Source organism: Rosa rugosa, chromosome 6 (genome assembly GCF_958449725.1).
Source record: "Rosa rugosa chromosome 6, drRosRugo1.1, whole genome shotgun sequence".
NCBI classification, from domain to species: domain Eukaryota; kingdom Viridiplantae; phylum Streptophyta; class Magnoliopsida; order Rosales; family Rosaceae; genus Rosa; species Rosa rugosa.
The window spans coordinates 53389343-53525971 of NC_084825.1; the positions used below are offsets into that span (position 1 = coordinate 53389343).

General features: G+C 39.9%; 21 protein-coding genes, 2 non-coding genes and 1 pseudogene across 29 annotated transcripts; 10 read left to right on the forward strand and 14 right to left on the reverse strand.

Annotated features, from left to right (window-relative positions):
• The first annotated feature begins 7227 nt into the window (after positions 1-7227).
• On the forward strand, positions 7228-8526 carry LOC133718874 (uncharacterized). The gene is made up of 2 exons (XM_062145753.1): positions 7228-7463; positions 8010-8526. The coding sequence occupies exons 1-2, from the start codon at positions 7265-7267 to the stop codon at positions 8285-8287; spliced, it is 477 nt and encodes a 158-aa protein (XP_062001737.1). The 5' UTR covers positions 7228-7264; the 3' UTR covers positions 8288-8526.
• A 4167-nt stretch (positions 8527-12693) lies between these two features.
• LOC133714691 (RNA-binding KH domain-containing protein RCF3) lies at positions 12694-17101 on the reverse strand. The gene is made up of 8 exons (XM_062140899.1): positions 16060-17101; positions 15028-15507; positions 14597-14845; positions 13845-14069; positions 13587-13666; positions 13341-13449; positions 13117-13243; positions 12694-13000 (listed from the first exon to the last, which is right to left on the reverse strand). The coding sequence occupies exons 1-8, from the start codon at positions 16762-16764 to the stop codon at positions 12981-12983; spliced, it is 1995 nt and encodes a 664-aa protein (XP_061996883.1). The 5' UTR covers positions 16765-17101; the 3' UTR covers positions 12694-12980.
• A 1691-nt stretch (positions 17102-18792) lies between these two features.
• Positions 18793-20541, forward strand: LOC133714692 (protein PLASTID TRANSCRIPTIONALLY ACTIVE 7-like). Its single transcript, XM_062140900.1, has 4 exons — positions 18793-18885; positions 18982-19044; positions 19151-19210; positions 20115-20541. The coding sequence occupies exons 1-4, from the start codon at positions 18850-18852 to the stop codon at positions 20448-20450; spliced, it is 495 nt and encodes a 164-aa protein (XP_061996884.1). The 5' UTR covers positions 18793-18849; the 3' UTR covers positions 20451-20541.
• A 1402-nt stretch (positions 20542-21943) lies between these two features.
• On the forward strand, positions 21944-28134 carry LOC133713581 (uncharacterized). The gene is made up of 2 exons (XM_062139613.1): positions 21944-22961; positions 23338-28134. The coding sequence occupies exon 2, from the start codon at positions 23339-23341 to the stop codon at positions 24461-24463; it is 1125 nt and encodes a 374-aa protein (XP_061995597.1). The 5' UTR covers positions 21944-22961; position 23338; the 3' UTR covers positions 24464-28134.
• A 39-nt stretch (positions 28135-28173) lies between these two features.
• Positions 28174-29321, reverse strand: LOC133713582 (uncharacterized). The gene is made up of 3 exons (XM_062139614.1): positions 29013-29321; positions 28768-28926; positions 28174-28635 (listed from the first exon to the last, which is right to left on the reverse strand). The coding sequence occupies exons 1-3, from the start codon at positions 29196-29198 to the stop codon at positions 28540-28542; spliced, it is 441 nt and encodes a 146-aa protein (XP_061995598.1). The 5' UTR covers positions 29199-29321; the 3' UTR covers positions 28174-28539.
• A 590-nt stretch (positions 29322-29911) lies between these two features.
• LOC133717975 (protein phosphatase 2C 57) lies at positions 29912-33109 on the forward strand. Its single transcript, XM_062144742.1, has 11 exons — positions 29912-30396; positions 30763-30891; positions 31041-31143; positions 31248-31358; positions 31567-31646; positions 31782-31835; positions 32079-32195; positions 32322-32376; positions 32466-32498; positions 32601-32647; positions 32753-33109. The coding sequence occupies exons 1-11, from the start codon at positions 30047-30049 to the stop codon at positions 32877-32879; spliced, it is 1206 nt and encodes a 401-aa protein (XP_062000726.1). The 5' UTR covers positions 29912-30046; the 3' UTR covers positions 32880-33109.
• Positions 33110-33775: 666 nt separating this feature from the next.
• Positions 33776-34707, reverse strand: LOC133717976 (uncharacterized). The gene is made up of 3 exons (XM_062144743.1): positions 34392-34707; positions 34240-34304; positions 33776-34149 (listed from the first exon to the last, which is right to left on the reverse strand). Exons 1-3 carry the CDS (start codon positions 34465-34467, stop codon positions 34024-34026), a joined length of 267 nt encoding a protein of 88 aa, XP_062000727.1. The 5' UTR covers positions 34468-34707; the 3' UTR covers positions 33776-34023.
• Positions 34708-36524: 1817 nt separating this feature from the next.
• LOC133713842 (importin subunit beta-1) lies at positions 36525-41185 on the reverse strand. 2 transcript variants are annotated; one of them, XM_062139878.1, is made up of 3 exons: positions 41056-41185; positions 37846-40269; positions 36525-37739 (listed from the first exon to the last, which is right to left on the reverse strand). In XM_062139878.1, the coding sequence occupies exons 2-3, from the start codon at positions 40260-40262 to the stop codon at positions 37541-37543; spliced, it is 2616 nt and encodes an 871-aa protein (XP_061995862.1). In that variant the 5' UTR covers positions 40263-40269; positions 41056-41185; the 3' UTR covers positions 36525-37540. The 2 variants fall into 2 exon arrangements, with proteins under 2 accessions (XP_061995862.1, XP_061995861.1); XM_062139877.1 differs by having other exon boundaries at positions 37846-40290; positions 41056-41175.
• Positions 41186-42324: 1139 nt separating this feature from the next.
• Positions 42325-44285, reverse strand: LOC133717722 (uncharacterized). Its single transcript, XM_062144440.1, has 6 exons — positions 43695-44285; positions 43306-43408; positions 43154-43219; positions 42895-43044; positions 42710-42806; positions 42325-42602 (listed from the first exon to the last, which is right to left on the reverse strand). The coding sequence occupies exons 1-6, from the start codon at positions 44191-44193 to the stop codon at positions 42477-42479; spliced, it is 1041 nt and encodes a 346-aa protein (XP_062000424.1). The 5' UTR covers positions 44194-44285; the 3' UTR covers positions 42325-42476.
• A 569-nt stretch (positions 44286-44854) lies between these two features.
• LOC133717486 (acyl-CoA-binding domain-containing protein 1) lies at positions 44855-48007 on the reverse strand. Of its 2 annotated transcripts, none has more exons than XM_062144208.1 (6): positions 47344-48007; positions 47069-47174; positions 46852-46952; positions 46212-46303; positions 45370-45467; positions 44855-45250 (listed from the first exon to the last, which is right to left on the reverse strand). In XM_062144208.1, the coding sequence occupies exons 1-6, from the start codon at positions 47817-47819 to the stop codon at positions 45080-45082; spliced, it is 1044 nt and encodes a 347-aa protein (XP_062000192.1). In that variant the 5' UTR covers positions 47820-48007; the 3' UTR covers positions 44855-45079. The 2 variants fall into 2 exon arrangements, with proteins under 2 accessions (XP_062000192.1, XP_062000191.1); XM_062144207.1 differs by having other exon boundaries at positions 46852-46955; positions 47344-48005.
• Positions 48008-51301: 3294 nt separating this feature from the next.
• On the reverse strand, positions 51302-54993 carry LOC133718783 (glucan endo-1,3-beta-glucosidase). Of its 2 annotated transcripts, none has more exons than XM_062145660.1 (5): positions 54855-54993; positions 53191-53302; positions 52069-53045; positions 51660-51972; positions 51302-51577 (listed from the first exon to the last, which is right to left on the reverse strand). In XM_062145660.1, the coding sequence occupies exons 2-5, from the start codon at positions 53273-53275 to the stop codon at positions 51555-51557; spliced, it is 1398 nt and encodes a 465-aa protein (XP_062001644.1). In that variant the 5' UTR covers positions 53276-53302; positions 54855-54993; the 3' UTR covers positions 51302-51554. The 2 variants fall into 2 exon arrangements, with proteins under 2 accessions (XP_062001644.1, XP_062001645.1); XM_062145661.1 differs by lacking the exon at positions 54855-54993 and adding an exon at positions 53383-53497 and having other exon boundaries at positions 53191-53291.
• A 1765-nt stretch (positions 54994-56758) lies between these two features.
• On the reverse strand, positions 56759-58756 carry LOC133715338 (thylakoid lumenal 17.4 kDa protein, chloroplastic). Its single transcript, XM_062141808.1, has 4 exons — positions 58637-58756; positions 58351-58475; positions 57305-57551; positions 56759-57195 (listed from the first exon to the last, which is right to left on the reverse strand). The coding sequence occupies exons 1-4, from the start codon at positions 58740-58742 to the stop codon at positions 56972-56974; spliced, it is 702 nt and encodes a 233-aa protein (XP_061997792.1). The 5' UTR covers positions 58743-58756; the 3' UTR covers positions 56759-56971.
• A 5656-nt stretch (positions 58757-64412) lies between these two features.
• LOC133717020 (uncharacterized) lies at positions 64413-65935 on the forward strand. The gene is made up of 4 exons (XM_062143645.1): positions 64413-64466; positions 64701-65036; positions 65106-65350; positions 65458-65935. The coding sequence occupies exons 1-4, from the start codon at positions 64413-64415 to the stop codon at positions 65933-65935; spliced, it is 1113 nt and encodes a 370-aa protein (XP_061999629.1).
• A 17171-nt stretch (positions 65936-83106) lies between these two features.
• On the reverse strand, positions 83107-87657 carry LOC133714676 (uncharacterized). The gene is made up of 8 exons (XM_062140863.1): positions 87510-87657; positions 85840-87082; positions 85647-85737; positions 85336-85493; positions 85191-85242; positions 85004-85083; positions 84789-84882; positions 83107-84635 (listed from the first exon to the last, which is right to left on the reverse strand). Exons 2-8 carry the CDS (start codon positions 86950-86952, stop codon positions 84097-84099), a joined length of 2127 nt encoding a protein of 708 aa, XP_061996847.1. The 5' UTR covers positions 86953-87082; positions 87510-87657; the 3' UTR covers positions 83107-84096.
• A 7200-nt stretch (positions 87658-94857) lies between these two features.
• On the reverse strand, positions 94858-94929 carry TRNAW-CCA (transfer RNA tryptophan (anticodon CCA)). Its single transcript has one exon. It is a non-coding gene; the product is annotated as a tRNA-Trp (tRNA).
• Positions 94930-95817: 888 nt separating this feature from the next.
• On the reverse strand, positions 95818-98592 carry LOC133718302 (histone-lysine N-methyltransferase ATXR6). Its single transcript, XM_062145111.1, has 6 exons — positions 98332-98592; positions 98077-98157; positions 97697-97926; positions 96775-96875; positions 96476-96688; positions 95818-96060 (listed from the first exon to the last, which is right to left on the reverse strand). Exons 1-6 carry the CDS (start codon positions 98576-98578, stop codon positions 95901-95903), a joined length of 1032 nt encoding a protein of 343 aa, XP_062001095.1. The 5' UTR covers positions 98579-98592; the 3' UTR covers positions 95818-95900.
• A 1054-nt stretch (positions 98593-99646) lies between these two features.
• On the forward strand, positions 99647-104490 carry LOC133714443 (putative pentatricopeptide repeat-containing protein At5g40405). 2 transcript variants are annotated; one of them, XM_062140559.1, is made up of 4 exons: positions 99647-100045; positions 101433-101522; positions 101626-101673; positions 102491-104490. In XM_062140559.1, the coding sequence occupies exon 4, from the start codon at positions 102601-102603 to the stop codon at positions 104452-104454; it is 1854 nt and encodes a 617-aa protein (XP_061996543.1). In that variant the 5' UTR covers positions 99647-100045; positions 101433-101522; positions 101626-101673; positions 102491-102600; the 3' UTR covers positions 104455-104490. The 2 variants fall into 2 exon arrangements, with proteins under 2 accessions (XP_061996543.1, XP_061996542.1); XM_062140558.1 differs by having other exon boundaries at positions 102499-104490.
• Positions 104491-104507: 17 nt separating this feature from the next.
• On the forward strand, positions 104508-108358 carry LOC133714444 (uncharacterized). The gene is made up of 8 exons (XM_062140560.1): positions 104508-105074; positions 105792-105923; positions 106088-106211; positions 106394-106818; positions 107025-107101; positions 107203-107338; positions 107477-107680; positions 107930-108358. Exons 1-8 carry the CDS (start codon positions 104682-104684, stop codon positions 107987-107989), a joined length of 1551 nt encoding a protein of 516 aa, XP_061996544.1. The 5' UTR covers positions 104508-104681; the 3' UTR covers positions 107990-108358.
• A 2726-nt stretch (positions 108359-111084) lies between these two features.
• LOC133717411 (dof zinc finger protein DOF1.8-like) lies at positions 111085-113158 on the forward strand. 3 transcript variants are annotated; one of them, XR_009849607.1, is made up of 3 exons: positions 111085-111251; positions 111775-112751; positions 112961-113158. XR_009849607.1 is itself a non-coding variant. In XM_062144120.1 (2 exons), the coding sequence occupies exons 1-2, from the start codon at positions 111228-111230 to the stop codon at positions 112645-112647; spliced, it is 897 nt and encodes a 298-aa protein (XP_062000104.1). In that variant the 5' UTR covers positions 111085-111227; the 3' UTR covers positions 112648-113158. The 3 variants fall into 3 exon arrangements, 2 of the variants coding, with proteins under 2 accessions (XP_062000104.1, XP_062000105.1); XM_062144120.1 differs by having other exon boundaries at positions 111775-113158; XM_062144121.1 differs by lacking the exon at positions 111085-111251 and adding an exon at positions 111259-111603 and having other exon boundaries at positions 111775-113158.
• A 4925-nt stretch (positions 113159-118083) lies between these two features.
• LOC133717021 (heat shock 70 kDa protein 18-like) lies at positions 118084-120626 on the forward strand. Its single transcript, XM_062143646.1, has 2 exons — positions 118084-118377; positions 118672-120626. The coding sequence occupies exons 1-2, from the start codon at positions 118152-118154 to the stop codon at positions 120624-120626; spliced, it is 2181 nt and encodes a 726-aa protein (XP_061999630.1). The 5' UTR covers positions 118084-118151.
• Positions 120627-121404: 778 nt separating this feature from the next.
• Positions 121405-124559, reverse strand: LOC133717022 (cyclic nucleotide-gated ion channel 1-like; annotated as a pseudogene).
• A 2415-nt stretch (positions 124560-126974) lies between these two features.
• On the reverse strand, positions 126975-127520 carry LOC133717023 (NDR1/HIN1-like protein 3). Its single transcript, XM_062143647.1, has one exon. The coding sequence runs from the start codon at positions 127518-127520 to the stop codon at positions 126975-126977; it is 546 nt and encodes a 181-aa protein (XP_061999631.1).
• A 708-nt stretch (positions 127521-128228) lies between these two features.
• Positions 128229-128888, forward strand: LOC133717024 (uncharacterized). Its single transcript, XM_062143648.1, has one exon. The coding sequence runs from the start codon at positions 128229-128231 to the stop codon at positions 128886-128888; it is 660 nt and encodes a 219-aa protein (XP_061999632.1).
• Positions 128889-129162: 274 nt separating this feature from the next.
• LOC133719078 (U6 spliceosomal RNA) lies at positions 129163-129265 on the reverse strand. Its single transcript, XR_009850808.1, has one exon. It is a non-coding gene; the product is annotated as a U6 spliceosomal RNA (small nuclear RNA).
• Between the last annotated feature and the right edge of the window lie 7364 nt (positions 129266-136629).

A 136629-nucleotide genomic window follows, 5' to 3' on the forward strand; every position in this document is an offset into this window, starting at 1 on the left:
CGAGATCGTCCACCTCCCAGAGATCGCCTGCCAGAAACTCAAAGCCGACCCTCACCTGCCAGAACACTTGAGCAACCCAATGAATAGACTACCTGAACATCCCATTCAGTCCCCGTCCGGCAGCAAAACCACGTGACATCGACGAGGCCAAGGCCAGCCGAGGTGCGAGGGCCGCCGTCGGACGAGAAGTTTGCACCTTGGTCGCCGCCGAGCTAGGGTTTCTCTCAAAGGGAGAGAGAAATTAAAAACAGACTTTATAAACTTTTTGTGAAGAATGATATATCTTTCTGATTGACTTTAGGTGGTGAGTATGTTTGAAATTGCCATCTTTTCAGTGAACCATATGTGACTGATTTTACACACAATGTTACACTACATATGCCAAGACTAGAACCTGTATGGTTGTATGTAGTCGTGTGTAAGGAAAAGATAGACAATCAAAGGGAAAGCCAAAGCCATATAAATTCTGTTCACTGCGAAGATAGATCATCGGTCGTCATTTACAGAGGTACAGTAATCCAGAAGCCATATAAATTTGAAGGATCTTTTGGGTTACCTCTGGACAATCATCTATCAGGGTTACCCTGGCTCCTGATAACCGTTCAACTCGAAAGTCAACTCAAAAGACAATTAGCAGAGCTAAAATTGAAATTTAATAAAAGCAACCTTCAGAATACAGAGTTCTGTAGGCTGACCTCGCTGATTTGAACAAGCATGTTTTTCAATTTTGTTATGAGCTTTGAACAGCCTTCTCGAGTATGACAACTTCAAGTATACTCGAGTGACAAGGTGTCACGGGTATTCTATTGGAAGAAGTATAGAAAGCATCAATAAGGTAGAGATATTCATAGACAGCATAACCAAAGAAAAAAGAGGGACAATACGTAGATACTTTGATCTACAGATCACAAATAAAAGTTCAGCTTTTGTTTTAAAGTCCATTTTGAAATTTGAACTTATTCATAAATTCATAAAAAATCATAACATCTACCTACCAGTGAAATATCATTTTCAGGGCCGGAACTGAATCTTCACATCGATTATCAACTTCAATACTAATTACAAACAGTAGCAGAAATTTAACATTTCTATCAGAACACTAAACATGTCTAAGAACTGAGTTTCACGACAATGGATGTCATGGACAAAATGTTGATGATGATCAACCTACATTGAAAAAGGTATGAAAGAATGAAAAGATTTGGCTTAGTTCCTACACTATAACAATGGAATGCATGAAAATAGAAGTGCCAACTCAAATTGCAAGCAATTAGGCGGCATCATTATCATTGCTTGGGGGGAGTGAAGCCAATACAGAACATCAAGAGTTCAAGACCGAGGGAAAAATACATGATTAAATGTTTGCAACCACAACCAAATCGTGATTACAAACAGTTTCACCATTGTTTATTGAATATTTTGTTGCTTGAATTCTTAAATAAATGGGCCTCGATTTAGCAATGAAAACCATAGAATTTCTCTGTACCCCTAAAATAAAATCCTGAATAGTGTAACCTGGAAGCACTTGGTTTTCGAGAATAGGAAGGTTAGCCTTAACAATCTGTAGAGGTCCAGGATTAACTGAAACAATAAAATCAAAAACAGAACTTAGAAAGGCATCAATACGTACAATTAATGACCTAGAAAGAAAAGTGGCATTGATATGGGTTAATGATAAATATAAATTGTGATGCTCATTTCTTTGCATATGCAAGTATTTTAAGAAGTAAATAACCTTATAATAAGCCAGCTTCTGTTCATACAACTAAAGTGGCTTCATACCTTGGTCGGAGTTCATCTAACTCGCTGCTTTCCATCAGCATATCCTGCAAATTGGGAAGAAAGGAAGAAAGAAAGAAAGAAGTGAGCAGATTAAAGGCTTCTCCACATATATAGGATATACACTTTATCAAGCTCTGTAGCTATGGCTTCGTTGAGTAAGAACAGAGAATTGGAGAGGAAATTTTAGCAGAGTTTTACTATTGTACGCTATTAAAAGCCAACCTAGAGCATTACAACCTGATGCTATTTATAGAAAAACCATTCCTTAATCACCAAGCAAACTAACAGATAAACTCAACAAACTACTACAGCATGTCACTATAACAACCTTGCCACTTCACCAAGAACACCTGGAAGTTATATCAGCAGTATAACATTTATCTTTTGTTAACTCAAATATTCGTTAACACCTCCCCTCAATCTCAGTGGGGGTTAGCGCACTGAGATTGCAGGAATGCTCAATAGTTGCCTGAACATTCATGGCTGCGAATGTAGTTGGAGAAGCAGCACGGTGAAAATAGGTTGTTAGGTCTCTGATGACAATTAGAAGCAATGTGCCCTCTTTTCCCACAAATTTGACAATTAACAATAGAGGATGAAGCTTTATTTTCAGTCTTTCAGTAGCAAATGACTGCTATATGCCCTCTCTTGCGACAAATCTAGCACTCTGGTATAACATTGTTTCCACTACTGTAAACATTGTTGCTATAGTTCCTCCATTATATCTCCTCTTGTTATGACCAAATCTCCTGTTGCCTTTGTTACTAAAGTTCCTATAGGTGAATTTACCATTGAAAGTCTCATTGCAGTAATTCCCATTGTCGCTCAAATTCTCATTTTGAATGTTGTAGCTGTCTTGAGACAATGAAGTGTTTGGTGCCTGTGAGAAAGAACCTTGTTGCATTGGTGCATTACTGTATGTGCCACTGTTGTTAGAGAATCCTTGCTGCTGAGAACAATTGTGCTGAGGAACAGAACCATAGCCACCATTTTGAACCATTTGACCACCATTTTGAGCCATAGACCCAAGATTTTGAATCATAGAATTATAATTCTGTGTTGCATAAACATAAGGTGAAACAGATGCCGAAAAGAAATTTCCATTTCCAACATTGGCACTCAACAAATATCCGGAATTAGGTGCAAACTGTGGATATATTACCAATATTTGGGGTGAAAGGAACCATTTCTTGACAGTTTGGGGCAGCAAGGCAAATTAAGAACTGAACTTGATATCATGTTGTTCTGTGGTATCCCAAAATGTGTAGTGGAAACAGGTGATGGTGCATAATAATGATGTACATTGGAACCAAAAGATGATATGGTGAAATGATTCTAAGCAGGTAAACCAGATAGCTCACTAGTATTGGTAACATTAGGCAAGAAACCAGCATTTGATGCCGCATTGTGTAAAACAGGTGCCATAGAACAATTACTAGTCTACTGAGGTGACAAGACTGCATGAGATGGCATTCCTGTACTTGACATTCCATACTGCACACTTTGAGAGGAATTGTTACTATAATTGCCAGCATTGGAAGAGCACTCATTCAATCTTCGAGCAGACCACTCAGTATGAGCAACCATAGCAGACATGGTATTTTGAGCTTGAAGCGCCCTTGTTTTCTCGAAATCTCTCTTAACAACCAATAACTGAGATCAAAACTCTTCCATAGAGATAAATCTGTCCATGGCTTTAGTAACCACTTTGATGTTTTATACTTGGGAGGCAAACCATTGAGAACTAAGATGATAATGTCTTCATCAGCAAAGTGCACACCTACAAAAGCCAACTCGTCTCTAGTGTATTTGACACGTTGAAGATACTTGTCTATAAAATCATCATTTTTATGTAATGTATATAGATTGGTCTCGAGTTGCATGACATCAAATCTTGAAACTGCAGAATATTTGTTCCTCAAATTGAGCCAAGCCTCCCTTGAATTTCTACTGCCAACTATAGAGGACAATGCTTCACTAGATGTAGTGGCAGAGATAAAACATAGCACTGCCTTATCATTTTTGTTCCATTCCTTAAATTCCCTAGTAACTTCAGCAGTTATCCCATCATTAGTAATCAAGAACTGAGGCGAATATGGACATGTACCATCAGTGTATCCCTTTAAATCAAGACTTTGCAGTAAACTTTCCATTTGAAAGAACCATGGAATGTAATTATTGTGATCAAGCCTCAAAGTAATCAAATTCTGCATACTGGAAAGAAGACGCATGATCGATGGGCAATTGTGTATCTCTGTTCATGATGAAAATGAGGATGAGCTGCAAACCACGACGAGCCAAGATGGAAAAATGCAGGGACAGACTTCAGTTTTCAGTATCTGTTTAAGATGAATTTTCCTCAAGATAGGAGTGACTCTTCAAGGACGAGATAAATGTCAATATTTGGTATCAATAATATCTTCAGCAAGAAGATAGCATAAGGCATTTGACTCCAAGAAACAGAAGAGGAGTGACCCTTTATAGGATTGTGAATCTTTAAGAACCAAATGGTAGGTGATTACCCTTCATGGGATAAGAATGATAAGCCACAAAAGTCACCAAGATTATTATCCCAGACTAGGGCCAGTAATGTGATTCCATCCACTCAAACCTTTGTGGGATTAACCTCAAAGAAATCAACTCTGCCAACAATGAGATAATTTCATGGTGTAAAGGTGTCTTTTTGGAAGGATAATTTCATGGGAAAGCCTTTGATTGACTTCTTTGGGGCTATTGATGTTGTGGATGGCCTTAATGAGTCTGTGGCTACTTTCATTAATCATGGTTCCTGGGAGCTGCCACACTTACTTCAATTTCACTATCCTGCTTTGTGTGAGTTGATTAGTAAGGTGCCCATTGCTACTGACCCTACACTTGATGATTCATTGATATGGTCACCATCTTCTTCGGGTGAGCTTACTGCTAAATTAGCTTTTCATTTTTTACGCCCCCCTCTTCCTTCAATGGATTGGGGTAAATGCATTTGGTCTAAGTACATTACGCCTCGTATCTCATTGTTGACATGGAAGGTGTTAAGGGGCAGGGTGCTTACTGATGAGTTTTTGCAGAAAAGGGGAGTCTCTTTGGCTTCTCGTTGTGGTCTTTGCTCTCTTAATTTGGATTCTGTAGATCACATATTTCTTCATTGCCCATTTGCTCATGGAATCTGGAACCACATGATTAACCAGTTTGAATTGGGTGTTTTGCCTTGCTCAATATTAGGCGTGTTTCATTTGGGTAACTCTGCTGGATTTAATCCACAGTTAAAAGAGCTATGGTTGGCTTGCTTTACAACAGTTTTATGGTTCATTTGGAATGCTAGAAACAAAGCAAAATATGATGGCCGGGTGTTTCATGTGGGTGTGATTTGTCGAATGATATCAGGGCACATTCAGTATGCTAGTCGACTTGCTCACGGTAACATACATAACACCATAAGCGATCTCCGGATATTGAAGAGGTTTGGTGTCCAATGTAAGCCTCGCAATGCTCCTAGGAGAATTGAAGTCAATTGGCAGCCTCCACCTTCTGGGTGGATTAAAATTAACTCTGATGGTGCTTGGAAGCATGGTTCTAATGTGGGGGGTTATGGTGCGGTCTTTCGAGATTACAGGGGTCATGTTCTGGGTGCTTTCTCTGCTAATCTTGAAATTCCTAGCTCTGTTGCTGCGGAAGTGATGGCAGTCATCAAGGCCATTGAACTTGCTTGGGTTAGAGACTGGAAACATATTTGGCTGGAAGTGGATTCCTCTCTTATCCTTGACTTTCTTCGCAGTCCTAATTTAGTTCCTTGGATGCTTCGCATCGAATGGCGCAATTGCTTGTATCGTATTTCTCAAATGAACTTCCGCTCATCACACATTTTTCGAGAAGGTAATCAAGTTGCGGATGCATTAGCGAATTTTGGTACAGCTTCTACAAGCTTGTTTTGGTGGGACTCTGCTCCACCCTTTATACTTGCACATTGTAACAGAGACCAATTAGGTCTTCCGAACTTTCGTTTTCGTTAGTGTCATGTACGCTTTCCTTTTATCTGGGAGGTTTTGGCTTTGGTCCCCCTCCTTTGTATTTTGGTTTTCCTTCTCTTAATTTAAGTGGATAGGTAGGATCCTTCCTCACCTATCCAAGCCTTTTAAAAAAAAAAAATCAACTCTGCCAACAAACAATAGCAAGCACCTTCCTGCACTTATATTGCAAATATACAAATGCCAACACCACTTCAAGAAAACCTTCTATTATTTCAAGTTGTCTTGGCACTGAAATAGTGTCACTTGTACAGAAAAATTATTAAAGAAAACTACCGGTTGCAGAACTAACACTTGAACACCAATACTGTTATACTGATAAGAAATTATGCTCTCCAATACAGTAACTACTCCAAACCAATACTTCAAGCTTCAATAGGAGTCACCAATTGTGTCGAAACAAAAAGAGAAGAGGAACCATCCTTTGGGCAATTTCAGAACTTGTGCAGAATTCTCACTATGGTATAGCACACCCTTCGTGGGATTTCTCAAATGGAATTTGATTGTGATATACATCGTAACATGATGTAGAGGGGTGGAAATACTGAACCAACTTTGTTTGACAAGATAATTGATATGAGTATAGATGAATCTTTCTTGTAAGAGAGAAACAAATCACACGTAAAATTTGTATAATAAAATCACTGTTAAAAACAAAAAAGCCAAACTATTGAGGATATATCATACTACTAGAATACATTAATGATCGCTCAGAGGTCAGTACATAAAATACTAACTAGAATATATTATTGCAATACGTTTATCTGTATGTCTACCCAGGTACCTACCATGGGGAAAAAACACCTTAACCTCACTCTGTACAATGGAGGCTGATCATCGCTTCCAACCTTGGAAGATGGCTTGATTCGTACTCTTCTCTCGGCACTCTTACAATCTGACTCATTCTTGTAAAATAGGCAGATTATGTGATCAGAAATAAATTATGACTATATATATGAAGAACATAAATAAAATGGAAATTGTTAAATATTACCTACAAGATGAAATGAGAATGCATAAAATACCAGCAGTACTTTGATTCTTCGAAAGAAACTAACCTGGAAAAGAAGGATTTTTCACAACATTTTATGGTAAAGGCACATATATACAAGCCCGAAATTGCATTTTCACACAAGCACACTCAAATTGATAGCATTTTGTACCTTGGATGATGATGGATTGAAACCAGCATCAGTCTCTGCAACCAGAATAGTGTCCGTTCATGAATATAGAGAAAACGGAAAATGCTATAAAATACTTGAGAAGCAAACATCGGCAAGCTCTCATGAACATGAATGCCCTACCTATAATTAGCATTTAACTCTCATGCAACATATTTTCAACAAACCCTGTGGTACACCAAACAAAAGGGAAATCATGACACGTGACAACCTGTTGCATGTAAAAGCGAGTCCTCCTTCGATTCTCTCTGATCAGTAACAACCAAATTGAAGGAGATGCCAAACACTAACCCTAACCCAGCCATGAGCCTGAACCCCACATCCTCACCAACGGACCTGAACCCAGCCAAGAAGTCGAAGCCGAACAGCCCCGAGCTGCGAGAATATGAACTTCCCGAGTGCCAGATAGATGCCGATGTTCTAAAACTCTTGCCAGAAGAAAGGATGCGAAGGAGTTGGTTGGCCTTTGGCGAAGGTATGCTCTTGATTTTATTTTGTTTTTGAAATTTCTTGTCATGTTAAGCTTAACTGCAAGTTAGGCTTTTGTTTTTGTGTTTTCTATGAGGAATCAATACAATACAATAGTGCTTAATTTATTTGTTTGCAGCATTTCATTTGAATTAATGAATTGAAGAATAGAAAAGTAAAAAGAAAATAGCATCAAGTTTGCTCATTTTGGTGTATGATTATTCGGAGTTAGGAATTATGTCCTCTATACCATACCTGTGTATTAAGTTTGTGACTTCATTGATCCCCAACACCACTAGTTTGCTTAGGAGGCCGCTGATATATCTATATATCTTTTTTCTTATAGGTTTGACTCTGATGAGGGAAAATAATGGTGCCTATGTTTCTGATTGAATTCATTTGATTTGATTTGCTCCTTATTGAGTCATTATCGTCTCTCATAAAACATACGTTTCATTATTATGACTTCTGTATTTCTTTCTTTGGTTATCATTCAATACCACCGGGTTCTGTCTTAACCTTCTTCTTCTACTTTTTTTTTCTGGGTGCAAAGAGTTGAAGAAAAATCCTCCTCCAAAGGGAGTCTTACCCCATGGACCAAAATTCGATCCTTCACAACCTTTACCAAAGGGATATGCATGGAGTTCTTACATCCCTGGGAGTGGAATTAAATCTTTTCCTGTTAGGATGCATTGCATTGGCTGTGGCGTGGCTGGAGATCACTGGCCTGATGACTGCCCAAAAAAGGGTACCGAAGAGTTCAAGAGGAATTTCACCAGTATTGTCGAGAATTATCTTCATGAGACCGAGAAAAGGACCAAGACCAAGTAGTGTTCTGTGGATGAGTCGTATTTTAACAGTCTAGTCTACTTATCCCTCCATCATGTTTATCTTATGATCTACCCAAGTCCTCTGGATGTTAGGAACTTTGTTACAGTCTTGTGTTTGTGAACTAGGCTAAAAACATATGGTTATTTAACTTGTGAGAGTATTCTGGCACCATCTAATGTAATATGTGTTGTGCCAATGTATTATCTTGTTTAATGATCTATCTTTCTGATCGACTTTAGGTGGACTATGTTTGAAATTGCCATCTTTTCTGTAGCCTCTCAAACGGCAAACCATTTAGACACAATGTTACACTATACACATACCAAGACTAGAACCTGTATATAGGCATGTTTGAGGAAAAGATAGACAATCAAAGCCAAAGCCATTTAAACTCTGGTCACTGCGAAATTGTTAACTGATCCTTGAGAGCTGAGTTTTGCCATTGTTATTACAAGCCAACCAAGAGCATTACAACCTGATGCTACTTATAGAAAAACCAGTCCTTAATCACCAAGCAAACTAACAGATAAACTCAACAAACTATTACAGCCTGTCACTATAACAACCTTGCCACATCACCATGAACACCAGGAAGCTATATCAGCAGTATAACATTGATATTTTGTTAACTCACATATTCGTTAACACCTCCCCTCAATCTCAGTGGGGGTTAGTGCACTGAGATTGCAGCAATGCTCAATAGTTGCCTGAACATTCATGGCAGTGAATGTAGGTGGAGAAGCAGCACGGTGAAAATAGATTGTTGGGTCTCTGATGACAATCAGAAGCAATGTGCCCTCTTTTCCCACAAATTTGACAATTAACAATAGAGGATGAAGCTTTATTTTCAGTCTTTCAGTAGCAAATGACTGCTGTATGCCCTCTCTTGCGACAAATCTAGCACTCTGGTATAACATTGTTTCCACTACTGTAAACATTGTTGCTATAGTTCCTCCATTATATCTCCTCTTGTTATGACCAAATCTCCTCTTGCCTTTGTTACTAAAGTTCCTATAGGTGAATTTACCATTGAAAGTCTCATTGCGGTAATTCCCATTGTCGCTCAAATTCTCATTTTGAATGTTGTAGCTGTCTTGAGACAATGAAGTGTTTGGTGCCTGTGAGAAAGAACCTTGTTGCATTGGTGCATTACTGTATGTGCCACTGTTGTTAGAGAATCCTTGCTGCTGAGAACAATTGTGCTGAGGAACAGAACAATAGCCACCATTTTGAACCATTTGACCACCATTTTGAGCCATAGACCCACCATTTGAATCATAGAATTATAATTCTGTGTTGCATAAACATAAGGTGAAACATATGCCGAAAAGAAATTTCCATTTCCAACATTGGCACTCAACAAATATCCAGAATTAGGTGCAAACTGTGGATATATTACCAATATTTGGGGTGAATGGAACCATTTCTTGACAGTTTGGGGCAGCAGTAGGCAAATTAAGAACTGAACTTGATATCATGTTGTTCTCTGGTATCCCAAAATGTGTAGTGGAAACAGGTGATGGTGCATGATAATGATGAACATTGGAACCAGAAGATGATACGGTGAAATGATTATAAGAGGTAAACCAGATAGCTCATTAGTATTGGTAACATTAGGCAAGAAACCAGCATTTGATGCAGCATTGTGTAAAACAGGTGCCATAGAACAATTACTAGTCTACTGAGATGACAAGATTGCATGAGATGGCATTCCAGTACTTGACATTCCATACTGCACGGTTTGAGAGGAATTGTTACTATAATTGCCAGCATTGGAAGAGCTCTCATTCAATCTTCGAGCAGACCACTCAGTATGAGCAACCATAGCAGACATGGTATTTTGAGCTTGAAGCACCATTGTTTTCTCAAAATCTCTCGTAACAACCAATAATTGAGATCGAAACTGGAAAGAAGATATATGATGGGCAATTGTGTATCACTGTTCATGATGAAAATGAGGATGAGCTGCAAACCACGACGAGTCAAGATGGAAAAATGCAGGGACAGACTTCAGTTTTCAGTATCTGTTTAAGATGAAATTTCCTCAAGATAGGAGTGACTCTTCAAGGACATGATAAATGTCAATATTCGGTATCAATAATATCTTCAGCAACAAGATAGCATAAGGCATTTGACTCCAAGAAACAGAAGAGGAGTGACCCTTTGTGGGATTGTGAATCTTTAAGAACCAAATGGTAGGTGATTACCCTTCGTGGGATAAGAATGATAAGCCACAAAAGTCACCAAGATTATTATCCCCGACTAGCGCCAGTAATGTGATTCCATCCACTCAAACCTTTGTGGGATTAACCAAACAAAAGGGAAATCATGACACGTGACAACCTGTTGCATGTAAAAGCGAGTCCTCCTTCGATTCTCTCTGATCAGTAACAACCAAATTGAAGGAGATGCCAAACACTAACCCTAACCCAGCCAAACACATCCTCACCAACGGACCTGAACCCAGCCAAGAAGTCGAAGCCGAACAGCCCCGAGCTACCAGAATATGAACTTCCTGAGTTCCAGATAGATGCTGATGTTCTAAAACTCTCACCAGAAGAAAGGATGCGAAGGAGTTGGTTGGCCTTTGGCGAAGGTATGCTCTTGATTTTATTTTGTTTTTGAAATTTCTTTTCAATGTTGGTAATTTTATTTGACCATGTATCATCGAATTAACTGCAAGCCAGGCTTTGTTTTTGTGTTTTCTATGAGGAATCAATGCAATGCAATACAATACAATACAATAGTGCTTTATTTGTTTGCAGCATTTCATTTGAATTAATGAATTGAAGAATAGAAAAGTAAAAGAAAATAGCATCAAGTTTGCTCATTTTGGTGTATGATAATTCGGAGTTAGGAATTATGTCCTCTATACCATACCTGTGTATTAAGTTTGTGACTTCATTGATCCCCAACACCACTAGTTTGCTTAGGAGGCCGCTGATATATCTATATATCTTTTTTCTTATAGGTTTAACTCTGATGAGGGAAAATAATGGTGCCTGTGTTTCTGATTGAATTCATTTGATTTGATTTGCTCCTCATTGAGTCATTATCGTCTCTCATAAAACATACATTTCATTATTATGACTTCTGTATTTCTTTCTTTGGTTATCATTCAATAGTCAATACCACGGGGTTCTGTTTTGACCTTCTTCTTCTACTTTTTTTTTCTGGGTGCAAAGAGTCGAAGAAAAATCCTCGTCCAAAGGAAGTCTTATACAATGGACCAAAATTCGATCCTTCACAACCTTTACCAAAGGGATATGCATGGGGTTCTTACATCCCTAGGAGTGGAATTAAATCTTTTCCTGTTAGGATGCATTGCATTGGCTGTGGCGTGCGTGGAGATCACTGGGCTGATGACTGCCCAAAAAAGGGTACCGAAGAGTTCGAGAGGAATTTCACCCGTATTGTCGAGAATTATCGTCATGAGACCGAGACCAAGTAATGTTCTGTGGATGAGTCGTATTTTAACAGCCTACTCTACTTATCCCTCCATCATGTTAATTATCTTATGATCTACCCAAGTCCTCTGGATGTTAGGAACTTTGTTACAGTCTTGTGTTTGTGAACTAGGCTAAAAACATATGGTTATTTAACTTGTGAGAGTATTCTGGCACCATCTAATGTAATATGTGTTGTGCCAATGTATTATCTTGTTTAATGATCTATCTTTCTGATCGACTTTAGGTGGACTATGTTTGAAATTGCCATCTTTTCTGTAGCCTCTCAAACGGCAAACCATTTAGACACAATGTTACACTTTACACATACCAAGACTAGAACCTGTATATGGTCATGTTTGAGGAAAAGATAGACAATCAAAGCCAAAGCCATATAAACTCTGGTCACTGCGAAATTGTTAACTGATCCTTGAGAGCTGAGTGATTGGCAAAGGCATAAATACACCGAGACTCGCTGTGGATTCGGTTTTCCTAGCAGCCGATCCTTTTGGTTACTCGGTCGATCAGTATCTTCCTAGGTGAGTCCCTATTGAGTTTAAAGTAGTCTAGCTTACTTCTAAAATTGGATATGCTATAGGCTTTGAACGGAAATGAGATTTCAAAGTTGAAGAAATTCAAAGTTCAGCAATTTAAGTTACTTGTGCACTCATGTGCAAAATCTCAAAACGTAATCACCTATGTCACTTCGTTCTTCATTGACACTGATACCCTTATACAATGGTCCATTGAAATTGACCTTGTAGAATGGACCAATTTTCAGCAAGATCGGTAGACGGCACTTTCCTGAATTGGTTGTCACATATAAGGTAAAGCTCCAATTACACACCGCTATTATTGTGATGGCTGTACGTAGGCACTGTAGCTTTTTCTTCACTACTTCCAGCAGTAACATACATAAAGTGGAGCTCCTGTAGTCGCTTGCACATCAATAGCATCATCTTGTGGAACAAACAGAATAGCAATCATCGGTTGTCGATACAAAATGTGATACACATAACTGTTACTGGGTTCGTACAGGAAAACTGAAACATGGCAGAGGACTAGAGCTAAAACGCGTTCAGATATTACATTTACAGAGGTACAGTAATACAGAAGCCTATATGTGCCTAAACTGGAGCAAAAAAACTCCCTGCCTTGCAGGATAATACGTCTTGAAACGGTCTTGACAGCAGCAATACCGCAGTAGGCAGAGCTCAAAATTTGGTAACCATGTTGCTCCCGTGCATTCAAGGGTCGTCTTCTTGTGCTGATGAATGACAAAGGAAGCTTAAGAATTGAATTGTAGGGAACCAGTGAAGTACAACACTATACCAATAGGCACATCAACAAGCACTTAAGAGACAGAGAAAGAAAGAGACTTACTGCTTAAAATAAAACCCTGGAGCAAGCTCTGAGCCCTCTCAGTCTGCTCTGGAGTACCTGAAATTTGAATGATCTTTTGGGTTACCTCTGGACTATCATCTACCAGGGTTACCCTGGCTCCTGATAACTGTTCCACTCAAAAGGCAATTCAAAAGACAATTAGCAGAGCTAAAATTGAAATTTAATAAAAGCAACCTTCAGAATAAAGAGTTCATTAGGCTGACCTCGCTGATTTGAGCAAGCATGTTTTTCGATTTTGTTATGAGCTTTGAAACAGCCTTCTCAGGTATGACAACTTCAAGTATACTCCGAGTGACAAGTGTCACAGGTATTCTATTGGAAGAAGTATAGAAAGCATCAATAAGGTAGATATTCATAGACAGCAAAACCAAAGAGAAAAGAGGGACAATACGTAGATACTTTGATCGACAGATCACAAATAAGGTAGATATTCAAGACAAATGTGATACCTATTCATCCCAGTCGGAACATCTTCACGCCGTTCACTTTCATTCTGCTTTACTGCGTCACTAACAACCACTCCAGAGTCCTACCACATGAGTACTAAAAATCTTAAAACACAAAAAATGGAGACAGAACGGAACACTTAAAAACCATAACTTCTGAAGCCCTCATCAAATCAGCTAAACTCTAAGGAGAGAGAAGAAAACTGAAAAATTGACAGAACCATGAATATTTCTTAATCCAGCCAATATATAAAAGCAAACCTTTGATGGCTGTGCAGTTTGCACATTCTGATAGGTAGTTATAGAAGGACCATTTCCAGTACGAGCTTCACGAACAGGATTTATGTAATCTAGAGCACTGCTTGCAGGGCCAGGCACAGAAAGCGGCATGGTATCCTTTTGAAACAACTCCCTGTATAAGTGACTCCTTAGTCTTGATGTCACCTCAACTAGAGCATCTCGAGCTGCTTTTATTTCCCCTACTATCTGTAGATGACATAAAGGAAAAACTAAGAATCGCCTTTAAGTTTGACTGATCCTGTTCACCAAGAAGCTCAAGCCTTTATTAACCTTGGCTTTTAGGTTATTGGACCCCTTATCTTTTATAGAAACAACTCATCTGATAAAAACAGTAAAATATAGATGCCATATTCACACACAGATACAAGGAAAAGAAGCATTCACAAGATATTGTAATTAAACAATAGTAATTGGATGAGTTGACATTTTATCTCTTCCAGCATATTGTTCATTTTGAACAGTCCAGAATCATCCATAAATGAGATACAAGCTCCACTTTATTAATAAGTTCCAATCTCCACTTTATAACTAACATAAGTGCCATTATATTGCATGACAATTCAAAAATTAAAAGTTCAGCTTTTCTTTTAAAGTCCATTTTGAACTTATTCAGCCAATGAAAAAGTCCACAAAGCAAGTCTCCCAGATAAAGGAAACGACACGTGAATAACAAACCAGGGATTTTAACGAAATTAGCAGGCTGAATGACAGACCTGTAAAAGCATATCATTCCCTGATACACACAGAGGAAGTTCTTCTCTGGGCAGAATTTGTATATTTGCGCCAGTAAGTCGCCTCATGTCTGATAAAGACCCATCTCTTCCCTCTAAGCATCCAATATCACTTGACGAAACAAGCAACCTAGTAGTTATAATGTTGTCTCTGTCTGGTATAAGATCGACAATGCGAGTTTGGATGTGCAATAAAGCTTCCTGAGCTGGAAACAGCTCATCATCAGGACCCTATTAACAGACAAGAAACCAAAAGTTGGTTTAAGTGTTACCAGAAAAAAAAGAAGTGCAGATCATTACAATTAATCGGATACATTTCCAGACCATATATAAGAGCCATAAGCAATGAGACAGTATTGCCACTTCATATTTACACAACAACCAGAAGAAAATGCATGAAAATTGTGAAGTACCTCCTCAGAAGAAATGATGATTATCTGTTCATCTGCTCCGGCCACACGGTCAGTAGCCCTGACATCCACACCAATTTCATTTTGAAGCAATTCTATAATTCCATCAGACTCTCCAACTACAAGATCAACTTTATCAATTGGGCAAAGCATTCGAAACACAAGGTCTTCTCCGTAAAAGGGCTGTACATTATCATCCATTGGAGCAGACCCTGGTTCCATCATATAACCAGATGAACGGGAGCCATAGTTGTTGTTCCTCGTATTGGGGCCAGATAATCTTGATCCAAAACCAGCCCCATCCATGGATGACTTACGTCCTGCATTGTTCATATGAGGAATATAATCATCATCAGGAGGAAAGAACCGTTCTGGTGAATGTGCTCGTCCATGGAAATTATTGCGGTCACGGTGCTGACTCTCCCTCAAGCGAGATGAAATAATTTCCACAGCAGACTTTACATTATTCGGATCGCCTACTACCTGCAGCAGAAATCCAATATCATATGACTGATGGTATCTTCATATCATTTTGTTAAATGCGAAAATAAAAACTTCATAGAAACCACTAGCCAATGTATCGACACATCTTCCCAGTACACTTAAGTTAAAGAATAGCATAAACCAGTCATTGCATTATCCCCCTGCACACTTGGTGTGTATCCAATAATGCAGTGACTACGAACATTCAATATAACCAAGATCAAGGTACCCGAGATGATGCAACTAAACGCTGCAAAATGGCCAAAAGCACTACCAATATATACGTCCGTAACCCCTAAACAAACTCCATGAACATTAAAATTAGTCATACTGTCATACACTATCATATAACCAGTTCATCATCATTAAGCCGCCGATCATTGTCCTTATTTTCGGTTTATTAAGTATCAGAATGAGGGTTAAGTCCAGTTCAGTCTATATTTAGCAGTTCATTAGTCCAAAGCAAACCAGCAACTAAATCAATGCAACTGAGAAAGCTCAATGCCAATGTAATAATCACAGATTCAGGTTAAAGCTGAAAGTTCCGAAAACCTGAACAATCTCCTCAGACATTGAAACACAGCGAGGCAGATTATGATCCCTTGGCAAAACCCTAATCTGGGTCTTTGTCTCCATCCTCATTTGCTCTATTATCTTCCCTCCTTTCCCCAGCAAACTCCCCACATGCATTCTCGACACCACAAGCCTCGTCGCGACACGTGTCCCACCACCACCTCCTCTACCACCTCCACCGCCGCCGCCGTACTCATCCTCCTCATCGGCGCCGCCGACCTCACTCTCCAGAATCCTCTCGTGGATCAGAAACAGAGCCTCCTGCGCCGGAGAGAACGCCGGGATCCTTCCCTCCGGGTCCCGCCGCCGCGTGTCGGAAATCTCGATAATCCGCTCCTCGTCTCCGGGAACCAGCTCGTGCACGTTGATCCACGCGCCGGTGTGCTGCCGGATCGACTTGATAATGCTGCCGGACTTCCCAATCACCCCTCCCGCCTTCATATCGTGGCACAGTATCCGATACGTCGTCGTCACCGTCACCGACGCCGTCTCCTGCTGCTGCTGCTGCTGCGCCTTCGCCGCCCTACCTCCTCCGCCGCCGCTTCCGCGGTGGCGGTGGCTGTTGTTGCCGTTGGCGTAGTGGTGGTTGTACCTCGGCCTCGTCCGGCCGACGGTCTCCGTATCATAGTCCTGGTGTTGCTGCTGTTCATAGTAGTACGATCTCTTCGATCTAGACCTCTCCATAGTCTCTCTAGGGTTTTCAACACTGTCCAATCTCAACCATTGCCGGTGTTCCAATACAAGTTCCGGTTCCGATTGTTCAAATTTGAAGTGAAAAAGGAACGGGTCTAAGTCTCACTATAAAGTCCTCTCAGTCCTCTTCTTCTTCTTCTTCTTCTTCTAGGTTTTCACAGTTCTCGGGAATCGTGCAGGGGAAAAAAAATCAATTTATTTCTCTAAAAAATTTGAAACCCTAGAAATTGATGAAGATGAGGGAGGAGGTTTTCAGCAGAAGAGTGTGAGGTGTGAGCTTGCTGTTGCCAGATTTAACAGTCTCTCTGGTTTTAGTTTACTTTCTCCAACACTGGTGTCTGTGAGGTAAATATTATAGTTTTTTTTTGTTGAAGAAAATGGGGGCCAAACGACGTCGGATTGGGGTTAAACCTGTTGGGATAATGTAGTGGAAAAGTTGTGAGGTAAAAGGAAATTTCATTACTTCCATTGTGTAAGAATTTTGACCAAAGTGATCGACGTGTGAGTGAGGCTTGGGGTGGTGCGGTGGAGTGGTTTTGATTTGTTTCCTTTAGTGAAGTCGTATCGAGCACGTTTCTGAAGCTTTCGGGATTAAAATTAAAAGACTCTCTTCTCGTGATAAAAGCGGTCAGTGAAATGACTTTTGAAATTTATTTTTTTATTTGGGGGTTTCGAGAATCTAACTTGCAACTTTTGTATTGTAAAAATAAAAGAAAAACAAACAACCTTTTGAAATATATATTTTTGTATTTGCTTTTTGCTAGAGATTCCAAAAACCTTGCTTGTAACTTTTGCATTTGGTTTTGACAACCTTTTTTTTTTTTTTTTTGAGTAAAAATATGACCTATATTGAATTCATGGACAATGATTACAACTGTTAATAGGGACATTATGAACATCCATGTGAGCATAACATAACCTAAAAAAGTTAAATTGAAAATCTAATGTAGAACAAACCATAAGTATTTAGACAACTTAATTAAGTTGTTTAAATGTGTATTTAAGACATTTAATGGCAAATGTGAGTGTAATATACTTGATGTGTACTAATTACATGATACTTTCTTAAGAAATGATCTTTTGGTTTATTGGTTAACTCACCGATTTCAAATAATTAATTAATAATTATTTCAGGTTAATAACAAAATCATATTTGCAGAAGATCTTATAGGATTAGTCCCCTTTGATGCTTTTTGTGACATTCAACGCCTCTAGACCCATAGAACCATACTTGCATAAATGATAACATAAATCATCTGAAATCATCCAAAATTTTGTATTATACAAAGTTATGCGGTTAGATGAGACTCATGAGAGATTTGAACTACAAGTTGAAATATATGTATGTAGCATATATATTTTTCACCATTAGAAATTAAGCTCTTAGATATATCTTAATAATAAAATAATACAAATGTCGTATGTGATCTCTAACTTGAATTTTTCTACTTGACTCCTTTTGATCAATAGAGATTTAGATCCTTGTTAGACTAACGATATGTTAACTTATTTATGATATATTTACTTATTTAGAATAAGTATGATAGAAGTGACATAATTTCAGTTTATGAGGTTTGATGATAATTAGGTAGAGCTAGATGTAGACGCGACCCATTACTTCAAGAAAATTGCTACATGAGGAAAAATACAAACGGAACAATGACAAAAAAACTAAGAAAATATTTAGTTGATGCAATCGACAAGTATCTAGATTGACTAACTCTTAACGTTCTCAATAATTAAATCGATTGAGAATAGTAATTACTCGATTCTCCATCATTCCTTTTCGAGTAATAACTTTCATAGCATCAAACTGACCAAACATGTCATACTGGACAAAAATCTAACACATCAAACTGACCACAGAAATCTATTTATCTCCTTAAGCTCCGTTTTCACCTCACAACCCGCCCAACTCGCCCCGTAACACCATCCCAATTACTCCGGTTCGGATCCTTCACCGAACCCGATGGCATTCCTGTAAATAAATGTTCGTTTGCGGACATTTACCCAACAGCTTGTAAGAAACTAAAACTAACATAAACTCTGGAGATAACACAAGCGAGCTGGTCAGCCATGGCTTCCTCCTTCTCTCTCTCATCTTCTTCCCTTGTAATCTCTCTCTCTCTCTCTCTCTCTCTCTCTCTCTCTCTCATTCAAACCCAAGTGAAATTTCGATTCTAAACTTGTTTCATTTCATTGTTTCAGAGGGGGGTGCAACTGAGAGTCGAAAACACAGTGGCTTCTTCCAACTGCTGTTTCAGAACGCAGGTGAGATATATGTTCACATTCTTTTTCTGGGTTGTTTTATTTTTACTGAATATATGTTTGTTCGTCAAGGCATTTGATTTTGTTTTTGGTGTTTTGTTGGAAACAGGTGATTTCAGGGGAGCAAAGGAAAGGGAAAGGTCGGAGCGTCTGGCGTCGAAGGAAACTGGTACTGTTTGAAAAACCCTAATTGATTGATCTATCTGATGTTTATATTATGGGAAGTAATAATTTGAAAAAAAACTAGTGGAATTGTTAGTGGTGGTCAAGACATGAAGAAGTGAGGTTTGTATTGTTTTTAATAGCAAGACATGAAGAAGTGAGGTTTTTCTCATATTGAGTTGAGCTGTGTGTAACTGGATGTGGTGACATCGTGAGATGGGATTCTTTGACTCGTGACAAGTTCAGTGGCTGCTACCAGGCATGTAGTCTTATACAGCCTGGACTTTTCATGTTGATTTCTATCCAAAAAGAGGATTTGGATTGAAATGTGGGAAGGTGAACTTGGTTGAGTGTCTAGTGTAAGAGAAACATAATAAATTTGAAAGTACATAACTTTTGACTTTTAAGAATTAAAGGATGGGGTTTAGAACACAAGCTTTGAGCAATTTAAATTACAGTATAGATTTGGCTGATGGTGCTTGAGCATAAATAGGCTCTTAGTCTGTTACAGTAAGGGGTTGGATTGGAGGTGAGAATATTTGAGAGTCAAGTATTGTAAGTTAAGTCGATGATTCTATTGTTTGGTTGGTTTCTAATGGCAAAACATGATTTCTATTGCTTAATAAAAGTTTGATTTTCTTTCGTATGGATCGTAGTGTGTAGGACTGGAGAGTATTTTATATGCAAATTTCCCTTTTTCCCAGAAATTCTGTGACTAGTGATAAATTTCAGCTACTAGCTACGCAGTCTAATATCATATTGTTACCAATTTGAAAAGAAAATTTAGGTTGAGATGTGGAAAGGAAACTTGCTTGAGTGATCATTACTGTGTTGTAACCCTGCAAGTCAGAACCTTCTCATACTGTGCTATTGTGCATTGACTAAACATGTGCACATTTTCCATGCTTTAGACAAAGAAGGATGACATGTTGCGATACAAAATGGAGAGAGTGCCTTTCCTGGAGGAACAGGTTCGGAAGGTAAAGGATGGAGGACAGCTCTTGGGAATGGACATCGAGAGACTACTACTCTCAGAGGACAACCGGTTTGATTTTGTGAATGAAATTGCGGCCGAGGCCAACAAGTATGTTGAGAACAACCGAGATGAGTATGGCGGTAAGAAGAAAGCCATCCTTCAGGTGCTAAGTAACCGTGTGAATGATGCTGGGTTTTATAGACCTGAGGCATATGAAGAATCTGACCCCTTCAAACCAGGGCCGTCGTGGTTGAAAGAATTTTATACTTGATTTTGTGTTGTTCATGTTGTAATGTTAATCTAGATGGTATTCTTTTGTAATACTTTTTGTTTCAAATCTATCTCTGCAATAATTTTGCTTCTCCCGTTACACTACATAAATGAGATTGTTCATTTAATTTCTATAAGGTCACAATTCTTGATGTGATTTGTTTGCTTGGTGTACCAATCATAACATAATAACTGATAGGCAACTAGTCTTCCTATTGATCTGTGACCATCTTCTTCTGACGTCGAACACAAGGAGTAGGTGCCATTAGGTAATCCAGCAGCCGGCGAATGGTTTTCCTAACCTTCTTGGCTCGTACCACAGCGCAGAAAAGGATATCTTATTTCGGGGGTGGGAGAGGGGAGTGGAGGGGAAGCTAATGATGATCCTTCTTTGAGAAGACAAATCGAGCATTACTAACAAATACACATGCCATAGTATTGTCTTGATGAGTTTTTTTCATTCTATTATACCTTCCACTAGAATAGCCTAAGCTGGATCAAGAAAGTGGCCGGCATGTACAAAATAAAGTCATGTGATCCAAGGGGTAATTCTCCTTGTTGCCCGGTTTCAGAAGATAGGTGAACATAAATGCATCTTACAGTTCATCTAGTCATCTTTCTTCTGCAGTAGTTCAGTCGGATCCCAGGATGGTCATAATGACAATGGAACTTTTGTCATGAATGCTGAAGCAAAGGTCGGGCAAGACTGCAATTTTGATTTGAACCTTTATTGTATGTTTGATGAACATGAAAGCAAGATGATGGGCATATCAGATGGCTGTAATTAATAATAAGGTTAGCACCTTCGATGGTAATAAGTTGTTTGGTGTTGATCTTGGATTACCTCATCATTCTTCAAATACACCATCAATCAGCTATAAGTTCATTCCTATTCATCTAATCAGTATTGTGGCAAAGCCAGAGCCCAGCTGAAACTGTGAGCTTCAAACTCTTTGTATGACATTGTGTGATGGAAAGTTTAATATGCAAGAAACATATAGCAATGGTTCAAGAATGTTATCCCTTTGCCCTCATCTTTAAAACAAAGGTCCAAAATGAAAGTGAGTGATGAAGAAATTTGCAACCCTTTCGACATCTTAGAGCTTGAATTGAGAAAGGGTGTATGTTTTTCGTTTCGACATACTAAAGTTAGCAAAGTTATCATGGCATTGTTTGATACAATGAAGATATATTTATAGTTGAATGTAGTGGTCTTTTCTATCTTTGTTCTATATAGTCAACAATGTGTGTCATGACTTCTCTCCCTGTTTAGGTTCTACTTCACAAACTCAGGAATTCAGGATGCATCATAAGCTAGTCTTGGGTCAGATGGTCCAGCACCACTGAAAAACCCTAGCGTCAGTTGTTCCAATCGCAATTGTTCTCCTCCCGAAGGTGATCAAACGAGTAGGAAGGATCATTTCCAGCATTAGCACTGACCACAATGTTGACACCTTCCCCGGCCATAAGGTTAACTCGCCGTTGAACTATATCTGTTGAAGGATATCGACATAATGTGTGCCTCTACAAACTAGGGTTTGTTGTAGAGTTGTAATAGGAGTAGTTATAGATTCCCTAATTATGTTTGGACTCTATTACCTTTACGGTACTTTGTAATTCCCTATATATAGGGCTCCTATTATCAATAATACACACAACTATTTCTACACAATTCTATTATCCTACAACACGTTATCAGCACGAGTTCTAACCCTAGCTTCAGAAAAGAAAAGAAAAAAACCTAGAACTTCCTCTCTGCCGCCAACCCAAAACAAAACAAAAAAAAAAAATCTCCATTCCGGCCTGCCTCAGCCTCACCTCATCTCATCTCACCTCACCGGCCGAACCTGCAAACCCAGCAGCCCAGCCCGGCCGGCCTCCTCCCCAGCGCCCCCGCGCCCAGACGCCTGCGGCTCAGCACACCAGCCTCACCCCAGCAGCCCACTGCAGCCCCTGCTGCCTGCACTGCTTCCTGCGCGCTGCTGCCTCCCTGCCAGCACACCACAGCCTCCCTGCCACTGCGCTGCTCCTGCTGCACGTCCCTGCCAGCCTACCGCGACCCCGCAGCCCGCTCAGCAGCCCTGCAGTACGCTGCGACCCCGAGCACCGCTAAGCAGCCCCGCAACCCCGAGCACCAGTACGCTGCTTCCCTGCACCCATACCACCAGCGAACTGCAGCAGCGACCCACTAGCAGCACCGCCTCCGATTTGCACCACCAGCAGCAGCCCAGTCCGCCTGCAGCCTAGGAGGAAGAAGAACGAACGAAAGAAAGAAGAAGAAGACCGAAAAAAAAAAATAATAAAAAAAAGAGAAGGGCTGGGCCCGAAAAAAAAAAGAAAAAAAGGGAAAGGGTTGGGCCCGGAAAGAAAAAAAAAAGGAGAAAGAAGAAAAAAAAAAGGGGAAGGGAGAAGGGCAGCCCACCAACTGCCATTTCCGACCAGATTCCAGCGATCTTATTTTAGCTACACGCCTGCATCAACACGCGCGTGTCTTCAAGCCAAGAACAATCACGTAAGTTTTTATAATTAAGGTTGCTGCTTTCTTGTATTTAAATTCCTTTTATTTTCTGCAAATATTGGAATATATGTTGCCAAATGAGTTTGATATTTAACAAAGCGGAATTGTGGGGATTCACGCTTAACGAACTAAGAGTGTTCATAATTAAACGAACTAAGAGTGTTCGTGTGAACTAAGAGCGTTCACAATGCTTGGACTAAGAGCGTCCGTAAGCATCAAATTGTGACCATATTAAAACATCATTGTTTGGTTTAATCCAAAAGAGATTCTTGGAAATTGATTTCTTGGTAGCATAGCTCGGAAATCTTATTATTTAGTTTTCGTGGAAGTTTAGCTCCGAAACTAATATATTTTCTCTTCTTATTTTCAGGATGTCGAATGAACCTAGACTCGACTTTCCCATGCTTGACTCAACAGGCTCAGATTACCACAGTTGGGTAACCGATGTTGAGAACCATCTCACTTCAAAGGGAATATTACCCATAATCCAGGCACCTAACCCGGATCTTGTGTTCATCAGAACATCTGCAAAGAATGCTCAAGCAGTTATCTTGATGCGACGTCATATGGACAAAGCACTCAGATTGGAGTATATGTCGATCAAGGATGCAAGAGAGCTATGGGTAGCGCTAGAAGAGCGTTTTGGCAATGTCCAAGATTCCCTCCTCCCTGACTTGAAAGTTCAATGGAACAATCTGCGCTTTGCTGACTTCAAGTCTGTTGCTGAATATAATTCAGAGGCTCTTCGCTTACAATCCATGTTGCGATTCTGTGGACAACCTGTCACAGAGCAAGAGCTAATTGAGAAAACTCTCTCCACCTTCCCCGTCTCAGCCATTGTGGTATCAAAGCAATACCGTACTGAGGTTAATGCTGGACGGATCACGAGGTTTCATCAGCTTATCAATATCATATCTGTAGCTGAGAAACATGATAACATACTCGTGAGAAATTATAATTCAAGGCCCATTGGAACTAAGAGCGTTCATGAGGCGAATTATAATGCACCCAAAAGAGGGCGCAAGGAACGAAACCCTAATGAGGGACATGAAGGACGTATGGGTCCATATAACCGCCCTAATAAGGAAGGAAACCGCAAGTTTGGTGCGGATACACGTGGTGGCAATGTCACACGTGGGGGAGATGGTCGTGGTCGTGGTCATGGTGGTTGCGCCATGGCTCGTGGTGGAGGTACCATGGGTCGTGGTGGTGGCACCAACCCTCCTAGGGAACGCCCACAACGTGCACAACGTGCACCTCAATTAAAGGGAGGCAACCGCAATGATGAGTGTCATCGATGTGGATCAATTGAGCATTGGTTCAAGCAATGCAAGGCAAGTGAGGAACTAGCTGCAAGATACAGGGCATATAGGGACCTGAGAGAGCAAGAAGTGTACCTTGCAGAAGAAGAAGAAGATGGTGGAGATGTCAATCTCACCATAGAGGACTTCAAAGCTGAAGATGAAGTGCACATGGATGCAACAGACTTTGATTAGATTAGTCCTTTTTATTTTTCCAAGAACTTTTGTAATGGCAATTTGCCTTAGTCAATAAATGACAATTGTATTAACTCTTTCTTATGTGGCGGACCCAATAAAATGTGATGTCTAGGAAAGTCATTGAGATTATTGGTACTTAAGAGAGCCTCGCTCCACCAACATCTCTCTCTACTTCCCTGGTCATATTTGATTGGAGTTACCAAACGGATAGAGTGACTACAATGTGTCTTACTTTGATTTTATTTTGGATTAGACTTTGGAAACTTTGATGTAATCATTGGCTATTAATAAAGTGTCAATTCTTTTACTTAATGTCTTGGACATACATTAATTCGAACTTTATTATATAAGAGCCAATGTTTTTCATGTGGAAACACATTATGAGAATGGACAGAGTTCCTTTGCATCACCTCTAATGACTACGAACGTAAACGAGTATTAGAGAAACTTATGTGTCGCTCTAGTGGGTTGTATGCAACCACTATTTGAGTTATTGAATCCAACTATGTCATGAGAGACGACTTATGGGATTTTGGCACATATAGGCTTTGACATGATGATCCGTGTATTAAAGACTTTACACAGACATCCATTTTCAGAACGAAGAAAAGTAAGAACCAAGAATTGGTTCGAGGAGCTGCACATGCGCCTCATGGCGTCATGATTGTGCAAAGACAGGCCATACATGGCCAGTGCCGCCTACCCCCTGCGGCAAATACATGGCATTGACGCCATAAACTCCTCTCTCTACTTCTCAAGTCTATTGTGACATTATGGCTTAACCAAAACCTTCATTGGTTGATTATAAAGCCCATGTTTCGTTCTGTAAAGCCTGTTATTTAGGATTGAGACCATCCTATGCAAAGGAGATTGAGGAAATAATTCCATTCTTACAAAGAATCCAAGGGAATTCTATGGATTTGATCAACCAACTTGCGGACCATATAGATGTTTTATGGTGTTGGTTGATACGCAAACACGCTGGTCACGTGTTGTGCCATTATCCACTCGTAATGCTGCTTATACTACACTCCTAGCACATAACATATGGCTACGGGCTCACTACCCAGATCATCCCATTCAGTCAATTTGACCTGATAATGTTAGAGAGTTTACATCGACAGTTTTCGATGACTATTGCATATCATTGGGTATTGATATCAAGTATCATATTCCCATGTACACACCCAATTGATCTCGCGGAAAAGCCACCATTAAACGACTACAATGGTAGCCCGGACATTGGTAATGCGCACCAATATTTCCGCTTGGGTTATGCAATATCGCATGCAGCTATGCTAATTCGTCTACGACTCATAGCAGCCACTCAACTTTTATTTGCGTTACAGCTAGTGACTGGGTTCGAGTCTAATATCTCGTATTTATGCATATTTGAGTGTGCGATTCATGTGCCAATTGCGCCGCCACAGCGCATCAACATGAGTCATTGCAACGAATGCATATATATATATATATATATTTGTTGGACATGAGTCTCCAACTGTAAGTCCGCTATGTAGAACCCTTGACAGGCGATCTCTATTTCGCTGGATTTGCGAATTGTCACTTTGATGAGACAGTCTTCCCGTCGTTAGGGGGAGATTAGAACGTCAATGTTCAACAGGAACGACAGGAATTGTCGTGGTCTGTCCCCACTATGTCTCATCTTGATCCCCTAAAAGTGACGAGATCACATATACTTGCTGCAAACATGCCTGCAAGGATTGATGTCCCCACAAGAGGACATGGTGCCACCCAGAGAAGATGGGTACTGCACCACTACCATGGATGGTAATATGGTGACGCCACAAGGTGGCATAATGGCGTCATAGGCCATGGGTTCCGCTAGAGAGCGTAGGAGACCCATAGGTTCGATGGATTCTCTTCCTAAGAAGAGAGCGAGTTTGGCACAACTTGATCCATTGATCATTGATACTCAAAATCCATCTCATGAGAATATTTTGGATTGTGGTTATGTCCAAGAGACATCGTTGGGGGACGCCTCAATGTTAGAACCAATTCCTGAGAATATAGAGATCTCTACGAACTACACTAGTGTACATGAGGACGTGGAATTATTGAGACCAATGACATCGAACCTTACTCCGTTGAAGAATGCCAACGTAGAGAAAATTGGCCTAAATGGAAAGATGCGATCCAGGTTGAATTGGATTCACTAACGAAGAGGAAGGATTTCGGGCCTGAGATGCCAACACCTCCTAACATAAAACCTGTTGACATTAATAGGTCTTCGTTAGATAGCGTGATGAGAGAAAGAGATGGCAATCTCGCCTTATGGCGCAAGGTTTCTCACAACGCCCTGGAATCGACTACGAGAAGACATATTCTCTCGTAATGGATGTCATTGCACTCCACTACCTTGTCAGTTTGGTAGTTTCCAAATAACTGAACATGCAGCTTACGAATGTGGTCACTACGTATTTCTATGGGGATCTAGATACGGAATATAATGAAGGTTCTTGTGGACTTTGTTTACCCAAGTCAAGTGGCTCTAGACCACGGAGCGCATTTGCAACGAGGTTGAAATGCTCACTAAAATGACTACTTGATTGGGAAGGGATATGATGAACTATGCCCACGCGTTTCCATGACAAGTTCCGGATTTGCAATTGTCGCGGTTTATGTTGATAAACATAATTGGAACCCTTGTGAGTTAAGGAAAACCGCTGAACACCTGAAATCCGAGTTTGAGGGGAAGGACCTTGGGAGAACACGGTTTTGTATACCGTGTCAATAGATGCTTAGACATTTTTGATAAAGTCAAAGATGCACCATGGTCGTCCGTAGTCTTGGCCCTAAAATGGATCCGTTTCGTCCCAGGGATGATGACGAAGACGTGTTAATAGCAGGAATGCTTACTCATGTACAATAGGCGCATTATTGTACTTAGCACAATACAAGACCGGACACCTCAATTGTTATGAACTTGTTGGCTAGATGTAGCCATGCGCCAACGCAACGCCATTGGACTGGTATAAAAACAATCTTTCAATACTTGAGATGTACGATTGATATGGGCTTGTTCTATCCCTACAGAGAAAAGAGATGACGGAAGTGTGGGATCGGACCCCACAAGGCAAAATGCCACCTTCCGTGCTCCTCATCCCCTCCATCAAAATGACAACAAGCACTTCTAAATATTGAAGTGAACCATATCCAATCAGAGGATAATGTAGCGGACTTATTTACTAAGTCGTTACCAAAATCCACCTTCGAGAAACATGTGAAGAGCATCGGATTGAGAAAGTTATCCGAACTCCCATGATTGTAGCAATCAGGGGGAGATATTGACATCAGGGGGAGGCATGATGTCTACATGTTCGATCTCGAAGAGTGAAGGACGTGTTGTGCTCTTTTTGTCCTTCGACCAGGGTTATTTTTGTCCCACAGGGTTTTTGTTACCTGGCAAGGTTTTTAACGAGGCAACAATCAAAGCGTCATCACCAAGTTTGAGCGGCACAAGGGGGAGTGTTGAAGGATATCGACATAATGTGTGCCTCTACAAACTAGGGTTTGTTGTAGAGTTGTAATAGGAGTAGTTATAGATTCCCTAATTATGTTTGGACTCTATTACCTTTACGGTACTTTGTAATTCCCTATATATAGGGCTCCTATTATCAATAATACACACAACTATTTCTACACAATTCTATTATCCTACAACAATATCAACTTTGTCAGCCTTCACATTAGGCACTCCATACATCATAAGCCCTGTGATTAACTTGATTAGATGTACAATTTATTTTGTTCATGTTGTATTTCACCGGTTCAACTCAGTTCCGGTAGCACTAGTGGTGGCTAATGGCTTTGTTAAGCCCACAGTCTTGTAGAGTTTCTTCGTACCCGGATACAATTGGGCATCATTAATTCAAGACCACAACCACAACCACAACCAAAACCAACAACAAAAATAGCTCTTCTAATAAACCAACGACCTACAAAATAACTTAAAAGGCTACTAGTCTTCCTATTGATCTGTCACCATCTTTGTCTGACGAACACAAGGAGGAGGTGTCATTAGGTAATCCAGCAGCCTGCGAATGGTCTTCCTAACCTTCTTGGCTCGTGCCACCGTGCCCGTTCTGGGTCCTTCTATCTTCAAATTCTTGTAGGCACCGCAAGACAAAGGAGAAAATAGGGCAAGACTAAGGAGAAGAAAGAAAGAAAGAAAGAAAGAAGAGAAACATATATAAGAAATAAAACAACAACAAAGAGGTTAGGGAGACATTGATTTATATATGCAACAATTAGATTTCAAACTACTCCTTATTTCTCACCGTGTCAATGTCTGAAATTGGAACATATCGTCGGACTTCAAGCTGGATTATTTCATAGCCGTCGCTGTTTTGTGGAGGTGGAAACTGGTCACCAAGCGGCATTACTACTCGCATATTGGCCAGCTTCTTCGTCTTCTTCCATTTGCCAAACATGTCTTTCTAAGAAATAAAGCAACCAAAAGGTTAGGAGACATTGATTTATAGAACAATAAGATTTCAAACTAGTCCTAGCTAATCTTTCTCACCCAACTGCGAAAGTTTGGAAATGAAAAATATCGTCGGCTCATCAGTTTAATCGTGAATCTCACAGTGCGCGGCTGATTTGAACGTCGAAATATCTTGTCAACGTTTGCACTCTCTAATACTGATATCTCCTTCTCCTTCTTCTTCTTCTTCTTCTTCTTCTTCTTCTTCTTCCATATGCCAAACATGACTTTCGAATTTGCAATACTCTCGAAAGATACAAGTTCAAACAGTTTGAATGCTTTTTCTCAGAGAAAGAAGATAGTCTGATGTATCTATAATTTGTACGCAATAGGAAAAAAAAAAGTAAATTTTTTCTCATTACAATCCGAATCTCACCCATATGTTAATCTTCTCGATCTTTTATTTTGGTAATTTAAGATATTAATTAAGATACTATCATATAAATAATATATAAGGTATATTTTTTTGTATGCTTCCTTAATTTTCATAATCTTCAATACTTAACTCTCCAATAATTGTTTTTTTTCTCTCCTGTGATATAGTTCCTTGATTTTCAAAATCTTCAATACTCAACTCTACAACAATTGTTTTTTTTTCCCTCTCCAATAAGAGTAACTTACTGAAGAATAGCGCACGGTAATAGTAGAAACTAGGGTTTCTTGAAGGGCGGCACCATTTCTAGGCGGCAATTGTTGTTTCCAGATTACACTTGTCTTGAAGATTGTTGAAGAAGAACATGGTGTCTTCCCTAAAAGTCTGTTCATAAAATTTCTCAGCTCATCCTTTTCGGGATCAATCCGAAATTTCAAAGTGAATCAAAAACCGTTGAAAGTCAAACCGATTGTCACATCTGACGTGGCAAACCTGGTCCAATGGTAATGCACCAAAGGGTCCCACTTTACTACCCAATCCGTTAAATCAGTTAAAGGCCCAGCTTCACTCTCCTTGGTCTCTCTTATCCTTCACGTACCAGACCAAAACATCCACCATTAGTTTCCTTCTCAGCTCACAACTCGTCCCAAACTCACCGGTTCAACTCAGTAGCAACAGCAGCGCTAGCTAGTAGGGTTGCATGGCTCTGTTAAGTCCACAACTGCAGAGGTTCCTCTTAGCCAAGTACAACTGCAGCGGTGGAGGTGGAGGTGGAGGTGGCGCATTCAAGACCACAACCACAACAAACACCAACAAAAACAGTGGCTTTTGTAACAAGTCAACTACCCCACTCTGTTCGGCGATTGCTATAGACGCGCCGGGATCGTCCTCTGCCGCTGTCGCCGGAGTTCGGTGGGGATCTACGAGCTTGCAGGGAGCGCGGGAAGAGATGGAAGACGGCGTTGTTGTCCGGTCGGATGGCCTTGATGCTTATTCATTCGCGGCGGTTTTTGATGGACATGCTGGCTTCTCCTCAGTCAAGTTCCTCAGGTTTTGGTCATTACTAGATGCAACTATTTTGTTTAATGAGTTTATTGTTTTGTTTTCTGACTTTGGAAAATCGTAAAAAAATAATTGGTTCGAGATTTTTGAGTCATGTGAATTTGAGAATTGCTTAAAAATTATGATTTGGAGGTGGGAAGATTTTGGTGAAAAAATAAGAAGGTGCGATTTTTGCCAAAAAAAAGCATGTGCTACACGGTTTTGGATAAGTTCAGTTTATGGGTTAGTTTGTTAGATAGTAAGTTGGTTGGTTAGTTGGTTACTATTTGGGCAATTTAATGTTGTATATAATCATCATATAGTTTACTGAGTGCTGAATTTAACGTTTTGAATAATTTCAATGTTTGATCACAGAGATGAGCTCTACAAAGAGTGTTGTGCGGCTTTACAAGGTGGTTTGCTATTGAGTGGGAAAGATATCAAAGCCATTAGAGAGGCATTACAGGAGGCTTTTGAAAAAGTTGATGCAAAATTGTTGGATTGGTAAGCAAATATATACATGGTTTAGAGAAGAGAACAAAAAGAAATCATTTTGGCATTTCCATGAAATTTGTATAGTATATAGTCGCAAATATGATTGTGTATTCGATATTATTCCATGGAAGGTTTAGATGGTGTTTCATTTTGTAAAGGCTTGAAAGGAATGGGGAGGAAGTTGAGTCTGGTTCAACAGCTACTGTTATGTTCGTTGGGAATGATATGCTGTTCATTTCACATGTTGGCGATTCATCTGTGGTATGTGCTTTTATTTTAGTGCTCTCCTGGTGTATGTATAGGCTCCTTTTATAGAAAGGATTGTATATAATTTGCTGCATTTATCAGCTGACTGGCTGATGCAGGTTCAATCTTGTTCTGGAAAAGCAGAGGTGTTGACCAGTCCTCATCGACCATATGGAAGCAACAAGGTCTGTCTTCAAGAAATTAAAAGAATCAGAGAAGCAGGTGGATGGGTGTGTTTTTCTGTTCTCTGTTTATTTCTTAGTTTTTACCTTTTCTGAGCTAGTAACTGCTTGAAAGACATTGTAAGGTTTTAACCTTGCAAACAACAGTTAACTGATTGGTGTTGTTGCATATGCATTTTTCCTCGTTCCAATGTGTCATCACATTTTATTTTGGTCTTATCTTCATTGGTTGATAATTTACATGTGGTGTCTATAGATCGTCAATGGAAGAATTTGTGGAGACATTGCTGTATCTCGTGCTTTTGGTGACATGCGGTTCAAGACAAAGAAAAACGAGTTCAGTGTTTTAACTTTCTGATCATAATTCTAAAACTGAGGGATGAATTTGTTAGTTTTTCATGTAAGCTTTGATATATGGATAATCAAGTTATGCACATTACTGAGGGTTGTTGAATTTTAATAAATGGAAAGGATGCTGAAGAAAGGAGTTGAAGAAGGAAGATGGACGGAGAAATTTGTTTCTCGGTAGGTAATCTTGTATATCTTATGACTACTACCTGCATCAATTTTTCTCTTCCTGGCCTTCTTCTCTTGTAATTCAGGATTTTTTGGTCAGTTCATCACTACTAAGCATATCATGAACACATGGTTTAAACACTAGTGTACTCTAGTCACGGAGCAAGTAGCGCAAAGAAGACTGTTCTTTCTTTTTACTTTATTATATCATAAAATATCAATTATAGAACTGCCCCTTTTATGTTGTGCCAGTGTGCAATTCAGTGGAGACCTTGTTACTGCATCTCCAGACGTTTATCAAGCAAGTCTTGGGGCAGACTCAGAATTTCTAGTGCTAGCATCTGATGGCTTATGGGATTACATAAACAGGTATCGTCATGACACTCTTGATTGCTTAGTAAAACTTTCAGACAATTGTCATATTATCTCTTCAATTTATTCACAAGAAGACTAGTCACCTTCAAATTTTTGACTTTTTGTTGCTGTCAATTTCAGTTCAGATGCGGTTTCTTTTGTAAGGAATCAGCTTCGACAACATGGAGATGTCCAGGTATATATGGACTGCACATTTGTATTTGGAAAAGTACATTGATTCTAGAACAGTGCTTAACTACATATACTTTCTGTTTCTGATTTCAGCTAGCTTGTGACGCGCTTGCTGAAGCTGCTCTGGTAACAACTAATTAAATGGACAATGTGTTTTACTCTGACCATAGTGGTTCGATTCTTTACTTGGGTAGTTCTCTTATGACCTAAGATTTACACATTTTACAGGATAGAAAGTCACAAGATAATATCAGCATCGTAATTGCGGATTTAGGGTATGTCTCTGGTTCTACATCTACATGCATGCATGGTTTGTTCACCACCTTTATTTTTTTAATTTTTTTATTTTTCTCTTAACCCTGGTTTTGAATCATCCACAGGAGAACAGACTGGCAACGCTTGCCATTCCAACAACAAAATGTTGTATATGAATTTGGGCAAGCTTTCGCTACTATTGGGCTCGTTTCGCTTGGAATTTGGATGTCAACATCTTTGCTTTCTTCATGAATCTGAGGCATCCCGACTCCTGAGGATGATGTATATACTGGAAATCAACATAGGTTTTCACATTTTCATTTGTATAATCATAATTGTACATGCCTCACGCCTTGATATACTTTTATTTAGGTGACTTAGAATAATCTTGCAAGTGTAATAGTAAAGAAGATTTACATGATCAGTGATAGTTTGTGATTGGAGAAATATATCAATCAACCAGAGGGGTTTGAACTATTGAACTATCATGTGTGCTCATGTTAAGGATTCTCTCACTCTCACAGACACCACCTGTCGTAGCGAGTGCCTTTCCTACAGGGGCCAGAACTACATGTGAAAATGACTTTTCAGGTTCTGAAATCACAAGTTTCAAGCCGAAGTGCTCATGCATTCACAGGCTACAGCAAAGTCTAAAGGTGCATGCATAAGATCACATAAATGACTTTTTGAGATGACCGAATTCCAATTCTCAAACAGAGAAATTTCAAAAGTAGGATAATTAGAGAAACACATAAAAAATAGTCAAGCTGACATTAACAATGAAGTTATGGCTTTTCTGCTTTGAACAGATGAGGAAAGGGTAGGTTACCCTCTCAATGTCTGAAACCTGACTCAGCAGCAAGCACATACATCAGCTCTTAATCTCCACATAAGAGGCCAGATGATGAAGTAAGAAGTCTTTTTGCTAGTAAAAGGTGCTGGTAAAAGCTTTGAAAGGAATACTTTTTGCGACAAGTTACACCTGCAAATGACTCGTCGCAAAAGAAGATATTCAGCACAAATAAGTTTCCAACTATATACCATCTTTATTATTCATTCAGCGCCAAGGAATGGCAGAAAGCTTATTTCATACTTGATACATATATATATATATATATATATATATGACAGAGAAACATTAGCCAACGGAATTGCATATGATATGAGCTGTTTGTATTCCTAAGGCCAATGGCCACACAGTGACAACTCGCTAGACACACCAGCATATCATATCAACATTATTGAAGAAACTCTCATCTGGATTGCTAGCTCTATATATCAGGTGACGTACATCGTCTCCTTAAGTCCTTAGTACATGATCAAAGTATCAATACTATAAGTGGCTTAAGTAGTACGTAGTAGTAGTAGTAATAGTAGTATAGCAGTCGATAATCAATCATGGGTTTCTCCCATTGCCTGGTTTCCTTCGAGGATCGTGTTTGGGGTTCGCTCCTGCATCATCATAGTCATGCATTGTTGCATCTAGCATCATAACCAGCTTCCTTGAATTCACTTTGATGCCCTTCAAACACAGACCATTTTAACTATTTAGTTAATCCCATGAGCATAATCAAGCTTCTGATAAAAGCTTCTTAGAACTAGTGCTATATACCTTGTGAAGTAAATGATCAATGTGGTGATCATTGCCATCCTTGAAGCCTTCAACAATGTTGTTACCTACAAGAGTTACATGCAGTACTTATCAGGCTAAAAGTTAAAACATATATATGCCAATAGAAGTGAGAGTTTAGCTTAATTAATTACCTGAAGATAAGGAAATGAGAAGGACTGAGAGGAGAAGTACTCGAAGAATGAAGAAGGTGATTCTAAGCTGAGCCATAGCTTATTTTCTTCGTGATCTCCTATCAAATACTAATAGTTAAGGTCTTCGGCTGTAGAGGAGGAGGTAGGGGAAGAGAAGGTGGCCTTTTATGGTTGCTGAAAGGTACTTGGTGGTAGGAAGCAAGCAATTGCAAAGCATATGCGCTATGACTTATAATGAGCTAGAGAGAGCAGAGAAGAGAAGTTTTTATAGTCATTCATTGTGTGCACTCATCTTACCCAATAGCAACAGAAACATGATGATGATGATGAATGCTAGCTTTACCCTACTACCCTAAAGACCACAACACAAGTCAACTGCTGCAACAATATATTCCTTGCATGGCTTGAATTCTTAGCCATTTCCTTTTATTAAGTTCATCTGCTTTTATCCCATCTTCAACAATATACATCATGTGTCGACATGGACGCATCACACCCCCTCATGGCTATTGTATGCTCCCATTGTTTTCAATAGTGACCTCTCAAGTGCCCATTCTTTCAATGCCATTGTTAATAAATTGTGTATTGAGTTGTCAACACAATAATGACCTAGCGTGTACTGTAGATCTAACACTTGTGTCGGTACAAAGATACTACTCAATTAATTACAAGTACGTACCGTAGTCCTTTGATTTGCTAAAGTAATTGTTCACATTCATAGATTTATAATCCTGAGGTTTTTGCGCAACAAAACTTATTGTGATTCTCAATAGACTTTTGACCATGTTACACTCGGAGCGCAAGTTCGTAACACCTTCCTCAAGTTCGTAAAGATTTCATTTCAACTTTTCGTAGTACCAAACACCATTGATGACCTAATTCTGCTTTAGGTCCTTTTATTTCGGCTTGCATCGCTTTCTAATGAGTCAATGGATGAAAACAAACACATACAGAAAGTGGGCTACAGAGAAATCAGACATTAGATGCATGAAAGCTTATGATGATTTACAAGGGTTGAATTGAAAATTTTGGCGACCCACTACTAGTTGGGAGGGAGCACTATCATAGTATTCACAATAAGGGGGACAAGTCAACATTTAGAAGTACACTACTATCTTATACTAATTCGATTAAGACAAAACATGTTTCCACTAATCCTTCCCCTAAAGCCTAGTTTAGGACCTGGTAATTTTTGGTGATGATGGGAGGCTAGGGCTGGTCCATTTTTGGAACATTGGTCTATGGTTTTTGGCATATACGCCATGGATGAGATAAGCAAGTGCTGTCCACAGCGTTATGCAGTGTCACTATAATGGGCTTTCTCGGCAGGAAATCCTCTGTCCCCAAATGAGATGGGGATAGGTGTCCCTCCTCACTGATTGGTTGATATAGATTAAAAAATTATTATCTTAAATTTTTGTTTAATTTTTTAATCTTTATATTCATTTTTTAATCCTTGTTAACCAATCAGAATAAAGGGACAGGGTGGGGAAAGGGAAATGGGGACAGAAGATTTCGGTCCGGCTTTCTCAGTTTCTCAAAGTGGAACTGCCTATTCATTTTGGATGCTCACCGAAATTTAATAGCTATATCCAATGTCCTGAGCTTTTGTTTTCACAAGGTGAATGACGAGTCCAAGAAAGAAGCTCACGTCACATGTGTGGCGGGGGATTTGCCAGAGAAACAAGACGTACAACATGAAAAAGCAGAGCTCAATATCCCACTCACTCGCACAATATTGAGCTAGTGGAAGTCATATCACATTACCTCACAGCTGACAGCACCATCTCTGAACTGCCTTCAAAGTTCGAAAATTTACCATGTCTTCCTCTTCAGAACTTTACACGTTTAGTTGAAATACTTCCATGTAATTCAGGGATCAAAAACCCTAAAGTCGATCAACTTCTTTCAGAAAACTGCATATTGAGATTACGAAGGAGCCATTAATCTTATCGAAGGAGCTCTCAAGGCAAATCAAAGATTTGCAAGAACCTGATACAACATTCAAGTCGATCTAGCTTCCTAACATGTAGTTTGCTTGGTTTACATATTGCTTTTATTTGGCAGCAAGGGCAGCCCATACAATGAATACCAACAACAGAATTGTTACAAGGTAATGAAAAGAGTATAAAATGAAAAATAAAATCACAAAATTCACATAAACTATAATTTTGTGATATGTCTTGAAAGATAACAAATGAGGCAATTCAACAAATACAATGCCTCTCCCCATCAAGCTCCATTCGGTGCATCACAATTTGTGATGTTGAATGATACCAAATTCCAAAAGGTGGAGATAACAAAAACCAAAAAGTTATTACACGTTCCCAAGCAAAAGAAGAAAACCTGTTTTTCAAAAAGCCGCATTACAATGATTTCATGAAATGCATGGTATATTGGACATATGAAACTGACTTACACCTAATATGAATATGAAAAATGAAAAATGAAAAATGAAAAATGAAAAATGAAAAATGAATAATGCAATGCAGGATCTGCGTTTTCCAATAGTACGTCTCGACCCTCAACCCATAAGAAAAAGCAGTCAGATCTGCTGACGAGATATTCTGGAATACACACTAACTATGACGAATGAAGATATGAATAGATGCAGGCTAGATTCAGGAATCAAGTCCTGGTAAGGAGGATGTGAGGGACATGGCGCTCAACGGGTGGTGATAAGGTGTCAGCACCCGAACAAACATTAGGGAATTTATGCATTCTGACCCAAATGTCTTTGGAGGAGATCACAACAGGAGATGCACATATTAGTAAGACCTTCAGCGTTCAAAGACCAAATGACCTGAGTGACTGAGAAAAGTTGCGCTCATGAATGTCACTGACCTTCCACTCTGGTGCCACAATCCTATGTGACCGAAGGAACCTTGTTAATTATTGCATGCCTTAAACCCCTTCAGTGACACTCACTGCCCACTCTTCCTCCATGAAAGTACCAGGACCCAAGCCCTTGGTGCTGATGCAATTGTTAGTCACAACTTTTGGAGATGATGCAAGTTAGTGACAACTTGAAGACTGACACAGCTTCCATTGTCTGACTGAAAATGGCAATGCTTGACTCATGCAATCCTATGACCCAACTCAACACACCCAAATGCATGCAGGGACTTCCAAACAAATAGGTGGCCGCCTCAGACAGAAATGGCACGACTAATTGCCAACTTGGCCCATTCTGCAGATTCTTTAATCAGAAGATCTTCTGAAGACAAGCATTCATTCAAAAACTCTCTGCTTGACATAGATTGCTGTATCAAAGAGCCTGCATGACTTCCCAGTGTATCTGCTAGATCTCCCAGAACTCCAATGGCTGTTTTCATCACCACATCATCCCTACAAACAAGTGGAGTTCCAAATATTAGGAAACAACAATAATTGTATTTTATATGATATATACACATATATAAACTATAAAGCACTAAACACCAGATGGACTCACATGTCTTTCCCCATGTATATGCTATCCAAGAACTGCAGGATATGAGGAGCATAAGCTATCAAGAGCTGTGTTTTTGGTGAGTTCTTGAAACCTTGAAAAATCCCAGAATATGCCTCCAAGATTCCATTTCTTAGAGAATTCGTATACTCTGTCAGTTCATCATCAGCACCTGCTGTGCGGGCAGACATCTCAGCAGCACTCTGAAGCATTGGCATGGCATATATCAAGTACTTCTCAAAGTTCTCTCCTATCGCCAGAGCTATATCACCAAAACAGGAGAATATAGGAGGCTTTACGGAGCGGTGCAACTGGTTGCTCGATAAATCCCTGAGCAGTTGGGTCATTATTCCATCACAATAAGGCAGAATCTTATCTTCCAATGCCCTAGCAATATCCCCTACAACACCAACCGTGACAGCACAGATTTGGTACTCCTCAAAATTTTGAAGACCCATTTCCAGATACTTGTAAAACTCTGGCATGTATTTTGCAAATTCAGGGCCAGTTGCGTATGCAAGGGCTCCAATGGCAAGCATGGCTTCCTCATGGACAGTAGCACTTCTACAAGCAAATACTCTCAAGAAAAGTCCCATTATCTGATCTGCATACTGCAGAAAAACATATTTAGTTGGCTCTGACGAACCTAGCTTCTGAATAATGACTTGTAAGCACCCACAGAGAAGTCCCTGTAATTCACTCTGCCTCTCCCTCTCATCAGATGCTAGTCCCTGTATCTCAAGAGTCTTGTGCAGTTCAATCATTATAACAGGTACAAGTTGCAATACCATGGAGGCAGTTTCTTCAGTCGAACATCTAACTACTTCATTCAATGCTTCATATGCAGCAGTCCTCAATCGTGATTCCCCAGCATCTTCTCTGTGAGTAACAGTGATTAGAGACTGAACAATTTCCTGGAAAAAAGGAGCCAGGGGAGATGATGATCCCACATCCTCATAACCCTGGGCAAGAAAATAGAGAGCACCGCAGGCCTTCTCAGCAACATTTGGCACATCCTTCATGCTTTGAAGAAGAACTGTGATGATCTGTTGGCAGTTTGCTGGGGTAATAATCGGTGCATCCACAGTTGAACCATGAAGGAATTCAAAAATCCTTCCCAAGGTCCAAGCAGTAGTGTCCTTCACTTGGTTGTTTGGGTCCTTAGTTAAAGCACTGAGCATGAACGTCAAAGCAACATTAACAATAGGTGTCAACTTGTCTGCCGATGGACCCTCCAAGATGGAACCAAAAGCATAAGTCGCTGCTTCCCTTTGCCTCCACTCTGGTTTTGTAATGTTTTCTTCAATAAATGGCATAACAAGTGGAACAATATCATCGCCCACTGTCCGAGCAACAAGACAAAGGCATGTTCCCCCAGCCATAGCAATATTCCAAGCTCCTTCATCCTGATCCTGATCCTCTTCCTGCTTAAGTAGTGTCTCCAAAAGCATAGGGACAAGGGCAGGGAGTGCCTGCTTGATAAAGTAAAAGCAAGGAATATCAGAGTCCCCAGTAAAATCACCCCCATAATCTTCCATTATATCTATCTCCTCATCACAAACTGAACTCCAGAATTCAATGGCTTGAAGAGCAACTGGTTCCTGGTCTTCCCTAACTGCTTTTGCTGTGATGTTAAAGATGTCCTGAATGTAAGGAGCTAACTTATCGTAGTAAGTTGATGAAATTGCGACCAAACACTCGAAAGCAGCCAGTCGTATCTTCAACTCTGGGGACAGAGTTGCCTCACAGACTACTCTCATAATATAATCGCGCTCCATATCATTGCTAAAGTTGGCTTGAGCAAAACCCAAAGCATTGTATAGTGCTCGAGTGGCAGCAAGCCTGACCTCATTGCTCCCTTCGGATGCGTTCATACCCTGAACTACAGCCGTCAGTATTTTATTTACGTGATCTTGATCCACAACTTCAGGAGAGACTTCCTCACACAAGTAGCCAAGAGTCTCTAAAGTGGCTTGCTTTACATGAGGTGGTAACTGGTGAATATTTGACAATAGTGATCCAATCAGTTCTGGCCACTGTTTCTGAGGCAACTCAATGCCAGCAACTTTTGCAATGACTTGTGACGTAGTTGAACGAGCATCTGCTACAAGGGAAGAGAGGGCCTGTAACAAGCACATCTTAATCTGGGTTTTCGCAGAAGGATCTAGTGCTAGCCATCTCTGAACAAGATCAGACTTCCTATGTTGTTCTTTAGCATCCAAAGCATTCTTAAGTATCAGACCAGCTAATTTTCGACTCTCAACAGGTTTCTCTTCATTTGCTAGCTCTCTGGAAAGAGATAACAAAAACAAAGGAAGATCTTGCTCCTGAAACTGTTTCAAACTTTCTTCAGCCTGCTTCCGCACAGTTCCCTCTATTGCCTGAGCATTCAGAAGCACCTGGGTAACTTCCAGCGCCATACCGTATCTGAAAGTACGAAAACAATACCTGTTTAAAAAATTAGATCATATCAGGGGAACAGGTGACAATTAGATCATAACGTCTCAACCAGAACCAAGACCTCTACAAAAGAAAGTTTGTCAAATCCAGAATTTTGCAGAACCATAGATTCAGAACGTCTTAACATCAGGTAACCAAAGAAAAATACACGCCGGACATAAACATAAAACTGCAAACCCCTGAATTAGTGAATTTGCCTGGAAAAACAAAACAGATACTTTAACAATTGAAATCAGTGAGTGTGAGAACACTATCATTACAGTAACCATAACATATACCGATTAAAGCCGATTACGGCTGTTTCCATAAGACTATAATACTATCAGTCATCATTAATACAGATCGAATTTGAAGAACAAGGATTCCAGCCACCAAAACCCTGCTACACTCACAGAATCAAAAACCCTCACTCTCACTAAAACAATCCACAACTAACACAAATTCCACACCAGAATCCAAATAAACAATTAAATGCATCAAAAATTGACAGATCAAATGAAATCAAACACAATCACGCATACGATTTCACCAAATCCTCATCACATTAAACAAACAAAAATCACAACAACAAAAAAAAAAAAAAATCAAATTTTATAACAACTAGTATCGAAATTCAAGCACTCAAAGCGGAATCGAACAGTAATTAAGCGAATCGAACCGGTTGAAATTCAAAAATCAGACGCACAACCCTAGTTTCACCACTGAAAACGAAAATTAGGGATTTGAATTAGAGCAGAGTGATAGAATTATTACCTGGAAACGACGAGCTTGGTTACGGATCGGAGCAGAAAGGCTTCTTCTTCTTCTTCAGAGAGAAAAAGTGAGAGAGAGAGAGATGCTCAGCTGGACTTGGATTTTGCAGAAAGCTATAATAATAATTAATTTCTTTTTTATTTTATTTTTTTGAAAAAAAAAAATAAATGGGTTACAATAATTTGTGGGGTCCAATTTTATAGTACGCGTTGGCGGAAATAGATGGAATGGATCAGGATCGTTATTGATGGGTCTATTCTTTTTTAAGGATGAAGAAGAGACTCCTGGACTATTTAACCATGTTTTGTTTTTCTTGACTGGGCCGGGTAAATAATCTGCATACTAATTTACTTTTACCAATCAACCCCCTGACGGTAATAATGTTTAGCTTTTATTCCATTCTAAGTTGTAATTTTTCAATAGGCGAACTATTCTCAAGTTCGTGAGGAACTCTTTAGTGGATTGGTCGGATCATAAGATATTGTCTGAATGTTTGTTATCATCCTATTATCGCATGTACAAACACAAAGTAAGCAGTGTGTATGTTACATAATTATTGATTTGTTGAAAGTGTGATTGGTGAAATGGCACTAAGTGATATGACCGTTCTAGTGAAGACTTTCTTCAAATTCGTACACTATTATTTTCTACGAACTAATCGTGATTCGGGTGCATATTTCTTTCTTATGTTACGTACTTAACGTTCAACATAAGAAAGAAAGTACAAATTAGAGTGATCAAACGGTTGAGATTGCAATGGCTTAAGATGTTGCAGTTATGCAGAGTAGCATTACCTGCCCTTTCTGGCTCCAACTAGGGTCACCGGTGGAAAGACAAAGCATATTACCTGGATTCTATGATGATGACAATGCCACACAATTATTATTTTCTCATGAAAAAGAAGTAAAAGACATATAAAATTCATGGACAGATCAGAAGAATCCATGGGTTGGGACTATGCTGCTGTCACTGAAAGCACTATTTCCTTCATTCTTTTCTTTTTTTTCTTTTTTTTTAAATTTCCTCAGGAAACAGCCAAAGAAAGCAATTATTCTTTGTTAGGATGTGTTTGGAGTTGGAATTGTTCTTTTCTTAGCAAGTGATTTTGTAGGAAACACTACATAAACCTGTATAGGAGGGCACTTGGATTTTGTTAAAGAAATTTTTTCCTTGCTTCTAACAAAATTGCTACGCAATAAAAACACTTTGTACAAATCGAAATGCTACTCCCTAATGAATCATCCGATTAGATTTTTCTATGTCGATGTATAATGTAATTTGAGTATGTTTACTTTTGGTGCATTGCCTCCTAAACTTAGGAGTCTCGTTAGCAACTTTCAAATGTCGTGATACATAGGACAATCTTCCAGCAAAATAGATTGAAACATTGAATTTTTCATGGGATCTAAGTAGTTTAGACTTTAGAATTCGTCGTGATCATCATGGTTGTCATCGTCATTGCTGCTCTCATAGACTGTGTTGTAGAAAATATCTTCGTGATGCAGCATCTCTTGCAACGTTAATTTTTCATCTTTGTTATCATCAGCCTGAAATGAACAATACCACCATTACACTTTTCAGTAAATGCTCAAATGAACCTAACAAAACAGTGCTTTCACATTCATAATACAGTGTGTACTGCACTTAAACTGACCTCATGAATTAGAAAACTTGTGAAATAGGTAGCATAGGTTAGCTCTCCTGGGTAAAGATAATGCAGTATGGGTTTCAATTCTTCAGCTTCTATGAATCTGTCAAACATTTCCCAATTCTGAAATTAGCTATATTTAGTATAGGCAGTAAACAAAGAAACAAGCTAGTTTGATGCATGTATAGTACTTGTTTTTGTTCACATCAAGCTCTGCAAATTTATCTTCTGCTGTGGGTACTCCGCCTGTCTCAAATTCAACATAATTCTTGAAGATATCATAAGCATTGTCCGAAAACTCCTGGAAGTTCAGCTTGCCATCATTATCATGGTCCATCCTTCTGTACATTTTAAATTGTTACTAATCTGTAACAAACTAGGGATCCAACAAACTATTCATAGAAGAGAATTAATGTGGTAATCAATAAGAGCAGAGATGTAAGAATGTACTTCATTTTTTCTGTCAAGAGCCATTTATGAATTCTGTCATTTGAACTGTCTTCTGGGTGCAAAAAACTGCAAGGGAAGGTAAATTAGCCAAAATCTTGGAAGTAAAAATTAGGACATGTAGTACTAGTATGGCAATAAATTGGAGAATTTACTCTTTAAGTTCATTGAAGGTAAGTAAACCATTCCTATCAGCATCTGCGTTATCAAATTGCTGCTTCCACCATCCAGCTTGTCCATGCTCCATATCATTTCTATCTGTTTCATTATCATTAACATCATCAATGGTTGTCCAAAAATCGAACATATGTGCATACATATTCTGCTTCATTTGGTCCCCAACAATACAAGAACTTGAGTCTGGTTCGCGAATTAGAAGCTTTGAAATGAAAAAAGATTTCTGAAATGGAGGAAATGAAACCCTACGGCCCTCTTGAGTTTTGAAATATTTCCATTCCGCGAACAAAACAAAGCTTGAGGTTATCAAACGGAGCCCGAAAGAAAAGTGCAACACGTAAAAGATGAAACAGTTAAACATATGTACCAATATCCTCAATGGAAAATTGTGGCAGGTACTCCCTGAAAGAAATGGCTCGATCTCCATCTCTATCATGGGATGCCATTTCATTCTGTGTCCTATGAATCATTCTTTCCACGGCTTGTGCCACAATCCAATGCTTCAGCTCATTGTAGCTAACGAATCCATCTTCGGGTGCCACATCCAACAAAGGGAAGATACTCACCAGCCTCATGGTTATATTCAACGTCCCCGCCTCGCTCAAATATTCCTGTGCTTCCTCAACATCATTGGCAATAACCAAGTCGTGTTCCGTATCTAGAGTAATGTTTTGGTCTCCTAATCCCTTTTCCTCCACGTACCATTCCATCTTGGAAACAAGAGGATCGAAAATGGGGACGTGGCCGGTGAAGCCAAGGCGGCGGTGCAGGCCATGGACGTTGTGGCACCGTGGCTTGAAGGGAGAGAGAACTATAAGAGCAATAAGGGCGGTGGCAAATAGAAGATAGACCACCGCCTTCGCCATTACTAGGCATTAAGGAAGAAGGGGGAGGCATAAAAAAGGAGAGAGGCGAGGGAAATTTGGGACATGGTGGTGAGTAACTCCGTCAACCAACTCATGTTTCCCAACGGTGGTGAAAACAGTTAATGACGGTTAGAAGTGGGAGGCACATAAACATATAGAATCTGCCTTTGGTTAGAGAAGGGACGATTCTATGCTTGTGTACCAAATTAACTTGCACATGTTCAAGTAGCCGGTGAGAAGTGACATGTAATTTTTTTCATTTTTCTTATAGAAAAGTCGGTAAATAAGTTAAGAAAAAGAAAAAAAGTATAACTAAATTTCAAAATATTTGTTACAATTTGGAAAGTTCTTTTGGTTGAACGAAAGTTGGAAATTCTTGTTCCTTTACCTTTCTGGTTTCAATTTTCCAACTATTTGATCTAATCTAAAAAGAAGCCCTGTGAAAGCGAAGAGTGGGGACAGACAGATGGAAGAGATATCATATACAATATAAAGTGATTTCTTTAGTTGCAACCTTTTATTTTTCATCATATCAAATTAAAAGAAAGAAAATTAGAAGTTGCCAATGCGATGGCCAAAAAAGTAGAGGCATTGGCAATTTGGCATACTTAGCAAAGAAACATGGGCATTGCTATGCATATGTTGTAGGCATGTAGCCCAGTAATTTGAACCTTTCTTGTCATCTCCACAATAGGGAAAAAGGGAAACCAAAAAAAAGAAGGCTACACAAGGACAATGTGGAAAACTACATACATATACTGCTCTACTTCAACATTTTTCCGGAGACTAAATTTAGTGGAAGGGTTATACATCACCATATACAGCCATCCACAAGGACTATTTGAAAAATCACTTCAGCAGGAACAAACGTACACCCTCAGTACCTCTACTCCTTTGCATGCTGCAGCCAAGGCCATTTTGACTCACAAAGATCAGACGGAGAGTTGCCATCGTTGTCTTTCACGTTTGTGTCTGCGTTTTTCTTCACCAGATATTCAGCGATGCCTTCTCTCTCACACACAGCAGCATAATGCAATGCGGTTTGGCCCTCATTGTCCTTCCAAGACCCAACAACACAAAACTTTAAGCTAATATAAGATGAAATAATATCTGCTGGATGGAATTGGAAAAGAAATGATGCAAAATTGGGACATAATGCTGATAAGTTTAATCTACCTTTGCATTAACATCAGCATTCCTGCTGACAAGCATCTCGGCCATGTTTAGGTGGCCACGATCAACAGCCCAATGCAATGGGGTCCTTCCCTCACTATCTGCAATCATTTCATGCAAGTAAGATGGTGATATCAGCAGCACAGGGTGCAAAAAAGTTCAGCAACAACAGATAGCAACAGTCCATACAAAGCTTGAAAATGGTGGAGAAATACCAAAAAAATCGAGTCACTACGACTTTGGCGAGATTTTTTTAAACAGTTACAACGAAAATAATGAAAGTTATGAATAGTGGTGAAGGAAAGAAATGACAGAAAATACTAAGACATGTACTGTGCACATTTTATGAATTAACAAAACATGAGCTTTACCTTACTGCCTACACTAGTAAGAAGTAACAAAAGCCAGGTTGAGTTATCAAAAGTGCTGCAGCCAGCTCAATATGAAGTAAGAAAATTGACCACTGAGCCATACTATATCTAAAGGTTTCATTATTTTTGCAACCGCAGTGGTTTTATTCTCAACCTTAATCTAGGTTTCTTTTCCAAATTCAATTAAGTGTGCTGGCAATTTTACAATGACCTCTATTGCTCAGAATTCAACAGTACCCTATCTAGTGCTACTCAAAGCTATGTTTTAGGCAACTAAACATGGACATTAAGCTTCATTTCTGACTTAACAAGGAAACAAGCTCCTTGTTCATAAGCTGCCTTACTCTGCTCACAACCCAGAAACAGAGTACATATGAGTTTGGAGTATAGCAATATTCATGGAATCAGGAAGGATGATAGTGTTGAGAAGAATTTGAATGAAGCTAAAAACAAGATGGATAGGAAGAAACAAACCCTTTGCATCAACTGAAACACCACTATCAATGCATTTAAGCAAATTATCCACTTCTCCTTCTCTGGCAAAGGCATGTATAGCATCCATCTTGCTGCAAAGTAAACAACTTCACCTTAGCATGACTTTATTTTAATTTTATTTTTTTCTTTCGATAAAAGAGTATTACCCCATTGACTTCAGATGACTAGTTTTGAAGCACTGTGAAAAACACAATTTATATAACTAAACACTTAGACACCATATAACTAGAACTCTTAGTTCTACAAGATATCGTTTAATACATTCCTACATCACATCGTACACAAAGACCACATCAGGTCATGTATAAAAACTTCACATAGTTAGTACCAGGTACTCAATCAGCCTTCCAATTGTGCAACTTAAAGTTTTGACAGACAAGACACAAGCTCACCACAATTACTATTCCAAGATACAAGTAATCTCCACTTCTAGTTTACAAACTGAACTGATAAATTAAACAAGGAGAAGGCCAACTCAAGCATAAGAAAAATGCTGAACCTGACTGACAGTTTCAGCAAAACTTAAAGCAGGAAAAAACATAGAGATATGACAACCAACTCCTAACGTGCAATTCATATATATCAAACATCCCACAGTTAGCAGTAGTGAGAAGCTTACAAATCATTTCCAGATCCCTCCTCATAAACAAAAGTGCTGAAAACCGGTCCCATCGGTCCTTTCGAATCATTACCAACCGAGCTACCATCTCCACCTTTGCTCTTCTAGCAATACAGAAACAAGCCGGCAAGAAAACCAAACAGAAAGTAAGTAACTACACCGCTGTTACTAATACAGAGAAACATCGAAAACAACAAGGACGACCGAGACCACTCACCACAATCAAACCATCAGTCCAAGTAGGATATAGCTCACTAACAATATCAATGTACTTCTCCATCGCATCCTCAGGAGGCATAGCACCCAATTTCTGCCATGCTTGCCTAGCACACATAAACAACAAAAATCCACAGTTTAACAATCCCTAATTCCAAATCACCCAATCGAAAATTTCAATTCACTAAATAAGTTCGCGTAATTCTAAACCCTAAATCCTAAACACATTACTAAACCAACATCAACATCAACATCAATGTAACAGTAGCCGCTCACCACTTGGCGCGAGCCGTCATTTTCAGCGCGGAAGGCTGGGGCACGCTACAGGGGCCCTCAGTGGCGATCTTGTAGAGCCCATAGAGCTGCAACTGCGCCTCCGTCGACACCTTCGTCCTGTCCGCCGCGGCCGCCGCCACAAACGCCGTAGCGGCGCTGAAAATCTCGTCCAGTTCCGTACTCTCCACGCCTTCCCAGTCATCGTCGCTCCCGACCTCGCTGCCGGCGCTGTCGTTCCTGACACTCCCGTGCTCCGCCACCACCGAATCGGCCTCGTGGAGCAAGGCGCCCGATTCGGCGGAGCGGGCCGGGTCGTCGGTTTTGGGCCCGGCCGGGGCGGCGGCGGTGCTGGCGCGTGTGATGGTGAGGTTGTCGTCCTTGAAGGAGACGACTATGGAGATGAGCTTGGCGAGTAGGTAGGAGAAAATGAGGCCGAGGACGACCGATTGGAGCAGCTGCTGCCAGTCGCCCCCCATTTCTCTGTAATTTTTTTTTTTTTTCAAAACCCTAACCCTAACCCTAGGAGAATCGGAGGAGATCGAAACGAAGGGAGGGAGAGAGAGTTCAAATTTCCAAAACCCTAGAATTTTGAGGAATTCACAATGAGAGGGAAGTGGGTTTGCGCCGGTGGGAACTGAGAGCGATTCTGTTTTTTTTTTTTAATTTATTTATGGCGTGGCGGAGATTATTACTAGATTGTGTGAATGACTGTTCTGCCCATGCACGTGGACACGGTCATATCAGCAACGTATCAAGGTGAACTTGGCACATGAGCGCAACTCATTCGGCATCCCATGTCGGGGTATGCAAACTAGGTACCGGAATCATGAGTCTAACTATCGTAGATCTGTCATCGGGTCGATGAACAAAGGATACTAGGATAGTAGTCCAGCTACCGGGAGAGATGTCCCGACCTAGATACACTATCAGTCAGGAGAGATGTCTCTCCCACATTTAAAGTGAAAAATATTCACTCCAATTTATACTTATTTAGAAGTCAACTACTTTCATTAATGGTATTCAAGTACTCTTTAATATTGTTACTCTGTTAAATTGACTTATACCGACACGCTCGGTCTTCTCCCGATGTCCCGTGTATTTCTTTTAACAGATAGCAAAAAATCCGTCATATGAGTTCAACGGCTCACACGTGTTTTTTATATCTCCCACATTCCTGATATAAATAGAAACAATGCTTAGGCATTTTTAACATGAGATGTGCGGTATTGACACAAGATTTTTACGCGTGTAGTGTTTTGTGAATAATATAATCACCCCACGGTTGGAAGAGGAATTTAGGATTTTTTTATTATTATTATTTTTTTTTTAAAAAAAACCCCACCTCATTTCCACCCTTGATGAGATTCGAACTCCTGACCTCTTATATATGAGGTGCCGTGGATTTTTTCTTGACATGCCGTGGATTTTTTTTTGGGGTCGTGACCACTTACCCAATTTCAGCTTCAAAATTGCCCACTTACTCCAGTAAGAGATTATTGTGCCCACTTACCCATTTAAAAATAAAAAGACTATTTTAGACAAATTTTCATTATAAAATTAAAAGCATGCCATTCTCTCTCTCTCCCCTCTTTCAATTCCAAGCTGACAACGGCCTCTCTCTCTCTCCTATGCTTCCCGAGGCCGTCGTCCGAGGCCTGCATACTCGCCACCAGCGCTGGTTCTCCTTCTTCTTCTCCTTCTCCAGATCATCCTGCCTCGCCTCTCCGCCTTCCTCGGAGACCTTAACTTCCGGCAACGGAGCCACTCAGTCCGGGTACGACACCGGGCTTATGGAAGGGCCGTAATTTATGAACCGAGCGTGTTCTCTGGTCTACGGCGAGTCGGGAGAGCCGTGAGGAGGAGCGTGCGACAGTGGCGGCGGTTGTGTTTGTGCTGATGATTGCGGAGCCGGGTCAGGGTCGGGTGAGGAGGAGTGTTGTTCGGGTTTGGGAGCGTAGGAGACAGGTTCGATCGGAGAAGGCTGGGATTTCAGGTTGGATTTCCGGCGGGTGCCCAAGACTGGTGCCCAAAGCAAATTCTGGGTGTCCAATTATGGGTTTTGTAGTGTGAAATAAGATCTTGGAGGCTCTGGCATGTTTCACTTGAGGTTGTTGCAGAATTTTTTTTTTTTTTTTGGGATGTGAATAGCTACAGATATTTCACTTCTTCATCATGTGTATAGTTCCTATAATCTACAGATTTTTTTTTTCTGTTCTTTTCTTTTGATCTTTTCTTAAAACAAGTAACTTGATCATGCAATAATAAGATTACATTTCCTGGCTACTGGGGGGCAGTAGACACATTATTGGCCCCCAGTAGACTTTGATACGAGGGACAGGGATCACTATAGTGTGGTGTTTTGATAAGTTACCTGTTGTTTTCTATGTATTAAAGTCAAATTATCTGTGAATCCTACAAAATGGTTCATTTTTGGTGGTCTATTGGGAGACAGTAGAGACATTGGACTTTGTATTGGGGGGCAATAATATGATTATTCGGAGGCACTAATATGATTATTGGGAGCCAATAATATGATTATAAATTGATCAATTGTGCCTGTAGTGTATTCATTTTGGTTTTGGGAGTTCATACAATTCACTCGACGGCAATAATATGATTTTCGGGAGGCAATAATATGATTATTGGGGGGGGCAATAATATGATTACTGGGGGGCAATAATATGATTCAATGGGGGGGCAATAATATGATTACTGGGGGGCAATAATATGGTTACTGGATATTATTAGGGACCGGTCGCAGGATTCCGGTTAGCGTTCGCCGGATTCCGGTCACCGGTTGCCGGATTCCGGTCACCGGTCGCCGGCGCCCTGCCACTGGTCACCAGAGGCCAGCAAGGTGGAGGATGACTTCTCCCTCTAAGTGAAAAAGAAGGAGAGGGCAAAAAAGTCTCAACAAAAATAAAAAAGAATTAATTGGGTAAAGGGGAAATAATCTCTTAGAGTGTTTTGGGTAAATGGGGTTAAAAAACAGTTGGTGGAGCAAGTGGGCAAATTTTAAGCTAAAATTGGGTAAATGAGCATTTTCCCTTTTTTTTTTTCTGAAAATGTGTTAACTTGGACCAAATTACGATTGTAATCCCGAAGGGTTGGTCCAATCTTAAAGGACAAAAATGGCAATTTGGACGATCTTAACTTTTAGTACTGAAGTTAACTAACACCATGGTCTGCCACGTGTCTGCTTCGTGCCTTATTCTGTAAGTTTGAGGGTGCGTGTTGCTGGTCATTACTAGGAGACAAGGATCATGTGTTCCGCGGTCAAATCTTCAATACACATGCAACATTTTGTTTTTCTTTATTCTTTATTTACTTTTTTCTTCTTCAATGGTTGTTTTTTTTCTTGGAAAAACATGTTAATAGAAATGAAGGGAGCAGCAATCCATTTTAAAATTTATATTTCTTTAATGAAAAAGTTAAAAATAAAAAGAGGTGACCCATAATTGACTGTAGTTTTGATTTTATTTTTTGAATTAAATTTATAGCGCATAATGCAAATATTTGAGTTTAATTTTTTAGATCTTAGCAAATTTTTTTTCTCGTCAAAAAACTATAAAATGAAAAAAATGAATTTTTTAAGATCTCCAAAATTACACTCAAATATTTACATTACGCACAGAGTTTGGAATAGCTCAAATTTTTGATGAGAAAAAGAATTCTCTAAGATCTCTATGGTTGTAAGTAGAGCTCAAATATCTCTAAGAATTCTCCAAGATCTCAAATATTTGCATAATGCAAGGAATAAAAGACAAGTTTGTAGAAAAATCTAACCGTGATCGAGGCTCATTACTCTTGTAGTCTTGTATAACACAGAGTTTGGAAGAGCTCAAATTTCTTTAAAATAGAACAAATGTTACAAATGATCTCTATGGTTGGGTTGATACCTAGTGATTTCTTTCTAATTTAACGATGGTCACTTTTAAAATTGGCAAAAGAAAAAAAAATTGATTACTTGCATGTGTTATCATTATATATGATGAAAATTCGAGTTCAAATTTATCCGAATACAACAAAAATGATATTCACATACAAATAGTTATAGTAAACAAACCTTTCTTTAAGCGTTAACATTCTAAATTAAATTTTTTATGTCTAACTATTACAATCTCGCATTATGAATACATTATATAGCAAAAAGCAAAAAGAGAAAGAGCTACAAAGATGGGGTATCTTCTGCATTGCAATCCTCTCCATCATCAATACTTGCATTTTCCATAGCCTGGCATTGAAAAAGTTCCAGTTACAACAACAATGAAGAGAAATGATCTCCTTAAAAAGAGAAGAAAGAACAAGAACATTACTTGGATCGACGGTAGTGATGGCTCCTGTTTGCTCAAAATTGCAATTATAGCCGTTCCTTCCCATTGCTTGATAGTATATGTTCATGGCAAAAGCTGCATGGGCTCTAACTGTGTTAGGCATAAAGCACGGCCCACCTTGTTTAATCGGGCCACAGTCCAATCCCAGCCCACAAACATAATCAATATTCTTCTGCAAGGCCTCCGTGTCAGCCCCAGTTTTGGGCAAACAATATTGCTTCCCTCCATGTGGCGGCAACGGATTTGGGTTTTTCGGTGGGCTTGAGCTCCCGTTCCCGGGTACGGACGAACTAGCCTGTCAGATCCAAGTCCACAAACCAATCAAGCAGATACAAAATGATGACATGAAAAAGGGAACATTTTTAGTTTGGTTATCGGTTGCGGCAGCTACCGTGTGCCGTAGGATTCCGACATTGTAGGCCGGCGTCATGTCGGGTTGGAAAAGCCCAAAATTTCTCTCGCATGTTGGGCCGGGTTTGAGATTTTCATTGAACAGGGCAAAGATGTAAGTCTCAAAAGTCCGGTTTGGCATCAATGGGGTGCCATTACCGGATGTCACGTGACGAATGAGATTTTGGTTGTAGTCCGCTGCACTGTCTAGGTCAACACCAACTTGGCCTGCATCACCCTTCGAAGGCCAGCCCGTTTCAGCTATAACAATTTCGAGATCTGAAAAGCCCACAATCTTTAAAGCTGAATATATAGCATCTAATTGTGCATCCAACATGTTGGTGTATAGGAGTTTAGTATTGGGATCAACCACACCGGAATTTGGTCGGAAAAGTGCATAGTTGAGCGTGTCCGCCGAGTATCCGAAATAGGGATAGGGGTTTACCATGAAAGCAGACTTGGTGATTCTCAAGAAAGTGAGTAGTGGTTTAAGGACATGGGTGTCATAGCCTTGCCTAAACTTACCTGTGGATGGCGGGCTTGAGCTTGAGAGAATGCCTAGAGAGTGTGGAGTAGAGATTTTGATTTGGCGGTCCAAAGAGGCATCTACAAGTGCCATGTGAAGGGTTAGCATAGCAGGGACTAGGTTCCCAATGAACAACTTGTTGGCGGTTGAGAGTACTTCATTTCCTATTAAGATGCGGACTATGTTGGTGGCCGGGGTGTAAGGTATGACATTGGTTTTGAGCCAATTTTGGGCAAACCTTAGTTTGGTGAAGTGGGGGATTTGGTCATTGGGGATAGTGATTGTTAGTGGAATGCCGGAATGAGCAAAGGCTTGGAGTATTTGAGGGTTGGTGTCAAAGAGCCTAACACGGTTGATGATGGTGGATTGTAGAAGGAAGTGTGCAACTTGGGACGGTGGAGGGAGGTCGTTCGCCATTGTGCCATAGTTCACTCCTATAGATCCTTGGACTCCTAGCAACCAGTGAGACAAAGGAGTACATGCAAATGTTGTTTAGTTAGTCATTAATTCACGAATAAATCATCACTCCTACTAGTTTGGAATGGCTAACATATCTATAGCATGAAGGATGGAGATCGTTAGGTTTATGAAGCATACCTTGAACATTGAAGATTGAGGCAAGAAACAGCAAAACTATAGTGGTTCCTCCAGTTAATGCGAAATCGGGCCGAGGATTTGCCATGATGAGTAGTAGTGATCTGTTGGGAAGGTGAAGAAGATAAAAAATGGTGAATATGACAAGGGAGTACCATTGGTGAAGTAGAAGTATTTGAGCTCTAGATGCTTTACTTTGGAATGGGGCGAGTATGATATAATCTTAGCTAGCTTGTTGCCGAGGGTTAAGTAGAACTGTGCATGTCTCAGATAACTCTACTTTCGAATCTGTTCCATCACAGTTCTTATCAACTTCAGTTCTTTAATTTATATGTTCCTTAATATGTTGTGTGTTTACCAAACAAAGTGACAAAAAAATTCAGCTTGGTTTTACTAGTTGTTGGTAAAGCTAGCCAATTAATTAGTTTGGGTACCTTGATCGGAAAGCAGGGAGGGAATTGTCTTTACTTGCCATGATGGAGAAGGAATTGCAAAATGAAAAGCAAACCCAACAACTTTTCCATCCTAGATATATAGAACCTCTTGTATCAATTATTAGATCTAACGTACATCACTACATCTAATGATCTCAATATATGGGACAAAGAACAACACACTGTAACAATACTAGACCGAGGCTGAAAACCAGAATCCAGTTCAGCTAGCTTAACATCTATTTCTGGGACTAATTCGGAGGTTAATTTTCTCGTAGAATTTTCCGAAACGCATAAAGTAAAATACCTCATTCATCTAGAATGAATCTCGAAAATTAGTGAACGAGCAGGTTCACCCTGATATGAGAACCTAACTAATATGTAGAAGCTAGTTACACACATAATTGGATATATACGTGTATTTTTTATTTTTTAAATATGACAAACATCTATTAGCACGTACTGATCTTAATTTCTCCTAGCTACTCCGACGTACACCTGTAGGGTTGGCAGTGGATAAGGAAGGGCTAGGGATCAAAATATCATCCCTCTATCCCGAAGTCATTCCCTATTCTTATCCCCGCCTCATTCTCATTATAATACATTGAGAATTTCCTGTCCCCATCCCCGTTGGGGACTAATTCCCATTTCTTCATACGTAATTGGATTAAATGAATTAATTAATATATAATAATTGGATTTTAGAAACTAAATTACAATTCAAATTATATAAGATATTAAAGAGTTTGAATTTGAAATATATTTATATAAATATTAAGAAATATTAATAAACATAATATGTATTATTTATTTAAAAAGTAAAATTACTATTGAGTGGGGATGAGATCGAATGGAGATTGCAATACCATCCCCAATTTCAGAAATCAAATATTAGGGATACGCATTCTCGTTACCTAATTTATCTGAATTTATCACTGTTAGGGTCGAATATCCGATAGAGATTTTTATCATTCCTAGACAGGAAACCTTTAGCTACATATATATGTATTAAGCATATGAATGAGAAAGATAATTTTCATGAACTCATGATGATCAAAATTAAGCTATGAACAATATGAACATCAAGGTGGGCGAGATAGCTAGCTAGATATTATCTTTTGATCATCAAGGTGAGTCAAATAGAAAATATAAATATTACTTTACATATGCTAATTAATATGCATGTATATATAATTAGCTGTAGCAAGAGAAAATGTAAGGCTATTCACTTATCTGTTCATCATATAATTAATCTTCTACAGATCTTAATTAGTGCAGCAGCAGAGAAAGCCTATCTGATCGTCGCTGATATATGCTGATGCTCTAATCTATCAAAATTTCCTCTACTTTTAACGTTGCTTGCTCAAATGAGTATCTCAGATTGATCAGCAGAAGCAGCTAGCATGCGGCAGGCCGGCCGGCCAGTTACGCAACTGTCGCGGCTGGAATACTCATTTGAGCAAGAAATATTACAAAGAGGATTTCACATATACTCCGAAGCTTCTCTCTCCCTCGATCTGAATAGGGAGCCATAAGAGTCCTAGTACCATATATATATACAGCTGTTTTGCAGGTGTCTCAAAAGTTAAAACATATACAGGGCTGCTCATGGCCACTCAAAACTAAGCTTAGCTAAGCCACTGGCTTTGGCAGGTCGGGTGAGCAGGTCGAGCAGCTAGTGCCAAAGCACAGTAAATGAGAGCTACCTCTAATTCTGAGTCGTCGAGTTTGATTTTGTCTATATTAACTAGCTAGCTAGCTAGGTATAGATGATGAGGTGAAAGGGAAGATTGTTGGGTGTTAGGATTCAAATGAGGAAAGGCGGTGGAATGGAGAGTGTGATTTGTCGGTTCATTTTTGACAGTCCGTTCAGAAGGACATGGATATATGGGTACCACCGGAGAATTTTAGGTGTTGATCCGGAATGGTTGGTATGTTTGGAGTATTAGGATTTGCTTTTCTTTCCTACAATTCTTCAAGTTTTGTTTGAAACTTGGTCTCAGTGGTTGTACATTATAAAGTTTTATTGACTTCTCTAATCAGATGTTTTTGGTCATGAAAAAATAAATATGCAATGGTAGCTAATTTCCAAAGTAAACTAATCATTAAAATTACACCAACTAGGGAACCACCATTTTCTAAAGAGATAGTACACACATAATTATACACGGCTCAAAAATACTAATACGTTTCACATTATTCTAATAATTTTTTAGTTTTGCAGTAAAAATATCAAAATTTTGCTGTAAACGCGTTAAAAACTTAAAATTTAACATTGATTTCTGCTTTTAGTGTGAGAGTGAAATAGGATAATCTTTTCTAAGAAGAAACGGTGAAAGGGAGAGGACATTTCTAAGAACACAAGGTACATCGATCTACTACTTAGGCATTTCTAGTCACTTTCATAGTTTTGTTTCTTGCGAGTTTGCAGGAATCAAGTCATGATGAATTCCTAGGAATACTTTCGATGCGAGACATCAAACGTGTATATGTTTTTTTTTTTTTTTTTTTTTTTGACTGTGTCAAAGGGAACCCAAAGGCTTCCTAAGCCCAAGATAAACCCCTTCGGCGCATGTGAAATGCTCCAACTGTGCATTGCAGCACAGTGCTTGGTCACTTTGACAGCTTCGGGGTTCGAACCTAGGTTGGGGAAAACGTGTATATGTTAAATGAACGTGTTGCCCTCAGGCCTCAGCTAACTTGACCTGTACCTGAAGAATTAATGGAGGGTCACTTTCATAGTCTTTCAAGAACTAGCTAGAAACTTGTTTAGTTGGTAAATAAAGTAGTTTAGTCCCTTAATGATGAGTTTATCTACTTTTGAAATAGCAGTGCGGGTAATCAAGGATTGGGGAGTGGAGAACACACGTTCGATCGATACTGGAGGGAGCATTGGATACTACCCATTCTCTAGAAAGGTACATAATCAAACATATATTTGAGAATCATATATACAAATTAACTATGTAATTACAGGTTTAACTACTTCCAGAGGTTCAATTTTACTGTACTTTAAAGTTGGTTGGTGATGTGCATTCTGATCCAACAACCTTTTTCTTTTTCTAATAATTTGAAGTACGGTTCTGAATATAAATTCTCATTGTTTTGTATTATTCAGAATGAAAAACACAATCATAAGTCATAACAAAGAAGAAAAGCCTTCCGTTTCCACTATATATGCAAAAACATATCATACACAGATGCAGGCTTTCTATATGGATATATACTTAAATTGCCAAGTAAACTTGAAATACATGAAGCACCAGAGGTTGCTTCTTCTTCTTCTTCAACAGATGGATCTCATAGTATCAGGAAACAAAGAAACTCGACAAACGGTAGTGAGAAAATTGTTATCGGCACCCCAGAACATCTCTTCCTTCTTCGTTGATACTTGTATTTCTACAAAGTTTCTGAAGATCAATGTATCCTATAATGGTGTCCTCAAACACTGCACCATCAAGTTGTGCATCATTGAAAGTGGAGCCTGATAATACAGTGTTTATAAATAAAGCTCCTTGTAGATTAGCTTTCTCAAAGTTAACCCTGTCTAGAACTGCATTCGAGAAGTCTGTACCTGCAAAGAACAGAGAAAAAACGTTTGAATTCACCATTGCTCTTCTTCAAATTAACCATATTTTGATCTTGTACATTTGACATTAATGAAAGATGTTACACAATCTTACCCTTGAAGCTAGCTCCTGCAGCATAAGCCTTTGACATTACAACTTCTGTCATGTCTGCACCATCAAACTTTGCCTCAGACATGAGTGCTGCTGCAAGACTCTTCCCCTTCAGGTTGGCCTTTTCATTTGTAAAATCACAGAAGCGGAGATCAATTGCCTTGTCATAAACTCCATTTGCTTGACCTATGGTGTTACCAACAAATGCAAGCTCACATCTTTTTGGGTCAGTTGACAATGGAGGCAGCCTCTGATTGATGCAAACACGTAAATCTATTTAGTAACTTTTCATGATCCATGGTCAATGTAGCAACTAGTAGGCTTTTGTTACTGTTGTCATTATCATGTATAACTACTTTGGATGGTGAAATTTCAGCTTCAACTAATTTAACAAACACATTCTGAGAGCTAAAGGAAACAGGAAACTAGAATACTAAAACTAGCAGGGTAGTGAAGTGTGTTGCGAAGTATTTGGACTTTCAACTCGTACCATAAAATGGTACAGGAAATCAGGATTTCTATACAGTTGATGCTACACAGGATGCTATTACAAGCTGGATTGGGTATAATACTCATCTGGTTCTCTCAGCTATTCTAAAACAAGCTCTATTTCTTGGCTGTTTATTCGATCATGACAGGCTTTCAACCAAAGAGACAAATTGACTACAATGGCAACTCAACGGATCCTTTGATATCAGGCATTCAGCTGAAGTGACATATAAAAGTGTATTTTCAAGTCCAACTCTTCTATCAGCTCGTAACACAAGGAACTTTAGGATCACCTTGTTACTGTTTAGATGGTTGTATTTGCTTGCTTAGTTATTTTATTCTCTGATGTTATCAGTAAATTTCAATATGTTATATCTCACATTATAGTACTCCATTGATATAGCATCTGAACAACAATCAAAAGCGCGCACATAATGCAATGGAAAAAAGATACATAAAGTCATTAGTAATTGCCAATTGGTAAACTAAGGTTCCTTCATCAGTAAATAAAAAAAGGGGCAAGTCAGTCAGTAAATTCAGAATGATACTGTGTTCCAAACCTGATTAGCAGCAATTACTGGTGAGGCAGTAGTTACTGCCCAAACAGCAAGAATGCCACAAGCTACATTCTTTAGCTGCTTCAACTGAGGTAACTTTCCCTCTAATTCAGGACCATCCCTCGAAGCTGCAACAACCAACAAAGTTCTATACCATTTATTTGCAGAGAACCAAAATCAAAGCAACAGTCTTTAACTCAAGTTTTCAGAGCTTAGCAAAAACCATAAGTTCTAAACACAAAAGCTCCCAAATTTAAATGGATCATAGAGAATGAGAAGAACTAATTACCAGAGCAACTAACACGCAGAGGTGAACGGAACTCTAAGGCATTAAAACGATGATGTTTTGCTGGAGAGAACCGGGTCGACAATGGAATTGAAAGAGAAGCAGCCATTTTTGCTTCCTCCTCTTTCAATCTTCACTTCTTATCCGTTATTATAGCTGTTAGAAGGTCAAGGCCACGTGGCATGCCACGTGGGATTCAGTATGGCCAATCATATTGTCAAGCGCGATATTATAAAGTGCGACATGTCGTAGATAAATGAATTTTTTTATTTTATTTAATTAATTAATTATTTTATTTTTTTGGAATAGAAAGTTCCGACTGTGTTGACACCTCACAGAGGCTCCGAGTGATTAACCAAACTTCCAATGAGGAGATTGACCGGTGTGCGGGAATGTGGGAGTGGAAAGACTCCGCGAGGAAAATTATAACCTGTATTAATGTATTATGATACATATGGGTGTTTGAAGTGATGTTATTAGCTCATATGATTTGTACTTATTTTTTATTGATCTCTTGATTTTTTTTTTTTTTTTTTTTTTAAGTTTACACCATGCATGCTTCGAGTGATAGTGTTAGCTCAGAACAGCACATGACAAAACCACATAGTAGTCAAGGACTATAGAATAAGAGGACTGAAATTTGCACACCTATTTTTACAAACCACACTCCCTTTGAATTGTTTAATATTATTTTATTTAGTACTCTTAATTCTCTTCCACAATTACCCTCACTTCTTTCCCATCACACTAACCAAAAAGAACTTTTTCTCTCTCATGATTCCCAGACTTGCAAATTAGAAAGAGATAGGATGATCCAAATTGGCAAGTACCCTTTTGGCTACAGTTGTGCAAAAGGGAACAATTTTCTCTAACAAATTAATTTGTTTGAAATGAAAATTCGATTTTAAACTAAGAGGAGAAGAAAAAATTTTCACGTAGATGTGCAGTTTACTTTTCCAGAAAACAAGTATTCCATGTAAGACTTTGACAGAGAAAACAAATCGAGAGCACTAGGGTTTTCAAAACTTTTCTCTCTCTCTCCGTCCGGCGGCGCGTCTGGTGACGCTGTCGTCGGACGGGAACTGTTGGCCCTTTGGGCTGTTGGTCTGTGGTTTGCACCGTCGATCTGATCGCTGGTGTGCAGAGGCGATGGAGGGGAAGATCAAGGCTGCTGGCGCAGGGTCTTGTTCTCGCTGGCGGGGTTTGGGTGCGGAGTGGGCTGGAATGGCGGCTGGACGGCCATGGATGCAGGGTCGGCGGCTTGATGGGGTAGCACGGGCTAGGAGGTGGACTGGAGGTGATGAGGTCGTGACGGCAGGGCTTGACTCAGATCGGATTAACCCGATCTGGGTTAGGTTTCCGTCGAACGATCTGGGGAAGGGGACGGTGGATTGGGGTGGTGTGTCTACATGGTGTGCCGGGGAGGGCGGAAGGATGATGGCGGTGGTCCAGAGTCGGTGGCGGAGCGGCGCTGTGGGTGGGCCGGCGGTGGCCGTAGCGAGATCAGGCCGATATTGGCTTGCGGCGTTTGACCTTCTTGGCTCCATGGTTGCTAGTTGGGCTTGGGTTTGGGCTCAATTTTTGGGCCCTGCCCTAGCTTTTTTTATTTCAAGCTGTTTTTACTTTCTGTTGCGTAGTTTATTTGCGCATTTTGCTAGTCGGGTGTGGTGGTACGCCGGTGGAGGTGTAGCGGTCGTGGTGGAACGATGGTAGGGACGAAAGGGCAGAGCACTGAGCAGTCCGTATGGGGTCTGGGCTTGGTCTTGGGCCTGGATTCAGGTATTGGGCTGCTATTTGTTTGGTTGGTTGATAGGTGGAGATCGTGGGGGATGGGGCGACGCTGGTGGTGGTGCGATGGTGGATCGGGTTTGCCATGGTGGCGGGTTTGGCTGTTACTAATGTTTTAGGGTTTGGTTTTCTTTTTGTTGGTAATAAGACACTACTAAAGGTGTGGCAGAGACAATCTTCTCTGTCACGGTCTCGGGGATCGTTCCTGTTCTGGAGTTGGGTCAGCAGCGGTGGCAAACAGTCTGGCTAGACCATCACCCTTGGCCTTCTAGTGGGTCCTTCCTATATGAGATCGGGTCGGAGGCGATGGCGTTTTGGAGCAGTGGAGGATGGATGGTGTCGACAATAGGGTGGTGATGGTGTTGGATTTCTTTAGTCCCAGGTTTGAAAGTCCGGCAATCCTTTTGGTCGAGTTTAGGTCACAACGAGTGTTGGCTTGGTCGATCAAAAGCTGGTCAGGAGGACTCTGGTTGGTGAGTTAGTGTCGACACAAGTGAGTTGTCTAGCTTTAGAGTTCTTACTGGCTGGACGAGAGGTGCGATGTCAAGGATTTACTGCTCCTGCGCTTTTTGTCTTTGTCATACAGTTGTAGTGCCAGTTTAGAGTCAATATATAGAGTTCCCAGTGGGAAGTCTAGTGGCCATTTCTGCATAAGAGATGTCGCCCAAAACTCGTTGTAAGCAGTTCATTATTAATGAAGTTCTTATTTGATCAAAAAAAAAAAAAAAAAACTAAGAGGAGAAGATGGTTTTAGGGGTTCACTTTCTGGAAATTGGAAATTTTGATATTGGTCACAAACGGTAGAAATCCAAATAAGATTAGTTTGATTTCTGGGTGTGTTTGATTTCTTATTTATGGTCTCCTTTGGATTTGATGGAGAGACTCATGAAGTTATTTATGGTAGAAGAGATTGGGTTGAAGTGAATAGCATAGATGGTAAAGAATAGATGGGAATTAGTGAGGAGATTGGATTCAACTGAGTATGACAACTAAATTTATATGCACCTTGATTCTCTCTATTTGAGAAACCCAACATCATGAGAATGAAGAGTTTGGCAACTCTCATCTCCACCCAAAGGATATCAGCCATATTGTTTGGCTCCAAAACCAGTTGGCTTGCAAACTGTCTCTTTTGAGCGTGTGATTGCGCAGGCGTGCCAGCACCGTGGGGTGCAGTCGTCGGGGTAGTCCCTTGACCTGACTTCTTCTTCAAGCGACCGTGGACGAGGAGAGCACCAACCTCGTCACGGGGTTCTTCTCTAGCCTTCCTGAGAAGGACTTCTTGCCTTACTGGGTAAGGGCTTTGGTTGTGGTCTCTTGCGTTCACCAAATCGATACTTAGTGTTGTAGACTAAGCAGAGCAATCACTGGGAAGTTGGGAGAAGCACGGGGTTGCGCTAAAGCGTGACTCTAGCTTCGCTGGGTGCGAGGGCGTTACCCTTGCTTCGCTGGAAGTAACAGTGGCGGTTGCGCTTACAGTCGGCTCGCTGGGAAACTGGGACTGGAAGTACGGTCGCCGGGTTGATCTGGTGATGCTAGCAGTCGGCTCGCTGGGAGACTGGGACTGTATCGCGGTCACCGGGGTTCAACGAGGTTGAAGGTTTGCTCCTGGGAGGCTTTGTAATCGCTAGGATTGATTGATATGAGAGAGGTCCTTAATCTGTCCTTGAAACCTGGTATATATACCTAGGGTTTCGACCATTCCTTGTCGTAGAAGGATTATTGACTGGAGTTTCCTAGTCAATCTCTATTACTTGATTCCAATAGGACTTCGCTCTCTTCATGGATTCCGGAATAGGCGGAGTTGTAACCCAAAACCAAGTATGTTTATTTTTGGGCCGCAGGTATCGGCCCGCTGCGCTAGATCCACTGAAGGATATTGCCAAAATTACTTTTGGGCTCAAACATTGCCCCCCAGGCCTCGAAATCAGGCCCATGAAAGTGTAACTGATTGAAGGGGACTAAAACGACGCGTTCGATGCTCGAAACGATGTCATTAATGAGGGTTGCGTCTTTTCACTCGCGAAACGCCTTTCTGTCGCATCGTTTCCCTCACAAAATCTCTTATTTAAATCCGCAGCCACTTCAGACCTGTCACATCAGAAACTCTTTTAGTCTCCTAAACCCAGAAACCCTCTTTTGCACATATCCTTCTCACAGAAACCCAGAAATGGCTCCCCCGAAAAAGATGGTTATCGACCAAGAAGAAGAACTGAATGAACAGGCTGCATGCTCTTGGGGAACTGGGATTGGCGCCAGCCTGATTCTCCAGACCACCATCCAAAGACCTCTGCTCCTCCGACTTTCGAACCACCATGCCGGACTAGGCCCAACACCGCGAGATGCTTTTCCGGCCGACGCCGTCGCTTTTTATGGTCTACCTGTTCGTCGCCCCATCCCCGTCCTCCGAAGGACTCCTGGGGATTTTACCAGTTGGAGTGCCCCTAATCATCGATCGAAAATAGGGCATTGGCCATCCTCCATCAGTGCGGAAGAGCTTTCTTGGTACCGGGAAGCACGCGCTCGAGATCTAGCCCGCTGGAACGCAGCAGGTATCACCCATACTATTGATCTTTGTTTTCGTCTTCCGTGTGGTGGCAATCGTTCGCCACTCGCTGCCTTTCTTTGTTTCTGGAACACTGCTACCAACACCTTTGATTTTCGATTTGGCCAAATGAGTGTCACTTTATTGGACATTCTCACCATTACTGGCCTACCCATTGATGGTGAACCCTATCTGCATGGCCAATTCGACTCTGATACTTTCACCTCCACCATGGCCCAACATGGTCGCGGCGCCCACAGCGGCTCCTATCCGCGGTGGCTGGCCTATTACCGCCAGGAGCACAATGCGACTGGCGGGATTGCATTCTTGGAGTACTGGCTCTGTAAATTTATTTTCTGTACTTCCTCCTGTAAGCCCACTGGTGCCTGGACTTCTCTGGCGACGGCCCTCTACAACGGCCACCGTGTGGGACTAGGACAACCAGTATTAGGTGCCCTCTGCCGTACTTTGTATCAAGCCACAATGCATCCCTTTGAGACTAGCATTTCTGGCCCCTTTTGGATCCTTGACTTCTGGATTCAAATTTACTTTCCATACTTTCGTCGCGACGACATCCCATTACTTCCGCCTACTGACCAACTCTTGGGTCGATGGCTCAGTCGCGGCGAAAGGTACACATCTCCTCCTTATTTTGAGTGCTTCACATACTTGTACTTACTGCACGAGATGCCGTACTGCGACTTAGTGCTGAGTAGAAGATTCCCAGCTCCGCTTGAACATGGATTCCTCCCTGGCGCCTCTCGCTACAGTGATCGCGCGCGCTTGGCTTTTCGCCGCGCGATCTCCTGTTCCGACATCAGGATTGCCGCTGACGAACTCAGTTATGAGCTCTACGCTCCCAACCATTTCGCTCGTCAATTTGGTCTTGTTCAATTAGTGCCATTCCCTCTACATGATGCTTGGAACTACAACACTTCTTGGCGTAGAATTGGGCCCCTTTCTGGGCCTCCGCCAGCACAAAGCACGCTCGCACTGGTTGATCTTCCTGACTGGGCCAAAGAGATTGACTCTGTGGACGCGACTGAGGAAGGATATGATGCATGGTGGGCAGAAGTCTCTGTTAACTGCTGGCGGCAACAACACGATGAGGTATTCGCTGCCATCTTCGGGGAACTGCGATATCCCTACGCCGCCGACGTTGATCAACTTGCTCGCATCCCTGAAGACGCTGCACAAGCTCCTCCTCCTGCTGCTGAACCGGCTCCGCGACCCGCGCGAGCCCCACGTCAGGCCCAAGCTGGTATCGTAATCCGCGAACCCCTTCAAGAGGTAACTAATCTTGACTCATGTTTTGTCCCCTTTGTTCTTTTATCCCTTCCCCTTTAAATTCAAACTTTGTTTTTCCAGGGGAGCGCGCCACTCTCTGGCAGTCGCGCAGCCAACGCTTCCCAAGCCGCTGGCCAGTCTGGGAAGCAAAAGGCAGTAATGATAGAGCCTGGGGACAAAGAGTCCTCCTCTGATGATGATGACATGCAAACGGTAAGAGCCCTCTGTTTGTACAAGTCACGCTTTCTTTACGAGTCATACCTAATCCCCTGCCTCTAACAGATCGCTGCTCTCTCGGCTCGGAAGCGCGCTCGTTCTGATCCTCGAACTGACCTGTGGGCAGAAGATGAACCAATCGCTGACCGACTGGTAAGACACAAGCACACTAAGCACTTGTCAGAAATTTCTTTTCATTCTGTGCGACTCTGTAACAATCCTCATTTGCAGGTTCGCCACAGGTCTTTGAGACATGCTGAAGAAGGATCTTCAACTGTTGGTGAAGGCACATCTGCTTCCCAAGCTCCAGCGCCAACTGTTGTGAACCACTCTCCAACTCCTGCGGGCGCTGTAGATAACGCACAATTGGCCTTGATACCAGTGCAGATCATAGATGACAGCTCCCCGGAGGCTGAAAATAGAGTACTGCCACTGGACGCCCCTCACGAGGAACCAAGCGACGTTCCTGTCCTGGAACAGATAGCGCCTGACTCGATTCCTGTTCCCAGCGAAGCTAGCCCAGAGACAATGCTCGCGATCATTGTGTATGAGCCCCCAATCGAAGAGGTATTCCCCCTAACCAACTATCTCATCATTATCTCCTGGTTCAAGTATTCTGATAATGTCTTCTTCCAGGTTCCGAACGTCGTTGGAACTGGGGACGATGTAATCGGAGCAGCAGAAGAAGAAGCTGCTGAGCCTGTTCCTAACGTGGTTGATCAGGAACTTCCTCCCCCTGCCCCCCAAGTCGCTGAAGCTGAAGAATTGGAAGACCTTCCTGAACCAGCGCCGGAGGTACCTGAACCAGTGCCAGAAGTACCTATCGCTGAACCTCCTGAGGTCCCTGTCGCTGAGTCTCCTACTCCTTCTACTTTGGAAAGGTTAGCTCGTGTTCTTGAAGTGACCCCCCTGGGGTCGTAGATGAAGTCAGAGAAAGCCTTCGCCGCCTCCTGGGCCCTGATATCTTGATTCCTGGTGCGCCTGTGAGGGTCTTAGAATACTTGAGGGTGCTCCTCCGCGAGGGAGCCATCACTGAGGAACAATTCCAGGAAATCGATCAACTGTTGCAGGATCTTCCTCAAGGGCTCAACGAGCGGGCAGTCGCGAATGCGCAAGCCAGGCAGACCGAAATGCATTATCAGAACCTTAATCAGCAAACGGAGACCGCGCGCGACGTCTTGGGTGACCAAGCTAACCTCATCAGGGACCTGACGCTTGAGAGGAACCACTTGAGGTCCCAAATTCAGGCCTTTCAAGCCCGGTTAACCGATGTTACTGCTATGCTCGTTCATGCAGAGCCTCAGTTGGAACAACCCCTCGCTGCTCTCGAGACGTTATCCCAAGAACTGGCTCAGGCACACGTGGCAGCCCAACAAGCCGCACAAGCTGCTGCAGATGCCAGTTTTCGTTTGGATGAACTCTTCCTTCGCCTGACTCATGCAGGCCGAAGACTTTTGGGCCCCTAGAGTTAGGCCCATATTTTGTATGAACAATATTATTATTATTATTATCTTACTATTTAGCCCACTTTGCTTGGCCCAACTAATAACTTATTCTCTCAAACGGTTCAACGCTTTAGATTGCCTTTATTGCTTTAAAACCGTTTGAAAAGATTGAAAAGATAATCTCGAAATGGAGCAGTTACCTCCTTGGAGACTGCCCCGTCTCCCACGCGCTTTCAATTACCTTCATTTCCGAGATCTTCGCATTTAACCTTGTTGATACGCTCATTGATGACAGTGAGAATATCACAACTGCCCATCGTACGGTTGAGGCCGCTGAGATTGGCGCTATAAATACCTGCATTCTGGGGAGATGGTAGACATAAACGCAATATGGCTTTCCCAGAAATAGTATCGCAATCTCTACTTCTCTTTCTCCAGATTCTAAAATCTTCTCCTCGCGATATCAGCCTTAGCCTCAAACCCCTAGGTCTTATGGCTTAACCTCAATACCTGGGTAGGTCTTATGGCCTAACCTCAGGTCCAACCTCATGTCTTTGGTCTCTGGAAGTCACGGTGAAACCCACCGGCTTCATTTAGACCAAAGAACATGTGGTGCTCCCGTAGCGGCGGAACCAGATTTTGAGGTGTCTCCTCTCTCAAACTGCCCGCGTGGAGCAGGAGGAAGAAGGGCGGAAGACCAATATGGGTCGCCTGTTCTTGCTCCGTCGCCTACTTCCAGGGTCTGACTGCGTGATTTATGTTTTTCCCCTGGAGGTAGATGTGGTTGTGAGTTGCGCTTCTCTGTGAAGACCATCTCCATCCCGGAGGATAATCCTTCCCAAAAGGTTGCGATGGATTATTTCCTTCCTTTTGGTCCGGTACAGACGGTAGCGGCTGCAACTCAAAGCAGAGGAGGCATGTGGGTGAAGAGAGGGAGAGTAGGAATGCCCGAGCACAGCCCCTTTGCTGCCACAAGATCCAGAAACTCTCAGTAGATCTGTAACTTTATGGTTTTTTACTCTAAGCCACTTCTGGCCTTGTAAACCGCAGATGTGATTATTTTGATTTGCACTTTGTACTGCTTCTGGCCGCAAAGCCACTTTATGAATGAAAGTTTTTAACACTTTTTGCAAATCAAAGTATAAAATAAGGCCTCAGGTATAGGCCATTACATGCATTCTTAACACCATAATGTCAAAGAAAAGAAACATTGAAATTGAAAATTATTGAACGAAAAGCCTCAAATAAGGCCTAAATGTACAGAGTGTTGCCCCCTAGTATGCGTAGGTGAAGCAAGTACAGGATACTAAGGCCACAAGAAAGGCCTGAATATGGATGAAGCGAACCTGGGGAGACTAAGGCTGCCCCCCTGTCTGAGAAGAAGGTTGATCTGGTGGATCGTCAAACTCCCAAACACTAGGGTAGTATTTCTTCAGGAAACGCCCGTTAATGGGATGGCGGTGGAGGTCGCCATCCAAATCTTTGAGGTGAAAGGCCCCGCGCTCCAGAATGCGATGAACAACGAAAGGTCCTTCCCATCGCGGAGTCCATTTACCGCGACCGGTCAACTTCTCGCCAAAAGGCAAAACAGCCTTCCAAACCAAATCACCCTCTTTGTAACTACGGCCACGTGTCCTCTTATCATAGGCGCGAGCAATCCTTTGCTTTTCCGAGACCAAGTTGTCCAAAGCTGCCAAGCGTTGCTCGCTGAGATCTTCGTGTTCTTGCCACATCGCCTGAACATAATCTTCCCCGATCAAATGGTGCTGATCTTGGACGCGCAGAGACTGGACGTTGATTTCCAACGGTAAGATGGCATCATGACCGAACATTAGCGCATAGGGGGTCGTAGCAGTGGGATATCTCTTGGAGGTACGATAAGCCCATAAGGTCTCATACAACGTATTGTGCCACTGTCTAGGGTTTTCAACAAGCATCTTCTTGAGCAAGGTGATAATGATCTTGTTACTGGCCTCCGCTTGACCATTGGATTGGGCATAATAAGGTGTGCTGTGGACGAACTGGATGCCCAAGTCCGTGACCAGTTTCTCTACCTCGTCGCCTATAAATGCTGCCCCCCTGTCTGAGACCAAAACTTCCGGAATGCCGAACCTGCAAATAATATTCTGAAAAATAAACTGGCGAATGGTAGCGCCGGAAGCTTCCTTCAACGGTTCAGCCTCAACCCACTTCGTGAAGAAATCAGTGGCTACAATGATGAACTTGTGCTGGAGCGAGGAATGAGGGTGAATCATCCCAATCAAGTCCAAAGCCCAGCCTCTGGCAGGCCAAGGTTTAATAATAGGTTGCATGGGAATATTGGGAATGTGCTGCACTGGACCATGCGCCTGACAGTCTTGGCAACCTTTCGCGAACGCGATACAGTCCTTCAAAATGCTGGGCCAATAATACCCATGTCTTCTGATAAGCCAACGCATCTTGGGGCCTGCCTGATGGGCTCCACAGACTCCTGTGTGCGCTTCGCGCATCAACCTCTTGGCTTCGCAGCCATAGACACAGCGAAAGTCTACGCCATCTTCCCCACGTCGTCGCAGCTCGTCACCCCTGAGAAAATAATTCAAGGAGAGAAATCGAGTCTTCCTGTCTGCTGTAGGGTCTGGGTTCTTTAGGTAGTCAATCAATGGTATGCACCAATCGACGTCAATAGGCTCGAGAACCGCGACAACTGGATCATCCGGTGGGTCAGGCCGCGCGAGCCACGAAGGCAGTGTGCGGCGCTCGACCTTCAGGATGCGCTCGCGAACTCCATACTTCAATGTAATGCCTGTAGCCAATTGGGCGAGCTCATTGGCCGCAAAGTTGCGCTCGCGGGGTATGTGCTCCAAATCCGCCTCATCGAATTGATCCAGAAGCTCAATGGCGCGATGTAAATAGGGTGTAAGCAAAAGGCTTTCACACTTATACTTTCCTTGGAGCTGATTGATTATAAGCAAAGAGTCACCGTGTACCTGAACGTCCCTGACTCCTAACTCTAGCAGAACCTCTAGGCCAATGATCAGGGCCTCATACTCGGCTTGATTGTTTGTACATTTGAACTCCAACTGGAAAGAATAAGAAAAACGATCGCCCGCGGGATTCTCCAAGACAATCCCTGCCCCTGCTAACGTTTCTGTTCTTGAACCATCAAAGTACAGTATCCAGGGCTGCAAGGAGACTGTGGCTTGACACCGAATAGCGTATTCTGGGATGCGCGCTAAATCTGGCCGAGTTATGGTGACAGCTGCTATTTCTAACTCCTTCACTATAGGGATGTCTAAGGTAGGGTGGTGGGCGAGGAAATCTGCGATAGCCTGTCCCTTTACTGCCCTTTGTGGCACATACTGTAGTGAGAATTCAGATAAAGCTAACACCCATTTGCCAATGCGGCCTCTCAAAATAGGTCGCGATAGCATGTATTTGACTAAGTCAGTCTGGGCGATGATGCAAGTGGTAAAGGACAACATGTAGTGGCGCAGCTTGCATGCTGAGAAGTACAATGTGAGACACAATTTTTCCATTGGAGTGTACCTTGTCTCGCAGTCTGTGAGTGTCCTACTAAGATAGAATATAGCATGTTCGACACCATCCTCATCGTCTTGGGCGAGCAGGCTGCCAATGGAAGCCTCAGCTGCTGAAATATATAGTTTTAATGGGAATTCAGCCCTAGGAGGAACGAGCACTGGTGGACTCGCCAGGTAGGCCTTGATTTTATCAAAAGCCTCTTGGTGTTTATGCTCCCAGACGAACTCGCTCTGGCCCTGCAGCTTTAGCAGAGGAGAGAAAGGCTGGATCTTACCTGCAGAGTTAGAGATGAAGCGTCTCAGGAAGTTGATTTTACCAAGCAAGCGCTGTAGCTCTTTTTTCATGCGTGGCGGAGATACGTTGATAACTGCGCTCGCTTTGTCTTCAGGGACCTCAATTCCCCTCTGATGGACAATGAACCCCAGAAAGTCTCCTGCTTGAACTCCAAAAACGCACTTAGCAGGATTCATTTTAAGTTTGTGCTGTCGCATGCGCTCGAACACTTTCCTGAGGTCTGTGATATGATCCCCTCTTTTCTGAGATTTGACAACCACGTCATCAATGTAAACCTCCAAAATCTTTCCAAGGATGTCATGGAAGATCAGGTTCATGGCTCGTTGGTAAGTCACGCCAGCGTTCTTCAGTCCGAAAGGCATAACCACATATTCAAAAACGCCCGCGAACCCAGGGCAGCGGAACGCGGTTTTGTGTCTGTCTTCTTCTGCAACCGGAATCTGGTGATATCCTGCAGTGCCATCCATGAAGGACAATAGTTCATGTCGCGCAACGGCGTCGACCAACATATCCGCGACCGGCATGGGGTAGACATCCTTAGGCGTAGCAGTATTAAGGTCTCTATAGTCCACGCTGACCCTCATCTTGCCATTCTTCTTGCGGACAGGCACTATGTTAGATAGCCACTGATTGTACTTGGCTACCCTGATAATGCCTGATTTATGCATTTTTTCAACCTCCTCCTTGACGAGGATTTGAGTCTCTGAATTCATTCTTCGCGGCTCTTGTTTCACAGGCCTCTTGTCAGGGAGTGTTGGTAGCTGATGGCAGACCAAGTCCGGTGACAGGCCAGGCATATCCTCATACTTTTCCGCAAAGCAGTCCTTGAATTCTAGTAATAAGTCAATAAGCCTCTGTTTCTCGCTAGGCTCTAAGTAAGCGCTGATAGCCACTTCCATAGGCTCATCTGCTGTTCCGAGATTGACTTTCTCGGTAGGATCTCTGACCTTAGGAGGCGTGTCGTCCAACGCTGCCGGAGCGAGCTGGACTTCTACCTCATCCTCATGTTCCTGATCAGAGAGTCCCTCTTCAACGATTTCCAAAGTCGCGATTTGCTCGTAGGCCTCTTTCTCCACTAGATATGATGATAATCTTTCATGCAGCGAGTGGAGGGCCTCTATCCCTTCCTCTGGAAGGTCGTAATCCATTAATCGTTCAAGGGTTTAGGCACAGCGTGGCCAGGCCTTTCTAAGCCTTCTTTTGCGAGCGTAAGCCCCCACTGTGCCAGTTCAGAGGCCGTCACCCCTGTGGGGCGGCCTTTGTTATCGATGCCACTGACTTGCAATGGAGCGATAGGCTCCAAGTAGTACCTGGCATCTACATAGTTTGCGGATACTGGGAAAGGACGAGGGTCCGCTTTGATCACCTCAGCTTTGTCTGTTTCCCTGTTCCACATAATAAGTTCCTGATGGAGGGTTGACGGAACACAGTAGCTCCGGTGAATCCAATCTCTGCCCAGGATAGCGCTGTAGGCCGCATAGAAGTCTGTCACAAAGAAAGCATAAACTCCCTCTGCTGGACCTACCTTGATGCGCAAGAAAAGCAATCCCAAGGTCTTTGTTACAGTCCCCGCGAAGTTCTTGAGAGTGAGGGACGTGGACTGGATTTTCTCCTTCTTGATCCCTAGCAGGTGCATGGTCCTGGTAGTAATGACATTAACAGCAGCTCCGGTATCAACCATGATCTTGCTTACTTTGGTACCGCCAATGTCCGCCGTGATGTATAAAGGTCTCATGTGCTGGACCATGGCAGGCGTTGGCCTAGTGAAGCTCATGAAGAATTCTTTACCGTTAGCGTCCTCTGTTTCCAGACAGACAAACTCTTCTACCGGTGTTGGGACTGCTGACGTGATCTGCAGGGGTTGTGTATTACTTTCCTCAGCTTCTACGCATTCCTGAGCAGCGACCGGCATTGCATACCGCGCTGGAAGCACATAAACCATATTGCAGGACGTTTCGAATTCATCTATGTCGTCCTCTAGGTTAAGCTTGGGTTCGTGGACAGGGATATCCGTGTTGAATTGTTTGACCAACCTGTCCACTAAGGATTCCTCAGCGAGGCCTTTTACTTCACATTGTTCGAGCTCTTGAACCACTGAACCTCGTTCAATGGAATCTGGCTTTAGTTCCCTAGCAATGTCCGCCTTTGGAGGAGCGACCAACAAACTCTGGACTTTCTTAGGTCTCCACTGTAAAGTGTCGGTAGTCTTGTCTTTGCCCCCCAGTCTCTCGAAAACCGAGGATTTGGCTTCTGGTTCCTCGCGAGACAACCTACGCCTGACGTGTGGTCGCCTGGACGGCGAGCTCTCCTTTCTGGCCAGCGGAGGTGTTCTCTCCTTGGTAATCCTACAAAAAACAGTGGGCTTAGATGCCCCAGATTCTGAGCTCGCCGGCTTTCGCAGACTGCGAGGAGTCACTAATGGCTTGGCAGCGAGCGCTTCCATCTCCTTCTGATACTGCTCAGGAGATTTGACCAACTGTGAAGGTTTGATCAGGCCCTGGTCTAAAGCCTCTAGCGCGCGCTTGGCTTCACCAAATCTGCGCCGCAGTTTTCGCTTCTTGGAAAGACTTATCTCCACTGCCTTCCCCTTCTCCCTGGTGTACCACTTTCCTTCTTTGATGGTAGCGGTTGAAGCAAGTGGTATGTAGGGCTTGGTCAGAATGTCTTTGTGCTTGTTCGCGACCTTTTCCTCCATCTTCTGGTCAGCCGTAGCTGCCTTCAGCTTCTTGAACAGATTGGAGTCCTTTGGCGACGTAGGCGACCCCATTCTCTCCTTTTCTCTTGGGCTGGAAGGCTGGTAGTTTCGTGATAGCGAAGCCCACTTAATGGGCGGGAAAGAGCCAAAACGAAATGTCTGCTCGACCTCTTCGTGCGACGCTTGAATGCCACACTCCTCTTTGCACCGCGAGCATAACACTACTGGCGAGGCTTGACCAAATGGTTTAGTCTTCTTCTGGGCAGGAGCCTCTTTAGGCTCTGTTTTTTGTCCTTTCGTGGACAAATCCAGAGTTGGTTTCCTCTGGTTCTGCTTGGTCCAATTCACATCGACCATGTTAATCCCAGTATCAGGAAAAGGGTTTAGGTCCACAAGCACTGCTGCAGTTACTGGAGCTTCCACCTGAAGACTACCATTGTTGAGCCATACCTGAATCTGGTCCTTGAGCTTCACACAATCAGCTGTATTATGGTTCCACAGGTTATGGAATTTGCAGTACTTCTTCCCTTTTAGCTGCTCTGGTCGAGGAAAAGGTCCAAAGTCGGTTTTCACCATCTTCGCGGCGATCATCTCATCTAGAATCTCGTGTGCCTTGTTGGCATCATATGTATATGTCGCGAATTCAGGTTTAGTGAAGGCCATCGATTTGAGCTTGACAGGTTCCTTGGAGATTTTCAACTGCTTTAAGGCTGGGTTCTTTCTCCCTGTCAGCTCATAAGCGGCGATGTCGCTTTCATCTTCCTCCTCGTCCTCCTGAGCCACTTCCTCACTGTGATAGTGGTAGTAAGGATCATACGTAGCCGGCTGGTAGCTCAGGGCCGCTACAGTGCGATGTTTCCCTGGTACTTATGTGCCTCTGGAGGCATTCTTCCTGGCGTCAGTTTCTCTGAGGAGGTGTTTGAAGCTTCCCACCTCTGTGATGAGTTCTCCCATTGACTGGATAATGCTTCCATGCTGCTTCTTTCGCTGGCGAGGCTCTAGGCCCTTGATCGCCAACTTGATCAATTCTTTCTCTGGCAGGACCACATTCAGCTTGGCCTTCTGAATCTGGAAGCGCTGAAGATAGGCCACAGCGGACTCTGTGGGCTGTTGGGCCATCTGGGTGAGAGAAGCCAAGTCTACCTCAGGTTCTGTGGCCCCGAAAGTCTCCCGGAAAAGCTTTTCCATTGCAGGCCAATCTGCTACAGTTCCTGGCCGCAATTTGGAGAACCACCTGAAGGCAGCTCCTGAGAGAGAAGTGCCAAAAATCCTGCACTTGAGGATGTCATCATTCTGGTACTGGCCGCATTGTACCCTGAACCTAGCCAGATGGGTTGCCGCATTCTCGGAGTCTTCCCCTGAAAAGGTAGCAAATATAATGTTCTTATAGCCCCTGGGGAAAGGCGCGAGCATTATATGCGGAGGGAAAGGTCCCTCATAGATCCCATCCATCTGGGCCCTGGGGTTAGCCTGTCTAATCATCTCCTCTACTTCGTCTCGTCTCACATATTCTGGACCCGGAGGAGGAGGAGGTGGTATGGCCGCTGCATGGCGAACAGGCTGCACAGGTATTGCTTGGTTTACAGTCGCTGTCCCTTCTCCTATGTGGACGACGCGGTTTGTAGCGGGTTGTTGAAGAGTCAACGCTGGTATGGGCATCTCCTTTGCCAGCGCTGTTATCCTAACCGGATTACCAGCCTGGTCAATCCCATAGTAGCTCCCCGGCAGCTCTTGATATACGTTCTCTGCCCCGTCGCTATCGTATTGGACGAACGTAGAATCGGACGAGGTTCCAGCGCCCTTTGAGGCCTGGTGCTTCTGCCTGGTAGTCTGCCCACTTGAGGCAGTACCTTTATCTTTGCTGCCGCCGATAACTAGCGCTTGTTCTTTGTTTTTCAGCGGCGTGGCGGTAACAGCTGCGGCAGGTGTAGCAGTATGGCTGCTAACCTTCTCGCGCTGGTTCGGTGGCACGTATTTGCCCGAACCGGATGGCTGGCCAAGAGAACCAAGGATAGCATTGGGATCACCCAAGGTCTGGTTTAATACCTCCTTATCCTGGTTCAACTCGGCCCTCTGCATGGCAACCTCGGTTGCGAGGATCTCTCCATCTTTACGGAGACCAGCCAAGTCAGCCGTTGTTTGCTTCGTATGGTTCGCAATGGCCTCTATTATTCCTTTCTGGCGCTGGTTCTGCTCTTCTGCGATACCTGAAGCATGGGCCATCAAAGCATTCTCAGTCTGTGAGATTTGCTGCTTAGTTTCCTCCGCCTGTTGGGAAATACGCTGGTTTATTTCGCGTATGACCTGGTCGGCCCTCGCATTATCCCTCTCAAGGTCAGCAGCTATTTTCTTGCTGTGGTTTTCGATGTTCTCCAGGATAATTGCAAACGCGACCTCGGAGGAGGCCCCTTTTGGGATAGGCTTCGGAACGAAAGCCTCTCTTTGCACTCTTGTCGCTGCGTTGGAGCTAGCGACAGTGTCAACCGGCTCGTTGGCCTGGTTGTTAGTGACAGTTTGACCCTCAGCGGCGGTCGGGCGATTCTCTCCTTTTTCCGTCGACATCTCGGTTGGATGGGGATGAAGAGCGAATCTTTGAGTCACTTGTTGTTCAGCAAGACCACGACAATCCGCGCGAGAATGCGGCTTGTAGCTGGAGGTCTTGTGCTTTGGGCAGTTAGCGTAAACCTTTTGGTAGGGGTTTTCGCTTGACCTCCCAATGGCTACGTTCACGAAGAGACACTAGTTTGGTCCCACTGGGCGTGCCAAAATGTTTGGCTCCAAAACCAGTTGGCTTGCAAACTGTCTCTTTTAAGCGTGTGATTGCGCAGGCGTGCCAGCACCGTGGGGTGCAGTCGTCGGGGTAGTCCCTTGACCTGACTTCTTCTTCAAGCGACCGTGGACGAGGAGAGCACCAACCTCGTCACGGGGTTCTTCTCTAGCCTTCCGGAGAAGGACTTCTTGCCTTACTGGGTAAGGGCTTTGGTTGTGGTCTCTTGCGTTCACCAAATCGATACTTAGTGTTGTAGACTAAGCAGAGCAATCACTGGGAAGTTGGGAGAAGCACGGGGTTGTGCTAAAGCGTGACTCTAGCTTCGCTGGGTGCGAGGGCGTTACCCTTGCTTCGCTGGAAGTAACAGTGGCGGTTGCGCTTACAGTCGGCTCGCTGGGAGACTGGGACTGGAAGTACGGTCGCCAGGTTGATCTGGTGATGCTAGCAGTCGGCTCGCTGGGAGACTGGGACTGTATCGCGGTCACCGGGGTTCAACGAGGTTGAAGGTTTGCTCCTGGGAGGCTTTGTAATCGCTAGGATTGATTGATATGAGAGAGGTCCTTAATCTGTCCTTGAAACCTGGTATATATACCTAGGGTTTCGACCATTCCTTGTCGTAGAAGGATTATTGACTGGAGTTTCCTAGTCAATCTCTATTACTTGATTCCAATAGGACTTCACTCTCCTCATGGATTCCGGAATAGGCGGAGTTGTAACCCAAAACCAAGTATGTTTATTTTTGGGCCGCAGGTATCGGCCCGCTGCGCTAGATCCACTGAAGGATATTGCCAAAATTACTTTTGGGCTCAAACACATATATCTTCCTTTTATTCAAAATTTCATCAGTTCACCTTTATCTAGTTTCTTCATAGAGAACAAGAAATGTGAGAGAGCAAAGCAGATCAGAAGAAACGCAGAAGAGCAGAGAGAGAGAGAGAGAGAGAGAGAGAGAGAGAGAGAGAGAGAGAGAGAGAGAGAGAGAGAGAGAGAGAGAGAGAGAGAGAGAGAGAGAGAGAGAGAGAGAGAGAGAGAATGAGACTGCAATCTACGTGAGAGGGAGAATGAGACGTTTGAGTGATGAAAAAATTGATATTGCAGATACAGACTTTAATCTCTAATTACCCAAAGACAAAGATTTATTTGATATTAGGCATATCAATTTAGGACAAGATATAAGGAAGAAGTAGAAATACAATTGATATAAAGATGATTAAGACAGATAGAAGGAGAAAATGAAGAGAGGAGGAAGACAGAGACAGACGATGGAGTTTGAGACTTGACCAATGATGAAGTGTGAGGGGTAGTTTTGTAAAATCATTATCAAAGGAGTGTAGAATGTAAAATTAGGTGTGCATATTTCACTCCCCTAGAATAATTACTATAAAAGCCCACACTACTGCTACACCCAATAGTTGGCAAGACTCGCCGGCATCCGTCCTCGGGCCGACTTGTGGCCCTATAGCTCTCTTGAAATCGCAAACGTCAACGCACATGTAGACACATGGCCCCAAAACTAAGGCCTAAGTTAAACGGCCGGCAAAAATGAACGACAAAAATAGAAAATTAGAAAAGTCGCTCTCCTAATTCCAAGGAATAACTAACGGACAGCCTTTATTTCGTATAATTCACCTTCTCGTTTTGGTGTGAGTTTCCTTTCTCGGCAACTCTCTGCATTAAAACTTAGATCACAAATTTGACAACTTCGCCGATCCCATCTTCCTCCTCCGATCGCCGCCCATGGAGAGCCAGCAGAGCTCGTGCCTGAGCTGGCTGGGGATGCACGTGGCCTCGGCCTTCTTCGCTTCTCTGGAACGTTGCTCGTGCATCAACCTATCTACTCACGACGACAACGACTTCACCACCAACCCCGAGGAGGCACACGACCGACCTCTCATGCTCTTCTCTCGCTCCGTCAATCTCAGCGATCACCGCCCCCAGTCGTTCCCCTCCACGTCGACGACGCCCGGCCATCCTAACCTAAACGACGTCGCCAAGCTCCCAGTCTGACGACGACGACGATGATGTGATGGTGAAGCTGGCGGGTTTGTTTTTGTTGGAAGCTCTAGGTTTATTTCCGTTATTGTTTTTTTGGTTTCGGTTGTTTTGGGTTTTGGATTCAAACCGGATTCGATTTGTGTGTACGTATTTGTTGAGGTTGCAATGCATGAAGGTGTTGATGTAAATAAAATGGGGTTGGATTTGAATGCTTAAATGTACGTTCTGTCACAATGTGTGGACCAAGAGGGTTCGATTTTTTTCAAGCTCATTGATCTCTTTTTTTTTTTTTTTTCTGTTTCTGTATAGTTTGGTTTTGTGTGATTTATTCTCGCAATGGTATATGAGATATTAGATTCATTTCATTGTTATTTCGATGATTGCAACGAATGGAGAAAAGGGTTAGAATTCAAGTTAGGATCAAATTGGAATGGAGGACTGAGTCTGTATCACGTTGTCCTGTCCGTCTTATGTGACTGGTTCCAACGTGATCTGATGTGAAGGATTATGTTGACTCTTGCAAGACAATGCAAGATAAACCAAATGCAGTTCTCTCTCACTGCTCTGCTACATATGGTAGATTGCATTTCATCGTCTTCGGTTTAGATTCGGAAGTAAGGATAGGTGAATGGAGCAACGTATCAAGCGATGAAGCTTGTCTTGGAATAGATATGGTAACTGAGCATGGAAATGGAGGAGCAGCCTCCACACTCCACAGGTGGAAAGCTCACTGGGCTAAATTGGGACAGGTTACTTGGCGGTGGGCTAAATTGCTGTAGAGGGGCTTGTCACTTTAGTCAAAATATAACGAGAAACAATAGACAATTTTGGCTGAATAATTCTATATTCATTCACCTTACAAGAAGGAATTATATACAAATTACAATTGTGCTTAATAAGACAAGTACTATTTCTAAGGTAAGTAGTAAATCAAATAATACTACAGATATTACAGAATATTACAGATCACAGAATATTACAGAATATCTACATAAATAAGGTAAGTATGACTCACGCCAACACTCCCCCTCAAGTTGGCGCATACAGATCACGAATGCCCAACTTGTCAAGTGAGTCATGAAATGCCTTACTCGATACTGCCTTAGTGAGAACATCAGCCAACTGTTCTTCTGAGTAGACAAATGGAAAAGAGATAAGCTTAGCATCAAGCTTCTCTTTAATGAAATGTCTGTCAACCTCAACATGCTTAGTTCTATCATGTTGTACTGGGTTGTGAGTAATATCCACCGCTGCCTTATTATCACAATACAAATCCATGGCTCATTTGGGTTTAAATCCCAAATCACGAAGTAAATTTCTCAACCACAGTAACTCACAAACTCCATGAGCCATACCTCTATACTCTGCTTCAGCACTCGACCTAGCCACAACCTTTTGTTTCTTACTTCTCCAAGTAACAAGATTACCACCTACAAAAGTGAAGTAACCAGAAGTGGATTTTCTATCCGTAATACAACCTGCCCAGTCTGCATCTGTATAACCACTAACATCCAGATGATTATGCTTTGAAAACATCAAGCCTTTTCCAGGTGCAGACTTTAAATACCTCAGAATATGGATCACAGCTTCCATATGAGTTTCACTTGGATTATGCATGAATTGACTCACAACACTAACTGCATATGCAATATCTGGCCGAGTATGTGAGAGATAGATTAATCTGCCAACTAACCTCTGATAGCGAGCCTTATCTGTAAGAGTTTGATTAGGGTACTCAGCCAGTTTATGATTATGCTCAATAGGAGTACCATCAGGTCTACAACCTAGCATTCCTGTCTCTGTCAACAAGTCAAGCACATATTTTCTCTGACACAAGAAAATTCCTGAACTCCCCCTGGCGACCTCAATCCCCAAAAAATATTTAAGAGCACCAAGATCTTTCATTTCAAACTCTGATGCAAGCAGGTCTTTTAATCTTTCAACCTCCTCGGAATTATCACCAGTAATTATCATATCATCAACATAAATAATCAAGGCAGTTAATTTACCTTCACGGCGTTTCAGAAACAATGTATGGTCAGAATTACTCTGTTTGTACCCAAAACGACGCATAGCTTGAGAGAATCTACCAAACCAAGCTCGTGGTGATTGTTTGAGTCCATACAAGGACTTATTCAACTTACACACAAATCTTCCTCTTGTGCTTGCCTCATATCCTGGTGGAAGATCCATGTAGACTTCTTCAGATAGTTCTCCATGTAAAAAGGCATTCTTCACATCAAACTGTTGCAAAGGCCAATCTAGATTAGCTGCTAGAGACATCAACACTCGAACAGTATTAATCTTTGCTACTGGAGCAAAGGTCTCCTCATAATCCACGCCATATGTTTGAGTATATCCCTTTGCAACAAGTCTTGCCTTATATCTGTTCACTGAGCCATCTGCATTGTGTTTGATAGTGAACACCCATCTACATCCAACAACTCTCTTTCCTTGTGGAGGTGGCACCAACTCCCAAGTATTATTCTTCTCCAATGCCTCCATCTCTTCATTCATCGCTTGACACCATTTGGGATCCTTGAGAGCATCCTGCACTTTACTGGGAACACATACATAGGATATTTGATTCACAAATGAAGCATGGGATTTGGATAAGTAATGGGTGGATACAAAGTTAGCTATGGCATACTTAGACTTAACATCTAAACTTGGTTCATATTGACGAGGTGGTTTACCACGGGTAGACCTAGGAGGCAAAACATACACACTATCACTATTATTAGAGTTAGAAGAAACACCACTAACCTCAAGATTGAGACGCTCCTCAGGGATTGGTTGACAAGGGTTATCTGTCTGAGAGGGGTGCAGGAGCTTGGCCTTCTTGGACTGCTAAATTTCGGTCATCGTGTTCTAGTTCTGCTGGCGATCGATTGTCAGGAATGGAAGGATCGATCGTTTTGCTACTGGGAGCTTCTGCCTCACTGAACGATCGATCGCCAGGAATGGAACGATCGATCGTTTGGATACTGTCTTCTTCAATGACCATGTCTGGTGTTCGATCGCTGGCATTCTGGTGATCGATCATTGGACCCGAAATTACATGACCATCATCTTCAATTGGCCGTGAATCATCTTCAATTGGCTGAATATTAATCTCACAAGACTTCTCTTCCAAAAAGGTGTGTTTCTCCCCCTGAAGTGAAGGATTGGTGGAAGAAAAATAACATGCATCCTCATAAAAGGTGACATCCATGGTAACATAAACCTTCTGTGTAGGAGGATGAAAACACTTGTAGCCCTTCTGATTAACACCATAGCCCACAAATACACACTTTAATGCCCTGGCATCGAGTTTGGACCGTTGATTCTTAGGGACATGGACAAACACTACACACCCAAAGACACGAGCAGGGAGATTAGAAAACGAAGGGACAGACACATGATTTGAAAGGGCAGCATAAGGGGTTTGACCATTGAGAACAGAAGAAGGTAGCCGATTTATGAGATGGCAAGCAGTGAGAATTGCATCTCCCCAAAGATACTTAGGCATATGAGCACTAAATAGAAGAGACCGAGCTATGTCAAGAACATGACGATTCTTTCTTTCTGAGACCCCATTTTGTTCAGGGGTTTGAGGGCAAGTAGTTTGATGAATAATCCCATGAGAATGAAAGAATTGGTGAAACTGAGAATTGACAAACTCCCCCCCATTATCAGAACGAAAGACTTTAATATTGGCTCCAAATTGATTTTGAACAAGAGCAAAAAATTCTTGGAAAGCAGAGAAGACTTCATATTTGTGTTTCAACAAAGCGACCCAAGTAAGACGGGTATAATCATCAATAAACAAAACAAACCAATGTTTGCCAGACAAGGTTGACTCACGGGAAGGTCCCCAGACATCAGAATGAATAAGCTCAAAAGGAAAAGAACTCCTAGTAGTACTCAAAGGATAACTAGTACGATGACTTTTAGCTAAGACACATGACTCACAATGCAACTTAGACTCATCAATGCCCAGAAACAAGGATGGCATAGATTTCTTCATGACACTAAAGGAAGGATGTCCCAATCTCCGATGCCATAGCCATAATTCTTCAACTTGATTAGTAACCCCAGTCGAAATCAAAGCTGCTTGGACTGCCTTCTCCGGCTTCATTCCGGCAAACATGCAATCCAGATGGAATAGTCGACCCCTTAGATAACCCTTGCCGATTATTTCCCTGGTGAGGAGGTCCTGAAAAATCACATACAAAGGAAAAAATGTTACAGAACACCGAGATTGAGTATTAAGCTGAGGCACAGATATAAGATGATGAGAGAGATCAGGGACATAAAGAACATCATGTAGTTTCAAAGAAGGGGTGAGACGAACAGACCCTATTCCTAAAACAGGAAAAGAATCACCATTGGCATTGACAACAGAGGAAATAGAGGGTGGATTGAGAAAAAGAAAGAAACTACGATCATATGTCATATGGTCAGATGCTCCAGAATCAATTATCCAAGTATTGCCACCAGTAAAGCCAGAAATTTTTAAAGCAACTCCAATCTTACCATTACCACCGCAACTTACGGATGCGGTATCCTTACCAGCAAAGTTGGTGTGATCTGATTTTGTCACCGCATAGTAATCTTGGTCTTGAACAAGACGACCAACAGCCTTTCCCTTAGGTTTGTTGTCCTGAGGTCGTGGCCTATCAAAGTAGCCTGCTGGAAAACCAACCAACCTGTAACAGTTTGCTTTGATGTGGCCTGGATTCTTGCAGTAGTTACAAGTCAGACTTGAGGAGAACACGGGGGAAGAATGAGCTTTCACCATGGTGAATATGCAGCGGAAGGAAAAACAACAAAGTACTTGGAAATATAAGAAGGCAACGGTGATGAAAGGATCAAAGGACAACGAACAAATCCAAGCACAAAGAACAAGAGTCAAGGATCAAAGGACAATGAGTCAGAGTCCATGATCGGATCTCTGCTTTGATACCAAGTCAAAATATAACAAGAAACAATAGACAATTTTGGCTGAATAATTCTATATTCATTCACCTTACAAGAATGAATTATATACAAATTACAATTGTGCTTAATAAGACAAGTACTATTTCTAAGGTAAGTAGTAAATCAAATAATACTACAGATATTACAGAATATTACAGATCACAGAATATTACAGAATATCTACATAAATAAGGTAAGTATGACTCACGCCAACACTTTCACTTCTATACTTAGCATTGGGCTATAGCCCACTAGCATTAGGGTTTAAAACTTTAAACTTGATCTTTAAGCCGCAAGGAATAGAATCCCAAACTTGGTTTTTCCTTTCTTTGAGCAGGCCGAGTGACTTGTGTAAGGCAAAGGCCAAATCCAACATCTCTTGAGTTATAGTTGAGACTTGAGATTTGGATTTGGACCCAGTGTAGTTTGGAACTTGAAAGTGGTTTATAATCTTATGCATTTCGTTTTCTTATAGTCAGCGATTAGGTAAAAGAAAAATATCTTGTCCAATTATGATTGATCTGAAATTAATCATGAGTAAAAAAGAATCTGAATGTCAAATAATAATTGATCCTAAATCACGTCTTTATGGTCATCTCCCTCATAATTGCCCATTAGTTTGTTCCCATTGTCTCCTAATAGTGGTATGCTTACCTGTAATGTGTTCCATCGCTTTGATTCACATGTCCTGCCTCTTGATGCTTTCAATTATCTTTCCATCAAAGTCACATCTCAACTGGTTGTTTAGATTCTTTTCTTCGAGGTATGCATAGATGACGAATAACAAGCCCTGTTTGATAAAAAAAACCAGGGCAGGTGTTCTACCGTAAAAGAAACGTAAAGAAAAATACCATAACAAAGTAATCTGGAATAGTTGTATAACGCTTCATGGGCAAATCCAAATCTCGACTGGTAGTTTTGCGGTAATATCCAATTTCCATTGTTGTTCCAAGCTATGAAAATGTAGTAAACTACATGAATATATCATTTACATGAATCTAGAAGAAAATGGTAGATACATTATCAAAATCTCAAAGTAAATTCCTGTCAAGTTAACAAAACCCCTAACTACTTGAGTCTAATCTGAGGAAGTGTTAGTAGGACTAAACTAAGAGTATAAATATACAAAAATGTGTTGGCCAAAAAGGGGCTCCGCTGAAGAAAACGACTTTCACAATGCTCATCCAACATGGATTCTAGCAAGCAACCGTTCCAGCCAGAAAACGCAGCGTGCTTGGATATGGGCTAATTACAGTATTACACATCCCCTGGCTACTGAGATAACAAGCCAGCCACTTCAGAGGAAATTGACGCCCTATACAATTACAATCACACTGCGAGCCAAAGGTCACGGACCCCACCATGAGATCGTACCAAAAATGGCAGACAAACAAATCAATAATTCTGTCCGGCCAGCATGATAGTATTGTGAAGTTCCCCACCATTTTTTCAGAAACAATTTTCAGCCACCAGCTCCGGATTCCCCTATCCCATCTCAGAGAACAAAAGAAGTTCTACAAGGCCCACAGAGCACCTGCATTATATAGGGATGATATCTCAATTTGGCCTCTCCTAGCTGCCTAGCAAATGGCTTCCACATCTAATTCAGAAAACCGGCAAACCAAAAACACCCCACGAAGCCTCAATTCAGCCACTTGCTAATTCCAAAATGGGTTATGTTGCAGCCATCGAATCACAATCACCTCTGAAATCCGAGAAGGGACCCATTGGAGAAGCAAATACTCAAGTCCAACTATTGTGCACATGCCTGCTAGAGTAGTCAACCTGGACCTGCGGTAGCAATTGATGCTGCCAAAGATAAAGTAGTCACTCGTCAATCCATTAGATTTGTAGCTTGTAATCAGCTGAAGAGTGCACTACAGGTTGAGTGTCCTGCTAATGGGATAGCAAACAATTCTTTGAAACCATGCCAAAGCCACTTTACTATCGAACAGGTACTGGTAACCCATAATTGTGGAATGATTTGATCCTTCCATCCCAACCTGCGGTCACAATAACCAAACCCCATGCATGGGAACTTGATGTGCTCTGGCATGAAGTTTTAAAAAACTTGTACTCGGATCTGTGCATAGTAGATGACTTTGTCAAGGGGCTTGATGTTGGAAGCTTCTCCTCGGGCCAAGTCGCAGATCCTTTCGGAATAGACTGAAGGAGAGATTCTTGGCTCAGAGAAAAGCATGCGGGTGAAGAAAAAGGTAGAGTTTCAGGTAGATTATCTTCCACGACACCAACGTTCCTAGCATTTTCTAAGGCCTCACATTTCAAACCAGACCATGGTATTGCTACGGAAGCATCAGTGGTGAACCGCTCACATGATTTAGTTTTTTTTACTTGAGAGAAAAAGTTTTTCTCCTGATCACTGCAGTTCCATATGTATACATTAGAATCCTCACTTGCTGATATTATATGTTTCCCATCTGAAGTAAAATTCGCAGATCTCAGGTTTGCTGCATTCCGTAATCCTACAAAAGAGACAAGAGATGAGGTTTTGTAAAAGGAAATGTATCTATCACATCCAAAATGCACAAATACATAGCATAAAATTATTCCACAGCAGTGTAAAATTTGTTTGCAGACTAAGGACTCCATCAAAAGAGCGAACAAAATGCACATACCCTTGTATTTTCCAACCACATTCAGACCATGAAGAATTCTGACTTGCGAATCGGCGCAAGTGACCATTACTTTGCTAGGATCTTGTGGGAAAAACTGCATATATAACATACTTTAGAAAAGGAAGAAAAAAAATTTGAATGCCTAAAGAAGAGGTAAATTGATATTCACAAGAAACCAAAAGCAGAATACATAGCAGTCAGGAAGTAATAACTACCTCAAAGCCTGTTATCTTTTTGCAGGGAGCCTTCTTTTTACTGTACAAACATATTTCAGCTTCCATTTGCAAATGATTATCTGTTCCAAGAAAAACATAACCAATTCATCATTATGAATATATTTTCCAACATGATTAAAGTGTCAACCATTTCCAGCAGGGGGGAATCCTAAATATCACAGCATACCTGATATATTATAAAAGCGGCATATGCCTGTCATCGAGCCTACAATAGCTCCCTGAACAAGAAATCAATAGCATTGATTAATATTAATAAATAATGAGCATACATCATATTTCTACATGATGAAAGGGCAAGAAAATCACCAAACCTGCCCATCAGGGCGATAGCACACCGCAGAAACTATATCTCGTACATCACTATAATCAACAACTTGACAGCAAGGAATTCCCCAAATGCGAACTTTGCCATCTATTGAACCACTGATAAAGTAGTTATCATCCACAGGATTGAATTGAGCACAGGTCACTGCAAGAGACCACAACATAAAGAAAAGAATTAAGAGCTTAATTCAATTACATATAACACACGGGATTAGGATCTCGCTGCTGTATAATCATCCTTGGCTACTGCCAACTAATAAAGATATTTTAAACGCAGGTAAATTAGCCAGAAGCGCACCGTAATTACTATGTGCAAAGACTTTGAGGCAATCAGTGCATCCCACTCGCCATAGACGAACAGTTTTGTCAACAGAAGACGACAGTAGATACTGCATTACAAAAAGAATCAATGGAAAACTGAATTAAGAGTCTGTCATGTTTTACTGAATTAGACTCGTGAAATGTTAATTGCGATTCAAATAATCACTTACATTGTTCCTTGACCAGGAGAGATCCAAAATCTCACCACCATGCCCATGAAACTCATGCAATGGTTTGTCCACAATCCGAAAGACTTTTGGGGGAAAAATAACACATGCTGAATCTGATGTTTTCGTCATGCTACGTGCTTTACTCACTTTCTCTTTATCCGCAAATAGTGGATTTAGTTCGGAGAGATGATTCACGGTGAAGTATATGCAGGATGGATCAATCTCCGGAATGTCAAGTTCATTACACCTCTGATTCTCCACCACTTGCCAGACTCGCACAATCCCATCTTCACCAGCACTTGCTAGGTACTGTCCATCAGGACTAAATTTCATGGCCAAAATTGAACCCTCATGGGCCTGGATATCCTGTCCCATATAAAGAGCTGAGAGTTCCTTCAACCGCTTCCCGGAATGACGAACCTTCACTCTATAAGACCTTATTCCCATAATTCTATCATTATCATTCTCTGCCGACCTGTCAGCAATCCCTTGCCTATCATCAAGGCATGTCATGGACCGAAATCTATGCAACCACTTCTTCTTAACTCTCTTCAGTAACGCCCCCTTACTGCTAATCTCTTCAGCTTTGACTCCACTCAATTGACGAGATAATGAAGATAATGAGAACGAAGTGCGCTCAGACTCTTCAATAACTTCTCGACCTTCACTGACCTTCCCAACCGGCCCTACTTCATCTCCATTACACTCCATTCTCCCACTCAAATTCCCATCTCTAAATTCATTAGCCCAGAACGACATTGAAGACCGACTTGAAGAAAACTCCCCTTCAAAAGATAAGGATCTCAACACAGCCCCACTACTCTCTCTAACTCTACCTATTTCCCCCACCACATCACTAGACACTTCCACCATATTCTCTCCCACAATCTTCTCTGCACTAACTTCCATCCAATCCAGAAACTTAACCCGACGCTCCTTCACACTCCCCGGGCTTCTAACCCACACATCATAAGGAAAACTATCCCGAACCCAACTCATGGAAGAAGAACTCGCTTCCAACACCTCAATGCTCTCACGACTTGCATCAGACACTGATGCAATATCCTCATGGGCATCAAAAAAGGCGAATTCCTCTTCGCTAAAGCTCCCCATTACCCTTTTGAGTAGCTCCTCAACCCATGAAACTCCACATCAACACAGCAACATTATAAACCCCCAAGACAGCCTCCCCAAAAAATCTATCTCCCCCTCCAGACAAGCAACCCCAATTGAGTAACAGTAACTACAAAATCAAAATAAACACAATAAAAAACACACAACCCAATATCAGTTTAACAGAAACAAAACCACTAAACAAGGATGACAACAATAATAATAACAATAAAACAAAACCCAAGAGATCCAACATGGATCCCAATCCACACCCATTGAACCTGGTCTCTCCTTTCTTCCACCACAATACAAAACTAATAATCACCAATTTAAATATGTAAAAAGAAACAGAGCCACGGCCACCACATGTAAAAACCATGAACCCAAAATTTTCTCAACACTCCTCAGCACATAAACCAATTCAAAAACCCAAATTGGGTTCTCACACAATTCCCATTTCAAAAACAAAAAGATGAACCACACACCAATTAAAAAAAAAAAAAAACTGGAATTGTAAGAATGCAAATATGAAAAAGGGTAATAGAGAATTTGATTACATGGGTGAGGAGGAGGGTCTAGGAGATTTGTTTGGGAGTGAAGAGGAGGGCATAGATCGAAGCAGAAGCAGCCATGGCCAAATTTGGGAGCTTTCGCTGGCTCTCTCGAGGAAGCAAAAGAGAAGCAGTAGGCAGAAATATATGCGGAATAATTAAATAATGAGAGAAAATTAGTAGTATTTATTTCAGAAAATTAAAAATTATAAAAAAAAAAAAAAAAAAAGACAATGTGACCAGGGGTAGAACAGAAAATAGCAATAGTACCTTGATATTCGCGAATCGATGGCCCGAGAAACGAGATTTCGAGACTAGGATGTGTTCTTGTGTTCTCTCTCTCTCTCTATTTGTTTGTTTCTCTCTCTACAGTGTAATTTCCATTTTGTAGAAATTTTGGTTTTGAGTTCTTCATTTTTGGTATTAAACCTAATTAGAGTAGTTCTCTTCTCTTCATTGTGGAGTATGGTTGCTCGAAAACGGTTCTGCTGGATGACTTCTCGATCGAGCTGTTTAATTTATGTCGAGGCTACAATTTAGTAAAATTTATTGTTTGTAAGTTTACTGGCTTTCAGATATAATATCTGAATGTCGATGTTGGGTTGTACATTATTTTGATTGTATTATTAATATTAGCCAAAAACTGAAACTTTAATTACTAATTTATTTGGATTGCCTTTCCACGGATTCATATATATTGCCATTTTACCAAATGGAAGATGAAAAGGTTTTTGTCTTTTAAACCATATCTTTTAATTTTGGCATCATTTTACCAAATATATATTTCATTCCTTAAATAACTATGAGAGATCAGAGAATAAGATTACATTATTGACCAAAAGGAAAAAGAATGAGTGTAAAGTTGGTCACTTTCCACTTTCAAAATGGTCCATTCCAATTTTGTTGACTTGAGAAGTTTAATTGAAAAATCAAAACCATGGAATCAAAAATTGATCAAATTTATGACCGTCCGATTAGTAATGCTCTAATAGTGGTCAATGGTCAGAGACACATGACCCTTATATTGTTGATATATTAATTTTAGTGCCCTATATCTAATTCAGTGACATATATTAGTGTTACATATTTGCCATTTTGCATCATCCAAAATTACCAATAATATTAATATATTAATATAGTTACTATTATGAGTATCTACAGCAGGGGATGGGCTTGGGTTGTGATGCTTCCAGCTATATGCCCAATAAGACTTGAAAGAGACTGACAGGTCAAATCTGGATTTTTATGGATAGTATTATAGGGCATGGGTTCTGCATGGGTTTTCCATTCAAGGGTTTTCACTTTTACTAAAGAGGATTTCATGCGATTAGGATGTTAATTACTGTAATTAATTTAGGGAAAATAACCCATTCTGAATCTTGAACTGATCGAGCACCAATGCTTAAACAAGTGGTGTTACCTAATTATTGATGAAAATCCTCATCATAGTGAATTCAAGCTATTAATATATATGCACGCTTTGAATTTAAATAGAGAAAGCAATTCTTAATCAATAATAATCAATGCGAGAGATTTGATAAAATGATTGTCGATCATAATCAATAAACTTCATGTTCAATATTCAATAAGTAGTAACATTCTTATCGTTTTCGAGAACTTTACTACTCACTATTTGATCTAATGTAACATCAAACAACTTAAATCACAATTGAATTAGCTTATAGGAATCTCTTATTGAACACACAGTACTAACTACTATATGTGATGCGATGGAGAATGTCTGTGTTAACCGAACTAGCCATGCAAAACAAACCCTAGAAGTCAAAAGGCGAAACACAATGATCGGTATAAAAATGGATACAGTAATTAGTACTAAATTAGGTGGGTTTTGTCATTAGGTTTAGGTGAGTTTTGTCATTAGGTTTATGTTTGTCACCATTAGAGGCATACACGAACCCTAAAAAGTCCCAAAGTAAAAGTCAGCATGCTTCCGTTAAACCGGGCAGTTTACTTTTAATCTCTCTTTAATATTGTTCAATTCCTCCAATGCAAGAAGCAATAGTCAGCACCTACGTAACAGTATCACTACCTAGCTTAGTGCTTAGCCTTTATTAATTCAATTTTTAATAATTCTGTGGCCGACAATTCTTCTTTGCACTGATAGTAACGGTGTAAGTGACTCACTATATATATATATATTTATTGTGTGAAAATAAGTGATCTTACTCTTGATATCTGTAATCAACATATTTTTTAACAATTAAAAAAATACACTTACATGCGTATATATACACATACTGGTCATTTATTTTTCTTAGTAAAAATACATATTAGTGTTTTGAATCTCTTTCTCTATTGGGTCGTCAGTTGTTTTTAATTTGCTTTGTTTATAGTTGAAACTTTTAATACTATTCATCGTGCATGTATTATTACGAGAATTCAGAAACCCTAGCTAACTAGCTCTGAGATTTACAAAAGTAAACAAGCAAAGGACAAAAAGAAAGTGAAAGGGAATTTATATTTAACTAATCAAAGTGATTAAGTGCTGGTTTACTTTAGAATGAGTTGATTATAGCTAGTTGGGTAGGTCTCTGTGTGTAATGCCGGCCACCCTCTTTTACTGCGACGATGATTAATACAAGTCATGCTAAAGCTTGACACCCAAAACGTACACCAGAAAGACACTCTATGCTTTTTCTGCATAATAAAGAGAAACATGTTACATGTACACGAATCTTTATAAGAGTTTCCCCGACTTTAATCGATTGGTGGCCAATTTTTCAACTACATCGGCCAGATTAATTTCGTCTTTGCCCGCAATAGTACTCGGTTTCAATGATTCGTGTCCGGTTAAGTAGAAGCTTATGAAAACGAAACTCATTATACAAAGAAGAAAAAAGAAAAAGAAATACACGTGAAAATGAGAAAATAAGTCATGTCCGGATTTTTTATTTTTTATTTATTTTGTTGACTTTGTCAAGGAGAATTCAAAGACTTCTTAGGCCCTCATGTCCGGATTTGAATACATTATATTATGTGAATTAAATGGTGTCTTCTCGCGTGCAAAACTCCAAAACCACGATGCTTCGATCATTTGCCAACCGGTAATAATATAATTGTTATCAATTTTTCTTGAAATTGATGAACAATTAATTAATTAAGTTTTTTTTTTATCAGGTAAATAACTCAAATGCTACAATTAGTCTTTCGTGAGTCGAACTACTTACAATGAGAGACTATGCTACTAGACCAAATGGTACTGGGCAAAAATAATAATAATAATAATTAATTAAGTTTAATTTGTTAATTAGCCTATTCTTTCATGATGCAAATCCGAAGATGTAAAGAATATACTTCTCTATAAAGATGAAAGCAAGTAACAAGGATATAAGCATATGCTTATATCATGCATGATGCAAACTACTAAAGGATTTTTTTTTTTTTTTTTTTCGATGACAACTACTAAAGGAGTTGCTTGCCTCTACTTGACGCTATAAATTAATAAATATATAATCTATATCCATAATTGAGTATATATACCGGCTAGCATATTTATATTCATGAAAGAAAGTGTTAATTTAGACCTATATATACATATGTCGATCAAAACATTCCCTGCATATATGCTTAGAGGAAATTTGTGGTTCAAGACTTCAAGTTATGGAATACCGATTTGACAATGTTCGAGCTGTCCTTCACATGGGGGCAAAGTCAGAAACAAAACCTACGTGCCACATGGCATGCACATAATGAAGTTGGTGTACCAACAAATAAACACAACAACAAAAATTAGCTAGCTAGGGTTTATTGGTTATCCAACTACAGTACATAGTACTGCTCCCCAATAATGAGTGTATAATTGAAACTCTATAAATTGTTGGCCTGCCAATTATATATGTATGCATGGATTGGTGAGTTTATAGTTCTATGTATGTAGAAATTGCGAATCCAAAGGAACAATATATTACTTTGAATAGGTATATATAAGTAATTAAGTATATATTGCTTCATTGGGTATGCCTTGTAGCTGAAGCAACAAGATGCTCATTTTTCTGGATCGAGGAAGATCCCAAGAGCACCACCCAAGATTCTTGCCTCTTATATTTCTCGTAAGAGTCCATGGTATTGGTATTAGTAGAGGGTGGTTTCTTCTTGTAATTTGTAATTCACTTATCTAAGTGGTTGACCCATACTGTTATATGTTATACAAATTGGTATTGGTCTATGATTTTAGTTTTTAATAGCTAATTTGAGACGAGCATTGTGCTCATGCATGGATCACACATAAAATTACAAGTAGTTGTCGATCTATATATGGGTTCGTGTGTGTACATACATGTTTAATAAAGAAAAGGGCATTCTTGTTAGGCACGTGTCTATGGTGCCTCATATTACTCCATAGTTGACAGCCGACATAGATTAAAAAAGGTATAAATATTTTGTTGGTATTAACTTGATAATGTAGTATTTATATTGACGAATCTAGAGTCGAGTTAAAGTTATTGACTGTTATTAATTCTATCTTTGATGATTATATCTACAGAGGAAATGGTAGTGAAAACACATGTATTCTCACATATAGATTTTGATTTCACAATAGGATAATTATATAGCTTAACTTGATCTATTTAAAATAAAAAAACGAAATCCGTTAATTGAACTATGAATGTGCAATTTTCATCAATTATGTATATGTTAGCTTACTGATGATTAGTGGAAACATCATACCGTAACACGAAATCATATCATATTAGTGCAGGTTAAGCATTTTTCCCAAGTTGTGCACAGCCAATCATTCCTTAATTCATGATTACATAGTTTGTATCAAGGAGAACTATATATGTACATTGGTTTGTTATTAGATATCGATCATATATATCTGCACATGCACTAGCCAGGCAGATGCATGAATGGAATATATACATACTTGATGACGAAATGTTGACCTAGCTCCAATATCCAGTCGATCAATCAGAGTTGACTTTAAAAAAAAAAGACATGTAATGCATGATCAAATCTACACCAAAATCTATTTCGAGACAAGTAAGCCTTTCGATGAGGGCCAATTAAAGGGTGCACGAACCAAACGTTTCGATATGGGAGGCTCATCCCTAGCTAGCTTTCAAGAAATGAAAAGCAACAAACTGAAAACTACAAGACCAAGTGGGATTATCATCATCATTATATTGATATTGATATGTGTACGTATGTGGTGGTGATATGGTCCTCACCAATATTATGATCATACAACGTACCACGGCTTTGGATATCGACCTATAAATCTTCTCTATAAGAAAACTGAGTGTTATGTATGTGTAATATAAATGGTTGTGAATTGTGATACATGTTGTAGATAGATATATAGATAGAGATTAGTACTGTTTGTGTAGAGACAGTTCTCCACCAAACAGGCTGGTGTAGGCTAGGGTCTATGATTGGTTCCATTTCCATGAAAAAATATGTCAATTTAGGATGATGGGGATCTACTACCAAACTCTTTTCTTTTCTTATATATATGGCTTCAATTACAAACACTTTTCAAATTTCAATTTGGTCCCCGATATATTACTCCCACATTTTGTTTATTCAGCCCTAGCGAAAAGGCACAGATTCATATTTGGACAAGTCACAATTACATGTCGGTGGTCCAAAACTTGTACTTAAGATATTGAGAAATCTATTGAATCGATTGTTTGAAACTGTTTTGAGTTTTGACAAAAAAAAAAAAAGGTTAATGCCACTGGTACTCAACGAATTTTGATTAAATTGTCTAAGATATTAATTTGCTTGGATGACTCTCGAAAGAATAATTAGAGTACAAATGATTTTGTTCTTGGGACTCTATACTCTTCGAATGATCGAGATGTACATAATCATTATTTAGTTCTATATAACAAGTATTGATTAATGATCGCACAATTTTTGATATGGTTATTAATTGTTGCCGGAATAATTCTCAAAAAGTAATCTAACTAGCTATAGTAAAGTTATGGTACGTTAACATTGTTCATATATGTAATATTTACCACTTTGACGACTCTTGTGGTAACTAGAAGAAAGTCCTCATTAAGGTAAATAAGGTTCTCGTTAGAGTAAAATAAATTATTTAAAAAAAGTCCTCATTAAGGTAAATAAGGTCCACATTAGAGTAAAATATGTTCTCATTTGAGTAATTAAATCGTAATAGTAGTAATTGTAATTGGTTCTTATTTGAGTAATTGAGTCCTAAAAGTTGTAATTGTATGTATGTTATATGTTAACATATTGTAAAATTTCCCTAATCGAACACCTTTCATAAAAAGAAATGTCAATTTTAGTAGAGCTCTTGTAAACACATTATGTGTGTGTAAATTGCTAGACGTCCTTAATCCAATCATGTAACCGTTATCAAATCTTGATCTGCATATATGTGCAGAACATTTTTTTACTGGGATCGAAGTACCTAGTTTTCTGATGACAAATCCCTGATAGCAGATGTTTGGCTGGACCTTCTAAACCCCGAATCCAATAAGGACAATTAAAGTTCAGTTCATGCTTACATATCTGATAAAAGGACCACAGATTTGGGGCTATAAATCTATATTTACAGATTACAACTGCATATATCAAACCCTAATCGATCTGCAGCACACAAAGATTATAAAGCTGAGTGAATAAAAGAACCACAAATATGGTGCTATAAATATATATTTACTGATTACAACTGCATATAATATAAACCCTAATCGATCTGCAGCACACAAAGATTATAAAGCTGAGTGAATAAGACTACGTGACCACAAAACTGTGGGGATGCATCTCATCTGATCTAGATCTGATGGCAGCTAGCGCGCGCCCACTTTCTCCGTCTCCTTTCTCTGTTGGGCTCTCTTGCAACTACTGCTCGAATTTGAATGCTTTTGCCAGCTAGGGTTACACACAATGTGGTTGTTACGTACTACACAGCAGCTTAATTAGCGCCTGAGTTTTTCTGGACCAGTCTATTATATAAGAACCCTAGAGTGTTGTTTGTTTGTGAAGAAAGATATATGTGCGCATTATGAGGTGGTCCTCTCGACTCGATGAAGAGTTATAAGTAGGTAAGGAAAAGTGTGCTAGCTCTGTGCTTTGCTGTGGATCACTGACAGTTCTGCTGCTGTGATGTTGCACCACTTAGTATATCACTATTTTGATAGTACTTCTGCTGCTGCTCATGAGTTTCTTCATCACTCTCAACCAACCACCTTAACTTGCCTTGTGTTTGTTGTGTATATGCAAGAAACAGTTGTTTGAGGTCTTGTCCTAATTAATAGACTGTTGTTGTAAGAAATGCAAAAGGGTAAAAGAGTCCACAGTATTTCAAAAACAAAGAAGAAGGGGGAAAAAAAAAAGGTAAAAAGGTCAAAAAAAAAAATGAACCTGACGTGAATCGAACACGCAACCTTCTGATCTGGAGTCAGACGCGCTACCATTGCGCCACAGATCCATTGTTAATTGTTAGGGTATGGTTTTCATACCTAATCATGAGATATCACCTTGTTCATTAATGGGCTCATTGGATTTTGATGACTTAGGTTCTAGGCTTACACAAACCGAGCCCAATTTAGAAGGAAAATATGTTTCTGCTCTAGGCTTGAGAAAACCTATTCAGTTATTCCCTCTTCAATCTGAAATTCATAAGGTGCTTATGGCGATAAAGCCCAAATATGATTTCTGAAACTATATGTTTTTTTTTTGGTAAGTAAGGGGTCAAAAGCCCCAGAAACAAAGAAAAAGACAAAAAGAGAACTAGCTAGCTTGGCCTATCATCAGGCCTAACAGAGATTCTTCTTGGCCAGGTTAGTATCATAGATAAGCAGAAGAGGCATGAATGGGAGGACCATGAAACTCAATTATCCCATAAGCATGATTGATGCTTTCTTTAGCAAGGCAATCTGCTACCATATTACTTTCTTTGTAAATGTGCTTTAGGGAGAAGCAATGGAAGCTTCTGATCAAATTTTTACACCAACAAATAAGCGAGCCCATGGGATGAAGAGCAACATCAGTATGAGAGATCAACTTCACTAGAATAGCAGAATCCGTTTCTACTATATGTTTTGCTTAGCTCAGATCAGAAGAAGAAAAAATAGCTTATCATCAAACTTGGGTCCAAAAATTCTGGATTTTAGAAGCATAAGCTGATAAAACACATTCATTTACTATGGTGTGATAAAATATTAACTCTAGAGCAGTCCTCTTCTTGAAGTAAATCCAGAGCTTCAGCCAGTTGATCCTTTACGAAGGCATGACTAGCAGATAACTTGTTCCGATACACAAAAGAACCAATGTGGTTGCATTTATTCGAGATTGAATGTGAATGAACGAAAGAATTGTGGTCTAAGAAAAGAAATCATGACTCGTGATATTTGCTTCATTTAATTTACTGTGGGAAATCAGTGAGACAAAGAAAGAAGGCTACACAAAGTGCTCAGTAGGATATTCATTCTCATATGCATTGTAATCATAATACAATCTCTCTCCCTTTGGTATATCCCTGTTGGCAATCAGTAATACCCGAGACTCGCCGTTGACATCAAATCTTACACATTTTAGGTTCTGCTTCTTTCTCCCTTCCCTGCACAAAATTACAGCAACTTTAATTATATTGGCACCGCAGCAAACATCATGTCTTTGGACAACATTCAATACCTAAAAATATTCTACACCTTATCGAAGCTTAATACATTATGTAGCATGTGATTGATTTATAAACATCAGTCACCACTAGCAACTGGTGAATGTATTCAAAGTTGAATTTATGAGGACCATATTGGCTTTTAAGATATGAACTGTTTCTTTTTGACTTATCACTCATAAAGGATCAAAGGGATAAGGTATGTTATTCCTTCCAGAGTCATGCATGTTGACGACAATGCAGCTATCCAATTTACAAATTTCAATTGGATATGACTTGCAGGGCTTTCATATAATGGGAATAAGGGAAACAAATCAAGGCATGAAACAAAATTTAGAAAAGAGGATGAGCTTACGGTGTGTGATTGTTGATGCCATTGATGTAGCGGGCAATATTGCCATACTTGTCAGGACAAATGACAAGGCTTTTTGAAGGATCAGCAGCTGAAAGTAATGTCATAATGCTATCCCCATCATCATTTTCACGGTTCTTCAAGTAATCAACATCTCCAGTGTATTCTGTGATTATTGTCCAATCCTTTATAAGCTTATCAGCCTCAACTGTGAACCTATGGAAATTAAGAAATAACAATAAATTAGGAGTCCAATTACATCAGCTTTCATGAGCGACTATATCTGTTGTCCTGATACTCACCCCTCCTGAGGATCAAAAACAACCATGAGGGGCGGACATTCTCCTCTTTCCATCATGCTTTTGCACAAAGTTAAAGTCTCAAAATCTTCTTTTGACAAAACCTGAAACACATGAAATCAGTTAGGTCAATAAACATCACTATATTCAAGTATGAGAAACTTGCAATGCATCACAGGCATGAACTACTATGCATATATGCACCACAACGAATTGCAGTAAAATATTGATCTCTCTCCCTGGCCTCATAAGAGAATTCTGTCCTTTTCTTTTGGCTCAAATTTTCTTTTTATAAAAGTGCCATCTTTAAAGCTATAAAAAGAGTTTTCCCATTGGTTACTCATTACCATGCAACATGCAAGTCTCCATATGGGCAGTTGTTTCACTAAATGACACTACATTCAATCAAGTTGTCTAAAAGCAGTTTCCTTTTCATTGTGTTACACAGCTAACCAACTAGAAGCTCCAATTTTCCACCCTAAACTTCTTGTTAATACAGATTAAAGATACTGTAATTGGTTCTTTTGCTTTTGCTTGAAATCAATAGAGTACATTTAACAAGTGAGAATTACCTTACAATATATTCATATTTTATATGCATCCCATAAAAATGCAATGGTTAACCAAGTCTATGATGCATGTAAACTATTGTTCTAGCCATAATACTATTCACTATAGCTAGGAATTTGGATTCGCTTATAAACATGACTGAGGCACTATCCACCTAATAGACAAGTACTGACCAGTCTGAATTTTGAGCTAAATGCACCAAAAACAAGGAACTTTCCAATCCTTAACAGTTAAAGAGAGACATTTACAGTCTATAACAAAACAATCCATGAACCATCAGACACCAATATACAGACTGAACCATTCTAGTTACCAAACAACTTTTATCTGAATTCGATAACTGACTACTATTTACCTGCATGCCTCCATGTTCATAATCTGGACAGTTGGCCTCCCTCGGCGCCATCCCAGGCCTATAAATAAGCTTATTACTAAACTCAGTTCCCGTGGCCGTCAAAGCTGTTGCTAGGGACGCCATTTGCTTCAATCTCACTGCAGGGTCTTCACTGGGACTAAAAGGCAGCATTCTCCTTCTCTTCTTGGACATCACCAAACCACTCGCTCTCTTTCGCCTCTTTCGATTATCTACAAACAAAAACAGAACCAATGCTGTCCCATTAGTCCCACCAAACACACATAAAAAAAAAAAAAAAAAAACAAACAAACATCTTCACATACACCCAAAATTGAAAAGGAATCTAAACCCTCTAACTCAATTTCTTATCGGGTTTTTACCTTGGTTCATCTTCTCCGATACTTCTGCGTTTCTCTGAATCCGAAAGAAGTCAACGATTTTGGTCTGGATGAGAGGGAAAGCTGTAATACCAAAGAAGCAGTGTTTCAATCAAAATTGGGTTTTCCAATATACACCCAAAAACAACAAAACCATACAAAAAAACCCACTTAATTTCACAGCAAAAACTCGAAAAATTTTATCGAAACGAAATCCGAATCTGAACCAACAAAACAAAGCCAAATCGATGAACTCACACTTGGGTTTCTTCTGTTTAGAACAACAAGGCCCGAACCAAGAGCCTTTGGGCACATTAACCAAGATGGGTCTGAGGCAAAACAGGTGGTACCCTTTATCGCAGCCGTCGCAGAGAAGAAGCTCCGCCGGCGAGTGGCCGGACCCACATTCCTCGCAGCAAACGCCGTCGTTTCCGGATTCAGATCCGCTGTTGTCGATTGCCATTTGTGGCTTTAGGGCTCGGGTTCTCTTCCTCAGGGCCACCATTTTTGCTCTGTGATTTTTTTTTTTTTTGGGTCTCAAGATTTCGGGTCGGGGTGGTATTTAACCAATGAGTGGCTTTCGCGCGCTAATTAGGGTTCGCGGGAAATGAATTTTAGCGCCATCTGGCGGGAAGTGATGGTGTTTTTTTCGATTGTTTGGCGCCACTGTTTGATTCATGGATTGGGTCGTGTCGGGTCGGGTATGATCCAAAAGTCAAGTGCTTGGCCCAACATAAAAGTAGAGTTAATGTCGAAGATGGTTATGTAGGGATGAAATCTGCTGTCCCCAAAAATACTGTGCCAAACCAGTCCCCATGCATTCATTGGTCCACAAAGAATAAAATATGGAACAAAAGATTAAGAAAATATTTTCTTAATCTTTATGGACCAATGAATGCATGGGGACAGGTTTGGCACAGGGTATTAGGGACAGCAGATTTCTTCCCGGTTATGTAGGGTTGGGCCAAAGACCTGAAAGAAGGGGGATCATACCGAATGGCCCGCTACTTCAGGAAAATTACACTCCATTAAAGACACCGATTGTATGGTCTCGAATAATTGTACACGTGGTGGTTTGGGTTAATGTGATCTGTCCATGTCAAAATTACTTGTTATTTATTGGTCCCATCGAGATAATATCTAATTAATTGGTCCATGTCATAATGTGCTATGCATATTATGTCGTGATTCTATTGGAACATGGTAGTCTGAAACCAAAACACCGACACCCTCTATACCAAATTGGACCAAAAATGATTCATTAAGAGCAATTTTTCAAAGATATTTACGTTTACTATTGTTTTGTTTTGCGTTCTTTATTCACTTTTACAATATACAATCTTTAATATAATATACAAGTAAGATGCAAACTAGCAACCATTTAATAAATTTAGAGAGAAATCCTCTATATAGAATATTCAAATAAGAGGGTACGATGTCTAAAATTAACCGAACAATTTTAACTTTGGTTTCATAACTCGAATTCATCTAAACCGATTTGGTCCGAGTTTGGTAACTGAGTTTGGACCGGACCGCTCCATTCCCTAATGTATATATCTTCTGCAACCAAAAAAAAAAAAAAAAAAGTAGAGCTACTCTTCTTCCCCCAAACCCAATACCCCTGAAAACCCACCTCGTCTCCTCCACCGATTCCCCCGAGTTCACTCACCTAACCTCCTCCCTGACTCACTCCTCCATCATTGCCGAGTGGAAGCCCCTCCTCTCCCACCACCCCACTTACCCAACCGTCTCTCTCCTCCAACTCGCCTGCCAACTCGGCCACGAACTCGCCGCCGGCGACGACTCGGTCGTCGTCTTCCTGCTCGACTTGGCCTTCGTTCCTCTCTCTTCAACATGGGTTTTGCTGAGGGATGCGTTTGTGAACCCTGATGTTCCTGGGTTTCAGGTTTAAGCAGGATTTGGCAAGTAGTCCACTTTCAGCTCTCAGGGTTGTGATCCTGGGTTTGATAGGGTAAGAGATAATGGGTTTGTGAATGCAAAGTTGAATGCTTTGAGACTTACCCAGTTGAAATTTGTTACAAAGTTCAATGCTTTTTACGTTGCTCTGTTTCGTAGCTGATGCTTATTTAGTCGATATAATCACATGCTTGCTTAAGTTCGTTTATTGGATGGATATGTATAATATGGGAACTTTGAAGAAGCAAAACAAGGCCATTTTGGTGATAGTGTGATGTGAGTTTGGGTTGAGAGTTGAGTTATTGTGATCAATGTGATTTGTGTATGGCCTAGTTTCCTTTCGAGTAGTTACCCTTTGCAGATTGCTAGTTGACTCAAGGGTTGTATTGTAGAGAGTATATGTTGATATTTTTATGCTTTGTTGAAATTGGATCTGCATTTTGTGTGTCATAATTTCTGGGTTCGATGAGTTGAGAAAATTAGGGGTTTTAGGAATTTTATGTTTCGTTGGGTCTGTATATATAATGGTTAAAAGAAGCATGCTTTGATTCTTGCTCTTGTACTGTAATTGACTTGCACAAAGTAGAGCTTCATTCATTCTCCTTTTGATACATTGCGATCTGCAGCTTCACTTTTCCTTCATTTTATTTTTTTAATGGGATTTAGATTTGTCTCCCAATTTAGAGAGATATATTTCAGTGCTTGCATCCATGTGTTAAAGTAGTCTTAGCAGCCATGTGGCAGTTGGACAGTTCATGAACAAAAAAGTACAACCAAAACGCTTCAGGAAATGAAGTGCTTCCAGAAGTCTTTTTCTTCCAGCAAAGAAGATAGTTCTTATGCTTTGCAGACATTTGTATAACATGAACAAACAGAAAACCTAGATCCTTCATGTAGTTGTGGAAAGGAACCATAAAATAAATAAAGCATGGTGAAGATTAAAAATCAAATACTTCGAGGAATTCACAAAGTCCAAACAGAGAACACAAATTCGATATAATCAGTTAACTAAAGATTTACTATTTTTATGAGTTATAGATGTTTTTTTTATTTTATAATTTTTAATCTATTTAGTATGAAATCTGAAGCAATGACAATTGAAGAATCATTAAGATATTAATTTGATGTGTGTGTGGATTAATATTGTTTGGATTTGCGCTCTCTTTTTCTGCAAATGTAGCAAATATAATATTTGTATTCAGTTTTTAAAACGTATTTCTGCAAACCAATTCTGTAGTTTCACTATATTTGCTACATTTGATTTTTCTCAGTTTATAATTGTCATTCATTCAGTTTCGTCTGTTTTCTTTCCCATGACAAGTAAAGTTTTTTTTTTTTTTTTTTTTTTTTTGGTGGCTCACAGAAACTTTGTATTAAAGTTATTGTTGGTAGCTTTGCAATTAATTTTAGTGTTTCACAGTTGTTTTATTTGATTTCTGCAGATTTTATGCAAAATAATTTTGGCACCATCTTTGTGCAACTGTTCCTTTGTCTATTGCTCAGTGTCAACTTGCTTGCTGATTCTTATTCAGGTATAAACTGTAAAATTTTATTAGATTGCTTCTATATTGAGTTTATAGTATGTATAGCCATGATAATATCAAGTTTTCTAATTGTTGTCACTTGATTTTGTAGATTTTTGGAGCAGTTTGCAGGCAGATTATTCAACTGTCTTGAATTCAGGTATATATATTTTCAAAGAATGTGAATTTCCTATATTCTTAGTACAGTAAAACCCATGAGCAAATTTCATATATGTATATTTAGCAAATTATTGATATGGAACTATTTGTGCTTTGTTCGTTGAGTTTTATTTTTCAGTTTAATTGCTTTTTCACTGTTTTGTTATCTTTTTCTCTTTTGGCAAACTACAGTCCCTACATTTTGATTGTTAGTCCCCCAACAATTTGTTCAAGTCGAATTTGATGCCATGTTCAAAATCCTGTCTCCTTTTGTTTATTTACATTTTGGCTGGGATTGTAGGATTCATTTTATTGAGTAGAGAAAAAAATGACCTTTGAGCATGTTTGCATGTTCGTCGATTTTTTGGATCTGTGAACTTTGGACTTGGTTTTTTTTTTTTTTAACAAGAAAACATATTAAAGCTAGATATTGCTCTTAAAATCAAAAGAATTAGAGAGCTACAAATAATCAACTGTAGTCTATAATCTGTAGCATATCCTTGCTATTCTGACTTTCTCCAATCGCCTTTGTACGTGTTACTATCCAATTTAGTGAGTTTACATTGTCATGACTCATGAGCAGCAAAAGGGTAAACTTGCAACGTAAAGGTAAAAGCTTGTTCACCAACTGATTAATAAATTCAGATGGAATGTACAGTAATTGATAATACGGCATAGATTTTGTCGAACCATAGTATCATGGGTTGTAGTTAAGCAAGAGTGTTTGGTCTCATAAGTTAAGTCTAGCCACGATGAGATATGGTGGTCTTGGTTTGTTCACTTCAATGAAATCTAATAAGCACACTCATGCTATCTAATTGTGCAGGAATTATTGGTTTAATGGAGGCTCTGTCTTTTGCAAGCCCGATAAACAAGACAACCACAATACAAAAGAAGAGGCAAGGCACAAGCCCAACTCCACATTGTCATGATGAGCTCTTTGAGATGCATTGCAAAACACCCAACAATTGCACTAGTAGACTCATCCACCACTCTCAAAGATCTCAAGCAAATCCACACCCAACTCCTCATTAACGGCGTTCTCAACGATCCTCACCTCTCCGGCAACTTTGTTGCCACCATTGCCATCCGGAACCCCAACAATTTGGAATATTCCAACCGAGTCCTGGACCAATGTGACAACCCATCTCTCTTCGCCTTCAACTCCATGATCAGGGCCTATTCCAAAAGCTCCACACCCAGTAAAAGCTTTCACTTTTACAGCAGAATCCTCCATTCACGTAACAATCTTCTACCTGATAACTACACATTTAACTTCTTGGTTCGCACTTCTGCGCAGCTTTCGTCATTTGAGACTGGTCCTTCGGTCCATGGTGCATTAGTAAAGCATGGATTTGAGAATGACCCGCATGTTCAAAGTGCTTTAATATTTATGTATGCGGAATTGGGTTGCTTGGAGCAATGTCATAGAGTGTTTAGCGGCATTGCCGATCCTGATTTGGTGTGTCAGACTGCTATTGTGAGCGCTTGTGCTAAATGTGGGGATGTAGATTATGCACGGTTATTGTTCGATGAAATGCCTGAGAGAGACCCAATTGCTTGGAATGCGATGATTGCGGGGTATGCGCAATGTGGGAAGTCTAGGGAAGCTTTGGGTTTGTTCCATTTGATGCAAATGGAGGGTGTGAGGGTGAATGAGGTGTGTATGGTTTCGGTGTTATCGGCGTGTTGTCACTTGGGGGCACTGGATCAAGGGAGATGGGCTCATGCATATATAGAGAGAAACAAGGTGAGGATGACAGTGACATTGGGGACTGCACTGCTTGACATGTATGCGAAATGTGGGAACATGAGTAAGGCCATGGAAGTGTTTTGGGGGATGAAGGAAAAGAATGTGTATACGTGGAGTGTTGCCTTGGGGGGACTAGCTATGAATGGCTTTGGTGAGAAGTGTCTTGAGCTTTTCTCAGTTATGGAGAAAGAAGGCGTTCAGCCAAATGAAGTTACCTTTGTTTCGGTTCTTAGGGGTTGTACTGTGGTTGGACTAGTGGAGGAAGGTCGTCGACATTTTGACTCAATGAAAGAATTGTATGGGATTGAACCTCAGCTAGAGCATTATGGGTGCATTGTTGACTTATATGGTCGAGCTGGGCGTTTAGATGAAGCCCTGAACTTCATTAACAACATGCCAATGAAGCCTCATGCGGGTGCTTGGGGGGCTTTGCTCCACGCTAGTAGAATGTATCGGAATATGGAACTGGGTGAGCTTGCGTCGAGAAAGATAGTAGAACTCGAGGACAGGAATCACGGTGCTTATGTGCTTTTGTCCAATATATATGCGGATTCCAAGCTTTATGATGGAGTTAGTAATGTGCGGCAAAATATGAAGGCTAAAGGTGTGAGGAAGCTTCCTGGTTGTAGTGTCATAGAAGTTGATGGGGAAGTTCATGAATTCTTTGCAGGGGAAGACAATTCTCATCCAAGGTATAATGAAATCGAAATGAAGCTGGAAGAAATCTCCCGGCGCCTGAAATTAGCAGGTTATGTTGCCAATACCAACCCTGTGCTGTTCGATATAGAAGAAGAAGAGAAAGAGGATGCATTGTTTAAACACAGCGAGAAGTTTGCCATTGCTTTTGGTTTCATCAGTTTGAGAGAAGGAGTACCCATTAGGATTGTGAAGAACCTCAGGGTCTGTTGGGATTGTCATGATGTAACAAAAATGATATCCAAGATTTTCAATAGAGAGATTATAGTAAGAGATAGAAATAGGTTTCACCATTTTCAAAATGGTGAGTGCTCTTGTAAGGGTTATTGGTGAAAAAAGAAAAGGAAAATAAAGCTGGATTTACTCTTCTTTGATGTATCATTCTACTGAAGCAAGAAACAATGCCTAGACTTGTCAAATTCATTGAAACCGAACCATCCGGTTTGGTAATCAAGTCTGGACCGGACCGCTCCATCCCCTAATATATATATATATATATATATATATATATATATATATATATCTGCTGCAACCAAAAAAAAAAAAAAAAACACAGTTCCATGGATCCCCAAAACCCAATGCCTTTGAAAACCCACTTGGTCTCCTCCACCGATTCCCCCGAGTTCACTCACCTAACCACCTCCCTGACTCGCTCCACCATCATTGCCCTCGACGCCGAGTGGAAGCCCCTCCGCTCCCACCACCCCACTTACCCAACCGTCTCTCTCCTCCAACTCGCCTGCCAACTCGGCCACGAACTCGCCGCCGGCGACGACTCGGTCGTCGTCTTCCTGCTCGACTTGGCCTCCGTCCCTCTGCCTTCAATATGGGTTCTGCTGAGGGATGCGTTTGTGAACCCGGATGTTCTGAAACTGGGTTTCAGGTTTAAGCAGGATTTGGTTTACTTGTCGTCCACTTTCAGCTCTCAGGGTTGTGATCCTGGGTTTGATAGGGTAAGAGATTTTGGGTTTGTGAATGCAAAGTTGAATGCTTTGAGACTTACCCAGTTAAAATTTGTTACAAAGTGCAATGCTTTTTACGTTGCTCTGTTTCGTAGCTGATGCTTATTTAGTCGAAATAATCACATGCTTGCTTAAATTCGTTCACGTAATAGATATGTATAATATGGGAACTTTGAAGAAGCAAAACAAGGCTATGTTAGGTTGAAAGTTGAGTTATTGTGCTCAGGTTTGTGATCCTGGTTTGATAGGGTAAGAGATTTGGGTTTGTGAAGGCAAAGATGAATGCTTTAGAGTTACCCAGTTGATTTTTTTTACAAAGTTGGATGCTTTTTACCTTGCTCTGTTTCATAACTTATGCTTATTTAGTCGAAATAGTCACAAGCTTGCTTAAATTCTATGGTTTGTGTGATAGATATGTATAATGTGGGAAAATTGCTCTGTTTTTATGTAAGTGAAGAAGCAAAACAAGGCCATATTTTGTTAGGTATCCAGTGACTTGAGCTTTGGTGATAGTGGGATGGGAGTTTGAGTTAAGAGTGAGTTATTGTGATCAATGTGATTTGCTTATGGCCTAGTTTCCGCTTTGAGTAGTTGCCCTTTGCAGATAGCTAGTTGACTGAAGGGCTGTATTGTAGAGTATATGTTGATATTTTTCTGTAGAGAGGATTTTGGTTATGGGCTTATAGTTTATGAATGTATGGTGAACAGGTGGAGCCATATTTGGATATTACGAGCATATACCAGCATCTGCAACAGAAGCAACATGGGAAGAAGACACCAAAGGAAACCAAGAGTTTGGCAACTATCTGCAAAGAACTCCTTGGCATTTCTCTTTCAAAGGTTTGGCATTTGAAACTTTTTTTCGTTCTAATTTGGGCATCATTCATGTTCCTATTCTACTCCACAATGTAAATATTTGGGCTCTTAAATACTACGATGGAGTGATGAGATGGGTATTTTTAGTTACTGTAATGATTTGTTAAAGTAACACATCTCTTCTTTAGGAACTACAATGTAGTGATTGGTCATGTCGCCCTCTTACAGAAGAGCAGAAAACATATGCAGCTATGGATGCACATTGCTTGCTTGAAATATTCAATGTCTTCCGAGTGAAAGTCATTAGGGAAGGTCCGTTGTACGGCATCTTTAGATCACATTAATTGCTTCATATACTAGAGTTTTTGCATTTCTTGCACCGTATCGTGTTAATCACAGAAAGGATAAGATTATTTATTTTTTGAAGCCTTGCCTTTTGTTATACCAATTGCTACTCCCTGTTGGTGATGGAGTTACTGGAATTGTAACTGCAGGGATCTTAGTTCACTCGCCTTCTGAACCACATCCCGCCATTGTGAACCTTGGGTTGAAACAAGTTCTTGAGAAGCTTGATATATGTAATAAAGTTGTAAGGATGAAATTTTGTGAAGCCGTAGATATGGTCCGAGCGACTGATGTTTCTAATGATATAACTACTGTAGAGGGAACAACTATTATGACACAGCATAGGAATACCCAGCCTATGGATGAATTTCTCTTGAAGGTTGTAAGCAGATATGGGGAAAAGATTTTATTGGGAGAATCTGATAAGAAAGCCAAAGCTAGCAAAAGAAAAGGCAAAAGACGGTCATCAGTGGGTTTCAAGCAAGGACATTATTTTGATGATTGGAAAGGTCCCGCACCATGGGATTTGACTGTAGGGGGTGATGGACATCCGAAGTTTTTATGTGATGTGATGGTAAGTTCTCTTATATGTTTACTCCCCATAGTTTGAGTCTTTGAGTTTAGTTTTTTTCCTTCTCTTCCATGAGTTATGCCAAATGCCAATTAGCCAGGGAAAAGAACAATCCCTTTGCATATATGCTGCACTCCCAGGGTTCTTCTCAGGGCAATAAGTCTGCTGCTGAAATGTAACATGCTACTTTCTTGATCATGCGTATTCAGGTCGAAGGCTTAGCTAAACATTTAAGATGCGTTGGGATCGATGCTGCAAGCCCATATTCGAAAAAGCCTGAATCCAGGTATTATCAAGATTATGCTGTTAGATGTTAATTTTATGTAGAGCTTGAATCTGTTTTAATGTCTTTTCCATGACAATATTAATTAGTTTCATCATATGCAGGGAATTAATAGATCATGCAAATAGAGAGAATAGAGTGCTCTTGACGCGGGATGCTAAGCTACTTAGATACGAGTATCTAATCAAAAATCAAATATATAGGGTGAAGAGTCTTCTCAAGAATGAACAACTACTTGAGGTACACGTGTGCTCATTTTGAAAGATTCCCACTTCTGTGGAAATCCGAATGCATTTAAAGGGAAACTACTTTACCACTCATAGAAGCTATCAGACAGGAGGAAATGTTGTTTCAGGCTAAATCTGAATTATATTGCAGGTAATTGAAACTTTCCAACTGAAAGTTAGTGAAGATCAGCTGATGTCAAGATGCACCAGATGCAATGGTAGGTTTATTCAAAAGCCCTTGACGACTGAAGAAGCTGTGGAAGCTGCAAAAGGTTTCCAAAGAATCCCCAACTGCTTGTTTGATAAGAATCTACAGTTTTGGCAATGCATGGACTGCAACCAGCTTTACTGGGAGGTATGTGTTTCTTTGAACTCTCCACCCTTTCATTTGGACTTGTATCCGGGAACTCATATAAATTGTAAATTACATTCATATAGTATGTTTTGTTTATTCTTGCAATAAGGAAATTACTCATTGCTTGACTTGTATTCCTTATTTGGACAAATAACTTTGAGATTCTGAGAACTTTTGATATGAACCAACACATTCCTAAATGGACATTGTTGGTAGCTGTGTTTGATATCATGTGTGTACATGTTACAGGGAACTCAGTACCACAATGCAGTTCAGAAGTTCATTGATGTCTGCAAGTTGAATGAGTAAGTTGAACTGGATAATCATTGTGCATGCTAGTGGCCTATTTGTTCTCGCTCGCATTTTCTGAGGTCTAATTTCAATCCTTGTTGTAATATAATCCTGTTGAATTGTTCCAAGCAATCTATTTCACCATCCATATCAGTGATGGTATTGCCTCATGCCCCCACTAGGTAAGTAGGTATAGAAGTCAGCTTGATCTTGAAGTATAACAAATAACTTTAACATTCTGTTGGATGTAGAAGTGAATGTAGGGGACAAATTCTCCCTAGTTAACGGGATTAAAGTATGAATGTACTTCATTTTCAATCTAAGGAATGTTCAGGGTGATGACTATCTTGACAATTAACACGCATGCTTTGCCTAACTTTTCAAACATTTGTGTGTCGTCCTTTAAAATAATGTGAGACATAGGCTAGTTCTCTTGCTATGTTTGCCATGTTAAATAATCTTTATTTAGGACTTGAAGTTTCCTTTAAATAAAGATACTGTAACTTTTGGTGTTGGGTAACCAAGGCACCAAGATTTGTTGTGATTGGGCCAAATGGTTTTTAAATTAGTTGATTGTAAAACATTAGTTAGGCAAAGTTAGATTTAGATGAAGATATGGAAAACCTTTCAAGAATAAAAACTACTTATTTGGTAATGACTCGAGACCAGGGAAGCTTCATTGCTTATAGCTTTATGGGTAATGGATAGGCCATGGTTGATTTTTGAAAGTCTTTTAGGTCCCACATGTTCATCTTGCTTTTCTGGGTGGATCTACCTTTGTTGGACCTGTCTGTAGGTTTTTCTTTGTAAAGATGGAGAAGGCATAAGAGGAATTCCCCCCTTTTTTCATTCTTTCGCTGTATGAGGAATGCTCTCGTTCTTGTCGCCATTGTGAAAAGCTTTCAAGGAAATTTCGCATTCTTTTGTGTGGAAAATTCAAACTTTTACAGAACCAGATTTGTTCTATAAAAAATAGATTTTTTTTTTTTGAAATATTTCTTCCTTTTGTATGTAGGAGAATCGAGACATTTAAATTGGAGATCTCACACATGCTACTGGATTTAAATTTGCTCACCATTTTTTTTTTGTGGTGATATCACCACCCAATTAAAATTTGTCACGTCATGTAGAATTAATTTAATACTTACAATTTATTTGCTTAATAAAACATCATGATTAACTATAATTATGTTTTATAACACATAATAATTTTATATTGAGTGGTGGTATCACCATCAATGTATTGGTGGTGAGCAAATTTGAATCTCATGCTACTTATCACTAAAATTCGAATTGGAGATCTCAAAAATGTTACTAATTGCTAAAATTACGAAGTGGTGCATATGAGATTGAATCACTTTAAAAAGCGTATGCCTTCGGGATAAGGATAGAGAGAGGGGAAAAACCACATTGCCTACATGAAGCCGAGATAGGTAGTAATGGCGGGTCAGCTACAACGGTGAATTTGTTCCCGAGAGCCTGAACACACCGCTCATCACACTATAGAAATTGGTCATGTCCGAAGTTTGTTAACTTGTTCGTCTTAAATTTTTGATTGATATTGGAGTTGAAGTAATTGATGGAAAATGACTATATGCATGAGAAACACGTTCATTTATTAACGTCATAATCACATAGATAATGAAAATTGCAAAATATATTAAGTGCAAAAATAATTTCCGAGGACAATTGTCTTCACTCGCTTGAATGCTAACCCTATACAGATTCCTAGTGCAACCATGCAAAACTACGCAACTAGATTCCATTCTAGCTCTTAAGTCTTATCAAATTACTCCTGCAAATAGTGATGGGTAACAGTGTCACGGATATGGATTCCATTGCCTCGTTTCTATCAAACCCCAAATCATTGATGTCGCTTTGGGTTAAGCGAGCTCAACGACAAGTCGTACAAACCAATGGTGCTCCGGTAGCCAGTGACAACCAGCTAAGGTGAGACCTGGTAGACGACAAGGAGCGTCAGACGTGGCAGCACCTCGTGAGGTACGGAGAGAGTTTGACTAAAACCCTAATGGGAGTTTGACTGAAACCCTAATGGAGTCAGACAATCGTACGACGGTTAACTCAGTTGCTTAGGTTGTGTTTAAGATCGACACCGCCACATGCGCGCGCACGTTCTTGTTTTCTAGTACTGTTCCTGCGATGGGATTGAAGTATGGAACCCAGAGTCCTAAATATTCTTCACCGACACGTTTCGAAACCTCATCAACCCGGCTTGCTCTCCGGCCAATCGTCTCCCGCCACGTCGCCACTGCCGCTTCGGCAGTGACAACTGCTGCACCTTGCCGCCGTCACCTTGATGGGTTTGTGTTTCTGTGACCTCTGTCTAGTACTCCACTAAAGCTTTCCTCTTGTCCTTTTTCGCTGGTGATTCTACTTTGTACGCAAAGAGCTTGGTCAGATTAGCAAGAAACTCGCTTTATTCCTCTGTGTAATGTTGAATTTTGTAGGCTGTTTGCTATGAACCCTAGCTCTATTTAGCTATGCCTAATGGTAGAGTTACTAGAGTAGCTTAGCTTGATTAGGGGGCTACATGTATATCATATATAGTGGCTTTGGAGTGAGAAATTGGAGGTTTAATGTGGTCACTGTCTGTCTTCCTTTTTTCCTGAATAGGAGATTAGATTTGGACTAAACATCTATTCAAAATCCATACAATAATAAATTATAAGAGACATTGTTGATAGAAAAGAAAAATAATGTACAGAAAATAGGCATTAGTGGAAAACAAAGGAAATGAGTACCTCCTGTCCTAATTTGATGAAGAAAAAGGAATGCAATTGAAAATAGTAATAGAAGAAAAGAAGAAATAATGGAGCAGGAAAAAAGTAAACTCAATTCCTCCTTCTCTGGTCAGAAAGAACCCACTAAATTCTACAATGAATCATTACATTGACAAATGCAAGGACATATTTATATTCTACTAAACTTCTTATGTGCATGTACACATTATTCCCAAATATTGTGTTTAAGGGATGAATAGGAATGTATGTGGGATAATGACAGAGCATTAAAAGACAAAAATACCCCACCCATGCACTCTTTCTCTCTCTATCTCTTCTCATATAGTTGGCCAACACATGGAACCACACCACATAGAGTCATAGACCATCTCCTTCCAAGTAGTGCTTCATCTTTGCTTTTAGACCAGCTGCTTACTAAAGTGGTTGATTTTTTCTCTCTCTTTCTGAAAGACTTCGATAGCTTTTTCTCTCTTCCCTTTTCTCCTTCTTAATCCATGGACACAGCTCACTGGCCACAGGTAAAGGCAGCTTGCTTGCTTTTTCCTTTTCCTCCATGAAATCATGAAATTATTTTCTAGGGTTGTGTTTTTTCAAAGCTGAATTAGAGTACCTCTCTTTTAATTTTTCTGAAGATTTATCTCTCTGATTGTTAGTTCTAAAGTTAATACTTTTACCTCTCCACAGATGATATATATGTTATTGGGTTTAGCTCAGCCCCTCCACTAATATCAGAATTTATATTGTTGCTGTCTTCCCTTGGTCTTTCATTTTTGTCTGGAAAGTTGAAAGTAGTACTACTGCACTTTTTTCTTTCTTTCTAGCTTTTCATCCCATCATCTGATAAAGTAACTTGTTTCTTTTGTTGCTGTGGTAATCCTGAACCTCTTGTTTTCTTCCTTTTGCTTTCTTCCTCCATAAATCTCTGTCGTAAATTTTTTGGGTGACAAATACTTTGTGTGCAATCACCACCAAAGTTATGCCCTTTTGCTGTCTTTGTTGTTATTTTTTTGCTTTATTATTTTTGTATTTTATTAATTTCAGGGGATTGGAGTGGTTAAATCCATGGGAGTTGAAGTTTCTGATTCAAGGCCCATCTTAGAGAGAAGAGGAAGACCTCAGAAGGATCAAGCTTTGAATTGTCCAAGGTGCAACTCAACAACCACTAAATTCTGTTACTATAACAATTACAGTCTCTCTCAGCCAAGGTACTTCTGTAAGACTTGTAGAAGGTATTGGACTGAAGGTGGGTCTTTGAGAAATGTTCCAGTGGGTGGAGGCTCAAGGAAGAATAACAAGAGATCTTCAACTTCATCATCTTCGTCACCATCAACTTCCAATTCATCTAAGAAGCTTGCTCATCATGATCTGGTGATGACCCAACAAAGTGCTGATTCTCAAAACCCTAAGATCCATCAAGGTCAAGATCTCAACCTAGCATACCCACCAACATCTGATCAGGACTATGATCATCATAGCATCTTTAATCCTAGCTCTTCTAGAATTAGTACTTCATCCCCTCATAATCTCTCGGCTATGGAGCTCCTCAAGAGTACTGGGATCAATGCATCAAGGGGATTAATGAACTCTTTCATGGCTCCCATATCTGTAGCAGATTCGAATACTATCACGATGTTCTCTACTGGTAATCATGGGTATCCAAATTTGCAAGAATTTAAGCCAAGGCTCAGTTTTTCTCTTGATGGGTATGAGAGTGGCTATGGAAGTCTTCAAGGCGTTCAAGATGGTACAAGTCATCATCATGCAAGGCTCTTGTTTCCTACTGATCAGGATTTGAAGCAGATTCCAAGCAGTACTACTAATACTACTACAAGCACTGAATTTGAGCAAAATGGAGGGGAAGGAGATCATTCTGGTGTGTATTGGAATGGAATGTTAGGTGGAGGATCATGGTAAAAGAGAAACATAATGATGATCAAGAAGATGGTATTTTGGTTTTGATTTTCACATGGTGGGTGGGTTGGTTTGGAGTTTGATAAGTTAAATAACAAATTAATATGGTACATGGGATTTCTTTCTTCCTCTCTTATCAGTCTTTTTAGTACTTGATTTTCCTAGGACTCTTTTCTCAATTCTCACCTCTCTTCTTTTGATGAAGAAATTAAGTTTCTTCTTTTTTTATTTTGTGTTGCTTTAAGTACTAGCTAGTACTACTCTCTAATGATCAATGTGCATGGTTGAAGCTTAATGTTTTTGTTGGCTTCAAAAGGTCATGTGATCAAGGGTGTGAAGGAATGCTGTACGAAGATTCATGAGTACAAGAGGAGGCCAAGCAAGTCCCATATTCCTTTTTAGGGTTCGCCAGCAAGAAAGAGTGGTAATTAGTTAAATTATGTACAAGAATCACTCGTGTTATATATTCATTCCAGTTAACTCATGGAAAGATTTGTGGTTTGATTGTGTATTAGCTAGAATGTGATGGATTATCTATTTGTTTGAGGCAATTAATTGAAGTGGTTGAGTTGGAATGATAGTGGGCGTCCATCCTTAATTTAGTAGAAAAAAAAGCTTCACCTTTTGTTTTTCCTTCTTTCTTTTTTCTTGGCAATAGGGCAGAAATGTCGGGTCTTTTCAGAACCATCTGGGTCGGACTTTGAGAGATTCTTCCACCCATTAAAGCTTACCCTCCTTCATCATTAAGCCACGAGTTTTAGTACAGAGTGGATCATGTTCAGAATGAAGTATGTATATATGTATGTATCATGTATAATTGTATATATGACCCATACATGATACATCACAATCGAATTACGTACATAATTTCTTCAGTCAAGCATTTCTCTTCCAGGTCCTGTATTCGTAGTTTCTGTTTATAACCACTTTAATTTCAAGGCCCGGTCATACATAACGCTGCCTCCAGTTTCTTGAATGAATCATGAATATCACACACTGTTTACAGTGTACAGATTTAGTTAAGTTGGCATTTTCGATTCCATTACCAATTGGTTGAGGAAGGAGGTGAGGTGGGATCCACAAAACACTCTCATCCGTAAGCATGCAAGGAAATAATCTTCTCCCACTCTGCGAAATCTTTCAGATGTAGACCCTCTATTAATCTAGTAATATACTTGTATAGACCCTCCATTGTTGTGATATATATGTTTAATAATTTCTGTATGCAGTCAAGCACTAGCTAGGGTTTCTGGTAGTTGTGCACCTCCATATCATGAAGGTCCTAATCTCATTAGGTCCTCTTATACAAAAGGTGAACGCTCTAGTTTTTAACTTTTTATGATTCTTTTCTGATCTTTTGATTAGGGTCGACAAAAGTTCCCTTTCTTGCCAATTACCTTCTCCACCTACTGAGCTAGCTAGCTAGCTATATTTACCGATTACCACACCGATCTTGATCTCTTGGACTCTCTAAGTTAGTTGTCCATCTTTTGCTCAGTAAATAGGTCCAGAGCTCTGCATCTCTTACTTGATTGATTATTGAACTAATTAGCATGTACGTATGGATCGGAGTAACGAGTTGACACAATTAGTCACAAACTAGAGTACTGTTGGTGATGATGATCAGGTCGTGGGGATAATTAGTGTTTGCTTCGATGATAAATTAGAGAAAAGCATGCGGCTTTTGGCTAATCGTACGTAGTGCGAGACTAGCACTGAGATATATTAGAACCAGCAACATGCCAATTATTGATAGAAAAACAGCAAAGAGATTTTCCCACGCATAAGCACTGGTCTGAGAACTGCAAAAAAATTAAAGGATTAATTAGTTCTTATACATTTTTTATGCTTACTAACTATTCTTTTTGTTTCTTATGGATGAACAAAGCTTAGATTTCGTAAGCCCCACCAGAAACAATACAAAAAATTTTGCGGAAAATCTGTTGACTCTAATATACCAGATTGAAGAGCGTCAAGAAATATGCCAAAGTTGAAAAGTGTTGTATTTGGTGAACTTATAGGACATAAATCATTCAGAAACTGGACATTTTGAAATGAATGATCTTGAGCACAATTAAAAGTACGAAGTTCACAACCATTTTCAACTCGACAAACATATCGCCAACAATCTATTTCTCGTTGAAAAGAAAAAAAGTACCATAGAGCTCCTATTACCTACAAAGACAAGAAATTAGTTGTTAATAATTAATCGAACTACTGAAAAGAAAATTTAATAACGTTCTGGAGGAAAAACACTTGCCAACTCCATCAAATGGAGGAAAATAACTTTAATAAGCTAGGGCCGTACCGTATATGTATTCCGGAAATTCTCAATTTGGGTCTGAAAAACATATTAGCTAGCTCTTCATTTCCTTGTTCTTCTTCTTCTTCTTTTAATATTTTTTGATAGGATCCTTTCCTTCTTAATTCAACTCACAATTAAGCATTGATTTTATTTGAGCTTCATCTTTTTCCAATTCCATAACAAATGATAATAATTAAAGAAGGGCAAGTTTTCAATTAAAACATTATGGACTGCTCAAATAAATTAGTTAAGATAATTAAAACAGAAACTTACATGACTTGTAAAGAGGAACATGAAAACGCCTTTAACCCATATTCTAGTTTCTCTGCTAGAAGGCTGCTTGTTCTCAATTTTCTTATGGATTTTGTAGATCCGAAGAATTCGCGCCACATATTGCACCATCACAAGAGAGTTTAGAAAGTTCCTTGTATTCAAAGACTTTGTGCCCTAGGGTGTGTGTGTTTGGTGGGGTGATAAGGCTTTGGTCTCATATATAAGAGGTCAGGAGTTCGAGCCCCATCAAAGGTGGGAATGGGGTGGGGTTTTAAAAAAAAAAAAAATAATAATAAAAAAAAATAAAAAAAGACTTTGTGCCCCTCATTTTTGTAAAGAAAATTAAGATTGCTACCTGCGCGCATACATTAAAACAATTAATATACTCTAATTAACGTCTAACAAAAGATGAATTCATATTGTCCTAATTTCAATTTTTTAACAATATCAAGTCTTTTTCTTACTTGTGGAATAGGCAAAACAGCTAGAGTATCATTTATCAATTAAGATGTACGACCGCCAAATCGCTCTAGCTATTCGCTTAACAAGTGGTAGAAATCTCCTCTCCCTATTGGCGTCATGTCTCATGGTATTAAGTAAAAAAACATTTTGAAAATAAATGTCATATACATAATGGATATCTGTAAGTGATCACAAGCAAAGAGCTGTTTTTTTCGACTTCTTATCCACTCCAATACACTTCACATCTTCGTTGAGAACTAGAACGTATAAGAACAAAGGATCCATTGAAATACCGAACACACACGCCATTAGAAATATAAGATTCCACATTGGACGAAATTAAGGATGAACCATACGGATTATATATTTCCGCAGATGACCATGGCAATTTTTCTATGGTAAATTGCTCCTCTGTGGTCGCTGGATTCAGATGTGGACTACACGCGACAAACATACGTAACAGTGTTAGTTGCACTCGGTGGTCAGAAAGAATAGAACATGTATAATCCCCATATATGGCAGTATTGCACACAATTATTTGTCTTAGAGTTGTTTAGGTTAGGAAAGTAACCTCTCAATTTCAACTATTTCTTCATGAGGGGACTCCATCTATATAAGTTAACAACGCTGTTCTACAATGCAATATTTCTGAACTATTAACGGATGCACCCCAGAGAGCTCTTCAATTACCCACGCCTCAAAATTTCGAATAATATAGTTAAGCGTCCTGCAAATCAATATGAAGAACTGAACTTTAGAGCATTTTAATCTAGTCTTAAGTATAAAGCTCTGCAATAACCTTGCAATGAGAGAGAGAGAGAGAGACTTTTTAACAAAAATTGCCTTTAAACTTCAAAGGCAATTTGAAGCTGGTTTAAATGCAGTTGTTGTTTACAAATCAAGGAAAACAAATTTAGCTTGTCATTCTTAATTTACGACTCTTTCGCGGAACCTTACTAGCGGGAAAATTAAGAACGAAAAATTTGGCTGTATTTAATAAGTGGAATTGAAAAACTACGTCCCATATAACTAGATCAGCTGGTCTTCAACATTGTACGCATGTATTATATATGTCCAGCTACCAAACATTTTTTTTTATCACGAGTGTCAAAATTTTCACCTAGCTTGTTCGGTTGTGTTTGTTTATGGAATTAGGGCTTACTTGTTTTCATTCCTTAATTAGTTGAACTTAAATACTTAATTACTAGCTACACTGCGTACTACAGGATGCATGGCTACTCTTAATTGTGGAGTATTGGGAAGACAGCTAATTAATTAAACTGTCAGTTAGGATGATGCGTGATAGGCAAATCCTCTTAGCTATTTGCCCAACTACTTCAAGTCTTCTATAGTTGTCATAAATCACGGTATCAAATACAGCAGTACCAATTAGTCTTGATCATTTTGTTCACAGATAAAGACACGTACCCTTGGCAAAATTAAGTCATAGCTAGGTTCGCATATTTTCATTCATAAACTGTCAGCAATGTTGTTAATTTCATTGGTATATAGTACTGTACGTAAACCGCGCATGGAATTGGTAAGTATCTAAATCAAGGGGATCATACAACAAAGACTTAATTAATGAGCATACGTATGAAAATAGGGTCTGCCAAAAAATGACGTTTAATTGAGGAGTAATTCTTTTGGTGTGAAGATTACACACGAATAATCAATCATGATGCATGTATTGTACATAATCGTATTAATTTGAGTCGTAATTCATGATCGTGTCTATTAAAATTCCAGGCTGCTTCCTCCCTAGCTAATACCGTATCTGCTTCACAGACAGCACACGCACAGAATTAGTCGGTTAATCACTTGCATCGATCATTAACAGTTCCTATATTTCACTACAGTCTGTATATTATAAGTTCAGGGCAGCATTCCAAATCAATCATATCAGACGTTTTGGTACCATCGATCATATATAGGTCTCTTTTGTGCCAATTACGTACCCCTAAGCTACATACTATGCTGGTCATCATATAACCACTTTCTGTAATTGCATTTCTCTAAGTTAATAAGCTATATTCAACACAAATTAACAATCAGTCACAGATTTCATTACTTTCTCGCTGTTCATGGGGGTAATAATAGGAAGAAAACCTACATTCATGCTACGAGCGCCACAGAAATGAAATCGTTCATATATAGTTGAACAAATGCATGAATCAAATCACATAGACCATACCATACCTCGATCATAGACTAGTGTCCAAGTAGTAAGGCCCTTGACTCACCTTGACCTCCCTTGACATTTGACCTCACCACACAGAGCATCGTAGTTGGGCTTTTGGACAATCAGTGACGCGGCCCAAAGCAGCAAGGGTCCTGTCTACTCTTGCTTGTTTGACTAGGGTCTTTGTTTTGTTGTCCAAGGTAAAGAGTCGGCAAAACCTTAAACCATAAGTCTCCACTCGTAACGTCTCGTTGAGCCACAATTTCCCTTGAAACCCTAAGGACAATGTCTTCCTCTGAAAAGCCTCCGGTGATCGGAATTGACCTCGGCACCGTCTACTCGTCCGTCGGAGTTTGGGATCCAAGCCTCGGTCGCGTGAGAATCATCGCCGACGAGTACGGCAACACTCAGATTCCTTCGTGTGTGGCTTTCACTGAAACCCAGCGTGTGATTGGTACCGCCGCCTACGATGTGAATCAGATCAGTTCTAACCTCGGGAACACTATCTTCGGTATGGTGTATTTTCCGAACGAGTAATTTATGCTGCAATTTGCTTCTGTTTTATGCTTTGGTTTGTTTGTTACGGTAGTTGGCCAATTTAAACAAGTAAGAGTCGACTGTATCTGATTTTACTCAATTTATTGCTTTCTTTTAAGAGTCCGTATCTGATTTGACTCCTGAATTTATTGCTTTCTCTTAAGAGTTCGTATCTGATTTTACTCCTGAATTTATGCTTATTTTTTATTTTTTTTCGTTATTAACATTTGTCTCACACAGAAACGTAACGAAATGTATGTATTTGCAGGCACAAAGCGGTTGATAGGGAGGAAGTTCAATGAGCCTTCAATTGGAGAAGATATGAAGCAATGGCCATTCAATGTGAAAGAGAAGCGTGACATGCCGGTTGTTTCTGTCAATTACAAAAACCAATGGAAACAATTTTGCTGTCAAGAAATTTCTGCCATGATCGTCTCAAAGTTGCATCAACTTGCTGAGGATGATTTAGGTTGTTGCGTGGAGGAGGCTGTGATCAGTGTGCCTGCTTTCTTTACTGATTCACAAAGACAAGCTATGATTGACGCCGGTGCTATAGCAGGGCTGAATGTGCTCCAAATAGTTAATGAAGGAACTGCATCGGCCATAAACTATGCTGTGGAGAGGAGAGTTTCTCGAAAGAAAAGAATACTGGTTTTTGACTTGGGTGCAGGGAGTGTTGATGTTTCTATTGCTGTGCTGGAAAAGGGACTCTGTGAAATCATTCATTCTACTGCTGGAGATACTTGTCTAGGGGGCATGGATTTTGATAATAGAATTGTGGATTACTGTGTGGAAAAGATAAAGAAGAAATTGAAGAGGGACATAAGTGGAAACAAAGGGGCTTTGATGATGTTGAGGAGAGGTTGTGAGAGAGCCAAGATAGAGCTCTCATCAAAGGAGAATGCCTCAATTCATTTGGAATACGATGGGATTGACTTCAAAACAGAACTCTACCGGACTATTTTTGATGAACTGTGCACTAATCTAATCAAAAAGTGTATGGAATTAGTTAACAGATGTTTGAAGGCTGAAGGTCTAGTTAGCAGTGATGTTGATGAGGTTGTACTTGTGGGTGGTTGTGCTCAAATCCCAGCTGTGCAGCAGCGATTAAGATCCTGCTTGGATGGTAAGGTTCTTGTTGAAGTAGAGTCAAATGAGACTGTTGCAGCTGGTTCCGCATATCTCGGGGCATCATTAAGTGGTGTGTTCAATGATCTAGTTTGCCGAGATATTGCAAACCTGTCATTTAGTTGTGAATATAGGGTTACTGGCTTATCCCCCAACTCTCTTAAGTCGAAAATTGCAAACAAGAAAAGGGTGCTGATTTCTAAGAATACTCCAATTCCATCAAAGAATTGCCAGATCAATGTGCCTATTGTCAGGAGCGTTCTTATGCCAAATGACAGAAAAATTGTTTTGAAGATATATGAAGGGGATAACAATGTACTGGGAGAGATTGAAGGTGGAAAAGTTGAAAATACTTACAAGTTGTTGGGGAAATTTGAGCTGAGCACTAAGGGTAGTGACCTTGTCACTGTTATATTCAAGGCTGATACAAATGGGATCCTCAATGTGTCTGCTCAGGGCAATGAAGACAGCTATATTCCAATCACCAGTGACATTGGCCGATTGACTACTATTGAAATTAGTAAAATGACTTCAGAAGCTGCTATATACAAGTCAGAAGATGAGGAGATTTGGAAGAAGGTTAAGAGCATTAATATATGCAGGAATGTAATTCAGGGGACTGATATCACTGAGACTCCTAAGAATGTTACTGAGACTGAGACTTTGGAGGAGGTTACCGAGACTGAGACTTTGGAGGAAATTACCGAGACTGAGACTTTCGAGGAGGTAACCGAGACTGAGATTTTGGAGGCCGAGACTGAGACTCTGGAGGAGGTTACTGAGACTTTGGAGGAGGTTACCGAGACTGAGACTTTGGAGGAAATTACCGAGACTGAGACTTTCGAGGAGGTAACCGAGACTGAGATTTTGGAGGAGGTTACCGAGACTGAGACTCTGGAGGAGGTTTCTGAGACTTTGGAGGAGATTCCTGATACTTTGAAGAAGGTAACTGATACTTTCAAGGATATTCTTGCCTCTGACACTTCAAAAAACATCAGCAATGCTCTGAAGCAAATTTGGTTATACTTGCTTGGCACGAGCATCGGTGAAAGAATATGCTTTGGGGTTATTCTTATACTTATTAGTTATTATTAAGTGGATTGTAGGGTAGAAAGATTCATATCTTTCTTTCTAGTCAGAATATGGGTTTATGGAAGTTATAGGATATGGTATATGGGTTAACTGGGTTGTTTTAAGCGGAGAATGTTTTGGGATACAAGACTTCAAAATCTTTTTGGAAATCCCATAGTTTTTGGGGAATTCACTTGTGGCTTTTAGAAAGGATATATGAAATATGATATATATTTACTTATTATAATGAATATATGCTCAGAAAGATGGTTTGAATATATTTGTTCTATTACGACTCTTCTTCTGGTAATTCTATGACATGCATGACCGCAGAAGTGAGGTCCAGACAAGCTTTGCTAGATTATATGTTTGCAACATTGCAGCTACAAGAGCTGCACCATAAGCAACCACCGGCTCTTCTTCTTCTCTCTTCATACTCACTTGAATCCCTTTAACACTTGAGGGTAATGCAACTGGTTCATGCGTGTTCTCCATGAAATGACGAGAGCATCATCTAGTTAACTTTAGAGTTTAGACATGCCATTTATTTTGTTGCTTGCGCCCCGAGCTTCAATTTTATCAATGTAATTACACACATCAAGGATGTAGAATCGTAGTTCCAAAACACCATACAACTAAAAACCTACCTAGAGCTGTACAGTAAACACCTTAGGCGAATTACTGAAAGACCATACTAAATACAGAAAGTCTAATTTTAGTGCATATTTATCAGTTGTTATATTGAGTCCCTTTAATTGATGATCATGCATCATAGTACGTAAAGTATTCCAGTAGTATTCCTCTACTTCAATTGATCAGAAACAGTAGGGTGAGAGTTCGCCTCGATAACATTAGTCCAGAATTCAGGGACTAGGCTCTTCAAGTTGCTCGCTATAAAAGTAAACGCTTCAACTTCTGTGCTGCACTTAACAGTTCTGTTTGAGATTGGCAAGTCATCAGAAGAGGAGGTGACATTGTTTAAAGCCCAATTTAGTTTTTCTCCGTAAAAATCACCTTTCCCAAGACACAGTCCTTGAGAAACCACTTCCATCATTACTGGTTGTGTAGGTGCGTACTATGCCTTGAGTGATGAAGAGCAACTTATCAATTGGTTCACTCCCAAATAATATAGCTGTTCTCACTATAGATTACTGGCTTAAGATGACTATCACACATTGCTGTCAGCACTTGTTCATCCATAGCTTGAAGCACTGGCACCTAAGGAACATGATTATTATACTATCAGGATGGATGACATAAATTGTGAAGAATTGAAGCATCGATATAGCCAAGCTACTAAACTGAAGGTTTTGAATGTACTTTTCAGGCAGTGGGGACAGAGAGACTTGCTTTCTTTAGCGTATTCAAGCATACATGGCACTTGATAAACTTCGAACATTCCAAGGGAAGAATACAGAGGATATTCTGGACATTGACATCTTGATTTGCTTCAAGTTCATGTGGTACACATGTCATGATCATATTCTTCATACTCAAAGGGATGCCATTGTTATGTAACCATGATGCTATCTCTGGACCTCTCTTCCTCTCCATTTTCATCAATTTTCTTTGCTCCTTTGATCTTGTAGTTTGCAGGTGCATATATGTCTGTTCCGGAGTAAATTCCATCCATTAAATCCTGAGATGGGTATGAGTGCATGTTTGGACGAATCTAAGGGCATTGTTATACAAGGGTATAGTTCTGTAGGTCAAAACCATCTGAGATTAATCTTATCCTATCTAAATCTTCTAACAGAAGACTATCAAAGTCAGATAATGCAGGGTTTCAAGATGTATATGAAGTATTGCAACCGCAAATTTTATTTATATTTGATTCATTTATCACCAATTGTAAAGATAACAATGGATGAACAAGTGAGGCTGTGATAAACAATACAAGATGAACTTTCATTGAGAAAGTTTCCTCAGTTGACCTATCAGTGTCAATAATCAAGTAAATAAATGATGTATGTGTCCTTCTTAATCAGAGATCAGACGATCAGTGAACATATATAGATGTTCCGGTAATTAAGTAAATTAAGTGAATATTGAGTATCTCATTCAGATATATTAAAAATAGTAGCAAGCCACTGATAGAAATAAAAAATGCAAAGAGGTCTTCCCAAGCGTAGGTAAGTGTCTGTAGATTTTGGCCAAAAGAGCTACAGTATTGAAATGGATCAATACGTAAGATGCAGTATCTAAGTTATACAAGTTCAATGTGATCGAAGAGATAATTTTTAACCATCATCAAGATAAGGCCAGCTTAATCATCTTGGCATGATTGAACAACAGCACAACATAACACATAACGTACTGAATTATTTAACTAAAGAAGATACAAATTAGTTAACTATTGACTTCAGAAAAGTTCTACGAAAAAACTGTAACTCTTTGGAAGAGAGGGAAATAATATTAAGAAGTTTTCACGAAACAAAGCTCAAAAAATTATTAAATGAAGCCTGTGAAATTTTGACAGCCAGAAAAACAGAATACAGAAAGCTGTAAATTTTCCAGATGCGAGAGCAGCACAACCATAGGTATTAAGGATTTAAAATCGAGTCATATCACACAAAAAATATTTACATGGTCATTAAGACATCTGCTATACAGTTCATGGATACAGTGTTAGTGTATGTCCCTACTGCCTTGAATAAGCACCATGAATGTCATCATTCACTTGTCAAGGTTGATCTCATTTAAAAATTTAAGAGAAAAAAATCCCGTCACAGTTTCTAAGTGTATCATAATTGAAAAACTTTAGTTTAGTCAATGTTAATTAATTGGTTAAGATAAAACTGAAGCTTACATGGCTTGCACGGATGAAGGCAAACAATTTCAATACAGAGTGGATAAGGTTCTTAAGTACTTCAAACGATAGGTAGATCTGAAAAACCCGTGGCAGATATTGAAAGAGAATAAGAGAGTTCAAAAAATTCCTCGACTTTGAGCCTCTCATATTTATAAAGAAAATGAAAATTACTACCTGCACATGTCACAGAGGCATATGCAAGAGTTACATCTAACTAATCTTGACAAATAATGAATCAGTCAAACTCATTCGTTCTAATTTGAAGTATATATTATAGACACAATACAAAAAAGTGGCTTCTAGTACCTGTGGAATGGGAAGAATGGCTAATATGTCAATTGGGATATGTGACTGCCAATATGATTTCCCCATGAGGGAAGTTCTTAGCTTTGGCTTCAATATACATTTGAATTATAATGTTTACTATATACAAGAGATCTGTTATATATCGCAAAATAGCAGCTTTCTTCAACTTATTTTCCAATCTGAGACACTTCATATCCTCGTTAACTAAATGAATGTACAAAATCAAAGGATCCAGTAAGGCAGCAAACACACATGATACTGCAAATATCCTCTTCCATACTCAAAGGAATGGTTTCTGCTTTGCAGCCTCTTGTGTCCAATGCTCTACCATGCTGAAAAATACACCACAAGTAACAAATTGCACCATCAGAAAGAATAAGCATCAAAGGAGACACTGAAGTTGGCTATCTATGGTGTAATTAAGTAGTACGCCTAATACCCCCTAACACCACAGTCACCACTCCAGCTTGCACATGCATGTTGATGTTCATTTTGAATGGAGATATATACTGCATCATGATGCAAGCAGTTGTGAATTTTATATAAGGAGAGTCAGAAGATTTTGCAAATTAAGGTTTCAAATTAATGTGCTTATGCTAAAACCACACAAATTTATAAATGTACTTGGCATATTGCAGAAGACTTCAGTTATCTTATTACCAACAATTAAAGATACTATAGTAGATTAGTGGTGCCTTAGAGCCACACATAAGATCCTGAAATTATATTTTCTTTGATGTTTATCACTATTTCAAGAACCACCATTCCTACTTTTGGATACAAAATTTACTTAAAGTAGAAAGAACTAAAGAAAATCACCTCTCTTGGGAGTTCTCCATAAATCAAAATTTTCAAATATTGTTGAAAGCCACTGCTAACATGACAGTAAAATAGTAGATTCGCGAGAGAGAGAGAGGGAGAGAGAGAGAGAGAGAGAGAGAGACTTACATCAGTGGTACCTTTCTATGGAGATGTCAATTGTGGTCAGGGCGGAGCAAGAGAGAAAGGGGGATGTGCTGCAGAAACTGAATAACTCTCTATTGCAAAATGAAGATCCAGCACTGATTTCAACTTAAACTATGCTTCATATATAATTGACGTCAACGACTTACTATACGTATTGCAGTAGTCCCACATTTTTTATAAATGAAAAGTAGAATACAAACGCAAACTAAAATTCTAGTTCTTTCTAAGGAAAAGTAGTCGCTTTCATTTATAAAATGACGCTATATATGGTTATGTTGACTGTTGACTCTTTGTTCCCCAAGTAATTAGCCAATCACTACATGAACCAACAACAATAATCAAACTAACAATATTTCGAGGGATTCCAAGTCGTTTGATCTGTACAATCTGAATCTAAACTACATAGCAATAGATATTGATACACTTTTGGTATGAATGGCATGACCTTTTGCTTGCCACGTACCAAGCCTCCTTCATGGTATCTGACTTCAGTAAGAACTTCCTTCATTGCCTGGGGGAACAGAAAAGCTCTGCCGTTTGTTAAAACAAGCTAGTATGGAAAAGAATGTTGAAATCTGTCTTATGGGACAGATGATTGGTTGGGTTAAGATTAATTCTGATGGAGCTTGGAAACATGATGAGGGGGTTGGAGGTTATGGGGCTGTGTTTAGGGATCATATGGGACGTTTGCTTGGAGCTTTTGCTTCTAATCTTGAGATTCCTAGTTCCATTGCGGCAGAGGTGATGGCTGTGATTAAGGCAATTGAGCTGGCATGGGTTCGTGATTGGAAGCACATATGGCTAGAAGTGGACTCTTCTCTTATTCTGGATTTTATTAAATCTCCTTTGTTGGTCCCCTGGCAACTTCGTATTAGCTGGCTCAATTGCTTGTACAAGATTTCTCAAATGACTTTTCGTGTATCACATATTTTTCGTGAAGGTAATAAGGTAGCTGATGCTTTGGCGAATTATAGTACGACTGCTCCTAATATGGTGTGGTGGGATGCTCCACCATCTTTTCTTTTATCGCATTGTCAGAGTGACCAATTGGGTTTTCCCCAATTTCGGTTACGATAGCTTATTTCTTTTCGTTGCTTTTGTAGGGAGGTTTGGTTTGGTCCCCCTCCTATGTTCCTTCTTTTCTTCTTACTCTTTTATTAAAAAAAAAAAAAAAAAAAATGTTGAAATCTGTCAAAAACCTATGATCACAATCCAATATGAAATGAAACTGAAGATTCAGATATGACAATTTTCATAGAAAGTTCACCCTAATAAATTTTCGGTATGATATTTTTTATGATTTTTTTTTTCAACGTTTATAAATGGTAAAAAAAAATTGAGTGAAGATTTTGATCCCTCCGAATTAACTAGTAATAATAAGATGCCAAACAAATTAGCCTCCATAACAATCTGCTTTATGGGAAAAAGTGTGACACTATGGTGTGCAAATTGTCGTGGTTCGTCTCCGTAAGCTTAATCCCATGAATCAAAAGAAAACAATCTCCAAAGTTAAACAAAACGTACAATACCTTTGAATCAAAAGAAAACAAACATTATCAATCAATTAATATATAGAAGATAAAAATTGTGGTAAGATAGAGAGAGATAACTTCAAAGTCTGTGGGAGCAAAAGAGGAAAGACGGTAGCAAATAGCAATGACGACAACGCCTAAGATGGAGAACTTATTGAGTTTGGGACTGCCTATTACTCGTACTACCAAATCCATAGTAAAAAGGTCAATATTTGCAAATTTGGGTGTTGGATATTCATGGATTTGGATGTTTGGGTTTTGATAGGTTTAATTAAGAATAATGAACAAAGGAATAGTGTTTATTTGTTTTTTTTTTCTGAAAGGGCTGGGTGTTTGGGTTTTGCTAGATTTAATTAAGAAAAGAAAATAATTGGAAAAATTGTTGGTGTAGTAGAAATTTTATCATTTTGTTGGGTGTAAAAACTTTGTTGAGTGTACTTGGATATTTGCTGAATACATTTAGAAAAATCCTATTTGAAATTACATAATTTTTTAACTTTTGATTTTCTTATTGTAAAGATCTAAATGGAAGTGGTGCAGTAGGTATGTTCATTTCAGATATAATTTACCGGTTCAAGGCGAATTTTTCTAGCCACGGTTTTTTTTTTTTTTTTTTGGAAAGGAGAACATGGTTTTAAGACTAGTTTCTTGTTAATTACATCCACATGCAATACCCTTAAATAATAATAATAATAATAACAACAACAACAACAACCCAACAATTAATTACGTGCAACTCAAGTTACCTATGAGTGTTTACCAAACAAATCGTTTACTCTTAAGGCCGGGTGCATGATATACTTGCGGGAGATAGGAATCACATTCGATAGTCTTGAAAGTACTGGGGAAATAATTCGCCGACTTGATCAACGGAACCTTCTTCAAGTCGCATATGAACTCGGAGTTCACTTTCCAATTCTTCTTAAACGTCGCCTTAGGGATTGCAGTGTTTTGAAGATAGAGTCTGACAAAGATGTCGTAATTATTATTAGCTGATCCTACATTGTTGTCCTCGACGTGTGCACACTGATGCTTAGCCTCGGAATTAAGATCCTTTTCAACCCCAAGAGTATCCATGTCCTGCTGTCCTCTGAATGACAATTTGAGAAGAGTTGTATCATTTTTCTCTTGGTAAAACATATAAGAGTAGCTCTCCGCAACAAACCTCTTCTCTTGGTAATAAGCCATGACCGTGATGTTATGATAATGTATGCCGAAATCTTTGTTGGGGTTTTGGAGGGTGATGTGGAGGACAAGATTATAGCGGAGGGTGTTAGTGTTCTTGGTGGTGATGATGGTCATGAATTCGGTGAGCGAAGCATGAGTTACATGAATGTTTGAGTGATAGGGAGGTTTAGATTCTCTCTCTCTCTTCATCGCAATACCAATTGTACAAGTGACAACAACACAGATAAAACAAATAGTAGAGCATATGTCGAAGCAACTACGCAATGTATAAGCGGTCACCATGGTTTAACGAGTTATGTGTGAGTTACCCAATGAATTTCTATTTATAAATGGCAAACTTACGAGCTCCAAAGAAAAGTCTTGAGAAATATATTAAAATTGGAAAGTAAATCTAATTCGATTTTTGAAATTTTCTTGCTTTTTCCTTCTGTCTTTCTTTTCTTTACTTGCAAGTCAAGTCTTTTTTTTTCTTTATTTCCTTTTTTCCAGTCACCTTTTACGAAATCCTAATTTTGTTTGAATAATAATTAACTTCCTTATATGCTACCTAAAAATCAAATATTCACTCCAACAGATTTCATAAACGTTAGTTCCCTTTAGAGAGAGAGAGAGAGAGAGAGAGAGAGAGAGAGATTACGTTATTTAATTGACAATACCTTGATCTGTAAATTATTACCTTATCCTATTGTCAATAGGGTTTCCTGTTAAATGTTTTGCTTTATACCAAGGTATCGGGCTCAGTTTACTTTATCGAGCTAGTTTTCTTTGTTCACCATGAGCGGTGGTTCTGAGCGGTCTTTCATCGGCTTTCTAGCTATTACCATGGCAGGAATCTTTTTTTTCACCGATGTGAACAGATATGTTAACAATCCCCACCACTCATACATTCACGTAACCCATGCTTCGCTCGCCGAGTTCAATAGGATCACCACCGCCACCATCAACACCCTTCACTATAATCTCGTACTCCACATCACCCTCCAAAACCCCAACAAAGATTTCGACGTGTATTATGATAATATTGTAGTCATGGCTTATTATCAAAATCAGAGGTTTATTATGGAGAGCTATTCACATGTAGTTTATTACCAAGGGAAGAACGACACAACTCGTCTCAAACTGTCACTCAAGGGACAACAGGACATGGACAACACTCTTGGGGTGGTTGAGGAGGGGCATCAAGAGAATTCCAAGGTTGAGCAGCCGCACCACCAATGCATACATGATGACAATGGCGATGAAAAAAACAAGAAGTTTAGACCATCTGAATATGATATTTTTGTCAGGCTCTATCTTCAAAACACTGCAATCCCAAACCCTAGGTCGTTGATCAGGATGAATTGGATAGGGAACTCTCAATTCACATGCAACTTGAAAAGGGTTCCATTGATCACAACTGCTAATTATAACCCTAGTCATTCCATGACCGCTGAGTGCAATTCCGATTTCTATCGAGTATTTCATCCTCCTGGAAGTGGTTGATTATTTGTAAATTGGATGGATTGTGATACTTTTACGGTTCTACCGATTGCCGGAAGGACTTATTTAATATGGTTTTGCTTTTTAGATAAGAAGAAAATTATCTTATATGTCTATTGTAGCTAGCTTTATTGTTTGAAGTCCTAATTAAGACCTTCTCATGAGTGTGGTTTGAAGTCATAATTAAGAGTTTACCTATACGTTTTAACTTTTTAAGTGTGGCCTGTGAGGAAAATGAAGCATGTTGATGAGTAATGAACTTTTTAAAAAAAAAAAAAAAAAATTGGACCATTTTTCGATTTATGCGTGTCATCCTTGCACAGGGGCCATGCTAATCTTCTCTGTATCGTTCCAATTTTATCAAATGTCCCCGAAGGGACGATGAGTAATGAACTTTGATGAGACCAAGTCTGATGCATGACAGACTTGAGAGAGAGAGAGAGAGAGAGAGTTTATATATAAATATATATATATATTTCTTAAATGCTTCCTTACATCATTATAATTCTAAGTACATTGTTCGTATTGAGCTCTAAATTAAAGCAGCTTAATTATCGCACCAGGCTTTATTAACTTATATATCTTCATACTGGTCTGCCTAGCCTGATTCTGGTCATTGCTTGGTTCTGGTGCCATGCAGGTCATCACTTGGTACTGATCACTTGGGATCACCACATATGCTACGATTACATCCTCCGCTTCCACCCCCGCCAAACCCACCAACGTCACTACCACCTTCGCCTCCTCCTCCTCCCCCACTTCTGCCACCTACTTGGCAGCTTCCATAGCCGCCGCCTCGGCCTCCACCATAACCATCACCTGCAGCTCCGGCGCCAAAGTTTGGGATGGGTTTTGTGGTGGGGGGAGTCTTGCACATTTATAGGCATAACAATTGAAAATTACAATATTACCCTTTTCATATTCCTAACGGTGTATACGTACATAATCTCGATCACGCAGTTACTAGACTTCTCGTCAACTAGCATATTCTTCATCAACACTACTGGTTCAAATCGATTAGTGCATGGAATATAACTTGTGGATGAAAACTATACATATTACTTGCATGTAATCAAGAATATATCAACGTGGAAAAACTAAGGGTGGAGAAATTACTGACTCTTAAACCAGTGGAGGAGAGAAGGCAGAACTCGATCTTTTGTGTAGAGAGAGAGAGAGAGAGAGAGATTAATTTCCATTATAAAAGATGATGAGAATCTAAATATATGCTAATTAAGCTACAAATCGAGACTACGACTAATGGAAATACATTCCAGTGATAAAATTTTGCAATTTTATTTTATTATATACATATAGAAATTTCTGTGCTTGATTTAGATTTCTGGAATTGGATTTTATCCATGATGGGTATTTTGCAACTGTGGAGCTATCAATTGTATTTCTTTTGCAATTAAAACTATAGTGACCTTGTTTAAAAGTCTTATCAAATTAAGCAAACTTTAATTGAAAATAGTTAGTTTGGAAGTGAGACCTTCCGTTATAACAAGATGATAATTGTTACAACACATACTTGGTTGCTGACTGAAGTGAATTTATCACCACAGCCCGACTGGGATTATGGTAACTGATATATAGAACAAGTTATTTATTGATATGTGTATTTCTTAAATGCTTCCTTACATCTTTTAATTATCAGGTATGTTCTTATTGTGCTATAAATTAGCAGCTTAGAGACCAGGCTAGGGTTTATTTATCTTATAGAATTATATATCAATACTGATCTGGCTAGCCTGATTCTGGTGCTGCTGCGACATTGCTTGATTCATCATCTTTAAGATAACAGTCTTGTGGTGGCAGCCCCTCACAAATTGGTGGATTTCTTGGAATCGGCAACGCAGTAGTGGCAGTACCACCTCCGCCTCCTTGGCCGCTTCCATGTCCACCCAAGACAAACTTTTCTGGTTTATCCAATAGGTCCCTGGGGTTACAAAGTCTGAGTGGAGGACAATATGGTATAAGTCTAATAGCAGAGACAACTCCCAAGCTAAGGATTAGCAAAAAAGCTATGCACGCCCACTTTGGTGTTGCCATCTTTATCTATTTGTTGTATCTCGCTCTGTACATTAAGTGGTTTATATAGCACGCCGCACAGGGTCTGTTTCATCATAAATAGCCATCAAATTGGCAGTTTGATGAGTGAGGCACAAAGCAAGCCTATGAATTTGATGCTTTTGGTATCGTGATACATCTTGTGACCAGAGAATTACGTGTACGTTGTTAATTCCGAGTATTCATCCACCAAACCATTGATTGATGTGCTACTGTGCTGGCATGGTCTAGTGATGAACCCTTCACTTTCAGTGTGTTGAGCCCTTGAGGCCCTATTCCTGAATCTTTGATGCTCTGTACATTTCAAGTTGTTGGGCTGGTGGGCTGCCTCCCCCCAGTCCAAATACCATTAGCCCAAAAAAGCAGTGTAAAACGAAAAGAGCAATGCCATACCCAAATCCAAAAATTATGATATATTGGGCTAATAACTACAAAATCGCCGGTCATAGTTTTTTCTTGATCGAGAATTTATTTGGGTTTGAAGCTTTTTCGGTCACAAATTTTTGTTTTGAAGTGGCTTTTCTTGAGGCTAAAATTACTATTTTTTTCAATAAGTTTAAATGTAAAAAAAGGACTATATGCGTGATACGGTTAAAATAATTTGACCAAACCAAACCAACCACTTGGAGATTCTTTTAATTTCACATTTTGTTTAGAGCCTTCTCTCTCTTATAACTAAAGTGACATTATTACAATTACTATTTAGAGTGTTCAGATATTCTAGAATTGTGCTGTAATCGATTTCCCAAGCTTGAACCTTTGTGTATGTGTAAGTTTTTTTTTTTTTTTTTCATTTTCAATTGAATCAAGATTTAATCTTATTCCATTGAGTTGTTGATAGGTGGAACTTGGCTCAGTCTCAATTGGTGCTTGGATGTGGTGTGAGGTGTAGTAGTGACTTGCCAAGGTTTTTTTTTTTTTTTTTTTTTTTTTGATTTTTTAATTTTTTTTATTAAAGAGGATGAAATGATTTCACTTTTATCCCCATGGTGACTCGAACTCATGACCTCGATCTTAGGTAGTGGGTGATCTAACCATTGAGCTAACACCACTTCGTCACTAGCTAAGGGTTAAAGCTTAAAGTTCTCTTCCTATGTAAGCTTGTAGATTTGATGTGTATTGGTTTGGTTAGAATGCATTTCATTATCAACTTCTGTTTTTAGCTGACAGTTATAATGTAATGTTTATGGATTTCCTTTTTTTTTTTTTTTTTTTCATTTCGTCAGCTTGGATGGAAATGTGTAGTTTGCTTAGGTGTTGAATATCATTTGGTTTCAGAAGCACCAAGTGGGAACGACGAGGTAAATTTTATGTCTTTTTTTGTTGGTTCTTGTTTTGGTGTAGTGTGGAATTTAGTTTGAATGATTTCAATTTGGTGTTGGGCTAAAAGGGTTTTCGGTTTTGATTGATTTAGTCTTATCAAGTTTTAGTGGTAATCTACAATTTAGGTAATTAGATTTAGACCTTTCTTTTTTCCGTTTGTAGATTGATTACTTTAGTCACTATCCTTATAAACCCTAAAGTTCTAGATCAGTCACTGGTTCTGCATGTTTACATTCATTATTTTCTTTTCTATATTGTTTCGAGTTGGTTTGGTTGTTTAGCTTCTTTTTGTTATGAAGCTGAGAACTTGATTGTATTTCTTTTAGTTGTTAGGGACTGCAGATCCAAAAATCCAATATATTGAATTTGTTTAGTTGAATTGGTTTGGATTTTTGGATTCTCTCTACGTATAGAACTCAATGTTTTGATAGGGAATTTTCGCTCGTTGAACTTTTGGGAGTGATGTAGAATCTGGTAATTGGAATTTTCGGTTAATTGTTTTCTGAGATGTTTTTGTCATCTGTATTGGTTGCTTTATCTACTACTGTTACATAGTGGTGATAATTGGGCAGCCATGGTATTCTAGGTTGCATGAATTTTTATTGTATAAATTCTATCCCAAATGACTACCGACTTTTCAAATAATCTGAATAATCTGAAAATAGACCTTTTTAATCAGCCTGAACCTGGAGATATTGCTAATCTACCTTTCACCTGCCTTTGGCTTTAACAAAAATTTTCTATACCATTTTATGTTCTTATTTGAATTTCTCAATTTTAGCATTGTGAGAATAGCTATCGTCAACTTTGTGCAGAACTGGATTGATAACTGTCAACCTACGGTTTTGGACAAAGTTTGTATTACATTTTCTCGGCTGGAAACTTCCCTGTGGTTGTAGAAGAGTGCATCAGATTTCCTATTTTGTGTGGAGTTAAGGTTCTCCGGCTTGACTTCTCTGATCCACCATGGGGTGATGAAGTTTTACTTGGCAATCATCTTGAACCTTCATTTGTTCTGCCTCAATTAGTTTATGAACATGGGGTTCTTCAATCTCTAACCCTCTTTTCTTGCAACTTCAATGTGGCTGAGATGATCAACTTTGGTCTCTTGAAGAGTATTGCTCTGAGTTGAGAAACTTGAATTCGGAAGAGAATTCGGGACTTAGGGTCTAGAATATGTAATTTTCAGCTTTATATCTGTGTGGTTTTAGTTCGACTCACAATCAAATGTCCTCAGAAGTATAGGTGCCTATCTGATGCAGTGTTTCATGTTTTCTATTTTGCAGGTTTCGAGCAGCTGATTCTTAAGGTCAGTTTCTGTGATTCACTAAATTTTTTACTAAATTTGTTGTTTCTTAGATGACATGTGGAGCCAAGATATTTTTCTCTTACATGGCTTGTATGATATGGAACAGGATCTGATATGCAGACAGTATCAGAGGGAAGCTGAAATGGGATTGATGCTTCTGAACTCCCGTCGGAGCTAAAATCAAATGGACAAGTTGTGGATGAAAGTCTGTTGAAAGATAGCAAGATGGATGTGAGTGAAGTACAGATAGATGGCTCAATGCAAAAGTCAGGGATGGAATGTCAGGTGTCTGTACCAAAGTCAGCTTCAGATATCATTATGATTTCAGAGCTTATGGAAGAATCTAATGTAGGGATCTCAGCTGAGGATAAGGGTAAGTGACATTGGAGTTTATTTGTTATTGTAACAAGTGACATGTATATATGCTAATTAAGCTACAAATCGAGACTACGTACGACTAATGGAAATACATTCCAGTGATAAAATTTTGCAATTTTATTTTATTACATACATAAATTTCTGTGCTTGATTTAGATTTCTGGAATTGGATTTTATCCATGATGGATATTTTGCAACTGTGGAGCTTATGAATTGTATTTCTTTTGCAATTGAAACTATAGTCTTATCAAATTAAGCAAAACTTTAATTGAAAATAGTTAGTTTGAAAGTGAGACCTTCCGTTATAACAAGATGATAATTGTTACAACACATACTTGGTTGCTGACTGAAGTGAATTTATCACCACAGCCCGACTGGGATTATGGGAACTGATAAATAGAACAAGTTATTTATTGATATGTGTATTTCTTAAATGCTTCCTTACATCTTTTAATTCTCAGTGGATGTTCTTATTGAGCTATAAAGCAAGCTAAGAGACCAGGGTACGTTTATTTATCTTATAGAATTATATATCAATACTGATCTGGCTAGCCTGATTCTGGTGCTGCTGCGACATTGCTTGATTCATCATCTTTAAGATAACAGTCTTGTGGTGGCTGCCCATCACAAAATGGTGGATTTCTTGGAATCGGCAACGCAGTAGTGGCAGTACTACCTCCGCCTCCTTGGCCGCTTCCATGTCCACCCAAGACAAACTTTTCTGGTTTATCCAACAGGTTGTCGGGGTAACAAATTCTGAATGGAGGACAACTTGGTCTAATGGCAGAGACAACTCCCAAGCTAAGGATTAGCAAAAATGCTATGCACGCCCACTTTGGTGTTGCCATCTTTATCTATTTGTTGTATCTCGCTCTGTACATTAAGTGGTTTATATAGCACGCCGCACAGAGTCCGTTCCATCATAAATAGCCATCAAATTGGCAGTTTGATGAGTGAGGCACAAAGCAAGCCTATGAATTTGATGCGTTTTGTTATGGAAACCTGGTTCATGATGCATCTTGTGACCCGAGAATTACGTGTACGATGTTAATTCTGAGTATTCATCTACCAAACCATTGATTGATGTGCTACTGTGCTGGCATGGTCTAGTGATGAACCCTTCACTTTCAGTGTGTTGAGCCCTTGAGGCCCTATTCCTGTTGGGCTGGTGGGCTGCCTCCCCCCAGTCCAAATACCATTAGCCCAAAAAAGCAGTGTACAACGAAAAGAGCAATGCCATACCCAAAATGTTGGGCTAATAACTACAAAATCGCTGGTCATAATTTCTTCTTGATCGAGAATTTATTTGGGTTTGAAGCTTTTTCGGTCACAAATTTTTATTTTGAAGTGGCTTTTTTTGAGGGTAAAATTTGTTAAATTACTATTTTTTTCAATAAGTTTAAATGTAAAAGCACTATATGACAGTAAAAATAATATCTTAAACGTGATACGGATAAAATAATTTGACCAAACCAAACCAACCACTTGGAGATTCTTTTAATTTCACATTTTGTTTAGAGCCTTCTCTCTCTTATAACTAAAGTGACATTATTACAATTACTATTTAGAGTGTTCAGATATTCTAGAATTGTGCTGTAATCGATTTCCCAAGCTTGAACCTTTGTGTATGTGTAAGTTTTTTTTTTTTTTTTTCATTTTCAATTGAATCAAGATTTAATCTTATTCCATTGAGTTGTTGATAGGTGGAACTTGGCTCAGTCTCAATTGGTTCTTGGATATGGTGTGAGGTGTTGTAGTGACTAGCCAAAGTTTTTTATTTTTATTTTTTATTTTATTAAAGAGGATGAAAAGATTTCACTTTTACCCCTATAGTACGTGGCTCGAACTCATGACCTCGATCTTAGGTAGTAAGTGCTCTAACCATTGAGCTAACACCACTTCGTCACTAGCCAAGGGTTAAAGTTGAAAGTTCTCTTCCTATGTAAGCTTGTAGATTTGATGTGTGATTGGTTTGGTTAGAATGCATTTCATTATCAACTTCTGTTTTTAGCTTACAGTTTATAATGTAATGTTTATGGATTTCCTTTTTTTTTTTTTTTTTTTTTCATTTCGTCAGCTTGGATGGAAATGAGTAGTTTGCTTAGGTGATGAATATCATTTGGTTTCAGAGGCACCAAGTGGGAACGACGAGGTAAATTTTATGTCTTTTTTTGTTGGTTTTTGTTTTGGTGTAGTGTGGAATTTAGTTTGAATGTGATTTCAATTTGGTGTTGGGCTAAAAGGGTTTTCGGTTTTGATTGATTTAGTCTTATCAAGTTTTAGTGGTAATCTACAATTTAGGTAATTAGATTTAGATCTTTCTTTTTTCTGTTTGTAGATTGATTACTTTAGTCACTATCCTTATAAACCCTAAAGTTCTAGATCAGTCACTGGTTCTGTTTACATTCATTATATTCTTTTCTATATTGTTTCGAGTTGGTTTGGTTGTTTGGCTTCTTTTTGTTATGAAGCTGAGAACTTGATTGTATTTCTTTTAGTTGTTTAGGGACTGCAGATCCAAAAATCCAATATATTGAATTTGTTTAGTTGAATTGGTTTGGATTTTTGGATTCTCTCTACGTATAGAACTCAATGTTTTGATAGGGAATTTTCGCTCGTTGAACTTTTGGGAGTGATGTAGATTCTGGTAATTGGAATTTTCGG

Bases quoted from the DNA above. Each gene is read 5' to 3' on its own strand.
- LOC133713582 (XM_062139614.1), bottom strand. From the start codon at position 29,198: ATGTTTGGCATATGGAAGAAGAAGAAGAAGAAGAAGAAGAAGAAGAAG. The intron at 28,927-29,012 runs GTGAGAAAGATT...TTTATTTCTTAG, and splicing joins TTCCAAACTTTCGCAGTTGG to AAAGACATGTTTGGCAAATG. The intron at 28,636-28,767 runs GTGAGAAATAAG...TCTTCTCCTTAG, and splicing joins CAATTTCAGACATTGACACG to TCTTGCCCTATTTTCTCCTT.
- LOC133717020 (XM_062143645.1), top strand. From the start codon at position 64,413: ATGATAGAGCCTGGGGACAAAGAGTCCTCCTCTGATGATGATGACATG. The intron at 64,467-64,700 runs GTAAGAGCCCTC...CCTCATTTGCAG, and splicing joins ATGATGATGACATGCAAACG to GTTCGCCACAGGTCTTTGAG. The intron at 65,351-65,457 runs GTTAGCTCGTGT...TGCGCCTGTGAG, and splicing joins ACTCCTTCTACTTTGGAAAG to GGTCTTAGAATACTTGAGGG.
- LOC133717411 (XM_062144120.1), top strand. From the start codon at position 111,228: ATGGACACAGCTCACTGGCCACAG. The intron at 111,252-111,774 runs GTAAAGGCAGCT...TATTAATTTCAG, and splicing joins ACACAGCTCACTGGCCACAG to GGGATTGGAGTGGTTAAATC.
- LOC133713842 (XM_062139878.1), bottom strand. From the start codon at position 40,262: ATGGCGCTGGAAGTTACCCAGGTGCTTCTGAATGCTCAGGCAATAGAG. The intron at 37,740-37,845 runs GTGAGTCCATCT...ACTTGTTTGTAG, and splicing joins ATATACATGGGGAAAGACAT to GGATGATGTGGTGATGAAAA.
- LOC133717023 (XM_062143647.1), bottom strand. From the start codon at position 127,520: ATGACCATCATCACCACCAAGAACACTAACACCCTCCGCTATAATCTT.
- LOC133714444 (XM_062140560.1), top strand. From the start codon at position 104,682: ATGGATCCCCAAAACCCAATGCCTTTGAAAACCCACTTGGTCTCCTCC. The intron at 105,075-105,791 runs GTAAGAGATTTT...TATGGTGAACAG, and splicing joins GTGATCCTGGGTTTGATAGG to GTGGAGCCATATTTGGATAT. The intron at 107,102-107,202 runs GTATTATCAAGA...CATCATATGCAG, and splicing joins TCGAAAAAGCCTGAATCCAG to GGAATTAATAGATCATGCAA.
- LOC133714692 (XM_062140900.1), top strand. From the start codon at position 18,850: ATGGCTTCCTCCTTCTCTCTCTCATCTTCTTCCCTT. The intron at 18,886-18,981 runs GTAATCTCTCTC...TCATTGTTTCAG, and splicing joins CTCTCTCATCTTCTTCCCTT to AGGGGGGTGCAACTGAGAGT. The intron at 19,045-19,150 runs GTGAGATATATG...TGTTGGAAACAG, and splicing joins ACTGCTGTTTCAGAACGCAG to GTGATTTCAGGGGAGCAAAG.
- LOC133717976 (XM_062144743.1), bottom strand. From the start codon at position 34,467: ATGGCTCAGCTTAGAATCACCTTCTTCATTCTTCGAGTACTTCTCCTC. The intron at 34,305-34,391 runs GTAATTAATTAA...TAACTCTTGTAG, and splicing joins TCTCATTTCCTTATCTTCAG to GTAACAACATTGTTGAAGGC. The intron at 34,150-34,239 runs GTATATAGCACT...CTGTGTTTGAAG, and splicing joins TTGATCATTTACTTCACAAG to GGCATCAAAGTGAATTCAAG.
- LOC133718302 (XM_062145111.1), bottom strand. From the start codon at position 98,578: ATGGTGGCCCTGAGGAAGAGAACCCGAGCCCTAAAGCCACAAATGGCA. The intron at 96,876-97,696 runs GTAAATAGTAGT...CATGTGTTTCAG, and splicing joins ATGAACATGGAGGCATGCAG to GTTTTGTCAAAAGAAGATTT. The intron at 96,689-96,774 runs GTGAGTATCAGG...TAATTTCCATAG, and splicing joins GTTTTTGATCCTCAGGAGGG to GTTCACAGTTGAGGCTGATA.
- LOC133717722 (XM_062144440.1), bottom strand. From the start codon at position 44,193: ATGGCGAAGGCGGTGGTCTATCTTCTATTTGCCACCGCCCTTATTGCT. The intron at 43,409-43,694 runs GTACATATGTTT...ATAATGAAACAG, and splicing joins ATTTTCCATTGAGGATATTG to ATAGAAATGATATGGAGCAT. The intron at 43,220-43,305 runs GTAAATTCTCCA...CTTCCCTTGCAG, and splicing joins ACCTTCAATGAACTTAAAGA to TTTTTTGCACCCAGAAGACA.
- LOC133714443 (XM_062140559.1), top strand. From the start codon at position 102,601: ATGATGAGCTCTTTGAGATGCATTGCAAAACACCCAACAATTGCACTA.
- LOC133717486 (XM_062144207.1), bottom strand. From the start codon at position 47,819: ATGGGGGGCGACTGGCAGCAGCTGCTCCAATCGGTCGTCCTCGGCCTC. The intron at 46,956-47,068 runs GTGAGTGGTCTC...CTGTATTGCTAG, and splicing joins GGACTGATGGTTTGATTGTG to AAGAGCAAAGGTGGAGATGG. The intron at 45,468-46,211 runs GTTTGTTTCTTC...AAATGATTGCAG, and splicing joins TGTTTCAGTTGATGCAAAGG to ATAGTGAGGGAAGGACCCCA.
- LOC133713581 (XM_062139613.1), top strand. From the start codon at position 23,339: ATGTCGAATGAACCTAGACTCGACTTTCCCATGCTTGACTCAACAGGC.
- LOC133717024 (XM_062143648.1), top strand. From the start codon at position 128,229: ATGGCAGGAATCTTTTTTTTCACCGATGTGAACAGATATGTTAACAAT.
- LOC133717975 (XM_062144742.1), top strand. From the start codon at position 30,047: ATGGCTCTGTTAAGTCCACAACTGCAGAGGTTCCTCTTAGCCAAGTAC. The intron at 32,377-32,465 runs GTATATATGGAC...TTCTGATTTCAG, and splicing joins GACAACATGGAGATGTCCAG to CTAGCTTGTGACGCGCTTGC. The intron at 32,499-32,600 runs GTAACAACTAAT...CACATTTTACAG, and splicing joins CGCTTGCTGAAGCTGCTCTG to GATAGAAAGTCACAAGATAA.
- LOC133718874 (XM_062145753.1), top strand. From the start codon at position 7,265: ATGCCAAACACTAACCCTAACCCAGCCATGAGCCTGAACCCCACATCC. The intron at 7,464-8,009 runs GTATGCTCTTGA...CTGGGTGCAAAG, and splicing joins TTGGTTGGCCTTTGGCGAAG to AGTTGAAGAAAAATCCTCCT.
- LOC133718783 (XM_062145660.1), bottom strand. From the start codon at position 53,275: ATGGCAAATCCTCGGCCCGATTTCGCATTAACTGGAGGAACCACTATA. The intron at 51,973-52,068 runs GTAGCTGCCGCA...TGGATCTGACAG, and splicing joins TCGGAATCCTACGGCACACG to GCTAGTTCGTCCGTACCCGG. The intron at 51,578-51,659 runs GTAATGTTCTTG...TTTCAATGCCAG, and splicing joins CATCACTACCGTCGATCCAA to GCTATGGAAAATGCAAGTAT.
- LOC133715338 (XM_062141808.1), bottom strand. From the start codon at position 58,742: ATGGCTGCTTCTCTTTCAATTCCATTGTCGACCCGGTTCTCTCCAGCA. The intron at 57,552-58,350 runs GTTTGGAACACA...TGCATCAATCAG, and splicing joins CAGTAATTGCTGCTAATCAG to AGGCTGCCTCCATTGTCAAC. The intron at 57,196-57,304 runs GTAAGATTGTGT...TGTTCTTTGCAG, and splicing joins TGCAGGAGCTAGCTTCAAGG to GTACAGACTTCTCGAATGCA.
- LOC133714676 (XM_062140863.1), bottom strand. From the start codon at position 86,952: ATGGGGAGCTTTAGCGAAGAGGAATTCGCCTTTTTTGATGCCCATGAG. The intron at 85,243-85,335 runs GTTTGGTGATTT...TTTCTTGTTCAG, and splicing joins GCTATCGCCCTGATGGGCAG to GGAGCTATTGTAGGCTCGAT. The intron at 85,084-85,190 runs GTATGCTGTGAT...TTCTTGGAACAG, and splicing joins CCGCTTTTATAATATATCAG to ATAATCATTTGCAAATGGAA.
- LOC133714691 (XM_062140899.1), bottom strand. From the start codon at position 16,764: ATGGAGAGGTCTAGATCGAAGAGATCGTACTACTATGAACAGCAGCAA. The intron at 13,667-13,844 runs GTTTGCTTTTAT...CTCATGTGGTAG, and splicing joins AAACTGCACAGCCATCAAAG to GACTCTGGAGTGGTTGTTAG. The intron at 13,244-13,340 runs GTCAGCCTAATG...TGAGTGGAACAG, and splicing joins TGCTTGCTCAAATCAGCGAG to TTATCAGGAGCCAGGGTAAC.
- LOC133717021 (XM_062143646.1), top strand. From the start codon at position 118,152: ATGTCTTCCTCTGAAAAGCCTCCGGTGATCGGAATTGACCTCGGCACC. The intron at 118,378-118,671 runs GTATGGTGTATT...ATGTATTTGCAG, and splicing joins CCTCGGGAACACTATCTTCG to GCACAAAGCGGTTGATAGGG.